General features: G+C 49.0%; 1 protein-coding gene, 1 non-coding gene and 1 pseudogene across 2 annotated transcripts; 1 reads left to right on the top strand and 2 right to left on the bottom strand.

Moving 5' to 3' along the window:
• The first annotated feature begins 36,123 nt into the window (after positions 1-36,123).
• On the top strand, positions 36,124-127,061 carry BACE2 (beta-secretase 2). Its single transcript, XM_028126488.2, has 9 exons — positions 36,124-36,432; positions 73,183-73,271; positions 82,496-82,712; positions 86,164-86,292; positions 87,447-87,581; positions 89,152-89,253; positions 93,462-93,611; positions 98,743-98,911; positions 126,572-127,061. The coding sequence occupies exons 1-9, from the start codon at positions 36,139-36,141 to the stop codon at positions 126,823-126,825; spliced, it is 1,539 nt and encodes a 512-aa protein (XP_027982289.2). The 5' UTR covers positions 36,124-36,138; the 3' UTR covers positions 126,826-127,061.
• LOC114226408 (large ribosomal subunit protein eL22 pseudogene) lies at positions 46,980-47,452 on the bottom strand (annotated as a pseudogene).
• On the bottom strand, positions 85,859-85,966 carry LOC114226454 (U6 spliceosomal RNA). Its single transcript, XR_003612762.2, has one exon. It is a non-coding gene; the product is annotated as a U6 spliceosomal RNA (small nuclear RNA).
• Positions 127,062-142,410: the final 15,349 nt, after the last annotated feature.

Genomic DNA, 142,410 nt, shown 5'->3' with positions numbered 1-142,410 from the left:
ACTTGCCAGAACAAAACTCAGCACTCTTTATGGAACCTGAGATAGTCCAAGCACTTAACAAGTTAGCATCCACAATGCTCAGCACAAAATATAAATATTACTAGGCATGCAAACAGGCAGGATAATGTGACCTGTTACCTGGGGGAGGGGGAGAAAGTCAATCATCAGGAAAAGACCAGACATCCCAGAATCACAGAATTAGCCCACAACGCCTCTAAAACAATGGTTATAATTATGGTCACAGACTTAAAGCAAAAACATGAGCATAATGATGGAACATATGAGAAATCTCAGTAAAGAAATGGAAACTATGAAAAAAAAAGAACACAGTGGAAATTTTAGAACAGAAAAATGCAGTGTGTAAAATAAAATACTCACTGGCTGGGTCTGGCTGAAGAAAACTGAAGACAGCCCCAGTAGACTGTGGGACAAAATAAAGTGGTCTAATAAACAAATAATTGGAGTCTCAGAGGAAGAGAAAAGTGATATTAGAGCATAAAAAATTTTGAAGAAATAATGACCAAATGCTCAACCATGAAAAAGAATAAAATCTTGCCATTTGCAACAAAATGGGTGGACGTGGAGGGAGAGAAGTCAGACAGAGAGAGACATAAACCAAGATCTCATTCATATGTGGAATTTAAGAAACTAATGACCAAACAAAGAGAAAAACCAAAAAAACAGACTCTTAGGGGCACCTGGCTGGCTCAGTTGGTGGAGTGAGCAACTCTTGATCTTGGGGTTATAAATTCAAGCCCCACATGGGGGAGAGATGACTTAAAAATAACATCTTTTAAAGAAAACCAGACTCTAACTACAGAGAACACACTAATGGTCACCAGAGGGGAGGTGGGTGGGGAGACGGGGGAAATAGGTGATGGGGATGAAGGAGTGCACCTGTCGTGATGAGCACCAGGTGATATATGGAAGTGTTGAGTCACTATATTGTATGCCTGAAACTAACATAACACTGTGTGTTAATTATACTCCAATAAGAAGAAAAAGGAAATGAAAAGAAATAATGGCCAAAATATTTCCAGATTTGATGAAAAACAGAAACTCACAAACCTTCAGAGAGAATAAACACAAAGAAAATCATCCCAAGACACATGATATCAAATTGCTGAGAACTAGTGATAAATAGGTCATCTTAAAAGCAGCCAGAGAGGGGCACCTGAGTGGCTCAGTCGGTTGAGCATCTTGGTTTTGGCTCAGGTCATGATCTCAAGGTCATGGGATCGGACGGAGCCCTGCTTCGGGCTCCACGCCCAGCAGGGAGTCTGCTAGAGCTTCTCTCTCTCCCTGCCTCCCCCCATCCCCCACTCACGCACATGCAAGCTCTCTCTAAATAAATAAATAAATATAAATAAATAAATAAAATCTTTAAAAAGAAAAAAATCAGCCAGAGAAAAAGAGACACATCACATACAGGGGAACAATGATAAGATGTGTGAATACTCTTTCTTTCTCATCACAAATAAAGGAGGCCTTATGTTAATGGAACAACAGAATCCATCAACCGAGGATTTCACATCCAGAGAAAATATCATTAAGAAAAGTGAAATAAGAGCATGTTTGGACAAACAAAAGCTGAGAGAATTTGTCACCAGCATACCTGAACAACTAGAAATATTACAGGAAGTTTTTCAGAGAATGAGAAGGTTCCAGGCGCAAACAGCTGTGCATGAAGGAACGCGGAATTCCAGAAACGGAAAATGGGTCAAAAGTGAAGGTAGGTGTTAAAATTTTTCTTTTTTTTAATAATATCTTCAAAAGCTAATGAACAATGAAAAGCAACAGTTGTAACTGTGGGGTTGGTAACATTTGAAGAAGTGAAATGAGGAATTATGCTGTTGAAGGGTGTTTATTGTAAACTCTGAGCAATGACCAAGAGGAAAAATGAAACCATCTGGTGGGAAAGACAGAGAGGAAGCTGATGGGTCAGCAACGGAGCCCTGCCCAGTGGGAGAAGGGCACTCTGGGGTGCGCCCGCTTCTGCAGACCTTTGTATAAACAAAGCATTTTCAGAACAGGTGTGTAAGCCAAGAGGCGAAGAAGAAGTTGACCAGGACCAGGTGACGGGAATGGGAGAGACTGCCTGGGGAACAGCTCCAGGCAGAAGGAACAGTACATGCCAAGGGACCGAGTGGAGAGAGAAACTCCTACAGAAGGGAGAGGGGCGTGTCTACCGCAGACACCAGGCCACCAGGTGCAGGAAAGAATGTGGGGGAAAGCATTCATGTGAAAAAATGTGCACATTTTGAGGGCGCCTGGCAGACTTCCTAGGTGGAGGGTACGACTCTTGATCTCAGGGTTGTGAGTTTGAGCCCCACGTTGGGGGTAGAGATTACTTAAAAATAAAAGAAAAAAGTGTGTGTGTTAACTGTGTGCTAAATGTGTGTGTGTGTGTGTGTGTGTTACCCAAGTAATTCATTTCATTTTTTGGTCAATATGTCTTCACTTCATGGAGCATAGTCTCTTGCCACCATGGCTTTTCCTATCCCGGGCCCCCCGAACCCCAGAGGGGCACTCCAGGCAGGAGGAACAGGGGTTGGGCAGACACAGCAATGGAAAGAAGCCCGCTATCAGGAAGATATGTGCGGGAATCAGTATCCAAACCCAGAGGAGAGAGGATTTGGGACAGGATAAACAACAAAAAAAGGAAAGAAGGAAAGGAGGGAGGAAGGAAGGAAGGAAGAAAAAAGAAAAAAGGCAGCTCTAACAAATCTAGAATTTGTTGGCCTCTTCTGATCAGAAGTGGATTTTGAGCAAAACTATTCTCCAATTAGTTAGGCAAAGAAAAGTCTGGGATCTGCAAGCTCCCTTTCTTTCAAGCCGATAATTATACAGGGAGTTCTGGAGAGATTCAAGGGGTCAATAAAAAATTGAGAAACAACTATGTTCCAGAGACAGAGCTGGACTTAGACACGGCCATTGTTCTCATAGAGCTCATAGCCTGGGGGGGGGGGGGACCCAAACTAGAAAACGGGCTTATCTAATACAGTCTCTACCTGCTAGGACAGTAATTTTCCCTGCTCTAGGCTTGATTCCCCCAGAGGCAACCCTTGAGACAAGAAGTTGACCTAACAGTGTATTTGGGAGGTGATCCTAAGTAGCACTGGTGGGGGGTGGGGAGATGAGACCCAGAAGAGAAGGAGTCCATACATGGTACGTGTTTGCCACTGTTGAGCACCTAGCTCCACCCCACCTGGCATGTCTGGGAGACCCAGGGGGTCCCGCCAAGGGGAGAGGACCTGGGTGTTTATCACCATCTCCCATCCACCACCGATAACGGGCTGCTCTGCACGGACCTATTTTCTGGCACATTCAGATAGCCCTGTGCTCTGGCTGTGCAAAGGTCCTGGGACAGCGAAGCAGGTGCAAGAGTGAATGGTCCCCTTAGGCAAAAGGAGGAGCTCAAGAAGGCCTCCTGGAGGTGCTAGTGCAGAAGCATAAGTCAATCCAAGTAAGGAGGAGGAGGGAGCAGAGCATCCCAGGCAAAGGAACAACGTTAACCATACTTAGAATTGTGTGTATGCGGGGGAGGGTGTTAGTCCCCTCTGGGTGTAAGTTTCTATGGGACCTGATTAAATCTTATTGATCTTTTTAGTCAATTAACTTTCTCAAGCGCCTTTTCCTTTTGTACTGGGCTAGAAAAATCTAAGGTCCAAAAAACATGGGACAAGAGGACACCTGGTCTACCGCCTTTCTAGCCCCAGAAAGAGATACCCACCACGAAAGGACAACCTGAAACTCCTGTCACCACAAGGGAAGTTTAAAAATGTTTCCATGTGTGTAACTTTGTGTGAGAGAAGCCACACAGTTTGTTTCTTTAAGAACTTTACTATTTTTGTACAAAAGAAAATATTTTTATTTTTTAATTAAAATGTATAGGATGTGCATCTTATAAAAGGATTACATTATACATGCTAATTTAACCTATTTTTTAAAAATATCAACAACATGCTACAGACACCGTTTATAGCCACAAACATCTTTCTAGAAGGTTCTGGAATATCAGATCACGTCAGATTTCTTTGCCTTTTCTTAAGCCTATATTTACTTTAAGATCTTTGAATGAGGTCAATATAGGTAAATTTTTGCTTTCTGCTTTCTTCACTCCTTTAAATGTCTCTTGAATTTTCTTGAAAATAGGAAGCAAGCTTCCCCAAACACTTGCTCACGCTGTGGCAAAGGCAGGAATACAAGCCGCCATGATTTTGCAGGTGTAGGCCAGTCCTTTATTCTTGGGGCTTTTGATGTCTGAGAGCTGGTTCTCCCAGATCGGTTGGCATTGTCTGGAGGCAGGGTCCTGCTAGACCTACATTATACTGACATCTGGTGGCCACCGAGAGGTCCCCATTGGTAATAGCCATTCAAAATGAAGAAAGACGCTGAGTTGCTTTCCCTGAGTGTGCTGAACTTAGCTTGTATTCAGTTCTCAGGGCTTTAATTAAGATATGTACCAATTTCTCCAGGCAGCTATGTCTGTAACTGAAGGCTGCTACTTGCAATTGGTTGGACCAGCTATGGTCATGCAGCAACCACCTGGGAGCGTCTGTGGTGGAAAACATAGACAGATGGAAAACTTTCACAAACTGTTACCAATTTACCTTATTTTCCACAAACTATTTTCAGAGCCCAAGCTCTTGGGTCTGCAGCAGAAGAAGTATAGGGAGCGGAGCATGGGGGCGCAGGGCAGACAGGCTGAGTTTACGATTTATTATCTATCTTAAAGAAAATATTCTAAACGTGGCATGTCGCAGAAAACATAGGCATGCTGTTTGTCCCTCTCCGGCCATTGCCCCGGTAACCCCTCACGGAGTGAGAAACACTTTCTCAGTCTGGAAGTCTGGAAGGCCGATGGCTCAAGCTAGCCTTCTCCTGGGCATGCCTGTGCACCAAACTCCCAGGTCACCCAGAGTGCCCACAGCCCCTTAAGGGCAGCTTGGCTGCGTTGGGCATCTGCGTGTGGCCTCAGCTGCAGGTGAAGGAGCCCCACCTCCTGCCTCCCAGCGGCTGCTGCAAGAACGCCAGGTACGGGCCACACTGGGTCCCTCGCCTCCCCTCCACCTTCGTACCTGGAAAATGGCAATGCCCCACACACTGACTGCGGGCACACTAGCTCCCAGAGAGCACCGCCTGAAGGAAAGAGGGTGCGACAGACATGATGCCGGTGGGGACGGAGGCAATGGAGGAGGGGCGGAGGTGATGGCTCTGCTGTCAGGGGCGCGGGGCAGGGTCAAAGGCTTCACATATTGCCCAGCTGAATGGCGTTCGGCAGGTGGATATGGCCTGACTCGATGGTCCCCCAAGCTGGGAATTGACTGCAAGAGTGTTCCTGGAGTCTTGTCAGAAGGAGGTACCCCGCTTTAAGGTCAGCCTGCAGTGTCCCAGTAAATCAATCAACCCAGAAAGGCGGGCCGGCTCGTCCATCTGTGTCATGTTGCCTGCAGGCCACCCCCCTCCCCACCGCCCCCCAGGCCTGCCAGGAACTGAACCTGAAGGCTGGCAGGTGGACATCCATTCCCCTTGGCCTGAGGGCTCTTCCCTGGTCAGAGATGGTGGACCTCAGGGCCCCTGGCAGCTCAGGACTTCTAGACCCTCTCCAGGACAGTAGCGGCAGCTGGACCACAGAGACAGGCCCCCTGGATATGTGGACACAAACACCAGACATGACCTCCAGCTGTCCAACAAAAGAAGGGTCTCCACCACCTGGCTGGCTAAGAAAGCCCTGGAGTTTCCTCGCTCCTCGCCCCGACCTCTCCCAGCCAGCCTGATTCTGTGGGGCAGCCCCTTCACCCGCAGGATCTGGGCACAGCCCCCGCACTGCTGCCACACTTCCAGAGGGTGGGCAGTGACCGCAGCTCCAGCCCTCTGTTTCTGGGTTCCAAGCAAACGACAGATCCTGTGCACCCAGGACCTTGCCAGGCACCCTGGAGAGGGAGGCTCTTGGAGCAGCCAGGAGCCAGAATTCTCCCTTGGAGCTCCTCAGGTCTGCAATGCCAGGAAGAACCGAAAGCCTGGTGGGCCCTTGCTGGACAGTAACTGTGCCCCAGCGCTGAGCCGGGCACTGTGTCCCTGTTCTCATGCCATCTCCATGGAAAGGTGTCAGCTCCGTCTTAAACATGTGGAGACTGAGTCTCGGAGAGGGGATCGAGCTGACCCAGGGCCACCACTATGCACAGACTCAATCTGAACCCAGCTGTATCTACTTCCCAAAAAAAGGCAAAGCTGGGGGATCTCATCTGCACAGGGAGCCAGGGGTGCAGAGCCAGAGACCGGGCGAGGAAGTTGGAAGCACGAGGCGGAGAGTCCCAGACACCCCTGGACCCCTGCCACGGGTGGTGGACCGTGTTTATGGCTGCCTGCGATGGGGCATCTCCTGGGCTACCACTCACCACCCCTGCCCAAAAAGGCCAGGTACCCACAGCCACGCTTTTTTCCTGCTTTTTTATTGCTGGATTCCCAGTGCCTCAACCCCTGTCTGGCTAGAGTGGGCACTCAGTAAGTACCGGAATGCGTCCATCCATCAATCAACAGGTGGCTGACCCAGATGCGCAAAGAACTGAGCAGACTAAAGACTCCGGACACTGCCTCTTTACTCTCACAGAATTAATCCAAACTGGTGTTCACTGCAGTCATTTTGAACATCCCTACATAATATGTCTTACACACGAGTGCGCACACACACACTCCTTAGCAAAAACAACACCCACCCACTTCTTGAATTATGGGCAGTGAAGAGTATGGCATGGACTTTGGGGTGAGAAATTCCTCAATAAACACCAATTCCTTCCCATTCCTGTACCACCACCTCCAAACACCTCACTGAGGAGAAAAGAGATTTAAAATTATGTCTACATACGAAACCTCTCAAAATGGAAAAGGTAAAACAAGGGGTGTTTTTTTCCTCTCTATGTATTTTCAAATTGGCTCAGAACAAAGTTTGAGAAAAATCTTTGTCCATCTGCTGCCCAGCCTTCACTCAGCTGAACATTGCTCAGTCAGGGTTATGCGAAGCTGGAGAAATAATGGAAATGCACAGAAAACCTCATCCCAACCCACACTGCTGATCATTTTCCAAAACAGCATTCTTGCCAAATAGGCTTTTGGCTTTATTCACTCAAACGACTTTCTTGATCACTGCTTAGAAGAGGCGTTTTGGCAGGAAAAGGAATCCACGGTGTGAGTCTGACATGACATTCCCATTCTGATCGAGAGAACCAGGGTAGGAAACAAATACCAGGAAGCAGGTAAGGTTTGTCGGGTGTTCCTCTCACGGGGCACTGCTCCAGCGAGTGCCTGTCCTCTTGTCACTCAGGGGCCCCGGGCAGCTGCCTCCCCACCCCACCCCCCACGCTGCCCACAGCCAGCTACTGGTTTATATGTTCGCCTCACAGACATACGTGCTTAGGACTTACAGTCAGCCTATTCTAATCGTCGCTATACGAGCTGTAAGGTTGGTATTCTTCTTTTTTTTAAGATTTTATTTATTTATTTGACAGAGAGAGACCGTGAGGGAGGGTACACAAGCAGGGGGAGTGGGAGAGGGAGAAGCAGGCTCCCTGCCGAGCAGGGAGCCCGATGCGGGGCTCGATCCCGGAACCCTGGCATCATGACCTGAGCCGAAGGCAGACGCTTAACGACTGAGCCACCCAGGCGCCCCAGGTTGAAAGTATTCTTATACCCATTTTACAGATGAAGACACTGAGGCTCGAGTTCAGAACTTGCCTGAGGCCACACGTCTGGCAGATGGCAGACCCAGGCTCTCTACCAAGGCCTCTTGCTCGGCCATCACTGGAGCCCTTTCAGCCTTGAGGTGGACCAGCCTGGATCTCATCCCCACAGAGCCCAGCGTGGTCAAGGAGTCGGTCTGATCGCCCTTCTGCTATTGGGGGAGGGGAGAGTTAAAAGATAGTCCAGAAGCATCTGCACCATTTGGGGGCCATTTGTCCTTCAAATTGAGGACGGAGCTCCCAGGAGGAGATTTTTCCAACTACTTTAGATCAACACTCACACATCCACATCAGGACCACTGTGTGCCAGGTTCTTCCACACTCGTCGTTCTAGAAAATCCAAGACAACGCTCCTGTCCTTGCTTTGTTCAGAGGACCATTTGACAGACTAGGCTGGGGGCAGGCGCTGCGTGTTTGGGAACGAGAAGAGTTTTTCAAGTGCACTTCGGACTCTAGAGTTTGGCAGTAGATCTTGCACGAAAGATCGGGAAGGCCCAGTTTCCAATGTCCTTGGTTTTATTGCTATTGGTCACCATTAACATTTGCTTTATAGATAATCTCGGCATTTATTTGGTTATAAATGCCTATCTGCCTCCCAAATAGCTAGCTATCAGCCCCAGGGCACTATGACCTCAGAAACTTGGTGCTCGAGGTGGAAAAACAAGCCAGGGAAAATGGTTAGCGTCGTCTTCACTGAGAGAAAAGAGAAGAGACCCAGACGCTGGGGTCGGGTGGTCAAAGGGGTGGGAGCGTGTAGCACATGAGACCAAGTCCAGGCGGCCCCTGCTCCAAGGCAGTGGGGCTTCTCACTGCGCAAGCTTGTCCCTGGGACAGAAACGAGGGCCCAGAACTGACCCCCAGGCATGACTCTTGTACGAAGGTCCTACGGCTGCTGGAACAAAGCACCACGAGTGGCTTAAGAAAAAACAAGAAATTTACGGTCTCTCAGGGCAGGAGGCCAGAAGTCTGAGATCAAGGGGTCAGCAGAGCTGGGTCCCTCTGAGGGAGGGAGAACCCGCTCCGGGATCTCCCCCAGCTTCTGGGGCTTTGCCGACAATCTTCGGCGCCCTGCAGCTTGCAGATACATCACCCCAAATCCGCCTGAAGCGCCCCACGGCGCAATAATCCCATGCCTCCGAGGTCTCAGGGGGCACACACAGGCTTCATTTTTCTGGAAGGCTGTCACAGAGTCCGGCCACCCACCGCTGGAGCGCAGAGGACCTCGCTGGGCTCCTTCAGGGGTGCAGGTGTCCCCACTCATCCTGGTCCAGCCTCCCCCCATCACAGCTGCACCCCAAACTCCAGCTGCAGACTCCAGCAGGCAGCAGCACCCACCGGGGACAGCCGGGCCACAGACCCTGCCTCACGGCCCTGGAGTGAGGAGCCCTCCCTCCAGCTGATCTCCCTGATGTACTCTGCCGAAGGCCTAGGCCTAGTGTTTGCCAATTCAGCCCCAAATTGAACAACTTCTGTGTAAGGAGTGCCTTCGATGTACAGCACTGTCTGGCAGGTTAGACACAGCAGGTGCAGGTGACGAGAAAGTACTGCCTGCATGTAAGTTAGCAGAGCTCAGACGTGCCTTCGCTGCCGGGGGACCCAACAGGCCTACCATGTGCCCGGAAATTGTTCATCGGGTCACAGTCCTGGGAGTCACACTGCCGTCATCACCTGGCGAAGCTGACTTCAGAACAGAGGGCCGAGTGTCTCCTGCATCAGCAGAAACAGGCCACGAGAAGTAGGCGTGAAGGAGCCTCCTCCAACCGACATCCGCATGGAGCGCCCAGGCCCGAAGCTCCAGCCTGGCACTGCGGGGAAGGGTCCAGTCAGATGTGTTAGCAAACCAACCTCCAGATTGTTCTCCTTCCATTTAACCATGCCCCCAAGCACGGCCTCTGGTGCCCCTGCGCTTTCAGTCTAAAGGTGAAAATTGGGACGCCTGGGTGGTTCAGTCAGTTAAGAGTCTGCCTTGGGCTCAGGTCATGATCCCAGGGTCCTGGAATCAAGTCCCGCATCGGGCTCCCTGATCAGCAGAGAGTCTGCTTCTCCCTCTCCCTCTGCCTCTGTCTCTTTCTCTCTCAAATAAATACAATCTAAAATAAAATAAAAGTAAAGTAAAAATAAAATAAAAGTGAAGATGCCCTGCGTTTTTCCTTTTGTACACAAGAAGCACAGAGCGGACCTGTGTTCTGGTTTTAGTCATGTTGTTACTGATGATTCTTTAATGATTCACAAGATCAACTGTGAGTGTTCCCAGTGCCCTTGGTCCCTGGGCTAGCAGGGTGGGAAGAGGCCGGGGAAGTGAGGTCACCTTGGGGGAGCCCGTGTGCCCGGCTCTGGGTGCCACCTGATGTGCAACAGCATGCTGCGTCTTGCTGTCCCATGAAGGGACGACAATTGTCCCTATTCGCAAAGGAGGAAACTGAGACCCAGAGAGGCTGGCGCCAGGATGGCCAAAGTCTTGTCTGCCTTCGCAGTCCATGCCCTTCCTAGACACAACAGGACCATTTATAACTTGGTGTCCAGCACGCTTGCTCCACCAAACCTTTACGGAAACAAACGCAGCGCATCAGCGGGACCCTCCAGAAACCAGTGCTCCCTATTCACATCCAGCAAGGCAGGAATGGAAAGCAAACGCATTTCAGGAATTATGATAAAATGGAGATGGCTTCTTCCCTTGCGAACACGACTGTGGGATTGTTGCGTGGAAAAGGAAACAAGAGAGGGCAGCTGAGTTCCAAACATCCTAGCGCATCCAGTTTGGAGAGGCCACTGGGATCACCACCAGGGCCCAGCTGACGCGGGTATGACGCTGGGGGCCCCGCTGCTCTGTGCCACGGGTGGAGAGGCCCTCAGGGTCTCCTGCAGCAAAGCATTCAGAGTTCAGTTGGAAAAGTACAGACAAGAAGAAAGCAGTGGATCGAGTCACAAAACTAGTTTTTATGGCTTTTTCTTACATCTCTAAGTGAGCTCAGTAGCCCTGGGGACGAAGCAGGCCCTCCTCGTTCAGCTAGGACTGCCCGGCTGCAGGATAAGCCCTCGGCCACCGGCTGGTCCTCTGCCAAGACTCTTGCTGAAGCCTCCTCCTTAGTGTACCCCTCTTTCCTCACTGCTTCCCAGGCCCAGGGGTGGCTCTGACCCAACAGCCACCCCTCCTTGCTTTTACCGTCAGTCCCTACCTGAGCTAATCCTGCAGGTGCCATCTCTCCAGGCCTCCTTCCTGGGCTCCCCGGGGCCCCCTGTCCGCTGAGCCCGGGGCGGACACCCTGTCCCTCCTCCGGGAGCTCACGGCACACGGGACTTGGCGGCACTCGGGGTGGACAAGACATCTATCTGCTCACTGTCCAGTAAAAGGGTCATCCTGCTGGGACGATCCTGCCACCGTGCTTCCAGCATGAAAAGGATTCTCTTCAATCACCCACTTGCTGCCCTCGTTGATTCTCCAGGAAAACTATCCAGAAAGACTCCATTTCCAGCTCCCAAGGAGCATCCAGCCAGGCCGCATTCTGCCACCTGTGCGGCAACAGCCCCATCTTCCTCCCGCCTGGGAGAAGGGGGCCCCCCGAAACTGTGTATCAGTGTATCAGCTTCCGTGTGTTAAAAAGAAAACCACAGGCCCACAGTGGAGCCACTTAGGCCAAGTCACCAAACAGAGGCTTCATCCCTAACCTCACTGCAGTCCCGACCGCCCCCAGAAATGTAGTCCTAACCGGCCAGTGAGGAATGTTCTGTGTCACCAGTGAGGTAACCCTTCTCCTGGGCCCTCTCCCTCCCCCCCCAAGGAAGAGGAGGGAATCTGTAGGGTAAGACCCCTGCTCCTCCCCCTGAGGGAAGGTGACCTTGCCTGAAACCATCCTTGCTTTTCTTTTGCTAATGCTAATAACGTCCTTCCTATAAAAACTTCCCATTTGGTCACAATTCCCCAGAGCTCCCCTCCACTTGCTGGACGGGCTGCTGCCTAACTCATGAGTCGCTTAATAAAGCCAATTAGATCTTCAAATTGACTCAGGTGAATTTTGGGTTGGTTTTTTTTTTTTTTTTAAGGTTTTATTTATTTATTTGTGAGATAGAGAGCACACGAGCACAAGCAGGGGGAGAAGCGGGGCTCCATCCCAGGACCTGGGATCATGACTTGAGCCAGAGGCAGACGTCCGACTGAGCCACCCAGGTGTACCTGAATGTTGTTTTTTAACCCACAGTACGACCTGGACAAAGGAGCGTGAGGGGAGAGTGTGCTCAGGGCACGGGCACTTGTGTTTTCGTAACCACACCCAGAAACTGTAGTTTTAGGAAAGAAATGAGATCTTTACTAGAAAGAGTCGGAAAGTCTAAACTCAAATTCTAGCTGTGCTACCTACTAGTTACTTGTGAGTTCAAACAGATCATCTGGGCTTGTACAAGCCTCAGTGTCCTCAGTGTGGAAACCAGAGACGGTCACGTTTGCTCTTACCTCACGAGATTGTGAAGACAATCCAATTATATTGTGAATTGAATATGGGTTTGTTTTTAATATGAAGAACTGTAAAAAAAGAAAGAGCTATTTATTCCTGTCCTGCAGTAAAAAGAGAATGAGCATGATGGGGGTTACTATGGCCACAATCTCCTCCCAGATTTTGTAATGGTAAAGACGTGGTATGGATGATATAACCCCCTGAAGAGCTTTACTGTATATTGATCGAGGACCACAACAAACCTTTTTTCAAACATGTGATGTCTGAAAACAGCAACATGTTTATTAAAACTTAATTGGGGGCGCACCTGGGTGGCTCAGTCGGTTAAGCGTCTGCCTTCAGACCAGGTCATGATCTCGGGGTCCTGGGATCGAGTCCCACGTCGAGCTCCATGCTCAGCAGGGAGTCTGCTTCTCCCTCTGCCTCTGCCCCTGCCTTCGTGCTCTCTCTGTCTCATAAATAAATAAAATCTTATAAAATCTTTTAAAATAAATAAATAAATAAATAAATAGAACCTGATGAATGTGGGGCACCCGGCTGGCTCAGTCAGGGGAGCAAGCCACTCTTGATCTCGGAGTTGTGGGTTCAAGCCCCACGTTGGGGGTAGATATTACCTAAAAATAAAATCTTAAAATAATTAATTAATTAATTAAATTCTTAATCTTAAAAAAAACAAGTAGGTGCATCTGGGTGGCTCAGTCGGTTAAGCTTCTGCCTTCAGCTCAACTCATGATCTCGGGGTCTTGGGATGGAGCCCCACCTCGGGCTCCCCACTCAACAGGGAGTCTGCTTCTCCCTCTCCCTCTGCCTCCTCCCCCCTGCTCATGCTCTGTCTCTTTCAAATAAATAAATAAAATCTTAATAAAATAAAATATTTAAGAAAACGAATAAATGCATCTTTAGAAAAACAATCCAGAGTCTACCCATTTCCATGTGGCTATCGTGAGGAACAAAGCGTATCGTGCAGGGGAAACCTTCTGTGACCTCTGAAGAGCAGTCTTGTATGTCCCTGGTGGTATAGGCCAGGGGGCAGCGACATGACCCATCCCGAGAGCCACCGGGGCAGGTCAGGAACACCACTGGAGGAGAAGGGGAGATGGGGTGGGGGCGGGACGTTAACCATGAGAGGGAGGAAGGTGGACAAACATACAGGGAACAGCGCACAGAGTCCCCTGGGTGGGAGAGGGCCCTCACTGGCCCCTGATGGATGCTCTTTCCTCCCTCCCAAGACTGGCCTCCTGGGCGCCCCTGAGCCCGGGGACCTCCCTGGGTGGAGGACGAGAGTATCCAGAGCCCCTGGCTCAGCGAAGGTCTGCAAACAGATCAAGTTCTGAGACACCTGTCCTACCTCAGTGAACACCATCAAGCCATTAGGCTCAAAATCCTAGGACTAGGTGTTTGCCCACCTTCTTCCCGGATCTGTGAGCCGGCAGCTGCCAAACCTCGTCACCTCTCACTGCTGTGTTCACGGATCCCACTCTGCTAGAGGAGCGCAATTACGGTGTCACCTTTGCATCCCAGAACACCCGCCAGGAGGGGATAATGAAGCAGGTGACACCTGAGAGGGTTGCGGGGCCGGCTGACAGTCCCCCAAGGAGCTAATGACTTTTGGACACATCCCTGGGGGCGGAAGCAGGATGGGCGGCCAGGGGTTCCCCGAGGAGCTGTCAGTGCTCAGCAGGGAGGTCAAAGCATACTCCAAAAGGCCAATGGATCATTAACCTAATTAGCATGATAAACTGGTATTTTCAGGTGGCTCTGAGCCAGGAGTTAAAGCAGATGAGGCCCCCTGAGGAGTAGGGTGTGGACTGGGAGAGCCCAAGCATCCCCATTCCCAGGGAAATTGCTCTCCCATTCCCAGGAAAATTCCTTGGGAGTAGGGTCGGGAAGTTGGCTCCTAGAGGCTCAGGTGGCTCAGGGTGGGGAATGACCCTGTGCAGGAGGCCACTCTTTGGGGAGGAAACACAATAAGCAGCTCAGTAGGAAATGTGGCTTATGGTTTCTTCAACTCAATTCTGCTTTCCAGGATTCGCAGTCCTTGGCCACTTGCTTCTGGGAACTTACTCACTTGCTGAGAAATACCCTCTCTCTGTTGTTCCTTGAAAACAAAGAATGGAAACATTAGAAAAACCCTTTCATTACCTGGTACGGTGCTACACATGGGCACAACCATGAGGGAGATAAAAGCCTCGGCTTGTAGCCGCGAACAAAGAGGGATTCATTGACCCTGCTGAAAGAAACGCATACAGCAAACCAACGACGCCTTCTTCTTTTTTTTTTTTTTTTTCCAATATATTTTAGCCAGAAGAAAAAGTTTAATTCGGGGGAGGAAAAAAATCAGTTGGGGACTGAACTTACTCAAACTGATTGGATGTCCACATCCATATTTAAAAAGGAACCCCATGCACAAGCACCCTGCCCACTGGGGCAGGGGACCCTGGAGAATGTGAACATTGGCCATAATAAAAGTGATTTCCCAAGACGGACCTGCTTACAAACTGGCCCTAGGGTCCCTAGAGCTCATTTCAACTGTGTCTGCAGTTCTGAAGATGGATTGCAGACAAGACCCAGCCGATCCCTTTAGCCCCGGAGAGCAGCCCCGCTGGGCAAAGAGAAAGCGCCAGAACTGGTGAGGACTACAGGGCCAGCCCGGCCCATGGAGTGATTAGGAAGAGGGGAGGGGCAGAGGTATTTGCAGACAGAGTAGGGTCCAGGTTCATAAACCCCTGCTGCAGGTAGATGCATCTTGGGTACACAAACAATTTTCCTCGAACACAAGGCATTGCCTGTGAGCTTAGTGCCGGAGCTGTGGGTGCTGAGCTGGGGGCGTGTGGAGGGTGGGCCTGGGCGCAGCAGCGGATGGGGGCGGGGTGGCGCAGCTCCTGGAGGACACTGCCATGTCCCCTGCGTCGTCCCCTGAGAACAGCTACCCCGAGTTCCAAACCATGACCCCACGTGCCCAGAGAAAGTCAGACCAGCTCGTCTCTGCTGCTCCTCTTGCCTTTCTTCATTCTAGAGACACCCAGCCCCGCGCTGGAGCACACTGAGAGCAGATGCCCAGGGCAGATGGCTTACGTGCAATCTGTACATTGTCCGCTCCTGGGCAGTGTGTGTGTGTGTGTGTGTGTGTGTGTGTGTGTGTGTGTGTGTGTTTGTGATAAAGGAGGGCAGAGGCTCCTGTGGACTAGGAGGTCAGGAAGGCTTCCTGAGGGCATTAGTGCAAGCAGAGAGAATTAGGGGTCCCCAGAAAAAGAAAGATGAGATACAGATTTCTGGACATAAGAAAGGTCATTTTAGGTCCAGGCCATCCTGGGATCTCTGCCTGACCTGCACTTGCCCAAAGCACATTCCTTGCAGAACCTTCTGAGATATGTCAAAATTGCAGAAGAATAGAGCCCAGTAGTCAAGGATTTTAAGGGAAGAAGAGAATGGAAGAACAAACAGCCTCTATCAAGCCAGGAGCTAGCCGAATGGTATCGGGGACGATCAATCCGTGATAAAACTCCCAGGGCTTGTTCAAAAGTAAAGATGGGCCCAACACATTATTTTTCTTAGTATTTTATTTTTAAGTAATCTCTACACCCAACATGGGGCTCAAACTCACAACCCTGAGATCAGGAGTCACATGCTCCACCTTACAGAGCCAGCCAGGCACCCAGGTCCAACACACTCTTGAGTCATCACTGCAGGAGCTAACCCTGTGAGCACGCAGATACCGGACCAACTGGACCCAGAGAACTGATGGTGTCACCCTGGCTGGCCCTGTGCCTTCCATCACCTAGGACCGGGACTCTGTCCCTTAAGATGGTTTTGCCCCAAGTCCGTGCTGCGTCCCCCATTGCCCAAGCCCCGTCATGAACATGCACGCGCCCTTAGCGTAAACCTTCCCCAGTTCTGTTGTTTGAGCAGACACTGCTCCGGGAAATATCCCCGGTGTTCTTTGCTTGTTCCAAGTACCACCTTCCTTGTCCTATTCTTGGGCTTGGTTGGTCGTGCCCTTTGGCTCACGACGCCAGCAAGAGGCGACCCCAGTTTTGGGTAACATTAGGGCTTGGTAGTGCTTTTCAGATGGGGATAGACAGAGCCCGGTTGGAGCTGCTGTCTGGGAGAAGCGCATCCTACCTAGATCACTTGCAGCAAGCAGCTGTGGACAGGAGGTCCTGGCCAGCCTGGAGCACAGGATAACCCTGCAGAGGTGACTGAGCCCCGGCGTGGAATCTCCTCATCTACACAGTGATAGTGAAGGGACCTTGGGACTGTTGTGACTGTGGGGATGTGCAGAAAGCTCGGTTACAGAGGAAGACCTCCAGAGTTGCTAGCAAAGCCCTTAACAATATTGTTCATCATGGCCTGCCATACTGTTTTTTTAATATCGTAAAATACTCATGTAGCAAAATATTTTATTCAGGCATTGGAATAATCTATTCTTCTTATCCTCTAGAGATACGCAAGTAACAAAGCTCTGATGTCTTCTTTAAATTTGTGTAGGATCTTACATTTTGCAAAATAATGCCAATACAAAATCACTGTGTACCAGGTACCTACCCACCAACTTACCGTGCAGGTCATTTACCTATCCCCTCTGCCCCATTGTCATAAGCACACTATGAAGGCGCACACACGAGTTGTGTCTTTCCACCACGACCTGCTTTATTCAATCATAAAGCAAAGTGAAATCACAATGATAAAGCAGGTTCAGAATTCCCCAAACTCAGTGACAATTCACCACATGATTAACTTGGCTTCTTACACAGCACACGGAGCAGGACAGAAGACAAGCCACACCACAAACAGATAACAGAAGGATGAAGGAAGTGAAGAAACCAAACACAACGTCAGTCTGTAGGCGTGCAGTTGAGATAAGGCCTCAGTCCCGCCGGGTCAGCTCTCGGCACTTACTGCTGCTTACGTTCCAGCAGGGAAGGATCTCTGTTCCTCTTGGAGCTCAGTCCGGCAGAGCCTTCAGCAGCAGCTGCCTGTTTGAAGTGGTCAGACGTGGAGGGGTCAGGTCTGAAGAGTCCGACAGTTTGCTGCCAAAACCCTTCCCTTTTTATTTTTATGTATTTTTTAAAAGATTTTGGTTATTTATTTGAGAGAGAGAGAGAGAGAGCATGCACGAGCAGCGGGGAGGCCCAGAGGGAGGAGCAGACTCCCCACTGAGCAGGGAGCCCAATGCAGGGCTCAATCCCATCGGGCTCCATCTCCTGACCCTGACATCATGACCTGAGCCCAAAACAAGAGTTGGACGCTCAAACAAATGTACCACCCAGGCATTCATAAAAGACATTTTAAAGTATATAAAGTATACTTAAAGTATATAAGCATAAAAGTATATAATATGGGAAATCGTCAGAGTAGGAAGTAAATGGACCTAAAAGAACCATGCCTTAAGAAAATGTTTCCCATGTATAACCTGTGAATCAACTGCATCCATAGGAGCATGTAAAAGAGGATCTACAGAGTATCCTCAATGTTTAGTGACAAAACCATGAAAAATTGTGTCGGTCTCTTGCCAAAAATTAAGTTTCTGTGCCTATTCACTTGAAAATGACATTATTTTTAACATAAGTTTTATTTACTAGGATATTCTTTTTTTTAAAGATTTATTTATTTATTTGAGAGAGAGAGAGAATGAGAGAGAGAAAGCACATGAGAGGGGGGAGGGTCAGAGGGAGAAGCAGGCCCCCCGCCGAGCAGGGAGCCCGATGCGGGACTCGATCCCGGGACTCCAGGATCATGACCTGAGCCGAGGGCAGTTGCCCAACCAACTGAGCCACCCAGGTGCCCCTAGGATATTCTTTTTTTAAGATTTTATTTATTTATTTGATTGAGAGAGAGAGAGAGGGAGAGCACAAGCAGGGGGAGCGGCAGGCAGAGGGAGAAGCAGGCTTCCCGCTGAGCAGGGAGCCCCATGTGGGGCTCCATCACAGAACCCTGGGATCATGACCGGAGCCGAAGGCAGACGCTTAACAACTGAGCTACCCAGGCGCCCCTTACTAGGATATTCTTGTTAATATCTGCAGAAACCAAGCAAGATTTTTGGTGTCCTCAGGGCACCTGGGTGGCTCAGTTGGTTAAGGATCCGAGTCTTGATTTCGGCTCAGGTCATGGTCTCAGGCTTTTGAGATCAAGCCCCACATCAGGCTCCACACTGGGCATGGAGCCTGTAAGATTCTGCCTCTCCCTCTGCCCCTCCCCCATCTAACAAAAAAAAGAAGAAAGAAAGGAAGGAAGGAAGGAAGGAAGGAAGGAAGGAAGGAAGGAGGAAGGAAGAGAGAGAGAAGGAAAGAAAGAAAGAAAGAAAGAAAGAAAGAAAGAAAGAAAGAAAGAAAGAAAGAAAGAAAGAAAGAAAGAAAGAAAGAAAGAAAGAAAGAAAGAAAGAAAGAAAGAAAGAAAGAAAGAAAAAGAAAGAAAGTGTCGGTGTCCTCAGTTTGCTCTTTTAGCCTTTCCTTGATAGACTTTTCTTTTGGTCTATACTTGAGCCTCTCCCGCCCAGAAGATGAAGAGTGGGTTCCAACCACAGATGTTGGGCCCAACGCACTACCATTGTCATAGTTTAGTGGACGGTCCAGCTCAATCAGGAAGCAACACAACCTCCCACTCACCACAGTGCTGCATGGAGCACCGCCCATGGTGGTGATGACGTGTTTTGGGAGTCATGCTGTCGGGGTCCGGAGCTGACGACCAAGAAAGAATTCTTGAGACGTCTTTGGTGCAAAAAGGTGGTTTTCTTAAAGCACGGACAGGACCCCTGGGCAGAAAGAGCCGCCACCCTGGGACTGTGAGAATTATGAGAGGTGACTGGTTATACACTTTGGGGCTGGGGGAAGTAAAGCGAAAGGAAGTTCCAAAAGGACGTTCACATGCTGAAGAAGACTCACAGGCTATCGAAAGCTCTGCCATTTCAGGTTAAAGTTGTTTTTCCCTCTAGCAAAGCATTAACATGAAGACAGTTGGGAGTTTCCTGGAGGCAGGTTATACTCTGCCCGCCTCAAGTATTTGTCAATGGGCTGCAGGTTATAAGGACGTTTCATTTTATCTCCATTTCCTTCAGCCTCTGTTCCCCACATCACGGGCCGGAACCACAGGGGCCCAGAGGACTTTTAAGGACCACCCAGGCCAGAGGACACGCTGGCACTCTGGGAAGAAAGAGGAGCCCTGGGGGGCACCTTTGGGACCCCTGTTGTTCCTTCCTCCCTTCCTTCATCAGTTAAAGAAATATGTGCTGAGCACCTCAGCCTGCCAACCTGGCTTCCAGGCATTTGGCACGCGTCAGTACACAAGACAGGCAAAGAATGCTGTCCGTGTGGACTTCCCGAGCTGCGGGAGGGCGCTGTGCCCGCCAGGGACAGCGGGCTGTAAGCGACACATCAGGGACTCACGGGTGTGCGGTATTACACGGCGCCAGCGCTGTGGAGGGACAGAGAGAGCAAAGCAAAGGAGGGTGGGACAGGGCACGAGGGCACGGGAGGCGAGGCGAGAGTAAGGAGGAAGGAACCGGGAAGGGGGAGGGGAAGAGAATGGAGATGGGGGATGGGAGGAGGAGGGGGGGAGAGGAGGGGAGAGGGAGGAAAGGGGTGTTGAGGAAGTGGGGGAGGGAGGTTGGACGACAAAATGGCAGAGGAGCATAAGGGTAGGGGGGCACCTGCGCAGGGGCACCTGGGCAGGGCGGGGACAGAGAGCAGCTGGCTGGGAGTGGAAAAGGCGCGGGGTCACCTCTGAGCGGGGAGGTGGGGGGTGCAGTCCAGGAGCTGTCGCAGGGGAGCCCTGCAGAGCAAACGCTCCGGAGGGAGTGGGCAGCAGAGAGGCCCCGAGGGGACACTCCCTGAGCCCCAGAACAGCTTGAGGCTGAGCCTGAGAGGAGGGGAGGGCCTCCCGGTCACTGGAAGACGTGGGTCCCGCAGAAACCATCGCAGGGGTTCGAACGGAGGGGCCACGAGGGGCGGCCTGTTTTAACAGGGTCGCCGTGGTGGCTGGGCAGGGGTGCCGGCCAGGAGACCCGCTGCGAGCCTAGGGCAGGTGGGCTCGGTGGCTTGCCCTGGGTGGCAGTGGAGGAGTGAGCGGCCTGCTCTGATACATTTTGAAGGTGGAGCCAGCCTGATTGCTGACGACTGGGTGGGAGATGTGAGGGAAAGAAGAGTCAAGGATGCTACCCGCACCTGTGGTCTGAACAACCGGCAGGAGTGGGATGTTAACGGAGGTGAAGAAGACAGCCGGTGGAGGATTCAGGAAGAAAGTGAGGCAGAAGCCCCATTTTGACCCTGGTGAGTCTCAGATGTCCCAGTGGAGGGAGAGACCACAGGGTCTTGGTGTTGGGAGCTGAGGACGGAGAGGGCTGAGCTGGTCCCGGTTCTGGGTGCGCCCCCGGGGAGTGGGGGAGGACCCAGTACTGAGAGCCGAGCAGGCATCTCCGGCACCGAGGGCTCCAGGGGGAGGAACCAGAGCCCGAGGAGAGGTCGGAGAAGACCCAGGGAAACAGAGGGATGGCGGTGGCCGAGGAGTCAGGAGAAAAAAGAGCGAAGGCAGAATGGTCAGCCCTGGATCAAACGCTGCCGAGGGCTCGGGGCCGATGAGAACGCCCGACTCTATTCCGGGCTCAGAGCCCAAGATGATTTTCATAACCTTGACTGCCCTTCCCTGGGTTGTACAAAAGCCCATCCCCAGGGTTCACACTTGGTTTCCATCAAGGGACTCCATCAGGTTCAATGTCCAAGGTGGTGACAACAGGTACTCAAGGATAGAAGCTTATTTATTTAGCCTCCAGCTTTATTTAATAAATAAATAAAAGTAAACACCCCAGCCCAAGGTTATCACGAAAAGCTGGAAAAATAGAAAACACCACAGCCAGCACTTTCCGGGGAGAGAGGCATTTGTCACCACCCAATGGCCACATTCGTAAGTAGAAAGCCACCAGCCTTCTAGAACCAGCGGGCAAGACCGTGTTTCATGCGTGGAGCGTTACTGTTGTACATCCTTATAAAGGACAGATACATTAGAGTATTTTCTTTCAAAACCAAAGAAAAGCTTCCCTGAAATGGAAACACTCTAAAAATATTGATGAAGGGAAAACCCTCGAATTCTTCCTGAAGTTATTGGGGGATCCGGGACTGGGGTCCAGAGTCCCCCCCACCCAGTATGGGGCAAGCTCCTAACTCCCTGGGTCTCAGTGGCCGGGCTTGTAAATTGAGGATGATAATGCTCACTACCCACCGTTGCTTAAGAAGTAGATGAGAGAAAGTGTGTGAGAGCCGGGCGTGTGGTGGCTGATAAATAGTAACTGTTATGGTGGAGATTGGCTTTAAACACATGTCCCAAGAAGATAAACTTTTTTTTTTTTTTTTTAGAAGATAAACTTCTACCAGAGGGCTCATGCCCCAAACCCCCAGGAAACCCCAAAGTCCAGTCTTAACAGCAGTGGGGCCTAAGTGACCCTTAAGGGAGGGATGTCCAGGTGAGAGCCTTTGGTGCCCAGGCCTCAGGGACAGGCCACTCAGGACCTTTTCTCCGCAGCATGGAAGGGAGTATGGCCCTTTGCAGGAGTTTGGATGGCTGAAGGGAGCTGCCGAGGACAGCACTGGCTTCTCATTCAAATCCTATGGCTGTGGTTTAAAATCAAATAGTTGGGGGGCGCCTGGGTGGCTCGGTGGGTGAAGGGTCTGCCTTCGGCTCAGGTCACGATCTCAGGATCCAGCCCCGTGTCAGGCTCCCTGCTCAGTGGGCAACCTGCTTCTCCCTTTCCCTCTGCCCCTCTCCCCTGCTTGTGCTCTCAAATAAATAAAATCTTAAAAAAACAAAAACAAAAAACAAATAGTTGCCATCCAGCTGTCTACACAGGCCTACATCCTGCTCTTTGCACGAAGCAGAACTTTCCTGTGACTTTCTTATTGGCTCTGGACTCAGCCCCCACCCACCTGAGGGGAAAGAGCCCCAACCTCCCAGAAAAAAGCAAACACACTCCACCCTCCAAAGCCGGCCCAACCCAGCCCTGGCCAGCCCGACTGCTCGTGACGCTTAGTCAGGTAGGAGGCACACCCCACCCGCCTCTCCCTGGGCTTCCGGAAAGTGTTTCACGCCCCGGCCCTCGGCAGGAGCACCGGTTTGTCAATGGGGCAGGGATGTCAATATTCCACACCCAGAATGGTCCATTGAAAGGGTCTCTGATAACCTTTCTTTTTCTTTTTTTTTTTTTTTTAAAGTAAGCTATAGACCGAACGTGGGGCCCGAACTCGTGACCTGGAGACCAAGAGTCACATGCTCCACCGACTGAGCCAGCCAGGGGCCCCGGGCAACTGGTAACGTTTTATAATGGCATCACTGAAATCCTAGGTTTTTAAATTAAAAAAAAATTAAAAGTAATGGTTTAACCTACATTTTCCTATCACCATCAATAACAATAATTGTTATTAGTTGAAACAATAACTAAAGCACCTAAAGTGTGTCAGCTCTATGTGAGGCGATTGGCATGTATTGTGTCTTAATTTCACGGTGTCCAACGAAGTAGGCTTTATCTCCCACCTCACAGATGGGGAAGCCAAGGCAGCGTGAGGAGGCACGACAGATGGTGTCAGAATTCAGCCCTCGCGCGCGCGCGTGTGTGTGAGTGTGCGTGTGTGCGTGTGTGTGAGTGTGTGTGAGTGTGTGTGAGTGTGAGTGTGTGTGAGAGGGAGAGAGAGACCAGGGTGTCTCCCTCCCTCTCCAGATAACCCTCCCTGCCTTCCCCGCCCCATCCAGCCCCACCCCACCCTGGCCCAACTCTGGGTTCTTCCTCCTCCTTCCTCCTCATCCCAGCCCCCCCTCACCCAACTAGAAGAGTGGGTGAAATCTGGAGTTTGGTTCCCCACCAGCCTCTTCTGTTTCAAGAATTCATTCTTCTTTTTTTTAATTTTTTAAATTTAAATTCAATTAATTAACATATAAAGTTTCAGAGGCAGAAGTCACTGATTATCAGTTGCTTATAACACCCAGTGCTCATCACATCAGGTGCCTTCCTTAACGCCCATCACCCAGTTACCCCATCCCCCCACCCACCTCCGGTCCAGCAACCCTCAGTGTGTCTCCTAGAGTTAAGAGTCTCTTATGGTTTTGTCTCCCTCTCTGATATTGTCTTGTTTTATTTTTTCCTCTCTTCCTCTATGATCCTCTGTTTTGTTTCTCAAATTCCACCTATGAGTGAGGTCATATGATAATTGCCTTTCTCTGATTGACTTGTTTCGCTTAGCATAATACCCTCCAGTTCCAACCACATTGTTGTAAATGGCAAGATTTCATTTTTTTTTTTAAGATTTTATTTACTTATTTGAGAGAGAGAGATCACAGAGGGAGAGGGAGAAGCAGACTCGCCGCCGAGCAGGGAATGTGAGGCTCGATCCCAGGACCCTGGGATCATGACCTGAGTCCAAGACAGACACTTAACTGACAGCCATCCAGACGCCTCAAGATTTCATTCTTTTTGAAGGCTGAGTAATATTCCATTGTCTCTATATCCCACACCTTCTTTATCCACTTGTCTGTCGATGGACATCTGGTCTCTTTCCATAGTTTGGCTATTGTGGACATTGCTGCTATAAACATCGGGGTGCATGTACCCCTTCAGATCACTACATTTGTATCTTTGAGGTAAAAACCTAGTAGTGCAATTGCTGGGTCATAGGGCAGCTCTATTTTCAACTGTTTGAGGAACCTCCATACTGTTTTCCAGAGTGGCTGCACCAGCTTGCATTCCCACCAACAGTGTAGGAGGGTTCCCCTTTCTTCACAACCTGGCCAACATTTGTTGTTTCCTGACTTGTTAATTTTAGCCACTCTGACTGGTGTGAGGTGGTATCTCATTGTGGTTTTGATTTGTATTTCCCTGACACCAAATGATGTTGAGCACTTTTTCATGTGTCTGTTGGCCATTCGGATGTCTTCTTTGGAGAGGTGTCCATTTCTTCTGCCCATTTCTTGATTGGATTATTTGTTTTTTGGGTGTTAAGTTTGATAAGTTCTTTTCAGATTTTGGATACTAGCCCTTTATCTGATAAGGTATCTGATATGTATCTTCGGCTCAGGTCATGATCCCTCTCCCACTTTTTTTTTTTTTCTAAGATTTTATTTATTTGACAGAGAGAGAGAGAGACAGCGAGGGAGGGAACACAAGCAGGGGGAGTGGGAGAGGGAGAAGCAGGCTTCCCGCCCAGCAGGGAGCCCGACGTGGGGCTTGATCCCAGGACCCTGGGATCGTGAGCTGAGCCGAAGGCAGATGCTTAACAACTGAGCCACTCAGGCGACCCAATAAATAAAATCTTAAAAAAAAAAAAGAATTTGCTCTTAACAATCCTATTACTTATGTCTTTCGGTCATATCATCAACAGCTGTTCGGATTCAGCTGCCAGCTTTATTGCTATCCTAGGTCACTGTTGCTTATACACCACACCTTCGTTGTCTGGAATGCCTCCTCCTGATTCATTTATTTTTCATTTGGTCGGCATTGTCTTGAGGAAGAGCTTTGCCAGGCACGGCCCATTTCTGCACCCCATGCTCTCCTCAATTCCCCCCCACAGGAAAGACAGATTCTGGGACCGATCCTTTTCACCTCGGACCTGCTGTGCTCCTGTCTTCTGCCATTCAGGATCCTAGAGATGAGCCCGTGTCACCCAACACAAGATACAAACAATTTTTATCTTCAGAATTCCTAAGTGCCTTTCAAAATAATCCCACCCAGCCTTTGGTGAAGAGTTGTGATCCAATGTCTTCAGCTCAATGAACACTTGTTCTCTGATCACCTTTCTCTTCTCCATTCTCCCTTCCTGGACTCCTGGGAGGTGAAAGACAAGATCTCATGGCTTTCCCTTGGTTGTAAATACTGCCTTTCATGGTTCTCCCTCATCTGTCCTTCTGCTTTGTGGTGGCAACAATTCTTTGAGTTACGCTGAGCTGCTAATCCAGCGCATCAGGCTTTAGCTCTATCCTTCTGCCATTTGCTGTCTCTCCTCGGTTTTTCTTTTATTCTCAAAAATTACGGCTTTTTCTCCAAGAATTCTTCTTTGAGCTCCAATTGTTCATTTCTTTTAAACACTAAAATCTTTTCATTCCTTCATATAATAGCTTCTGATATTTCCCTGGGTGGGGGGGAATAGCTCAAAATTAGTTCAAAAATATTGACTCAGTGGCCCTTTGCAGCCACTGACTCTCCTCGTGTGTCTGGGAGCTTCTCATTGTCTGTACATACTTACAAGCAAAAGCAGGGCCTGATGAATTCTGGTGGCTGGCATGGGCTCTCTCTGCAACTAGTTGAGTGGGAGTCTTCAGGAGAGAGTAGAGAATGAAATTGGAGTTGGGGGTGAGCTGACATGCTTCCTCTTGGAAATGGTGCAGAGGCAGGATGGGGACAGGTGGGCAAAGAGCTAAGAAACCCACTCACAGGGGGTGGCTGCCATTTTGAGCCAAGTGGGTGGTTGTGAGCCCTTGAGTCTGCAGGCAAAGGCTGACGGTCACTCTGTGTGCAACGCTCTGATGGAATTTCTCATATTTCTCACGAGTACTCCCATAACTGCTCCAGGTTTGCCCACCCACCCTTCCAGCTTCTGTGCTGATGGGATATCTCTAAGAGGTCGGAGGGAAAGCTGGAGAAGCTCATGGCAGGGTCCAAGCATGCTTGGGCATTTCAGGAATGCCTGAGAACTCCCTCCCCTTCCTTTTTATTATGGCATCCCAAAGTGAACTGCAGTCCTACCCTCGCCTCTCTGGGTCCTTGCTTTTCTCTAAGTGCCCTGCCAGACCAGGAGTCCCACACACCCTGCAGGCAGCCCACAGGGGCAAGCACGTCAAACGCTAGGTTTGGCTGTTTTACCTACAGGGAGGGCCCTGCCTCATTATTGTCTCGGGAACTCCTTTGCCTTCACCTCCTCCAACCCCACCCAGATGACCCACTGTGGACTGCTGCGCCCTGAGTTCGTCGGTTGAGGTTGGGACTCTGTATGCTGAGCTGGAGGGGCAGGTGGTTTCCCGGCCCACGTTGCTTCTCTCTCGAGCGATGTGGAGACAGATCTGAGTGACACTGGACCAGCCAGGGGCTCTGAAAGCCCGCTGAGCCCAAGACCCACAGGAGCAGGGGTGTCGGTGCAGAGACTGGCAACTTCTCTGCACTTTCTTTACTTGTCTCCTCCCCTGCGTCTGTTCTGCACTCTTCGTGCCTCCAACAAACTCATAAATCCACAGAGAGGACAGTCCCATTCTCCAAATGGCCCCTGTCCAAACAGATGCTTGAATTTGTCTTCCTCCAGACTTTTACCAGGAAAGGGATGCCATCGAGGCTTTCAGAAGGTGACCAGAATAAATACAGCACATTAAAGAAGACGTGTGTGCAGCCGAAGGAGTCGTCTGTGGCCGCTGAGCCGCTTCTGGTTTTGCCACTCAGGGACTCCACCTGCCTTGGCATTAATATCAATTGATTCTGACGATGTAAAAATCAAAGGCCACAGGACAGCTGTGAACTCCAGAAGGATGCTAACTCCAGTAAAGAGGATCCCCCTTCTCACCTGTGGGATCCTAGCCAAATGACTCCTAGGCTCCAGAATGAGGATGGGAAGCGGTTCCCAGAGCAACGGGAATGACAGAGAAGCTCTGTTACAGAGAGGGAAGGAGGCCATTCAGACTGAGCCCTAGAACTGAGGAAGGATGACAGTGCAGGTACGCACCCCCCAAATCCCAGAAACACATAGCTGAGGGGCCAAGTCTTAAAATCCAAGACATTTCCAGGGAAGCAAACGTTAACCCAATGACTCCTATGTAAGGAGCATGCCCACGTGGGTTACTCTATGTCATTGACTGTCATGATGGTAAAATACACACCTCAGGGGCCCCCGGGTGGCTCAGTCAGTTAAGCGTCTGACTCTTGGTTTCGGCTCAGGTCATGATCTCAGGATCGTGAGATCGAGCCCCATGTCGGGCTCCACACTAGGTAGGGAGTCTGGTTGAGATTCTTTCTCTCCCTCTCCCTCTGCCCACCATCTAAAAACTTTAATTAATTAAAAAAATACATGCCTCGGGGCGCCTGGGTGGCTCAGTTGTTAAGCGTCTGCCTTCGGCTCAGGTCACGATCCCAGGGTCCTGGGGTGGAGCCCCGCATCGGGCTCCCTGCTCAGCAGGGAGCCTGCTTCTCCCTCTCCCGCTCCCCCTGCTTGTGTTCCCTCTCTCGCTGTGTCTCTTTCTGTCAAATAGATAAATAAAATCTTTAAAAACAAAATACATGCCTCAGCAGAAAGAACAATTATTTTGTGAATCACTGAGAAAAGGATATGTTACCATTAACCCATGACAGGATACTTTCTCATCACTTGGGATAGCTGTTTCATATCTACGAAAGAGGACTGGAGCCCTATGTAGCCATTCCTGTGTGAACATAAAATACAGGTGAATAGACTGGTAAGTTATTCTCAGCAGTTTTCAGGTTCTGGCCCATTCTTCAAAGCATTGTGGACTCAGAGTGGTCAATATCCATGTTTTTCCATATGATGTTGATCAGGAAAGTCTGTGTCCTAAGATGGCCGACAGAGCCAGCGAGAGAGTCCCAGTCCTTGCCCCGGGGGCCCTTCCGGGTTCTTCTCCCTGCCCCGCTTTGCGCATGCGCTAAAAGTGCCACGTGTGCGGGAGTAGGAGTGTATAAATTGCCCCCTTTGTGCTCGGGGCTCAGACCTTTGGAAACCACTCTCCTCTGAGCCCGCCAGCGTTAAATAAAACCTCCTGTCCTCCACGATCTCCGGGTGCCCTTGGTTCTTCCGCCAGGCGATCCAGTCCAGGTTCCGTAACAGTGTCATCCTCTGTGCCACTAAGGTGTGAGGGGATCGTTTCCTGAAGAGTGGTACTTGAGTTTCCTCTTGGGGCTGTAGTAAACTGCCCCCGACTCAGTGACTGTAACACGTGAATTTTATTATCTGGCACCATGAAACGAGGTCAGAGGTCTCACCTGGGCCTCCCTCGGCTAAGGTCAAGGTGTGGGTGGGTTGCTTTCTTTTCTGGTGGCTCTAGGGGACAGTGGCTTTTCTCACCCTTGCGAGGTTCTCAGGCCACCTGCGTTCCGTGGCTTGAGGCCCCTTCCTCCCTCTTCAAAGCTAGCAAAACCACATCCCTCGAACCACGACTGGGAAAGGTTCTCGGGCTTTAAAGATGCACAAGGTTAGATTGGGCCCTGCTGGATAATCCAGGATATGTTGCTCATCCCAAGGGCCTTAACTTAGTCACATCTGCAAAGCCCCTTCTGGCACATAAGGTAATGACTCACAGACCCTGGGGATTTGGGTGTGGGTATCCTGGGAGACCATTATCTTGCCTCACACAAGTGGATCCTTACTGTGGTCTCCAGAAGACTCCCAGCCCCAGACACCCTCTTGTAAGCATTCATGCTGCGCCTTCTTGACGTTGCCTGCAAGTATCAGCAGAAAGTTTTAGGCAACCCCCAAACTCATACACCTTTCACAAATGATCCTTCAACTGTTTGGTAACTGAAATGTTGAGGAGAGTGGTTTTCAATCATGGCACCAGGATTACCAACCAAATACACGACTTCACAGGTATAGACGTCTGTGTCCTGGCTTTGGAGCAGTTAAAATGTGAATAGAATCAAGGGGTTATGGGATATAATTTCATCCTAACAAGGAGCCCCCTAAAGCAAGTACATAAGCGATACTGCTACACAACATCAGGGGACCCCATCCATGCTGAATCTCTGAAACCACACCGCGGTGGTGGGCACCAGACACACGAGGAAGGAAATCTAGGTCCCAGAGCAAAGGAGAGGTACTGGGCATAGTCCCGGGGGCTGAGGCAGAATCAGAACTTGCTCACAGGTCTCGGGCTCGGGACTATGCACTTGCCATTGGCTGTGCTCTCCACACTGGCTGCAAGAGCAGGGCTGCTGGTGGACAAACACTTGGGAACCTCCGTGACTTGGGAGCGAGGCCATCTCTCCAGGCAGAGCCTTGCCTGGTTGGCCCCAGCTGATGGGAGTGTTGCCCTGATGGGCCTTATTTATCCAGCCGCCATGCTCCGGAGAGTGGACAGGGCTTCTTGTACAGGGAGACCTATTTGAAATGCATGAGGGATACTTGGTATTTATTTATTTTTTAAAAATATTTTATTTATTTATTTGACAGAGAGAGACACAGCGAGAGAGGGAACACAAACAGGGGCAGAAGGAGAGGAAGAAGCAGGCTTCCCACTGAGCAGGGAGCCCGATGTGGGGCTCGATCCCAGGACCCTGGGATCATGACCCGAGCCGAAGGCAGACACTTAACGACTGAGCGACCCTGGCACCCGAAGAGATACTTGGTATTTAAAGGGAAGTCAGAGGTGAGTCTTATTTTCCTCTGTCCTAAAATGTGCCTGATTAGTCCTTTTAGGAAGGCAGCCTGCTTCAGGTGAAAGAACACAAGCTTTGGAGGCTGACTCCCCAGGTGCAAATCTGGCTCATCACTACTGGCTGGGATCTCAGGCAGGTCTTCAGTGCCCTGTGCCTTAGCGTTCTGCCCTGCGGCACGGGCACAGGAAGCCTGCCCCGGAGTGGCAGAGGATGCGAAGCTGGCAGCGTCCAGGACGTGGTGGGAGCTCGGGGCTGTTGTCCTTCACTGTCCCTCCTAAGTGGGGACATCTGCCATCCCTGCTTCTCGCTGTCCAAGAGTCAGAATGAGGCGGGGCGTGTGACAGTGCAGCCACACAGGGCCAGCCCCCAGCAAACAGAACGAATGCCCCTGCCTGTATAGCACTCATGAGTCCCGCTGTCTCAAAACTCGATGTTAACTTCTCCCTCTCCGTGCCCCTTGTCGCCTCCTCATGGATTCTTGCAGCAGCCTTCTAACTGGTCTCTTGTCTCCAGGCTCAGCACCACCCACCTCTCCTCCGCCCCAGCTGGAGCGGGGTTTCCAAAACGAACATGTATTTGTGGTATGTCTCCTGCTAAACCGGCATCTCTGATGGAAGGGGCCAGTCGCCCCACGTGGCTGTAGCTCTAACGTGGTCAGTGGCACAGAGGAGGGCTCAGCTTGTCCGTTAAGCGAGCCACGGGATGCTGTCTGTGGGATCACCTGGTGGCTTCACCTTCTGTATGCTCCGCGGGGAAGGTGTTCTGGGGGTCCTCTCCGGCTAGACCGTCCTGTGATCCCCCAGAGGCCACATGGCAGGGCTGGTAAGGGGCACAGGCTCTGAAGTCGCCAGAATCTGAGTCCCAGTCCCACCTCTCAGCAGTCCGATAACAATTCTGTGCCTCAGTTTCTCATCTGTAAAATGGGAATCATAATGGTGCCTGCTAACAGTTATTAGTAGGATTATATATTTCACCGAGAATACTGACTGGCATGTTCTCTATCAACCCGTATTATTTTGAAATCAATCTCATTTCATTCATAAATATTGCGGCATGTCTGCCCTAGATAATACCTCTTATACACACGCACACACACACACTCAATACCATTATTACATCTAAAATTATTAATAATTCCATAACATCATCCGACCAGTGTTCAAATTTCTCTAATTTTCTTATAAGTAACTTTTCCTTTTTGTTCAATCAGGATTCAAGTAAGATGCCTATATTGCAACTGATTGATAAGAGTCTTGGGACTCTTTTGAATCTATAGCAAGGGTTGGCAAACTTTTTTCTGTAAAGGGTTAGATAGTAAATATTTTAGCCCTCAAAGCCAAGTCATCTCTCTTGCCACTACTTAAACAAATGGGCATGGCTGTGTTTCAATAAAGCTTTATTCATAAAAACAGGCATCAGGGCTGAGTTGGCCCCCAGGATGTGATGTGCTGATCTGTGATGTAGAGGCTTAGTCAGATTCAGGTTCGATTTTCTGGTGAGAACATTTCCCTGGTAGCATTGTGGACTTCCACCAGGAGGCACAGAATGTTGGGGGGTCTCTTTTTGTGTGCAAAGCTATCAGCCATGTATGCTCAATGATGGCAATATTCCAATCCCATCATTTCTTCATTTATTAGCTGCCATCCTTCTGTAAAGAGAAATTCCCCTCATCAATTATTTGGTTATACTGAGGTAGAGTTTGTACAGGAAACTCAAGATAATAAATGCTTGATTCCTGGGGCGCCTGGGTGGCTCAGTCGTTGAGCGTCTGCCTTCGGCTCAGGTCATGGTCCCAGGGTCCTGGGATCGAGCCCCACATCGGGCTCCCTGCTCAGCGGGAAGCCTGCTTCTCCCTCTGCCACTCCCCCTGCTTGTGTTCCCTCTCTCGCTGTGTCTCTCTGTCAAATAAATAAATAAAATCTTAAATAAATAAATAAATGCTTGATTCTTTTCCTTTCTCTGCCAGTTTTTAAAAATAATGCGTTGGGATCCTTAGCGGTCTTCAAAAACAATCAATGTACTTTTTCAAAGAACATTATGAACAAATAGGTTTCAATATAATTGAAGTGTTTTGAACCATTATAGTTATTACTTTTAATGATGTTTCAATTGTCCTGGTTCTGCCCCGGCTCTAGACAGGGAGGGCCTCCAGAGTCTTTGATAACATTCTTGCTTTCTGGTATGACAAAATGGTCCAGGGTCACCATGCTCGGTTTCTTCCCCAGACCTATAATCAGCCTTTTCTGGGGAGCCACAGTTTGGTTTACAGTGAAGTGATATTTAGAAGCCCTAACGTAGGCTCTATGGGTGCTCATTGTATGTAGGCCTTTCCAGTAGATGCAGCAAGGCTTATTACTATTTTCTTAAGATTTTATTTACTCATTTGTGAGAGAGAGAGAATGAAAGCAGGGAGAGGAGCAGAAGGAAAGGGAGAGAGAGTGGGAGAAAATCTCCAGCAGACTCCGCACTGAGTGCAGATCCTGATGTGGGGCTTGGTCCCACCACCCCAAGATCACGACCCAAGCCAAAACCAAGAGTCAGACACTCAACTGACTGATACAGCCAGGTACTCCAATGCTTATTTTTTTAAAATATGAAAGATCTCAGGCGCTTGGGTGGCTTAGCCTGAGAAGCATCTGCCTTCGGCTCAGGTCATGATCCCAAGGGTCCTGGGATCCAGCTCCGCATTGGGCTCCCTGCTCAGCGGGAAGTCTGCTTCTCCCTCTCCCTCTGCCCCTCCCCGCTGCTCATGTGCTCTTTCTCTTTCTCTCTCTCGAATAAATAAAATCTTTAATTAAAAAAAAAAGGATCTCAGGAATACCTACTGAAATTTCCAAATCAATTCAGGACCACACGGCTCCTGAATCTCTTCAGTCCGACACCTTGTCCCCTTTCTCCCGTGCTCTACTTTCTGGTTCACCTGGGGAGCTTTTAAAACTAGCAGTTTACAACTAGGAGGCTGGTCCCAAACCAGCTGAATGGGAAGAGGCACAGGCAGGATCCCCCAGGTGATTCACTGAGCAGCCAGGCTTGGCTCCGAGGAAGGAGCATGGAGTGCTGCCCAGGGGCTGGGTAGGAATACAGATGGAGAAAAGTCTACTAGCCTGTCCATTTGGGAGTGGAGTTTTGTGGGGTGAAAAGTGACTGGAGTTGGAGGAAGTTGAGGTAAGGAGGCCAGGCAGCTCTTTTCACCAAGTGTGGCTATAAGGGGAAGGAGAAAAGGCCCAGCAACCGGCAGAAGTGGGATGAAGATGGGTTTAAAAAAAGAGAAGAGGGGGCTGTAAGCATGTTTGTAAGTTTCTGAGAAGGAACCAGGAGACAGGCAGAAAATGAAGCTACAGGAGAATAAAGAGATGAGCTGATAAGCTCTCACAGGGCTGCAGGTGGCTGGTGTCCTCCTCTTGCTAAGTGTGGGAGGCGCTCAGATAGAGGAGCAAGCCATTTGACTGAGTCTGCAAACTCAAGAGCAAGGACCAGATCTTACTTCACCTTTCTCTTCCAGCAGCTGACACAGTGCCTGATACAGAGGAGTCATTATAGCTTGAAAATGTAGATGCAAACGTAGAAACCAAAGATAGTACACACAGCAGTTCTCCAAGTATGATCTGACCCTTTAAAGAGACTTGCAAAAATGCAAAATAACCATTCTTCTCACTTTTTGAAAAGATTAGTTTTCATAAAATGTTATTTTATGTTGTTGTATAATGGGTTTATTAAAACTCCTTGGGGTCCTCAAAAAAAATTTTTTTTTAAGATTTTATTTTTAAGTAATCTCTACATCCAACACGGGGCTTGAACTCATGACCCTGAGATCAAGACCTGAGCTGAGATCAAGAGTGGGCTGCTTAACCCACTGAGCCCCCCAACTGCTCCATGGGGGTCCCCAATTTTAAGAGACTTAAAGGGCCCTAAGACCCAAAATTTGAGAATTGCTGGTGTAAAAGGAGCTCAGAGCTAGCAGTAAGAAAAGGTGAACATCAACAAACACACTGACGACAATCTTCCTGGCCAAGCACCACATTCTTCTGGAAGGAATCCCTGGTTGGCTCCTTGCACAGGAGGGTGAGACCTGTCCTCACCTTCTGCTGTCCAGAGGAGCTCTTGGTGAGGATGTTTGCTCTTTACAAGGAGGATGGGCCAGTCTCACCTGTAGGCCCTGGTTTTTCTGAGAGGCCCCAGGAAGTGCATGGCTGGGGGTCCTCAGTGCATGGAGGGGGCATGGGGCAGTTTGAAGAGGATGCAGGGGTGTTGTAGGTGCGTGAGGGGGCCACCTTCTCCCCCCTCCTTGCCCGTGCTATGGGAAGCGGCTTCTTTCTTAGAGAAGTGCTTTGGAAGGGTATAGAGTCTCTAATGCTGCCCCCTGAGAGGCCTGCCCCATAGGGTTTCAGTGAAAACACCTGACAGGTGAAATGATTCTTTTCCAGACCCAGCCAGCATCCTCGTTCTGAGGAGGGGTCAAGAACCACGAGACCATTCATAAAACAGAGATGGCCAAGGGGACTGTCATCAGATGCCGTCACTTCAGCCCACATTATTTTCTGATGAGACAGCTCTGCCATCCATTAAAACTGCATGAGTTCCTCTGTGACTATATCTTAATGCATCTGTTTTCCCATAAACCTAAACGAGTCCTTTCAAAATGAAAAGTTCATGAATACTCACACTAGGTGGAGTCAGGAGCACCATGAAGGACAAACCTTAATTAGACTTGATTTTTAAAATTTTCCCTTGTGGTTAATTATTAGAGCAAATGTCTCTAATGTTGAACTTTACATCAGGTAGCCCCAATGCCAACGTCCTTAATAAATTCCATGTGCTTTTTACAAGGTTATGTTCTTCTGCGAACCGTCTGCACGTCTTTCTGAACCCCTCAAGACTGGACATGAAAGAGTATAAATAATCATTCTTTAAAAATTACACTTCCTCTACAACCTTGAATTTGAAATGTGAATATATGAATATAATAGCCCTGGAATTACTATGCAGATTGATGGGGATATCAATTTAGGTTATATCACAGGCCCAACTAGGCCTTTCTTTCTGAGGCTCGGGATTTGTTAAAGTTGGGATATAGTTTGGGGAGAACGTGCTTCTTATATACACAACTGAAGACCTCTGACATATGGGTCTCTTGCAGAGTTATACCTGATTCTAAAATTGAGAAGACAGGAATAGAAATCAAATCTTGAACAGAAGTAGCTGAGAATGATAGGTAGGAGTGAAGCTTTGCTCCAACCTTCCCACTGTTTGAGGACGGGTTTGTTTTTCCAAAACAGCCAGCATAATTCAGCTGGAGGAGGTAGAAAGATTTTTCTGCTCCTTGTTTCAGTAGAAATCGATGGGCTTTAGCTGGTGCAACTGTCCCCCCTGCGTTTAGTACCTGAAATAAAATAACCCTCGTTGTTTGCACTACTGCGCTACTTGGTCTTGGTGTTCACCGCTAAACAAGTATTCATTAGATAATCCTCCGAAGGCCGGCGGAGTGGCGGGGGGGGGGGGGGGGGGGGGCAGGGATGGAAGGCAGCGGTCCAGACTTGGCGGCCCTGATTTTTGCATCGTGACTGCAACTTGCTCGGTGGACTGAGGGAGTCCTGGGGGAGGTGAGAGAGCAGCTCCCGGCATCTTATTGTCTGCATTACGGCCGAGGACGAGCGTGGGGCGAAGAAGCCCAAGCTCAAAGCCAGCAGCGGACCCCACCTCCCCGGCGGCAACGGTGGGCGCCTCGGGGAGCCTAGGCCCCGGGCGGCAGCAAAGGCAGCCAAGCCCGCTTCCCCCTCCAAAATTTCTAGGGAGAGGTCTCCAAAGCTCTTGTGCTCTCCCTGCCTCCCCCCAGCCCCAGCAGCCAGGGGCCGAAGTGGGGATAGAGGAGAGGGAGTGAGGAGAAACCGGGGTGGGGGCGGGGGTTCAGCGCACGGGAAATGCCCAGAGATGCAGCCAGACTCCCGTGGGCTTAAGAGCGGCAGGGATGAACTTAACGAGGGGAGGTGCTGACTCCTGATGAAGCTCGCGACTCTCTGACGATTCCCTACTGTCCTCTCTGACCCTCAAGTCACCCCCCCACCGCTGCGGGGGCCCCCTCGCGCGCGGGGCCGTGGGGCCAGTTCAGGCCCTCGCTGCCCCTTTAAGGGTTCCCGAAACTTTCCCCCTGGTAGCAGACGAGCCTCGTCACATCCGTTGGCCGTAGCAGCGGGGCGCGTTCCGAGGAAATTCGGGACTCGAGTTTTCCCGGGGAAGAGGCGCGGCCCGAGACGAGCGAGAGAGTGGGTAGGGCGCGCCGGGTGCGCTCCAGCGGACCCCGCGCTCAGCTGTGACCTTGGCCGCGGGGGAGGGGCCCGGCCTCTGCGGGGCAGCCGCCGCCCGCCAGAGGGGGCAGCGGCGACCAACTTGCTCAAGTTGGCGGCGCGGGCTGGGGCGGCTCCGGCTCCGGCGCCTCCTCCCGCTTCCCCGGTCCTCCTCCCGCGGCGCTCCTCCCAGCTGCCGCCGCCCGCCCGGTGCGCGCCCAGCCCTGCCCGCAGCCCCGCGCCGAGCCGCCACCACCACCACCGCCGCCGCCGCCACCGCCGCCGGACGGGACGGGCCCGGCCGGGCGCGCCCCCCGGGCCCCGCCGCGGGCATGGGCGCGCAGGCCCCGGCGCTGCTGCTGCTGCCGCTGCTGGCCCAGTGGCTCCTGCGCGCAGCCCCGGCGCCGGCCCCCGCACCCCTCACGCTGCCCCTCCGCGTGGCCGCGCCCACCCCCGGGCCCGGGACCCCCGCCGCGCCCCGCGCCGCGCCCCACGCGGACGGCCTGGCGCTCGCCCTGGAGCCCGCCGGCGGCGCCGCCAACTTCTTAGCCATGGTGGACAACCTGCAGGGCGACTCTGGCCGTGGCTACTACCTGGAGATGCTGATCGGAACCCCCCCGCAGAAGGTAGGTTGGCGCTCGCTCGCTCGCCCAGGGGACCCGCTCCTCGCCACCCCTGCGGTCCCCCAGGCTGCAGCCGCAGGTTGTCCGGGGTTCTGGGGGGGGGGCGCCCGGCAGTGCCTGCGCGCGGTTTAGCGTCGCCCCCAACCACACGCTGAGGGGCCCCGCAGGGCCAGGAGCGGGGCGCGCGCTCTGGGGACGCGGAGCGCGGGCCGTCCTGTCCGGGGCGCAGCCGAGGGTGTGCGCGAGTGTTTCAGAACTTGTTAGTCCTCCCCTCCGAGCGGCCGGGCGGCGAGCGCCTCCAACGGGCAGCCCTTCTGGCGAGCGGGGAGCCGGCACCGTGGGCCTTGGGTGCGATGCTGTGGGTACTGGGGGCTCACTTCGGGTGCCGGTTCTCCGCCCCCCCAACACACACACCCCATGCTGTCTCACTGCTACGGGGGCTGGTGGCCGGCTCCGGAGGCGCAGTGCCTGGAGAGGGATCTGTACGCGAGCTCCGCCGAGCAGCCCTGTCCGCGGAGGCTCGCTGGCTCTGCGGGCGGAGGGGGCCGCGTGGCCGCCGTGCTGTTCTCCTCTCCCGGAGTTGGCTCGTCGGCTTCCTCCCGCCTGCCCAGCCGCCCAGCCTCTCTGCACGGAGCCAGCGTCTGCACACGTGTGTGTGGAATGTACTAAATGCAGTCCTGCTCCTGCGGAAAAATACGGGCTGAGCAAGCCTTCCGGGGCCGGGTGGCTTCCCGATGACCAAATAAAAATAAAACCAAACAGCCTTCTTTTTATCTTAATCTGATTTTAATTTATTAGCACTTTTTGTTGCAAGAAACAATGGCCCCCGGCTCAGTGATCTTAAGAGAAACAGAATTCCTGGAGTTGATTTGGCCCCCTCCTCTTTCCACGTTTACCTAATCTAAGTGTGATTTGAAGTCAGGTTTTTCTCATCAATTGAGTACAGTCCCAAGATACTTTGTTTTTATTTTTAACATTGTCATTTGAGTTTCAATTCAGTATGATTCCCCCATAAATAGAACATACTCATGACTTTGGTGTAATTCTAATTAAATTATTCAAGACTTTCTTAAGAGGAAAGACGCTCCATGCTAATTCTTTTAAAAAAAGAAACTCTACTGAGTAACTTCTACACTTGCTTAATTAGTTTTAAAAAAAAACCTTCAGAAATGTGTTCTGCTCAAAACTTTAACTCTGGTTGCCTTTCCTCCTTGTCTTTGGTCTTCCCGGCGGGGATGGTGGGCAGGGAGGGGGAGGGCGTCAGCTGAGGGAGCTTAACTTGACCACAGAGGTGTGGGTGCTGGTAAGAGCCACCACGTGAAGACACGCGCTCGTGGTGAGAATGAGAACTTTGTACTTTTTGCCTTCCCAAGGTTTCGCAAGATTGCGGATGAACCTCTTTAGTGGCTCAAGGATGATCTCTGGGAACAGGAAATGACTCTCCCTTTGTAAAACATGTGCCTTGTGGGGAAGAGCTCTTGTTAATTTTTGAGTGGAAGGGAAGTCTTTGTACTAAAGTGAAGGTTTGGGCAGTTTGGGTGCTGTGATGAAAGGGGTCCTTGATGTCTGTCTCCCTCCAGAGAAGACAGGAAGGGGAAAAGAAAGGCTCAAGAAAAACGGGGGTGGGGGGGATAAGATTTCTCTTGGGTTCTCAAAAAAAAAAACTTTCATAAATAATAGCTTTTCTTTATTAATTAATCCAGTGACCTTTATTTTATTATTTTTTTAAGTAAGTTCTAGGCCCACCGTGGGCCTTGAACTCACCTCCCGGAGCTCCGAGAATCACATGCTCTGCAGGCTGAGCCAGCCAGGCATCCCAGTGACCTTTACTTTAAAATGATGAAGTTTAATTAACAGGATCGTACTGAAGCCTAGTGCTTATATCTTTACCCTGGCCAAGGAAGTAGTTCATTCAAGGTTATTTCTCAGTTAAAGATGAGCATGTTTCCAGGGAAGGCTGTTTTTAACAATCCAGATTTAATTTTTACATTTGACGGGGAATGAAATATTCTGTTCCTCCTTCTTGGCCTGATTTAGTAATAAGCTGTTTTATAGCAAGATCCGTGTGTACGATCTTTCCAGAGGCCTACTATAAACTCTTAGGTATTAGTGACAAGTGCATTGGGATTCATTTCTTCCCTGTCTCCTCCTGAAATGTCTCCGGCCACCAGCAAGGTGTTTGCAGCAGGCCCTGGGGTGACTTCTGAACTTGGAGTGAGGTTTCCTGCTCCATTAATGGCCAAGAGTTATGCATTTATTCTCCACTGATTCTCCTAAACCTAAAATAAAACTTGCTTAGGTGGAGAGAAGAATGAAATTGTAAATTCAGGCATTAAATAACCAAGAATTTTTGGAGAAGTAATAGTCCCTGACTGTGTGGAGGGCTCCCCTCCTGGTAAGCACCCTGCTGCGTGCGTGCGTGCGTGTGTGTGTGTGTGTGTTCTCCTGGGGGGGGGGGGTCCTCGCAACCACCTCGCAGTTCTGATATCCATTTAGGGGATGGGAAAACACGCTTGGAGAGGTTGAATGACTGGCCCAGGGAACCAGACAAGAAAGAGGGAGGCGAGCCAGCAATCCAGCCCAGGTGGCTAGACTCCAGAAGCCAAGTTCTGAACCACTGGGCCCATACCTACTGCTACCTTTCCTTTTTCCCATTTTCCTTTTTTCTTTTTAAGATTTTATTTATTTATTTGACAGCACAAGCAGGGGGTGCGGCAGGCAGAGGCAGAGGGAGAGGGAGAAGCAGACTCCCCGCTAAGCGGGGAGCCCGATGCAGGGCTCGATCCCAGGGCCCTGAGGATCGTGACCTGAGCAGAAGGCAGACCTCAACCGACTGAGCCACCCAGGCACCCCTATTTTTCCCTCTAAAAAAAAAAAATTGGCCTTTAACTACCCTCTCCAGCCAGAGGTCCTTGGACCTTAAAGCCCAAGGTGTTAGGGACTCAATGGGTGACCAAAAATGGACTCCAGCCCCTTGCTGTCCCTTCATCCTTTCCCTCCCTTCAGGGTGACCCACTGAATGGTTGGATCCAGGTATGCGTGGGAGAGGGAGAGGTCATTAGGAACCAGAGCTGCACAGAACCCTGGTCTCCCATAGGAAAGCCCACTGTTGGACATGTGCTCGTTCCCTGAATGCTTTCATCAAGAACCAGGGGTTCGTCGTTCTGCCTGCCGCCGTTGAAGACATCACAGGCATCTGCCCCGAAGCCCGTGTGAGAGCAGGACCACGTTGGCATGGAGATGAGTGCCAGGTGTTTGATACCATCACGTGACTTCTTTCGAACAGTAGAGAACCAGCAGCCGCTTGAACCATGCAATTTGGTCTTCTTAATAATAATAATGGTGTTCTAAAGTGATTATAATTATAGCAATTTCCATTATTTTAAAAAAAAGGCTTTCACCCTGACGCAATAAATCCAACTGGAGATGCTAAGGGTCTGCAGCTCTGTACCTTGTAATGGCCTTAAAAAGCCCTTAGGGGTTTCTGATAAAAGATTTTCTGTCATCTCCGCTAATACGGATGAAACAGACAGCAACACGATTTTCATATTTAAACATTCGAATGTAAGGAGCTAAGAAATTATTTTGGGGACTCACATTTTAATCATGGCGCATTGGCTTACCACTTCTTAGTACACAATTGTTTGGAAGACTTAGGATTGAAGATATGTGCCAAGTATATGCAATTTAGGAGTTTGTCTTTTTTAGAATAAGCAATCCAGTGTCCCTAAATTACATGAAGCTCACTGCAGGCGAGGCTGGAAAAAGGAAGGCGATGGGCACTGAGAATAAATTTGATGGAACACAGTGAGATGGTAAATATTAAGGACAACGGGAAAGGAAGAGATTTCTGGGGTCTGAAGAACAGGAAAGTCAAAAGCGAGGTTCCTGCCAGCTCCTGTGAGCTACAGGTAGCAGCTCCTGAGCTTTGATGGAAGAATTCAAGATCCAGGTCCTCCTTCGGAAGGCAGAAAGGCCGGACCGAGGCATCTGCTCAAAGCCCCTTGAGGGACAGTCTGAGAAGTTGCTAACAACGATTAATATTACTAGCTAACCTTTATTTCGGGCTCACTGGATAGTGGGCACCATGCTAAGCATTTTGCTCAGCTTGCCTCATTTACTCCTCCAAACGGCCCTGGGAAGGACGTAGAAGTTACTCAATTTAATTATCAGATGGAGAGAGCAAGGTGCGGAGAGGCCCAGTAATCTGTCCAAGGTTCCCCGGTGAGTGGCAGAGCTGAGGTATCTGTCAGTGGGGTATGCCCGGTTCCGTCCCGCAGTCTGAGCACTTTACCGCTCCCCTTGTGCACTTGGACTTTAAAAAAAAAATACCCATTTTCATTCACCTGCGGAGGACTTGGGTGTGGCCGGAAGCATCTGGGATGCTGGTGGCATTACCCCAGTGATGGCGGCGGACGGGTGATTGGCCACGCTTTGCTGCCCTTCCCTTATCGGTTGGAGACCTTTGAGTTTCTAGGTTCTTGCAGCTGTTGTCACAGATCGCCAGAAACCAGGTGGCTTAATAGAAATCCATTCTCTCGAAGTTCTGGAGGTCAGTCATCCAGAGGAAGGTGTTGCCAGGGCCCTGTTCCCTCCCCCGCCTCTCCCAGCTTCTGGTGGCTGCCCGCAGTCGTCCCTGTTCCTTGGTTCTAGGCTGCATCTCTCCAATCTCTGTGTCTGTCTTCAAATGAAATCCCCCCACCCCTGGTGAGTGTCTCTCTAGGTCCAAATTTGCTTCTTAGAATGACAGCAGTCACTGGATTAGGGTTCACCCTGGTCCGTTCTGACCTCAGCTTAGCTTCATTACAACTGTAAAGACAGGGTTTAGGATTTCAACATATCTTTTAAAAAAAATGTATTTATTTTAGGGGCGCCTGGGTGGCTCGGTTGGTTAAGCATCTGACTCTTGGTTTCTTAGGTCATGATCTCAGGGTCATGAGATCAAGCCCCGTGTGTCGGGCTCCGTGCTCAGCGGGGAGTCTGCTTGAGATTCCCTCTCCCTCTGCCCCATGACTTAACAAATACTCATGCTGGGAAGGCTTGAAAGCTTGCATTTCTTGTTTTAAGGACTCTGTAATGCAGGGCGCCTGGGTGGCTCTGTCGTTAAGCGTCTGCCTTCGGCTCAGGTCATGATCCCAGGGTCCTGGGATCGAGCCTGGCATCGGGCTCCCCGCTGAACACGGAGCCTGCTTTTCCCTCTCCTTCTGCCCCTCCTCCCCGCTCGTGCTCTCTCTCTCTCAAATAAATAAATAAAATCTTTAAAAAAAGGCTGTAAGGCATCCATCAATCCTCTTTATTGAATATGTTTGATAGAAAATACACACCTTTCTCCTCCAGTACTTCTTCCTGTCCCATCCAGCGCTTTCTTGACTTCTGATTTCCTCTGTTGAAGACAGGTGGGCATAACCTCCTCTGGGCTGTTTCCTCCTGGAACATTGCTGGCCCCTCCTAACTAAAAACCAGAAGGGGGGAAGTTAAGGTCAGCTCTTGTGAGGAGTGATTTCTGCACACGATAGTACATGCCATGTTGGACCTGAGGACAGACATTTCAAGGCAGCGTTCCCTTCCTGCTGGTGCCTGGCAGCATGCCTTGGGTTTTATTTTATAGCTCAGACCCAGAATGGGAGCAGGTCAAGCCTTTGGCCCCTGGATTCAGGGTCCACCTAGGCTGAAGGTCTGGGTTGGTGGCTGCTGAATTTTGCCCCAGGCAGGGTGCAGCAGAAGTAGGTGGTGGGTCCAGGGTGATGATGGGCACTTCTTTCTCCAACCTATGGACCTCCTCTACGGCCAGCAGTGGGGCTTCTGCTCACGCTTGGCTCCATTGCCCTGGGTCCTGGATTCTTCCACTCACTCTGTTCTTTTTGTCCAGCCTGGGCTTGATGTTGACGCTGGGGCTTATTGTACCTCAGTGACAATGGATACTATCTGCAAAACAGAACGCAGCCGTGAGGCAGGTGGATGGCCCCGCTCACCTTCTGTGACTTCGTATATGTGTATTTATGGGTGAAATGTGAGTAAGGATGTGTACCCCATATTCTGGGCTAGTTTCCTGAGTCTTGGAGAATGTGTGTGTGATGCACAGTTAGCTTGACTGTCACTTGGCGCCCCTTTGTCTCCTTCTGGTCCAGATGGACTATTTGATTTTTTGCCTGTTGGTACTCAGTTGCTTTTTTGCTCTTGGAATTCTCAAAGAGGAAACAAAAATACTCTTGGTGTAACCACATTAAAGAAACAACTAGGAGGTTTGTTTATGAGTTAAGGCATGCTAGCCAACACAGGTCTCGGGTTGGACGTTTTTGGATTTTTGTTATATGGCACGTCATATACCTGTACCTGGAAATACACAATCTCAGCACTGCCATTTTAGGAAGATAAAGAGGACCGTCTGAAGAGTGAAGGGGGTGCTGCCCTGGGCCAGCTTCATATTGCGGGGAGCCGTAAAGGGCAGTGGGAAACTTCTTTCCTTTCATTTCACACTAGACCGAGAATGGCCCAGCGAGAGGATTTATACCTGGCCTCACTAAGGCCAGGCTCGTGCTCCTACCGTGGAGCCCCTCCAAAGCCTGCACTGGATAAATGGCCTTATTGGCGGTAGGCAGGGGGACTACTTCAGCTTGCCAGCCATGCAAACCCCCTGCCTGAAACAAAACAAAGCCCCACAAACCCCCAAAAGCCCAGCCCACAAGCCAGCCCCTCAGAAAGCAGTGCCGTGGGGGAAAAAAGGTGGAGAGTATTGAATCAAAAAGTTTTCCAGGTAGCAGAGAGGTTGGGACAGTCAGGATGCTTGCGGGAAGGGAAGCTTGCTGCTTGGGGAAAGTGGGTGTGGATTCCAGAAGCCTCAGTGGGCATCCAGAGCCACTTCACGACATCAGGCTGCCCCCTGGAAACGATAAGCTTCTTGCAGTCAGACAAGTTGCTGGGAAGCTGGCAGAACTGCAGTCATGTGGGGTTGGGGTGTTGGGGTGCTGATCCCAGAGGTGTTGCTGGCCGAGTGTTTGGTGTTGGAGAACCTCTTGGCTCCTCGGTTCCTCTGCTGTAAATTAGGAGATTTGACCAGGTGACCTGAGATCCCTTTGAGGACTCTTTTAATTGGTTATAATCTGTTCTAGTTCTGAGTGCTTTCAAAAGCTCTACTTTTCAGCAGCTGTGTGCAGGTAAGTCACCTGGGCATCTGTCAGAATCTGGCTCAGGGCCCTGGGTTTGGGGGAGGGGGCAGCGGAGGGGAAGTGCTGCAGGCTCACTGGCCACAACTGCAGCCCTTGTCCCCAAACCCAGCTGGCCTGGGAGGGACTAAGAGCACCTGGTAGAACTGGTTAAAAATAGTTTCCCGGGATCCAGCCCAGATGTTCTGGGTGAGACAGTCTGCACTGGGCCTGAGCATCTGCATTTTACCATGCCCTGGTCCCCCTCCAGCAGTCGCTCGGCCCCAGCCCACGGATGCGGTTTGGGAGCCACGAGAGAGGCAAAATTCTCCTCTGCTTCGTGGTTCCCTGCGTGGTACGGGTAGGTTCTTTTATCTTCCTAAATGTTGTTGTTTGGTTAGCGTTTTCCTCTGTGGGTTTAGCAAATCTCTACCTCAAGCAGATTGTGTTCCAAAAACTTCCTTGTGTTTGGCGGGTTGGAAACGTGGCTTGCGTTTTCTCCAGGGAAAGTGTTCTAAAGGCGTGTGTGCTGACGGTGTCCCTTTTAAATTTCCTTCTGTCACAGAGCAATAATTTGTAAATCAATAAAAATGAATTAGTAGGAAAACGAAATGAAAATAAATGTATAGATGCAAGTGTTACTTTTTTAGTTATTGGGTTCCATAGACATCTGGTTTGGGGGGAGCTGCTGTTAGTTTCAGGGCTGGGTGGGGCATCCTGTGGCTACCTTGTTGTCGACTGTAACCTTGCTTTGTGGATCCGTGCTGCGGAGCAGTGTGCTGAGGACTGCTCTAGAAAGTGTACTCGTTCTGTAGGAGGGCGGGACAAATCACAAGTTGCTACGGATGGTTCCGGTAACAGATTTGTTTTGCTGCCCCTCCCTTTAGTAGGAGAGTGGTTATTTTTGTTTAAGCAAAAAGGAAATGGGATAGTGTTGGTTTCTCTCCAGTGCGGGTGGGAAGAGAGCTTTAACCCCGGGGCAGCAAATAGGTCTAAGGCAGAGGTTTTCTGTCCCCAGAAGTTGTGCCCTGTCTAGGGGACATATGGCACTGCCTTGAGATGTTTTTGGTTGTTACAAGTTTGGTGGTACTGCTCACTTCCGCTGGAAGGTCTCAGGGATGCTGCTCCATGTCCTGGCAAGGCACAGGATAGCCCCCCCCCCCACACGCCCATGACAGATAATTATCTGGTCTAAAATGTCAGCAGTACCAAGGTCGAGAAATCCTGGAAACAACATGTCGACTCAGCTGGCTTGGGAGCAATGAGGGGAGGATGTCCAGGAGAAGCATCTGCCATGGGCATGAGCAGGGAGGGACGGTGTGACACCTGTGGATCGCCCCTGATCTTCACAGCCCTGTCTCGTTCCTGCATTGTGGTTCTTCTCACTCGGCGTCTTTATTGAGCATCTACTGTGTGCCAGGCTCTGTTGTAAGCCCCGGGATGCACCAGTCAACAAGGACTTGTATCTCAAAACTCAACAAAACAAAGCAAACAACCCAATCAACCCAATTTTCCAAAACAAGTAAAAGATCTGGACACTTGCTGGAACCTGTGTGCTTGTTAGCAAGACAGATTGTAAGACAGTAAACAGAATTTCTGCTAATTGCTGAGACAGTCCAACCTGCTCATGGGCACGGGTCAGAACAGACTGCTCCAGCCTGGCGGTTGGAGGAAAGCTCTCCGGGGAGGTGCAGTTTGGCTGTGACCAGCAGCATGGGAAGACCCAGCCTTGAGAGGTTGGGGAGAACCAGGTTCCAGGGTGAAGCCAGGCAGGTGAAGTCTACACCTGTACCCCCCCCCGGGGGGGGGCACATGCCGTGAGTGCACATGGGCCGTGGGTGCCTCCGATGTGCCAGCTTTGGGAACAGCTCCTCTTTCCTCTATTTTAAAATTGTGCTTTGGGGTTAGATTTTATTAGAACAAAGTGAGAGAGAGAGAGAGAGAGAGAGAGAGAGAGAGTGTGTGTGTGTGTGTGTGTGTGTGTGTGTCGTGAAGAGTTGGGGGAAGGGAGCTGAATATGGTTAGCCAGGAGTTTCTGAATTAAGGAAAATTAAGCTCAGTGCACCCAGGGGAGGTGGGGCACCAGGAGACCATTGCCTGTTTTCTAACAGTGTCTTCGGTCAGGTTCCCCAGAAGCAGACTGAGACAAGCATGAGAGTGGGCAGTGTATTTGGGAGGCGATCTCAGGAATCATGTGTAGGGGGTGGAGAAGTGAGAAGGTGTGGGCAGCGGGGCGTGAGCCCCCTGAGGATCCCTGAGAGAGGATGCCAGACTCAGTGGTCCCAAATGAAGGGCAAGGGCACCGGACACTCCCCCCCCACCCTGCCCTGGCTCCTGCCAGGTGTGGGCTGAGGGCTGCTCCAGAGTGGGCTCGCCTTCAGCGTTTGGGGTCCTCCGGCTGGTTGGAGAAAGCCTCCAGGCACAGTCGTAGGGCCGTGCATTTGGAGGCTCGGGGGTCAGATGCACAGAACTGTTGGCTCAGCACAGCCCTCCTGCTGGACCTTGTGGCTGGCACAGGTTAGGCTAATATTTGAGGAATGAAAGAAGGAATGCTCTCTGTCACTGACTGTATTTGAGAATCTCATTTCGGCCTTTCACAAAACAGTTTTAAAGCTCTACTTTATTTATTTATTTTTAAAGCTCTATACTTTAAAATCCTAACTCCCCAAAGTGATCTAGAATCTAACTCACAAAAGCCTCTGTGAGTCAGTCCAGAGTGTACTTCTCATTGATATATGTACTTTGAACTTTTTTTTCCAGAAGAGGTGGATGTGGGCACTGAGCAAGAGAAAATGATCGGGGGGCAAAGGGAGATAATGTTTGAGGTTAAAAACAACCACAAGACCTCCTTTGAAGATCGAGTGCTCTGAACCTAAGACTTTGAACATCTCTTGCGTGCCTGGCACCTTGGGATGCCTGAGAGCCGTGCAGCAAGGGGTGACAAGGGGTACAGGACGGGGCCAGGTCCCTGCCCCACCGACACTCACATGTAATCCACAAGCTTCCTGATGCCTAAGAATTTATCGGCATAAGTGGTGTGCTTATTCCTAAGTATACACTCGTTTCAGAAATAGATAAGATAGAAATAGATAAGATACTTTTTATCGCCCTTTGGTCAGTTCAAGTATGGGCATTTTGGCTTTTTTTTTAATTTATTTATTTGACAGAGAGATAGTGAGAGAGGGAACACAAGCAGGTGGGGTGGGAGAGGGAGAAGCAGGCTTCCCGCGGAGCAGGGAGCCCAACAAGGGGCTCGATCCCAGGACCCTGGGATCCTGACGTGAGCCGAGGGCAGATGCTTAATGACTGAGCCACCCAGGCGCCCCTGCATCATTTTGGCTTTTTTTTTTTTTTTTGTTCCCAAGTTTTATTTAAGAACTCATACAAAATATTCCAGATAAATGCGTTTTAATTCTCATCTTCCTCCTCTTTCTCATTTTAGTTAATCTGGAGGTAACGCAATTTGTAACTCTTTGCTGTTAGCAACTACGCGCAACTAGTCACGGAGATTATTCTTCAGATATTTTTTGGTGAGATATTTCAAATACCTTTTGGAAAAAGGCACCTCAGAAGTTACAGTAATCTTGATTTTGCTCCTTTCGATTGTTACAACCCCTCCACCGAGATTCCCAACTTTTCCATTCACTTTGATCCGTCCCCGAAGAAACTGCTCAAAACTGGCAGCATCCATGATTCCATCTTCTACAGGGTGGATGCAATCCAGGGTAAACTTCAGAACTTACTTCTTTTGTTTGCCCCCCACCCCCCTTCGCCACAAGCTTTCTCACGGGCACCGTGGCGGCTGCGGAGGCAGAAAGGGCTGCGCTTTGGCTTAACCCTGAGGGACACGGTACTCTGTGGTAGCCCACCTCCTTGTTCATTTCACCCAAATGGGAGAGACTGTGGGCTGATCGGGTTGCAGGCCTTTGTGCTGGGCTCTTGATAGAGGGTCGACCCCTGTGTGCCTGAGGACCATCCTCACCTGCCCCTCCAAACCAGAGCTGGTGCCTCGCTCGGGGCTGCTCATCCCAATTGCTGTGAACACATGGGATTTATGAGCCATGAAACATCTTAGTGTTTGTGCTCAGGCCTGGGGAGAGAGGCAGGGGCCTGCCCAGCCTCAAATCTCAGCCTCATGCTCCACCCCAGCTTCAGCAGAGCTGTGGGTGGGGCTCCTGGCCGTGGCCAGTGAGCGGTAACATTTCCTGTGGCGCCTTGGGTCCGCATGAGCTCGGATCCCCACCCCAGGGGTGCGTGCGGACCCCAGGGCCCAGCAGTCCTGGCTCCTCTGGCCAGACAGCATCCCCCTGCGTCCTGGGGAGTTTAGCATTCTTTGACGCTCTTGATAAGCCCCATGCACTTGTGGTTTCTGATTCTTTGTATATGAACCATATATGATAGTGAGCGACAGAGGACACCGGATATGCCATATTCTTAGAGCTGGTGTGTTCTGAAATTTCATGACAATGTGTCTTAGTATGGCTTGTTTTGTTTGTTTTATTTTTTTATTTATCAGAGAGAGAGAGAGAGCGAGGCAGGCAGAGGGAGAAGCAGACTCCCTGCCGAGCAGGGAGCCCGATGCGGGACTCGATCCCGGGACTCCAGGATCATGACCTGAGCCGAAGGCAGTCGCTTAACCAACTGAGCCACCCAGGCGCCCCATTGTTTTGTTTGTTTTAATGTTCAGCACTTGGTCTTTTCAGTCTGGCTCAGGATGTTGAATTCTAAGAAGCTTTCTAGTAAAATGTTCTCTTTTTTTGGACCTCCTGTTATCCAGATGTTGGCCTCCTAGTTCTCATCACTTGGTCTCTGGGTTCTGCTCTGTATTCATATCTGCCACTTTCTCTCTAATTTTCAAGAGCACTTTCTTTTTCCCTCTGAATGTTCCTTTTTATGGTTGTACTTTACTCCTGTTTCCGAACTGCATATCTGCTATTTCTCTGAGGAAATAACTTACGATTTTTTTTTTTTTTTTTTGAAATTTTTCTTTTCGGCTTCCTGCCTTTTCTCTTTTGGCCCCGAGTCCTTCTCTTGGGGTCATTGTCTGGTGTGTATCTCGCGCCAGAGGCTTTCCACAAATGTCTGGTGATTATTAGCTGACTTCACATTTAAAAATGAAGTGTTGGGGGGGGCACCTGGGTGGCTCCGTCGATAAGCGTCTGCCTCCGGCTCAGGTCATGGTCCCAGGGTCCCATGGTCCCAGGGTCCCGAGCCCCGCATCGGGCTCCCTGCTCGGCGGGAAGCCTGCTTCTCCCTCTCCCGCTCCCCCTGCTTGTGTTTCCTCTCTCGCTGTGTCTGTCTCTGTCAAATAAATAAATAAAATCTTAAAAAAAAAAAAGTGAAGTGTTAGGGGCGCCTGGCTGGCTGAAGTGGCAGAGCATGTGACTCTTGATCTCCGGTCATGAGTTCAAGCCCCACGTTGGCTGTGGGGTCTACTAAAAAAATAATAATAATAAAAAAATAAAAAGGAAGCGTTAAAAGGCCAAGTGGAGGGCTGTGCCTAGGCTGAGTATAGAGAGTATTTTTAAAAAAGATTTATTTGTTTGTTAGAGAGTGGGGGGAGGGACAGAGGGAAAGAATCTGCAGCAGACTCCCCACTTAGTGCAGAGCCCAGTGGGGTGCTCAGTACACGACTCCGAGATGGGGACCTGAGCTGTCAGGAGTCGGACCCTAACCCACTGAGCCACCCAGAGGCCCCTAGTGTACTTTTGTTATTTACGTGCATGCTTAGGTTTTGAAACATGGCCGTCTTGGTGACTCTGTCACCTGCCCTGTGGCAGATGCCTTCAGTTGGGTGGTTGAACCAAAACATCTTCTCAGCCCTCTCCTCTCTCTCCTCGAGCTTGCCCTTGCAGCTGCCAGTGTAACTAAGCACTCGGCTGTGGACAGGGGGACCTAAATTGGGGTCTCCTGGAGGATTTCAGGGAAGCTTATATCTCCAGATAAAAGTGGCGGGTCTGGCTGGGGTGATACTTTCAGCTCTTCCCTGCCTTTGGTGCAGGTGAAGGTCGGCATCAGGGAGCCAGCTTCTGACCTTGAGAGTCAGGTGAGGGGAGCAGCAGTGATTTGCTGCTGATTTTCTTTGAGGGGCTGATCTGATACCAGCTGTCCCTAGACCCTTCTCAGTGTGGAGAAGAATCCCTGCTTCTCTGAGCCACTTAAAACCTAGCTTCTACTCGTAGCCGAAAACATTCCAAATGATGCGGCATCATAACTTTTGGGGAAAAAAATAGCTTAATGATTTTAAAAAAGTACTTGAAGGTAGTTTGTCGTTCTTTTCTTCTCCTTGAAATCTCCCAGGAGGAGGAGGAGAAGTTGAGAAGTCTTTTCATTAGTGTCTTTGTTGCTGTTGTCGGCAAGACGCTTACGTCCAGGGAGCACCGTGTGGGACCCTGTTAACAGGGATGTAGGCTTTGGCCATCACAAAGGGGGACCCCTCAGGAGACGACCACTAGGAGTTTGCATGGGGTAGATCGGGGCCAGCAAACGAAGGCCCGTGAGCCAACCTGCCTGTTTCCATAAGGTTTTGTGGGGAATGCAGCCATCTGGGTTGGTGGTTTACCTGTTGTCTGTGTGTGCTTTCACACAACAGTGGCAGAGTTGAGGTACATATCGTATTGCCAGAGTCTAGGCTATTCACTGCCCGGCTCTGTACAGAAAAGGCTGGCTGACCTCCGGGCTCGACTGTCAGGTTCTAGAGACCAAGGTGGGAGCATCTATCATCCATGGCCAGCAGGCGGGTTTTGTCCACACCAGGAAGTACAGGTGTGTGGTGGGAATGGGGGAGGGGGAGACCGGGGCTCTGAGGAACCTACTAAATACCCCCCAGGGGGAAGGGTGAGTGTGTAGGCATCAGCCACTCCCAGAACGTGCCAGTCATGACGTCAGATGAGCACGTTCTTCCCCAAACCTTCCTTCCCTCCTGTTTCAGGCGTTGCTGTGAGCCAGGTGGGGAAAGAGACCTGAATCGCACCATGCCTGCTCTTCCCCACTGCAGATTTCTGAGCCTAAGGTGGGCCCCTGGTATTGGATGCCAGATAGGAGCTTTGACCTTAAGCTTTGTCTTTAGATTGGACTGGACTTCTAATGCCTAGAAATAAATGAATTACCACAGAGCTTTCGGGAAAAAAACAGTCTTTGCCCAAGGTTCCATTCGGGTATGGGGAAGAACAATTCAGTGTGTTTGAAGGCAGTTGTAGGACAAGGGAAGGTCCTACTAAAATGTTCTGCCATCACACAAAGGCTATGGAGGGGAGTTTGGAAATGTCTAGTAAAATCACGTGTGCATGTATTCTTTGACCCACAAACCCACTTCTGGGCGTTTACACGAAGTTACATCGGGGAAAACTGTAAAAATTTGCATCCCCACGGCTATTTGTGATGTCACCTGCACCAGCAAACGACTGGAGACAACCTGGATGTTCCCAGGGAGGGGGCCGGGGGAGGGAAATGCTGCACACCGACATGTGGGGCACGATGCGTCCGTCCGTGAGCGAGCGAGGACCCTCTTTAAAGACTTCAAGTGAGGAAAGCCAGGTGGAGAAGAGAGGAGAGCATGCATCTGGCAAAGCGGGTAGGCACGTGTAAGCGCCCCTCTCTCTCCTCTCGGGATGGGTCCGGGACAGAGGCCCCCAGAGCCAGGTGATGGTTCAGCTCAGTGAGCACCACCCCTGCTCCCGCGCCTGTTCCTTTGCTGTGACAACCCGCCGAGCACTTTGCAGGCTCCAGCATATTATGGGTCTGCTGTGTCGAAAGTGCAAGACCTCTACAGATGAGTTACATGCTTTCACTTCCCAAAAAGCCACCCACTGGGCCAGATTTGCTGGCTTTTACTGTGATTACAAGTGGCTGGCAGGGGTATGCTGCTTAGTAGATACTGAAAAAAATAATAAACAGTTCAAGCAGGTCCCTTTCAGGTGATAACTTTCACATGGACTTAGAAACTGCCTTTTCTTAAGAAACTCCTGCTACGGAGAGAGGTCTTTTCAGGGAGATATCTTTACGTGTTTCCATCCTTACTTGATTTCTGCCACCAGAAATGGTATGTTTGCTACGTACATAAATACTTTTGAACTCTAAAGTTAGAAACAGAATTTACTGCCTGTGTAAAAATCTTCCAAAGAATTTTAGTTCTTTTTTTTTTTTTAAGATTTATTTATTTGAGAGGGGGAGGGGCAGAGGGAGAGAATCTCCAAACAGACTCCCAACTAGGAGCAGAGCCTGACGTGTGCTCAATCTCACGACCTTGAGATCATGACCTGAGCTGAAACCAAGAGTTGGATGCCCAGCCAACTGAGCCACCCAGGCACCCCAAGGAATTTTAGTTCTTTTTTTATTTATTTATTTGACAGACACACAGCGAGAGAGGGAACACAAGCAGGGGGGAGTGGGAGAGGGAGAAGCAGGCTTCCCGCGGAGCAGGGAGCCCGATGCGGGGCTGGATCCCAGGACCCCGGGATGATGACCTGAGCCGAAGGCAGACATTTAACTGACTGAGCCACCCAGGCGCCCCCAAAATATTCTTCTTGTTACAGTAGTCTATCCAAAAAATTTCAGTCACTAGTCCATGAGAATTTGGGAGCCCTGTACGGAGTCGGGGGCTGGTTTAATTCAAGAGAAACTGCCTGTCAGTGAGCTGAGTTTGTGTGTGTCTTGGAATAGCACAGATGCCCAGTAAACGGTCATCCACTGGTTTATTCGCTGGACCGTTCCGGACACTCGGCCTTCTGGAGGATGTACCGGCTGCCTTCTTCAATAAGCTCCTCTCCCAGAGCAGCCCCAGAATGGCACTGGACAATCGAAAGCTTGATCTAAACCGTAAATATCAACTCCCAGCAGTGATCTGCCACGCAGAGCCTGTGTGTGGCGCGCCTCTCCCCTCTGTCCGGTCAGCGGATGGGAGTGACCCCCGCTTTGTTTCTGTGCTGTCCACTCGTTCATGGGCAATCTCAGAAGGCAGGGTCCAGCTTGGCTCCGCTCCTCTTTTCCCAGCTGTGCATGTGGGGCGGCGGCTCAGCAGCCCCCGCCTTCTAACCCCTGTCCGTCCTCCTTCCGGTTCCCGTCCCTGCTCTCCTCCCCACCTTCTTCTGGGGGATGCCACTGGAAGGGAGGGGAATGGGAGGCCAGCTAGGAGCAAGGTGCTCGGGACGCCTCTGTGGGTGGCATCTGGCTGGGGTGCCCACGGAGGAGGGGGTTTTCCTGGGACAGGCCCTTCTGTCCCGCCTGGGTGGCCAGCTTCTGTGGACTGCACTGCTCAGGCTCCCTTTTCCCTTGGCTTGGAATTGGGCTTGGTAGGATGAGACAGAAGCTGCTGTATAAATCCCACTCCCGGGGCGCCTGGGGGGCTCAGTCGATTAAGCGTCTGCCTTCAGGTCGGGTCATGATCCCGGGGTCCTGGGATCGAGCCCCGCATCGGGCTCCCTGCTCCGCGGGAGGCCTGCTTCTCCCTCTGCCACTCCCCCTGCTTGTGTTCCCTCTCTCGCTGTCTCCCTCTGTCAAATAAATAAATAAAATCTTAGGAAAAAAAAAAAAAAAAGACGCCAGGCTGAGCCAAGTGATACGCGCTGTCTCCCTCCTGGGTCATGATGGAGTCAGAGCGCCTGTGGCCCCCCGGAGGCCCTCCCCACTTTTCCCACGCGGTCGTTGCTCACCAGGCCGGTTTGTGTTGGCAGGAAGGAGGACAGAGTGGGCCTTCCGTGACAGAATGGTCCCTTTGCTGTAAGATGCCACCTGGCTTTAATTTCTGGACCATGACACACTCGTCCTGTTAAGTCTTGGTTCTTGAGTAAGTGAATGCTAAGGGAGCCCACGGTGCACCCCAGCCACTCCTCTCGGTGCACGCCAGACGGAAGGGAAGCACGTTTAAAGGAGTTAAGCTTATTTATTTTTCTCAAATCAAGACCCATCCCCTTGGGGCAAAATTGTGACATTCAGGCCCATCCGAAGCTTACATTTTCTTTTATAGCCAGCTACCCAAAGGCCAGGGCCAGCGCGCTGCCTGCCCTTCTGTGCACTTGAGTCCAAAAAGGACGGGACTGTTTTCTCCACGACCTGGCACTTAGGCTCAGGAGGCTTTCAGCTTGGACTCTTACAGCCTTGCCTCCGAGTCGGCACTTCATTGATCTCAGACCTGGCAGCCGCCTCCGGGGAGACTGAAGACGCAGCAGCGGGCTCCGATGCCTGTCGTGTCTAGGAGCCCCGAGAGGTGCGGCTGGGCCGCAGGGGGGTGCGCGGCTGCTCCCGGCCGCAGCTGCAGGCCCTTGTGGAAACCAGCGCGGGAGACGGGGAGGTGGAACGCTTTTCTGGAGTCCGCGCTCACAGTGGTTTCTGAGGGAAAGCTATTCTGATGGCGGAGGAGGTCAATCAAGATGGAGTCCGTTTTGGCCATTTCCACCAGGAATCCGCAGTCGTCAGTATTTTCCAGGCTAGCGAGCCCAGCGTTCTTGAGGATCATTGTCAGTAATTAAAACTCAAAGGTGATTGTTTTAGGGGCGCCTGGGTGGCTCAGTCCGCGAAGCGTCTGCCTTCGGCTCAGATCATGATCTCAGGGTCCTGGGATCGAGCCCTGCGTCGGGCTCCCTGCTCCGCGGGGAGTCTGCCTCTCCCTCTGCCTGCCGCTTTCCCTGCTTGTGCTCTCTCTCTTTCTCACTCTCTCAAATAAATAAGTAAATGAAATCTTAAAAAGAAAAAAAGTCGATTGTTTTAAAAGTTCGGGTGGATGCTGACAGCAACGGGCCCTGATGCGATGGGGCAGTGTGTACTGGAGGGTTAAAAGTCTTCATCAAGTACAAATCCTAACTCTGTCTGATGTTGGCTTTTATATAGTTTTTAGTGTCTTAAGGTATTGTGAAATCACATAAGACAGTATTTACTACGAATTGTTTTCACAGATGGTTTTGATCAGTGGGCAGAGGTGATGGTCACCCAGTGTCGTGTCTGTATCGTGGCATGGAAGGTTAGTTGGTATGTATGGAAATAGAGAATCAGATTTTTTTTATTAGTTAAATTAGTTATACTCGTTTCAGGTGTACAATGTAGTAATTCCACAGTTCTCTACATTATTCAGTGCTCATCATGATAATTGTACTCTTAATCCCCTCTATGTTGAAAATATGGGACACTTCATGAATTTGCCTGTCATCCTTGCTTAGGGGCCGTGCTAATAAGCAAGCACGATAATTAGATGTCTGATTAGCGGATGGTTGGAAGGTGATAAATGAAGGCTGGATATTGACTTTCAGTGGGGCCCTGGGAGGCACCGAGGAAGGGGTAAGAAGTCACGTCACGTGACCAACACTTGGCGCCCTCCAGGGAGATGTGCATCCCATCCGGCCCCAGAGGAGGTGTGCCGTGGGCTCTAGGGAGGACACACTCTCTCAACTTGAGATAATCGACAGAGTGCAGACGTGGGTCTGCTGGGAAGGGGTGGGGGCCGCCAGCTCTTTAGCCCCGTGGAAGCTCCATGAGGACAGGCACCGAATCCATCCTCAATAAATATTTGTGAGGGGCGCCTGGGTGGCTCAGTCGGTTAAGCGTCTGCCTTCGGCTCAGGTCATGGTCCCGGGGTCCTGGGATCGAGTCCCCATGTTGGGCTCCCTGCTCAGCGGGGAGTCTGCTTCTCCCTCTCCCACTCCCCCTGCTTGTGTTGCCTGTCTCGCTCTCGCTCTGTCTCTGTCAAATAAATAAACAAAATCTTTAAAACTCAATAAATATTTGTTGAACTAAACTGAGAAAGGAAGAACATGCCTAAACAGATGCTCTAGACTTTTAACAAGTTAGGACAGCAGCTAATGAGCTTCCCCTGGCTGAGGAGTTTGGCAGAAATGTCGGCAGCTTTCTGGGGGGCTCCGGGTGGTGGTGCTGTGTTACAGGGGGGTTGGCCTGCGTCAGTGGTCCCCGTTCCCGGCTGGCTGTCAGGTCACCTGGGACCTTGTTAAAAGTATGGGTTCCAGGCTCTATTCTCTGGGTTGGAGATGACATACAGTAGCTCCTGGGGTGATTCCAATGGACAGAACAGTGACCCCTCAGATTCATTTCAATTCTTCTGTTTTTATGTTTCCTAATAAAATCTAGCCTAGTGTCTGAGTTTGGGTATTGTTTTGTAAGGCAGTTACTCTTGAGTCTCAGGTGACTGCATCCAGCAGATATGTGATGTGTATTTCTACTTGCCTGGCCCTGTTCTGGGCACAGAGGGTGCAGCAGTGAGCCAGAGACGACAAATCTGGCCTTCTCGGATCTATGTTTAGTGGGAAGAGACAGACAAATCCAGGTGGATTACAGCGCGGACCGAGGCGTGCGGGGAGTAGGGAGGTGTGACTGCATTCTGTAGGCTGGCCCCCGGGAAGGGCTCTTCCATGAGGCAGCAGTCGAGCAGAGGCCCGGAGAGAGAGGGAGTGAGGTCCGTGCGGAAGGGTGTTCCAGGCCAAGGGAACAGCCAGCCCCAGGCCCTGAGAAGGATGTGTGCTTCCATGTTGGAGGAGCCGCAGGGAGGCCCCAGTTGGAGCACGGTGGACATGCTGTGGGAGCGGAAGCAGGAGACAAGCAGGAAGGGGGCCATTGCTCTTGCTGAGAGCTACGTGGTCAAGAAGGTAAAATGAGGAGATTGGTTTTGGAAATGCCAAATTGAGACACCTTTTATAACATGCAAGGTGCGTGGTCCCAGAGCCGCTGAATATGCATGTGGGGTTCAGACAAGGGGTCCCAGACAGAGATGTAAGCCTGAGTGTTGACTGCAGAGCAGCTGGGTGAAGCCATGGCTTGAGATGCAGTCTCCCGTGAGCAGAGACAGGCCAGAGAGGCGAGGTCCAAGTCCGGGCGCTGAGATACCCCAAAGCTTGGAGGCTGGGGAGGTGAGGAGGAATCAGGGAGATGGAGCAGCAGGGACATGGGAGGGAAGCTGGAAGGTGCATGCGTCCCGGAGCCCGGGGAAGCAGAGAGTTAGGAACAGGCCCAAATCCCACGGTGGCCAAGGGACAGAAGGTCTGTTGGCTGGCCTTGGCACATGATGTGGAGAAGAGCTGTCTCCTGGGTTCAGGTGGAAGGGACGGGGGGATTTGACAGCCGGGAGTGCAGTCACCTCCTGCAAGGGGCTTCACTGCTGGAGCACCGAGGCACGGGGCCGTGGTTGGAGGAGGCTCTGCGGTCAAGACAGTTGTGTGTTGTTTTCTTTCCTAAGATGGGAAATAGAACAGCCTGTTTGTAAGCAGATGGGAGTGATCCTGGTGGGGACAAGTGAGTGATAAGAAAGAGAGTTGGGGGCATTGGTGGTGTGCTGTCTTGCGTGGGTGGCGGGGGGCTTCCAGTGCCCGTGGCGGGCGGTGGGAGTTAGGAGGCGGTGGATGACGGTGTCTGTCTCCATGTTTGCTGCGCCAGGGACTTTTAGTGATGGTACAGAAAAGCTCTCACATGTGTGTTGGAGATCTTGTCAAGGTTAATATGTTGCAGTCTTTCTAGCCAAGTCTTAGTGTCTCCCATTTCTAGAATGTTCTGGAAGGTTTCTGTGTGGCTGTTCTACACCCTAATTAGGAAAATGTCTATGCTTCGCTGGCGTGGAAACAAAAGAGGGATGCATCCGTCATTTCTCCTTTGGGTTAGCATTCTTTCAGAATATCTATAGACACCATAAAAATGTGGAGATCAATGGAGATTTAGATTTAATGTCTTTCCTGAGAGGAATTTACTTGGAAGGGCTTTAAAAAATCTTTTTAGCAGAGAATGATCTCTTTGATCGCCATATGCCTATTAAAACATTTTTCCCCCTCATGGGTTTAACGAGAAAAAACCATCAAAGCCTTTTACAAACCACATAGAAGTAGCCGGTTTCTTAAATGGCTGGCCTGAAATTAGCAAGGCTGGCAAGCCCCAAACAGTGGCCTTTCGGTGTTACTCCTTCCACGTTTGGGCCAATCAGACAGCATGCAAAGAGGTGAGGCGAGATGGAGATAACACTTCAGATTTTAAGAAGAGGTCATTGCAAGGGCTGCATCCCGTCCCACAGTGAGCCAAGCGTGAGGATTCATGGGTTATCGCTCACTGTGTGTAATTGTCAGTGTTGTTAGAAGGTGTTCATACCTTGGTGCCACTTAGGACTTAAGTCACGCTTTCTGCTTTCGAAGCCCATAATGGTAATACTGTGTGTGTGTATTTTCATAAAATAAACCGTGAGAGGCTAACCTGGCAGGCCCAATCGGCCGACCAGTTTTGGATCTAGTCCAGTGTATGGACAGTTATGGGTTGTGATCGGCAGTCCATGTCCCTATGCTGCTTCTTTTGTGTTTCACACAGTATTAAAACTAATTACGGTACCTAGGCAGATAGCATTGTAAAATAGAGGGAGTTATTTTTTCTGAAGTGTGTTGATTGGCAGGGGGAAGGGCTTAGAAATTAAACTTTAAATTCAGTGGATAAGCCTCAAATAATTAATCTCTCGTTACTAGCATTTCGTTCCTCACTGGTCCCACAGTCACCTCAACAGAGACTGAAGACCATCATAAAAAGAGAAGGCTGGTCTTTTTTGTCTCAGTATCATTAGGTGGTAAAATCTGGAAGGGGCACCCGATCTTCTTTGTCTCCGTGGCCCCGGGCACGTGGTAGCTGCTCACGAAATATTTGCTGAAAAAAAATAATCTTCCCAAAAGACTTGAAACACTTTAAAAGAGATATGTGTACACCTGTGTTCTTAGCAGCATTATTCAGCCAAAAGGTAGAAACAACCCAAGTGTCTGTTGATGGATGAATGGACAGACGCAGCGTGATGGTGATGAATCCATACGGCGGATTAGTACTCAGCCCTAAAAAGGAAGGACTTCTGACACCTGCTACCATGTGGGTGAACCTTGAGGACATTCTGCTCAGTGAAATATGCCAGATGCAGAAAGAGAAATACTGGGTTGATTGCACTAGAGTAGTCAGATTCATGGAGTCAGAAAGTAGGAGAGTGGGTGCCGGTGGGGGGGGTGCTGGAGGAGGGAAGGAGGAGTTAGTGTCTCATGGGGGACAGAGTTTCAGTTTGGGGAAGATGGACATGTTCTGGAGGTAGACGGTGGAGATGGCTGCACAGCACTGACCTGTGTACTTAAAAATGGTTAAGATGGCAAATTTTCCGTGTATTTCACCACGATTAAAAAAATGAATCTTAATGCTGAGAATAATAGTGAAAAATAACCACTTGATCATAACGGTAAGTTGACAATCTTGGCTATTGCTGCAGCAATATAAGTGTATATACGCCTTGTCTTTCCCTTTTTTTTTTTTTTAAATATTGACTAAAAACTGACGATGTTTCAGTGTGGGACCTGGGTGAAGTTTATCTCCTGTCTCTTTCCTGAAAGATTAGATCTGAAATAGCTTTTCAGTTGCAGTTACCAACTCTTGAGCAAAAGGGAGCATTTAGCGAATCTCCGGAAATATTTTGAGAGTTAAGATATTGCACCTTTGATGAGAATATGTTTAAACTCCTTTGGAAAATGTGCAGAAAGAACTGATTTTTAGCTAAAACGATGTCTCCTAAGATCCCTGGAAACCTATAAGGGGTTTTGGGGAGTGGTTAGTTGTTTGTTTGGGAAAGAAGAGGCTACCTTGCTCTCTGGAAATAGAAATTTCCCTCCCTCCACAGTCACCCAAATACAGGGACAAACCCGCTCTTGTACTTTCTTTAAAAAGCACCATTTGGGGCTCCTGGGTGGCTCAGTTGGTTAAGCTTAAGCGTCTGACTCTTGGTTTCGGCTCAGGTCATGCTCTCAGAGTCGTGGGATGGAGCCCCAGGTTGGGCTCCGCACTCAGTGTGGAGTCCGCTTGAGATTCTCTTTCTCCCTCTCCCCGTCTCAAATAAATAAATCTTTAAACAAAAATAAAAAAGCACCCTTCAGCATGAATTTTCTTTTCCATGGTAAAGAGGATCCTTATTTTCACTGGCATCAGTGAATGAGGTCTAGCCTTGTGACTTTTACATAGGAGTCCTGACAATCCACCGCCTTTCCTCCATCGGTGGGATTGTCTCCTGCCAGCAGGTGGATTACGTAAGCCCAGAGGCTGAGGGAAACTCCAGCCGGGGAGGTCCCCCTGGGCTGGGACACCTCCGTAGGGAAGGGGCCCTTTGTGCTCTTTTCTCCACTTCCCTAGCCCCCTCCCGAGTTCACCTACACAGAGGGAGGGGCTGGGCAAGCAGATGGAAGCATCCAGGCCACCTGTCGCTGAATATCCCTTTGCAGACAAGCAGTGTGGCTCCCAGTTCTTCTTCTAGAAGCTTGGTGGATATGAGGCTGCTTACGGCAGCTCCCCGATCAAAGCATGCTTGGCTTCGCTGTCCAAGGGGCAGAGAACCAGACTCCTGGACTGTCTGGATCCCTGAAGACAGGCCACCCTGTGCAGCCTCTTGGCCGACAGCCCGCACCTTCTTCAGGTGTGACACCGGCGGCTGTGAGCCCAGTGGGGACCGGGCTCCTGATCCTGGCCCTCGCTCTGCTGGTCAGCAGTCAGGGCCTGCCCTGGATGTGTGACCACCCCCAGGATGTGTGTGTGGGTGTTGTCTCGAGTCTCTGCAGCCGAAAGCACAGGTGGAGCCTTAGAATGCCAACTGAGGCAAGCTAGCGGTCCACGTTGCCGCATAAGGACGAGCACAAGAGCTGGAAGCCCACAGACACAGCTTCATGGGGGCCGTGGGTTTAGAGGGTCCTGCGCTCTTCTCTCCAAGGGTGCTGTGACGCTCTTGCTGCCCACAACAAAAACTGTCCTTGGACCTGGGAGGCTGATGCCGCGTCTGGGCTGCCGGGGGCTAACCCTCCATCTACCTGGCCCCGTCGGGCGTCCCTGCACACAGGAGGAGACCCACACTCCAAATGGCTTTCCTTGTCTGAATTCTTTTTATTTTAAAGATTTATTTTTAAAGATTTTATTTATTTGCACAAAGAGAGAGTACACGTGCACAGACGAGGAGCGGTGGGCAGAGGGAGAAGCAGGCTTGCCACTGAACAACTGAGCAGGGAGCCCGACGGGGGACTCGATCCCAGGACCCCGGGATCATGACTTGAGCCAAAGGCAGACACTTAACCGACTGAGCCACCCAGGCACCCCAAGATTGATTGATTTTAGAGAGCAAGAACCTGCCAGCAGGGATGGGGCAGAGGGGGAGAGGGAGAATCTCAAGCAGACTCCGTGCTGAGTGCAGAGCCTGAGGCAGGGCTTGATCTCATGACCCCAAGATCATTACCTGAGCTGAAACCAAGAGTTGGACGCTGAACCGACTGAGCCACCCAGGAGCCCCTTCTTTGTCTGAACTCTAAGAGCAAAGCTAAACTTAGACACAGTGATTTTGAAGGCTGAAATTATTCTCTCCATTTTATAGATGACCAAACTGAGGGCACAGGATGACTGTTCAGCCAGCTTGTGGCAAAGTGGAGACCAGATCTGATTGCTTCACTGTGAGGCTTCCGTCCCTGGCCTTTGATGCATCCGGGGGGGGGGGGGGGCATCCGCTCAGTCTGCTTTGGGAGACAGGCTCGGACCTCTTCTTTGGAGACCAGGCTTAGGCATCTGCTGAGGTTGTCTTCGGAGGGAAGCACTTGGAGTAGTCACGGAACACTGTTCAGCGTTGTGGGCTGGGCTCCGGGGAGCAGGCTCTGGGCAGAGTGTGGCTGTGGGTGCTCGTGGCATGCTCTTAGGGTCCACACCCGTGAAAGGGGAGGAGGAGGCAGGAGTGGGCGGTGGGGGTCACGCTGTGATGGAGCCCGGGGACAGTCTCTGCTGCCCTACAGGGCACGCGGGAGATAGAAGGACCCTGCAGAGTCACCCCAACTTGAGCAGAAATGGCCAGGCCCTTATTATCCAGTATCACTCAGTCTTTACCTGTGGCTGTCCCCAGGAAGGGCATGACCGGGGGTGGGGGGCAGGTGACCTCTCTCGCAGCGGGGCAGCCCACACAGATTTACCCCCACGGCGTCTTCCACAGGGCAAAAAGGGTATTTAAAATCCCAGGTGGTTAGAGGACTCTCTTGCCTTCTGGGGGTAGGGGCGGTGCTCATGGACTTCCTATCAGTGGGAACTGGTCTGTCTTCAGCTTTCCTGCGCTCCCAGGGGCTGGCTGGGAGAAGAGTATGAAAGAAAGAGCTTCAGTGTTGTGCAGGCCGCTTGCTGGGAGAGGTCCTGAATAGTGTCACCTTTGCTCAGCATTGACAGCCGGAGGACAGGGCTGCTGAGGATGGAGTGCTGGCACCAAGGGTCCTGCCGCAACCCTCCGCCCCCCCCCCGCCCCGTGCCCAGTCTGTGTCCAGACCACGGTGGCCCCGGGGGGTAAGGCACAGGCAGCAGAGTTGCCGTGGGGGAGAAGCCAGGAGAGTCACTGCGTCCGGAGACCCTGGGCAGGGCATCAGACCCTGGGAAAACCCACCCAGAGAGCTGGAGCTAACTGGCTCCCATCTCTCGAGACCAGAGGGCCCCACTCACTCCTTTAGCAAACCTTTACTGAGTGCCGTGCTCAGCCCTGCGCTCAGAGCTGCTGACCTGAAGCCGCCGGATGCTCCAGGAGGTGGAAGGGGGGAGGAAGGGGAACACGGACGACTTGAGGAGAGATTCGGGGGGAGCCACAGACCGGACACGCGGACTCGTGGAAGAGGAGGGCAGAGGAAAGGAGGTGGGTGGGGGACCTCAGGCACCCATGGAACAGAGTGGGGAAGAAAGGCCTGGGGAGTGCAAACAGCCTTGGTGGCCCTGGGATTCGAGTCTGAGCTGTGTGTGGGTGCTCCTGACACATGGGTCACCCCCCCCCCGTGTTTCAGCACATGGTCACGTCCCTGTGGGCGTCGCCTGCTGCAGGGACGAGCCACAGTGCCCCTTGGGGGGCCTGCTGAGGACGCTGTGCCCGTTCTGGAGCTTAGGCATGCCACCTCTGATCTGGGTCCTGACCAGCAGCAAAGCAGGGACTGAATGAAAGTCTGGGGGTAATTTGATGTGAGTCCTGTGCTGAAAGTCGGCCCTGCAACAGGAGGAAAAACAGAGTCATGCCACCCTGTTTGAGAAATTAAAACATCCCGGGGTACCAGGCACTCTTCTGGCTGCACCACCCATAAGTTCTCGCCTGTGCCCCCAGAACAGCACTCTTGATCATCCTACTTTGCGGGTGGATGACGAGGACACCAACGCCCAGAGACAGTGTGTGAGGCTCCGTGGCCAGCCGAGAGGAGCCCAAGCCAGTGCTCGGACCCCGGTCTAACAGACTGTGAAGCCCCTCTTCGTCACGTGGCTCTGCTTTAGAGAAGGCACAGAGTGTATCCTGGGACCATAGGCAGACAATGAACTTGAAGCCAGGGTCCTGTGAATGGACATGGTTACCAGCACGTCTTAGGGGCCTGGGCTGTGGGTGTGTGATAAAATCCCCCCCCCCACTCTTCGCCTTTCCAGTCTTCCTGACAGGGATGGGTTGTCTCGGAAGGTTTCAAAATTCAGGGACCACCCCCTCCCGGCAGTAACCACCCCACCCCCCCAGGGATGGGTGGTCACTGCAGAGGGAATGGTAACTCCTGTGTCCAGGAGGATTCTGTTTTGGGGATGCATGACTCTTAGGTTCTTAAAACAGGGACCCCCTCACATCAGCCCTCCTGCACCCCAGATTCTGCTCACTCCACCTCCACCACCAGAATTAACCGGCCAAGCCCTGAGTGTTCCATGGACATCTTTCACTGTGCTATCCGCTTGTGGCGGTGCTGATTTTCCCAAAGGGAGCCGGGGAATCCACGTGGCTCTTGACATGTGTTTTTCTAGTACGAACCTCATTGGAATAGTAAAGCACAAGTGTGCGTGCACACGGGGCCCGAATAAATTGCATAATCAAGCCCCTCTTAGCTAAGTACTGTAACATCTGTTTGTGTTAAGTGGGGCCCTTTGAAAATGATTTTTTTTCTCCCTTCTTTAGAAAACACCCTTAATTTTAGATTGTGGAGAAATGGCGTGTGGCAGTTACTCTTGCTTTCTTGACAAGATGTGTTTAAGTAAATGAGATTCATCTCCAGAACTGAAGCATAGAAAGAACCTGATTAACAAGATCAGCGCCTGTAATCACGTGTAATAGCTGTGGGCAAACAGCCCTGCATAGCTGGGCCGGAAATGCCGCTGCTGTGGGTTCTGGGCGCCGGCAGCCTTCGGCAGATGGGCTGCTAATGTAATTAGGAATCGTTGTGTTAAATGAGCCATTATTTAAATTATCTGCTAATTTTTCTATCTATTAACCTGCTGAAAAAGAGACAGTGATGTCTGAGAAATCTCTGGCTGCTAATCGCTAACTAGGAGCCTAACTCATTTCTTTTCTTCGGTGCAACATTTCACCTTATTGTGGCAACAAGCAAATGGCTTTCTGTGAGGTTACTGCCCTGTGCATCCATGGGAGATGGAGGAGGGACAGACAGTAGGAGACAGACATGCACGGTCCCCTGGTCGGTTTCAGCCGGTGGTAGGATGGTCAGATGATTCGGAGCCCCTCGAGGCTCTTCGCTCTCCTGGCCACACTGTTTCTGTTTCGATCAGGCTCTCTGAGTTTGAGGATATTTGGTCTTGAGGGCGCATGAGGCAACGTATGCATGAGTCCACCTTCCCTTGGTTCTCCCTGGCCTGAGACACTGGTGGGGGCAAGGCAGTGGGGCAGGAAGGAGCCCGTCCCTGCTGGGACTTCTGGGAGGTGGCAGAGCGCGGCTCCGGCTGTCTGCGTGAGGAGCCAGCAGGTGGAGGGGCAAGGCAGTGGGGCAGGAAGGAGCCCGTCCCTGCTGGGACTTCTGGGAGGTGGCAGAGCGCGGCTCCGGCTGTCTGCGTGAGGAGCCAGCAGGTGGAGGACTCCATCCATCAGCGGTTGTGTATTTTGGGTTGAGGGCGCTCCCAGGAGCGTTCACTCCCTGGCACTACAGGCCTGCCCTGGGCGCTGAAGCCTCTTGCTCTTGCGGCTACAGAGAGTAACCGGAACCTGAACTAAGTACCAGGGCACGTGGGTGGGCACCAAAACCTCATCTTGGATTCCAACTTCGGTTATCCTTGGATATTTAAGAGGTACGTGTTTGGTTATTTGGTAGAGCAGCTGGGACATGAAGTTAGCCCGCCCTCCCCATCTCCAGAAAACCTAAGCACTTTGCACACGTGTATCAGGAGTTTGGCCTCTTGAACGGCCTCCCACGTCTCCCAGCTTCTTGGCAGGTGTGCCTTTGTCTCTCCTCCCAGGTACCAGCTCATGTGTGTTCTTCCCCCCGCAGGTCAGGTGATGAGCAAATTCCTGTTAGTTGTAGTCATTAATGGGAACTGTGGAAAAGAGACCAGAAAATGTGTTTGGCCCTCCAGCAGCTTAACAAGCTCGTTGAAAGAAAAGGTAGGCAATTTGGAGAAATGGGAGGCCAGTAAAGATCGAGACCTCCAGGAGTGCCTGTCAGAATCAGGCCAATGCAAAGTGAGGAAAATCAAACCCCACAAAATGTGCCATTTTAAACATGAGTGAGCTTTGTCTAGGCAGGGCATGAGGATATGGCTGTCCCCAAGAACAAGCTTAAAGAGAACGTCCTGAAGAAACTCTCAGAGTCAAGGAACCAGCCCTTGGCCAGAGGTCCCTCAGGTGTCATGGAGTTCATGTTGGTGGCCACCGAGGACTGACCTCAGTCTTCCGTCTCCTGCTGAGAAGTGCATGTGGATTCAGCACCAGGAGATATTGCTTGCTCCCTGAGAGCCTGCATCGGGGGAGCGGGTCATTCACCTGACTGCTTTTAACCCCTCACAAGCAACCCCTGGGAGCACACTGTCACTCGCCTCCTAGGCCACAGAGCAGCTAGGCACAAGCAGAAGGAGCGGGCCCAGACGCAGGTCTGTGAGCAGTGGGTTGCCCTTTGATCCTGCGCCCTGCTCAGCGAAGTGCAGAAGCAGCAGCTCTCTGACATGCAGACAGACTGCCCATTCACATTCCAAACCTCTCCAGTTCCCACCCACTGTAACTGGTGCAGAGTAGTTGTCCTTGTTGCAGGATTATTGTGTAGAATGGCATTGTGCGGGTCCAGGTGGGAGTGGGGGGCCCGGAGGGTACTGTTGAAGAAGTACACGTCTAAGAGGGGAGTGTTTGCTGGGGGTAGTAGGATTCTCCCACATCTTCTCTCATCTTCTAGAATAGATGGTCTAAGATCTTTTTGCCCTCTTGATCTTTTGTGTATAGTTCATAGGTGTGCAGTACAGACTTGTCTTATAGATGAATAGACACATTTCTTTGGCCCAGAATATGCAGATCTGCCACTTAGTGTCCACCCAGTAAAAGTTTGTCTGCCCCCCATTTGTATATTCCGCAACTGTTGCTTTATTGAGCACCTACTATGCCCTGGGCGCTGTCCATGGTGCTGGCGATGAAGAGCAGAACCACACCAGGGCCCCACCCTCCTGCAGGGCCCCCTGTGCTGGGGGCACGTCATCTGGAGAAGACTGTTGGACTCCCTCCAGCATGGAAATGGTGCACTAGGGGCTGGGGACACAGAATTCTAGGAATGATTTGTAAGGTGTTTCCAAGAGCACAGAGGAGGGAGATAATCTGCAGGGGCGATGACAAGGGGGGCCGTGGCAGGAAAAGCAGGAAGGGGGTGTTTCTGACGCTCCCAGGGGGGCTGGTCAGTAGTGGCCAGTGCTGCTTACAGGCTCCTCAGCAGGCAGACACCTGGGAGGTCCCCGGGGAGGCTGGCCGGCCTGAAGCCTGGACAAAAGCCCCACCTCAGCAGGTTGAGCAGGGGAAGGGAGGTGAGGAATCCAGACAGGAGCTAGACTCACTGATGCTTGCCTGTGACAGGGGCTAAGGGCAGAAGCTCTGGGGAGTGTGTTTGGGTTTTTGCTGATTCTAAGAAGTGACAAAAAACTTGTCAACTCCTGCTGTTCTGGACCTTCCTGGGTCTTTTGACCTGGACCACAGGCAGCTTTTGAAGACAGACCTGTGGATATTTCGGTCCTCTCTGCTGGGTGCCTAGCTCTGCAGGGCCGTGTCTGCTGCTTTCCCTCCGGAGGGCCCTCGGAACACAGGCCCCAGCTCGTCACACATTGCTGTGTTCTAGAAGAAATGGAACACGAGTTCCCCAGCGTAGGGAGGGAAGACGACTCGCACCTCCGGGCTGCACATCTGCACCCCGGTGTAAGGTGGGAACGTTGTCTCTTTTCAGCACTTCTAAGTCATTTCCAGTTGTGTTTTGAGAATGCAAACATTCCTCGGATTTGAGGACACCATGCGTGCATTTTCATTGTCCCTTGATGGGGCTGAGCGATGTGTTCTGGGGTTAGACCATCGTGTGTGTGGACTTGAACCCAAGGAAGCAGGAGATGATTCTGGAAGTTCGGGATGAAGGAACCTGCAGAGGGTCCGGCAGGTGCATGGAGACAGGCTAAGAGGCGGCCTGCACCCAGAGCCTCGGAGGTTCGGTCCTTTCAGAGCAGATGGGGTGAAATGTGTAGGGCAGGGGGCGCTAAGCTTCTTCTTCTATGGTTCAGACTCCTTCCCGATGGGAGGCTTGGCTCTGGCAAGAAGTCAACACGCATGGCTTCCAGCATTGGCTCACAGAAAAAGGTGTTGGCTTGTTTGCTGTGCACCTGAAACGCAACCCAGTGTTTACCCTGGACATCCATCCTTTGCCTGACTTTGGGCTGCCTCATCTCTTGGGGCGATTTCTCTCCTCAGATCATAAGCTCTAGGAACAACCGGGGTGGCCAGCTTTGCCAAGCCGCGCCTCTGAATTGAATTTTCTTGTGAGCCAGCCCCTGCTGAACTAGCTGGGAAAGAGAGGGTCGTACTGAAAGCCTGGATGGTTTGGAGTTGTCTGCGTGTAAGTTGATGCAGTCTGTGTTCTGGTGCAACTTTCTCTGCGTTCCTGACCCCTGCCTCTGCAAAAGGGGACATTGTGCGTCGTGGTAGAGGTATGGGTGGGGGTGTATGAAAGCTCTCGGGTCTGGTATGATGTGGAGGCCGTGGGGGGAACATCTGCCCAGAAAGGCCTTGGTCACTTGGGCCGTTATGCCCAGGACAGTAGTCTTGTGTCCCTCTGACCACGCCGTGTTGTGCAGGAGCATTTGGTGGGGAGGTGGGATGCCCCAGCGGCTGGCCTTTCTGCACGCGACCTGCTGGTGGCCGGGTGCGTGGAGACCCAGAAACACTCACAGAGACGACGCGCTCTCCTGACTGGCCACGAGCGTGGGCAGGAAGGATGCTCATGTTAGAATCTAGAGCTTTGATTGTGACTTCTAATGACCGATGAAGTATTCCTCACCATTGTGCAATTGGTGTCTCGTTTGGTTTTGTATTTTTCGGGTGATTGAGGTGCCTTGCCACATAAACTCAGCCACACTCTCTGCTTTTAAAGGAGTGGAATTGCCTGATTGGCTCATGAAGGAGTCCTGTTGCCTTTTCTTCTCCTTTGCCTCTCTGCGCTTTCATCTAGGCAACTTGAAAAGCTCATCTTGCCTCCAGGAACCCTTGAAATCTGGATGCAGGGCCCTGTGAGTTCCATGGATGAGCTTATGTCCACTTGGACCTGGTGTCTGCTCTTGGGACAAAAGCCTTGGTGCTTGACAGGCTGCATTTGGAACTGCATTCCCAGAATGGGTAAAGGTCCCATCCTTGCTGTTTTCACATTGGCCATTTGTGATACTGTGACTTTTAAGAAGAAATCTGTATTTGGTCTTATTCCAGTTCCCGGCGGAGCTCCTGAAACCCCAGGCATTCCCGCAGGGAGAGGACTGATAAAGGCATCTTCTGTGGTGCATAGCCAGCCCCTCTGGGCCACACCTGAGTGACTTAATGAGCTGGCTCTTGGAAAGCCCCCAGGATGGGGAACCAGCCTGGAAGGAGAGGTGGAGTCTAGTCTCTCCTCTGGAGGGCAGAGGTGCTGGAGGTTGTTATCAGTCACCACCAGGGGTTCATGGAAATGTGGCATGGGAAGCCAAAGGATTAAGAAAAATGTATCTGATTGGATGTACGGGGGATGAACTCGTTTCTTCAAAGAATTGAAGTTGAGGGTATTTAAAAAAAAAAAACAAAAAAAAAACCCTCACAGAAGGGCGCCTGGGTGGCTTAGTCAGTTAAGCGTCTGATTCGCGATCTCAGTTCAGGTCTTGATCTCGGGGTAGGGAGTTCAGGCCCCCCCCGCCCCCCCCACTCCCCCCCCCCCCGTTTTGGGAGCTCCACACAGGGCAGGGGAAGCTACTTTAAAAAACAAAACAAAACACAAAACCCACACAGAGATTCTGATACACCCACTTTAAGGATCATATTGTGGTAAGCCACAAACAGGAGCGTGTCTAGGAGCAGAGAACTCTGTCCTGTAGGAAAATCTGGCCCATCCAACTGACCTGCGCACGGAGCCCCTCCGCCCTGGTTACCGGCTCAGACTGCTGGACGCACGGCGGATCCCTCCGCATCGCCATTTCCTCTCCCGTCAAATCCGAGGACGTGCAGACTTCTTGGCACACCTTTGTACGTTTATGAGAAATTCATATGCAGTCCGATTCACGTTGTGGTTTGGGAGCTCAGGGCTGTTGGGCATCAACTCTTTGAATAGGGAACCAGATAATTTTTATTCAAGCTGCACGCTCTCTGAAATACCCACACCTCTCTGTAGGGGAGTGAGATCTTGCACCTTTGCGAGTGACTCTGTGTTAGTAAATGCGGATGAAGCGCAGAATTCACCTCCTAAAGCTAAGGCATATAAAGTGACTTTTATCATCTCTTTATCTAGTGCTTTTTATTTTTTTTTAAGATTTTATTTATTTGAGAGAGAGAGAGCATGAGCAGGGAGGGCCAGAGGGAGAAGCAGGCTCCCCGCTGAGCAGGGAGCCCAACATGGGGCTCCATCCTAGGACCCCAAGACGATGAGCTGAACCTAAGGCAGACATTTAACCGACTGAGCCACCCAGGTGCCCCTATTTAGTGCATTTTAGATTCACATCAGGCCTTAGTCCCCAGATATGTGTCCCCGCCGTCCCTGCAGGTGGCACGGACGGGATGTTCAGGGGTGGGAAGGACACCCTCTGGGCTCACAGAATAGGCTCTGGTTTGAGAAGACATGGTGATGCATTTGTTGTGCCCAGAGCTCTAGGGCAGGCGCTCCCAGGACGATTCCCCGCCATTTCCACAGCCTCCTGCAGGGAAGGCGGGTGAGCTCCTTGGATCAGGGATGCAGCAGCTGGGTTTGCTATCTGATGGCTGGCAGCCCACAACTGAGCATCTGGGGAGCCCGCACACGGCAGGTTCAGGCATACCAACGGCACCTTGTTTATTTTTTCCCGAATCTAGAATGTCCTTCTACCAAGAGAAAGGTTAGTGTCTTTGACTTTACCTTTGAGAATCCCTTAGCTGTTCATTCAACAAATATTTGAGTGTCTGCTCTGTGCCTGGCCCTGTTCTGGGCACTGGGGACAGAGCGGAGAACAAAACGGCCCGAATCCCCGCCGGAGAGGGCACATGCTGGTGGGCTGGAGGGAAAAACGGAGGGCTCCTGGAGCCTAGGGAGCGGTAGGTGGGTTACAAGAATGCGTTTGGAGGAAGGCAGTGTGGGTTCAGACCCAGCCCCGCTACTCACCCCAGCGTGGTTGGGCAGGTCCGTCCCTCGGCGCCAGATTGCCCTGTGAAATGGGGGTGACGGTGGCGCTGCCCTCAGAAGGGCCTCGTGAGGATTAAACAGGTTAGTGTATTTGAAGCACTGTAAGGAGTCCCTGGCACGTAGTAGGAGTTAGCTGTCCACCGTCGCCGTGCTTATCCCAGGAGGTGATGAGTGGCGTGGAAGCGGAGGGGGTGCCCGCAGGGCCGGGGATTCCATTCAGAAGGGGGCACTGGAGGAAGAGAGAGAATGTGCGTACGAGGACCCTGCAAGAGCAGTCTACACTGGTACGGACCCCAGGGGTGGGGGCGGGGGAAGGCCCCAGTAGAGCGTCTGCACTGTCCACGGAACAGCTTGGCGGTCAGCGTGGTAGAGGTGGAGTGAAGTCGGGGCACCGGCAAGTGGCGCACCGTGACGTGTGCTTTTGCAGGGTCATGGTGGCCAGTGGTTGGAGCGGACCCATGGAAGAAGCAGGGACACCAGCTGAGCAAGGTGGGAGACAGTGATGCCACAGGCCATGTTGGTCCCAGCAGCGGTAGTGAGAAGTGGGAGGGCACGGAGTACAGCCTGGAGGAGGCGGTGGCGCACCTTCCTGATGGGCCGGACATGGGGATGCAAGGGAGAGAAGCGCAGATGGTGTCGCCAAGCTGGGCGGCCTGAGCCGACATGATGGAGCCACCATTAGAGAGATTGGAACATCTGGGCGTGCTGGGAGGTCAGTTCCAGACACGGCAGACTTGAGATGGTGTGTTTGTTCCCTGGGGCTGTCATGGTGACGTGCAGACCGGGTGGTCTAACGCAGAAATGTCCCCTCACGGTCCGGAGGCCAGAGGTCTGACATCAAGGTGGCCGCAGGGCCGACCTCCCTCTGGGACCCCGGGGAGAGTCTGTCCTTGCATCTCCTGGTCCTGGTGGTGGCCGCCCGTCTTCGGAGCACCGTGGCCTGCGCCCGCGTCACTCCAGCATCTGCCTCTGTCACATGGCCTTCTCCCTGTGTGTCTGCGTCTTCTCGTGGTGTTTTCCTCTTAGGAGGACACCAGTCCTGTTGGATGAGGGCCACCCTAACAGTCTCACCTTGTTGACATCTGCAAAGACCCTGTTTTCCAAGTCTGGCCACATTCACAGGTCCCGGGGGGGCCGGGACTCCAGTGTGTCTTCTCGGGGGACACAGTTCAACGGCTAACAGACGGCTGTTGGACATCCCAAGTGGAGGTGTTGAGTAGGGAAGGCCTGGAGCTCAGGGGCGGCCCAGGTGGGAGACGCAGGGAGTCACAGGTGGGTGGAGGGCACAGAAAGCCAGGTGACTCAGTGAGGTCACCACGGGGACCATGTGCCTGGTGCCCAGAAGTGGTTGCAGGGCTGACCAGTGGGAAACTCTGGTCCTCAAGAGGGAAGAGAAGCCCCAGCAGGCTGAAGTGGGCAGGTGCAGACGTTGGAGGGACACTGGCTGTGCCGTGTCCTGGAATCGAAAGCAAAGACCATATTTCCAGAAGTTTCCAGAAGGACAGAGTGGCTGACTGAGGGACATCCTGCTGGGGGGGGGGGGGGGGGTCCAAGTAAGAGAAGGACAGAAAACACGGGTTTTGGCAAAACTGAGGGTTTGACCAGAGCAGCGGCGGGAGTGTGGAGAGAATTCTAGGTAGAAACTTACCCACCTGGATTTCCTTATCTACAGCTTTTTAAACTTGATTTCCAACCTCTGGGGTTTTATCTGCACGTTCTGTGTTTACTTCTGAAAGATTTCCTCGTTGTGTGTACAACGGGCTATGCGTCTGGACTTGGGATGATGCTGAGCACGCCCTGCCCATGGACATCACTGCTTGCCGGGGGTGGGGGGGTGGACAGCGATTCACATACAGTGTGGTGGCTCGGGGCACTGGTCCCCAGGAGATCCCAGTCCACGCACACCAGACTGGCTGTCAGAAAAACAACCAGCGATGCCAAATTGGAGGCGGATTTGGAGCAGATGAACCAGAGGAACAATGGACCGTGGGAGTGTAACTTGGTATTGTCTCCTTTGGAGAGGTGTTTGGAATTAAAACAACATTAAAAATACACTTACTCTATGACCCATCAAGTTAGAGCCCTAGGTATCTACCCAAAAGCAATGGAAACAGACATCCACAGAATGAGTTCTACGAGAACATCTGTACCAGCCTTGTGCCCAAAAGGCTGAAACCAGAAGCAACCCCAGTGCCCATTGAGGAGGACAGACGTTGTCCGTGTGAGGAATACTGCTCAGCTGTAGGGCAAGTCTCAGCACACATCACTGCAGGAGAGGAGCTCAGAAACCTGTTGATCAGAAGAAGCGAGATGCCCCCTACCCTGCCGGGCAAAAGAACAAACCCACCTATGTTGATATACTGTCCAGTCCATGGCAAGCAAGTCAGAAGGTGCTTGCCTCTGAGGAACAGGAGGGGTTGCCTGGAAAGAGGGCAGGAAACGAGCTTTTGGGAATAATAGAAATGTCTGTCTCTTGCTTTGGGTGCAGACCATGCCAGAGCCCACCGGTGGAAAAGCAAAGATCTTGCATTGTTATTGTATGTAAATTCAAAGTCATTAAAACCAAGAGATGACACGTGTGACAGGTGTCCCCAGGTGCTGTGGGGCACAGATGAGGGAATGCCAGCTTCCAGGGGGAGGCCGTGGGGGCATCCTGGGCAGGGCCCCCACCCCGGGTCAGGATTTCCAGGTGAGATTGGAAAGGCAGGGAGACAGCCTGGGGTGGGACAGGGCTCTGCCTCGGAGCAAGTGCCGGTGGCTTAAAAAGGAAATCATTATTTTGCTGAATTTAGCTTCTTGTAAGGGCCTCTTGTATATCTGAAGCAAAACGGATCCCCCTCTGTGCTGTAAGCTTCTTAATGGACTGTGTTCAGATTTCAGTTTCAAAGCAGCTTTTAAAAAAAATTTCTAATCAATACAAGTTTTTTCCGAGTAATACATTGTTCTTGGTGCTTCGTTTTTGAAAGAATTATTCAAGAGTGTTGCCTTATTCAAGTAACCTGATAGTGTCTATTTTTTCCCCTTACAAATAAAAGCTGCAGATTCTCGTTGACACTGGAAGCAGCAACTTCGCCGTGGCAGGTGCCCCGCACTCTTACATAGACTCGTACTTTGACGCGGAGAGGTGAGTGGCGGGGGCGTGGCTACTTTGACGCGGAGAGGTGAGTGGCGGGGGCGTGGCTACTTTGACGCGGAGAGGTGAGTGGCGGGGGCGTGGCTACTTTGACGCGGAGAGGTGAGTGGCGGGGGCGTGGCTACTTTGACGCGGAGAGGTGAGTGGCGGGGGCGTGGCTACTTTGACGCGGAGAGGTGAGTGGCGGGGGCGTGGCTACTTTGACGCGGAGAGGTGAGTGGCGGGGGCGTGGCTGGGCGCGGCGGGGTTTCGGGGCACCACACCAGTGCTCAAGAATACACTGGAACAGGAGAAGCCGAAAGTCTTGCCGTTTTAAGGGGGATCTGTGTACGTATATGTTTTTGTGTACGTGTAGCTGTCGGTGTGGACTTGTAGATGATTGTGTGCGTATTTGTATAGGTTTGTGGTAGACATCTGTGCATATGTGTGTATTGTATATATGTGTGTAAATATTTGTATGTGTAGGTATTTGCATGTGTTTGTGGTCGTGTGTATATTCGTGTGTATACGATTGTGCATATATTTGCGTGTATGTATGTATTTGTGCGTATGTGTAGATAATTTGCATATGTAAAGATGGTTGTGCGTATTTCTGTGTGTAGACATCTGTGTTTATGTAGGTATTTGTATGTGTATATATTTGTGTGTGTGTGAATGGTTGTGTGTTTTTCTGTGACTGGTGGACTTGTCTGTGACTGGTGTGTGTGTGTTTTGTATCCGTATGGGTTCCTTCCAGGGAAATCCATAGGAGGATTCTCCTAATAGCTGTGGTACGTTCTTATGACATTTACTTCCTGAAATTTCGAGTCAGCTGGATGGTGTGAAGTTACACCTGATTGCAGAGAGCACACAGTCCTTTGATGGTCATTGAGGCCTCGAGTCCTGAAGTGGCGGTGGGCTAGTGGAGGGAGAGGGGCATTCGGTGTGAGCGTGAGGCTGCCCTGGGCAGCGCCTGGGTTCTTGGAAGTTCAGTAGTGGTCACGGTGTGGCTCATCGAAACCACTTCTGTGGGAGCAGGGTTTCTGGTGCGAGGAATCTGTGGCTCACGTAGGAAGGAGCACAAAGCACTGAGACCTGGGACCGGGCCCCGCACCTCTGTCGCAGGGCGGGGATGTGAGACCGGAGTGGAGCCCGGATGGCTGTGTCTGCATGGTCTGGGCCTCGGGGAGCCAGGGGTGGGCTCCGGACACAGCCGCCAGGGCCTCGCGGTGGCGTTCGGCTCCCGGGGAGCCCGTTGGGCCAGAGCCCTGCCTTCCAGATGCACGTGTTACTTTCACATCTGTGTTTGTGACCCTCCAATTGAAACTCAAACAGATAAAACGAATAAGCTGACATGGTTTGCTTTCTCAGAGCGGCCCCATTAAACTCCCTGCTCACTTGCCTCATCCACAGTCTCTGTTCCAGGGAACAAACCCCCAACTCTCGCTAGGGGAAAAGAACGACTGGGAAGCTTCTGGAAATTGCAGGCAACTTTAACAAGGCAGCCTAGCTTGCCCTGTGTGGGAGGAGTGCCCGTCTGTCTTCTCCCGGGAGTGCATCTTGGTCTCTCTTTTGCGGTACAAGAGGTGTGGTCTCCGAAGAGCCTGCAGCTTAGTGTGTAACTCAGTGTATTGATAACCGTTTCATCATTGACATTCCGGGTGAACTTCCCGGCCAGGGACATGTGCAGTGGGGGCAGGGCTGTTTCTGTTTGTGTGCAGGGGGCGGGGGGCTACCCTCTGCCCCTCCCCGTTCTGATGGGTGGTCCGTCCACGTTCTCTGCCCCCCCAACGGCCGCCCATCCCCAGGCTGCTCACTCTGGACTGCTTCGTCATGGAGCAGAGCTTCGGGTTGGTCCTGACCTTGATCTTACTCATGTCGCACGGGAGGTCCAGGAGGGGAAGATACTTGTCCAGGTTCCAGCTTCTAGGTTAGCAGTTCTCAGACCGTCAGCCCCGGCACCCCGTCCTTGTAGCCGGTACCCTGTAATGCCCTGAATGAAATGCAAGGGTAACATCACTTGCCTACGTACCTAAGTCTAGACGCCCTACTGTGGTGCTTGGGAGAATGAAGAGGTCAGGCAGGGGAACAGTAGTCAGGACCTTGATGTGTGCATGCTCTGGGTCGTCTGCAGTGGGGGGGCCATGAGCGTCCCGGGGGGCTTGCAGCACCCAGGGCAGACTGATAGAAGGGGGTCGAAGTAGACTCAGACCCCCACAGCAGCTTGGGTTGGTGATGTGATTTTCCAGGTAGGTGAAGAATCTTGGTAAAGTTTCCCCCCAAAAGTACCACCTTCCCCTAATTTAGTTGCATTTCTGGAAAATGCAATGTGTATTCAGAGTGCGTAAAAAAATGTTACTTTGGTGGCAAAGCAATCCTAGCCCTCCGTCTTTCCCACTGTAGGGCAGTGGTCCCCATAGGTACCCAGCGTCCCCACACATGCCATGGGGCTCAGAACACGCATGCTTGAGGCTTGGCCGTATCTTTAGTGGTTTTTCCGCGTAGTTGTCTTTCATCGCGGATCTGCAGACGCATGAGACAGAGCAAAGCCAAAGTTCGAGAGATGTGTATAGTCACGTTAGAGTCAAGTGTGCTGATTTAACCCTATGGATGAGTATTACCTTCCTCGTGGGTGAACCGCATTTCTTTGGCAAACACCCACAGCCAGGGGTCGATAAAGACCAACAGCACTTTGCAGCCAGTCACGCTTTTGCCACGTAGTTACTGAAACATTTGAGGGTGAGTCATAGTCAACGTTACAAATACTGTGTACGATGCCAGTGAATATGTGTATGATATTTGGACTGTAGGCTCCCAGTGTCTTAATTACTTCCTACTTTGTTCATGGTTTGGTTGAACAGTGGTTCTGTCTCAGGCTCCAGTAGGACAGGTCTTTCTTTCTCTCTCTCTCTTTCTTTCTTTCTTTCTTTTTTAAGATTTATTTATCTCTTAGAGGGCAAGCGGTGGGGAGGGGCATAGGGAGAGAGAATCTCAAGCAGACTCCCCGCTGACTGAGCATGGAGCCCGACACGGGGCTCGATGCCAGGACCCTGAGATCATGACCTGAACCAAAATCAACAGTCGGATGCCCAACCGACTGAGTCACCCAGGCGCCCCAGAACACGTCTTTCCAACTTACCTGCTCACCATGCTGGTCAGGCTTGTGGTCAGGTGGCCGATGTTCCTGTTTTTCATACTTAAACACTGAGCCTGGTTTAATGGGAAAACTCGTGGGGACGACTGGAGCCTTCCCTCCTGCTAACTCCATGAGAGGGCTGAGGGTTCCCTACCAGCTTTCTGAGCACTCAGGGTTCTCCTGGGCTCCCCATGTGTGAGCACATAGAGAAATAACAGAACCTACCAGTGGGCAGGGGAAGCCCCAGGCTCTGTCAACGTCAGCCCACTTTCTTTGTTAATAGGTGTTGCTGAAATGTACTTAGGACCCATAAGATGTCACTGACATCTTGGGCCTCTGGCTTTCCGTTTAAGAGAGCTATTCTTCTGTAGGGCTGTCAGGTTTCTTCTTAGCTGAATCAGATGGGAAGCGTCACATTTCTGAGTTTGGGGCAAGTTCTGCCCCATCAGCCGCATCCCTACAAAGAGTGGGTGCTTTGCAGGTTAAGTACCTGCTCCGATTTACATTAACTTTTTCTCTCCCTTCCTCTGTTCGTTTTTTTAATCCCGTGCTTCTCACGGGCCTCTATTTGACACAGATTGATTGATTGATTGATTTTAAAAAGATTTTATTTATTTGAGAGAGAGAGCACTAGCAGGAGGGAGAGGGAGAAGCAGACTCCCCGCGGAGCAGGGAGCCCGACGCAGGCTCAACCCCGGGACCCCGGGATCCCGGGATCATGACCTGAGCCGAAGGCAGACGCTTCACCGACTGAGCCACCCAGGCGCCCCAAGCGCAGATTTAATGTGAAGATAGGAACATTTTCTGTGTGAAGTATGTATTACTGATTTGCGTATTGCTTTCAGCTGACTTTCCATTGGCCTAAGGTGTATGCTTTCCATCTCCATATTTAATGGAAGCCAAGAGAACGTTCTCACTTCCCTTCTCAATTTCCGACAAAGGGTTCTTTTCCGAGATGGAGCTCCCTGCCCTATGATGTTTCTGTGTTTGCTTGTGCCTCTGATCTCCCCTAGTTAGGATAAGGTTTCTGGTTGGGTTTGTCAGCCTCTGATTCAAGTCCCCCAGTCTTTGGATATTCAGGTTTAATGCTTCCTGAAACATTTCCCGGTAATTGGAGATTTGGCTTTGGGTTCTTTGACAAGAGCTCTTTGATTATGGGATGAGCCGTCAGGCTACCATTAATGACTTGTGTAGCTTCTTCCCATCAGAGGCCCTCTTTCCATGGTGGTGAATGCTCCAGTGAATTTCTACATGGCAAAAGAAGATTGTGTATTTCCTTAGACGGACTTCATTTTTAGCCAATAAAATAGCCTCCAGCCAGTTGGCTTGATTAAAGATCCAATATAGTCATTCCCCTGACCTTCTACTAAACTATTCGGGGGAAATTAAACTGTCTCCTCCTCCCATACTCCCATCTGGGGTAAAGGTCCACAGAGTAGTTGTGGCAAAGGGAGCAGTTCCTTTTCCTCAACTGATGCTTGTAAGTAGTGTTCGGATGTTAGGGAGTTACCGGCTGACCTTAAGGATGCTGAGCTGGACCCCCGAGACCCCTGAGAAATGCCTCATCTCTCCTTGTGATGATGGCCAATACTTGTGCCTGATGACTTAGATTGTTTTCCAAGCCTGCCCATTGTCTGCTGGTCCCGGAGGGGACTGTTGGAGCCCACGAACGTTGGCCATTGTTGAGCGTGTTGATGAACCTCCAGGGAGGGCGGGCTGGTCGAGCGGCCTCTGGGCCATGAGTGGCCCCATCCGCTCTGGTCTGATCACTTCCAGACCCTTAGCAGAGAAGGGGCATGGTATCTGGTCAACTTGGGCCAGTCTGACAACCCCAAAGGTAGGTTACAGCCTCCCCTCAAAATGCAGAAGAGCCCCTGGCTGCACTGGGGTGGCTTCAGAGAACCAGAGCGGAACCCAGGGCTCGACTCTTTGCAGTTACGCCCTTCCACCTTCTCTTTTTATGTCCTCCGAAAACAATAGCGGGTTTCTTTTAAAATAATAAAATGTTCTGGGCTCTTTTCTCCCCTGTTCATTGATTTCACCTTTCGCTCCTGTGTTTCCTTAACACTTATCAGAGGCAGAATGCCTCTTGAACTTGGTTCAAAGTGATTTTATTGCTGTGAGTGGACTTTTTCCTGGCTACCTGCCTCCCTGATTGATTGCTGTTCCTGAGCACCCAGAATGGATGCCGCAGGACGAGCCAGTCTGGGGTTCTTTCTCAGTATAGGTAATAAATGTGCAGAGCAGTTGAGAGCCAAAGCATTTTAGTGCCAACAAGTAGGATGTTAGAGCACGAAGATGGAGGAACACTTTTTTTTTTTTTTTTAAAGTGCTGGAAACTACATCGATACCCTTCAGAGTTACTTACAATTCATCACTGGGGTTTTTGCCCTTTGAGGCTTAGTTCAAGGAGTTCAGAGTATGCTTTTACTTTTTTCTCGCATTATCTAGAACTATGCTTTCTACAAGGGAAGCCGCTAGCCACATGTGGCTACTTAAATTATATAATATTAGATGAAATAAGCTTACTTCTTCAGTCGCCGTGTAATTGTGTTTTAGCACTCAGTGCACCTGCGGCTGCCATATTAACCAGCGTAGATACGTACTGTTTCCGTCATGGCAGCCCGTTCTGTTGGACAGTGCTGGGACTCGGGAGAACTCTGCCTTTAGAAACCAAGAAGACCCCACCCCCACCCCTGACCCCCTTAACCAAGTCCTGTGACAGACTTGCCCCTTTCGGTGGGGATGGCTGGACTTCCAAATGAGACTGTTGTGGACATTCAGTTAGAGTAACTCTATGGGAGCATTTTCAGGGAAAAAACATTTTTTTAAAGATTTATTTAAATTTTTTGAGAGCGCACGCATGCATATGCGAGCGGGGGAGGGGTAGACAGGGAGAGAGAATCCCAAGCAGACTCCCTGCTGAGCACAGAGCCCCACTTAGGGCTCCATCCCATTACCCTGAGATCACGACCTGAGCCAAAAGCAAGAGCTGGGACACCACCGACTGAGCCACCCAGGCGCCCCAGGAAAAAAAACATTCTCATACTTTCTAGTAGTAGTTCATAGATTGAATAAAGACAGCAAGTGTTTGGATAATTTTAATAGTAGCAGCTGTTTTGGTTTTTTTGTATTGTATTGTTTTTTTGTTTTTTGTTTTGCGCACCTGCTATGTCCCAGGGTTTTGTTCTAAACGCTTTCCAGAGTTCACTCTCTTGGTCTTCAGAATTAACCCCATGAGAGGGGGTACTACATGGTCTCCCTTTTTCAGCTGAGGGCTTAGAGGACAGAGAGGTTAAATAACCTGGCCTGGTGTCACACAGCTGAGCGGTTGAACTAGTGGTTGAACCTGGGCCGTGTAATATCAACGGCCTCTCATCCCTGTAGGTGGCACCGACATATCCAGAATGCTCCCCCCGTGAGGGGCGAACGAGCTGGTCAGGGTAGTGTAGGAAACACGCTATATACAACCAAGAAGCTGCTTCAGGCTCTTAGACATTAGCAGGTTTTAATGAGCGTTCTATAGACTGCACAGCGCAAAAATAAAACAACTTCTACAAACAAAGCAATGGTTCTTTAGGCTGTGTTGGGGAGAGAACTAATCTCTGAGATCAGGAGTTGGCAGACGAGGGCCCACAGGCTACATCCAACCTGCTCTTTCTGTTAATAAAACGTTATTAGACTACAACAGTGCCCGTTTGTTAAGTATCCTCTGTAGCTGCTTTGTCATTATACTGCAGAGCTGGGGAGGTGTAACAGAGATCATGGGACCCGCAAAAGGTAAAACTTGTTTTTCTTAGCCCTGGACAGCAAAAGCGTGCTGAGCCTGGACTGGATCCTATTCTCTACGCATTTCAAAATAGCCTTTTCTGGGGCGCCTGGGTGGCTCAGTCGTTAAGCGTCTGCCTTCGGCTCAGGTCATGATCCCAGGGTCCTGGGATCGGGCCCCGCATCGGGCTCCCTGCTCCGCGGGAAGCCCGCTTCTCCCTCTCCCACTCCCCCTGCTCGTGTTCCCTCTGTCGCTGTCTCTCTCTGTCAAATAAATAAATAAATAAATCTTTAAAAAAAAAAATTTATTAAAATAAAATAGCCTTTTCTGTTAGCGGCGGCATATTTGTGCACTTGAGGACTGACCCCAAATGGGCCAAATGCAGTATTTTCGTTGCTGTTCACTGTAAATGTGTACAGCCCCTGTTTTGCAGCAGGTACGACTGACCTGGTGCTGGTGGTAAACGTGGGATTATAGCAACCCTCCAGGTGCCCTGTTTCAGTGACCGACTGCCGCGCCTGTGTGACCTCTGATGGGCGGCCCCCCGGCGCTCCATGTGCCCGGACCCGTCCCCTTTCACTCTGTGTTTGCCCTTGCCAGGAGACACGCGCACACGAGGTAGTCTCCTAATGCTGCTGTCCCTTTAAGATCGTGGCAGAGCGAGCTAAGATGGTAAAAACTAAAATTAAGCAGTCTCCATATTTTGTATCCCATTACAAAGTTCGCATAAATCAGGTATCTCCAAAATGTGTCTGCCAGACGTTTTAAGAATCACTTATTTCTTTTTTAATTTTTTTTCTTTTTTAATTTACTTTTTTAAAATGTTATTTATTTATTTGACAGACAAGAGCGCACAGGCAGGGGGAGGGGCAGAGGGAGAAGCAGACTCCCTACTCAGCAGGGAGCCTGACACAGGGCTCTATCCCAGGACCCTGGGATCATCTGAGCCGGAGGCAGATGCTTCACCAACTGAGCCACCCAAGCGCCCCAAGAATCGCTTCTTTTTCCTGATTATAAAAACTATGTTTGCAGAAACTCTAGATGGGCCTAACCAAAAGGGAGAGTCTCCCTCCCAAACCCCACCACCCAGAGGGAGCCACTGAATGTTTTCTTCCCCCTTATTTCTGTGTCATTGAAAATGACTTTGTAAATAGCATTCTTTGGTGCTACATAATATTCCATCATCGAGATGCACTATAATTTTACTGAATGGTTCCCTTTTTCCTGGGCATTTAGGTTGTTTCCAACTGTTTGCTATTTTCAGTAAAACAAGGAGCGTCTTTGTCCCTGAATCTCCGTCTGCGTCATGGGTATTTCCTTAGGATCAGATGCTCAGAAGTGCAGTTTACTGAATTAAAGACTGTTAACGTATTTAAAGCTTAAGAGGTGTGCCTCCCAAAGAAGAGGTCATACCACCTCTGACTTAACTTCCTTCCGGACCCCAGGCAAGACTGCACTAGTTCAGGCAATCCTGCAGCAAAGACTTGGTGTTCAGAGGCTTAATGTGAAAATAGTGAATGAAAACCTGAGGCAAACGGGAGCACTTGACAATGATTTGCTTGGTGAATTGATAACCTCTCTCAGGAATTTGACAGTTTTCCTAGGGTGAGTGTAGTTTGGATGCTCACATATTTGCCTAGAGACATTCTCTGGGTCCCTTCCTCTAATTCAGAGTTTTCAAAACTCGGGTGGGTGTAAGAATTACCTCATAGGTTCGGACACCCCAGGGCCTTGACACCTGCTGTCCTTCGTCCGGAACGTCTTCCCCACGGGGCTCATTGTCTTTACGCGGGTCCCACACAGATGTGGCTGCACTGGAGAGGCCTGGGTGACTGCCAGGTCACTGCCCCACTTTATTCCCTGGGGAGTGCTTCCACTCTTTATCACTGCCTAGATTGGAATTTCATGTATTTGTTTTACACTCTTGTCTCTGAAAGCCTCAGGGCAGGATTCTCATCTGCCCTGCCCTTGGTCTGACCTCCTTCACGTTGCTCTGTTGGAGTAGCTCTTACCCGTAGGGCCATATGCACATAGGACTGCGGATGGTGTCACAGGGACTCGTACCACTATCTGTACCCCGTATCTTGGTATGAGCGTGGCATTGGAGACAGCCTGGAGAGGGAGCCTGTGACATCAGGAGGAAATGCGGGCGCTGAGGAGGAAGGTGTGGTGCTGGTCTTGATTTGTCACGTTGGTTGTGCATGTGACTCTGGACCCCAGGCCCCTCGCTGTGTCACAGGGCAGTGCAGGGTCCCCGCAAAGCCAGAGGGCCAGGCTGGTCCGAACGCAGACGCACAGATGCAGACCGGGCCTTGGCTTTTCCTTCTCCAGGTCCAGTACCTACCACTCCAAGGGCTTTGACGTCACGGTCAAGTACACGCAAGGGAGCTGGACCGGCTTCGTCGGGGAGGACGTTGTCACCATCCCGAAGGGCTTCAATAGCTCATTTCTTGTGAACATCGCCACTATCTTCGAGTCAGAGAATTTCTTTCTGCCTGGGATCAAGTGGAACGGAATCTTGGGACTCGCATATGCTGCTCTGGCCAAGGTAAGGCCAGTCTGGGGGTGTAAGTAGGTCAAAGGTGGGGCGAGTCAGACGGGCGGCGGGGGTGGGTCCCGGCCGCTGAAGACAGTGGGTGAGAGTCACTCGGTGGAGACAGACAGCGGTCGCACAGTTAATTATGTTTCTAGGCATCTTAAAAACTTAAGGTGAATGGTGTAATTCTTCGCACCTTCCTGCCAAGATACAGCCATAGCATTACTTTTTTTCCCCCTTTGTCTTTGTTTTGCTTATTTTACTTCTGTAGTTTAAAAATGTTAACAGAATCTGAGTCACTTTAATTTTGGCGTCGAAGCGTTTCTCTGAGGGGAGGATTAAAGGAAAACACGCTTCTTAGATTCATATATTCTCGTGGAGACGTGCAGCCTGTGGCTAGCCTGGAACCTCGGCTGGGGAGACCCCCCCCCCACCAGGGGAGAGAGCATCGTGCTGCCTTCCTGTGGCTGCGGATACCCCACAAGGAGCCACTTGGAGCCCGGGTAGGGCCTGAAATGCACGTCCCAGGGACTGCCAGCCATCGGCCCAGGAGGGGAACGCGTGCAGCCCGTCCTCTCATCAGCATCAGAAGTTGCACAAAATGGGAAAGACAGACTCTCCAAACATTTGTACTCAGGCCAGCCCAAAGGAAGTGACGTTGGTGTGCCTGAGCAGGGATATAGGTGGGGGAATTTCCACCAGGAAGGGAGCCGGAGATAAGCGGGTTAGATACCAGGGCATGCCCTGGAGCAGAGCAGAAGGCGGTCACCCCTCCTGGCCCGTAATGGGCACTGCACCTTGCCCTCCCATTGTTCGGTGCTCGGCTTTGCAGCCAGAGAAGCATGGAAGAAGCAGAAGCAGGTGGGAGGAGCCGCAGAGCCCCCCGTGGTCCATGAGGCTCCAGGAGGGAAGGCCTGTTTTCTCTCCCCACAGCGATGTGCGTCCCAGCCCCAGTTCACCAGTAAATGCTGCAGGGGGGGTGAGGTGGGGAGGGGGTGGCAGGCAGGGGAGTTCTTGGCCCTGTGATTTTCAAGGAGAGAGGGGCCCGTGAGGCAGGAGGGTTGAGGACATCTCACGACTTGGTTCCCTAGGTTGTGGTGAGCTTCACGGGAGGCAGGGTCTCCCGTTCTAGGGATGGGCCGGCTGAGGTCAGAGAGGTTTACCCTCCTCGCCCAGAGCCTGTCTGTGGAGCCCCTTTCTTCTCAGTACCGTAGGGTGAGCTTAATATGAACTGTGTAGACGCTTAATAACATACATTCCTCAGTACAATTTCACGGACAGTGTGACTGAGGACAAAACATTGCACTGTTGGGGCGCCTGAGTGGCTCAGTCGTTAAGCGTCTGCCTTCGGCTCAGGTCATGGTCCCAGGGTCCTGGGATCGAGCCCCGCATCGGGCTCCCTGCTCCGTGGGAAGCCTGCTTCTCCCTCTGCCACCCCCACTGCTTGTGTTCCCTCTCTTGCTGTGTCCTTCTCTGTCAAATAAATAAATAAAATCTTTAAAAACAAAAACAAAAAACATTGCGTTGTTACCTGACTTGGATGTGAAAGGTATGCAGATGATTGGTTTTATGCTGATTATCGGGAAGATGGCAGAATAAAACTGAATTGCCCGCAATGGATGATACTGATAATGAGCTTCCTCGCAAATAATGACTTCAGAGTCCCTAGGGGTGGCCGGACTCGCCACACGACCTTTTTGTGTGTGGAATTCCAAGATGAAGATGATCGGCTTCCTGTCCTGGGTTTGAGGATATGGTCACAGGATTGGGAGGACATGGCGCATGGCTGGGAACAGAGCTAGCAGGGTGGTGTGGCTTGGTGGGCCAGAGCTGTGGCTGAAATAGGTTGACCGAGTGCTCCGTGGTGGTCACGGCGCATGGTAGCCACGGCGCGTGGCAGCCCCCGGTCGGTCCCCGAGGACTCCTGCTGAGGATGTGCATCAGACCCTGCCCTCTGGGGTCTCCCACGCCACTGATGCCTGGGTCCAACTGCACACGTACGAGTCGGGCTCTCTCGGGTTGACCCTGGCACCTGTATGTTTTTAAACCTCAAGAGGGATCCTGAGGAATGACTCGGCAGAATCATAATAGATCCCTTACCGTGTGCCAGGCACTGTTCCAAGGCCTTTGTGTGTATTGGCCCATTTAAGCCCTAGGAGCAGCTCTGGGAGGCTACTGTTTCCCCATTTCACAGATAAAAAGAAACAAAAGGAACAAGTCACACAGTGAGCAAGTGGCGGAGCCAGAATTCAGTCCCAGGTGGTGTTGACTTTGCTGCCTCCCAAGCAGGTGGCCGGAAGAACGGCAGCCTGGGTCAGCACCACACCCGGCCCACTCCGGGAAGGGGGGTACCTCGTCCCGGTCATCCACCCAGACGCCAAGTGTGTTGCACACATCACATACGGAGATGGGGCCGAATCCTGCCAGAGAGTCCCCGGAAGCAAGAGAAGGAAGCTGGCCGCAACTGAGTTAAATAAGTGGGACGATTTCTACTTGCTAATGGGCTGTGTTCTTACTCCCTCCAGAGTTACAGTTTTCATTCCTACAGGCAGTAAGTAATAGTCCCGATGTTGACCGCTGGTGGTCAGAGTCTGCCCGCAGCTGTCAGTTTCCATCGGGAACCGACAGCTCAGAGCGATCCGTATCTCCCGGTTGTCAAAGCCAAACTTTACACGCAGGTGCCTGAGCAGCCCTCGGGACCAGCGGCCCTGGAGGCCCACCCCCAGCTCGGAGCTGCTCGCACAACCACACCTCTTCCCTTTGAGTCCTGGAGACATGGGGGCGCCCCGAGTGAGTGCTGGCTCCGTGGAAGGAAGGCACGGGCCGCTGAGGTCCACTGAACTGTGGCGGCTGGGAGTCCGGGGCTTTTCAACCTCAGGGGTGTGGGACTGTTTCCCGCTGTTTTCCTGCTCGCTGGAGGTCAGCGGGGTCTGGGGTCTGAGAGGTCTCGTGCTCAGCACCTGTCATTGGTGTGTGGCAGACGACCGTGGCCGGGAGAGGTGAAGCATGTTCTCTGAAGCCACGAAGGCCACTCCCAGACATGCTTCTCTCCTTGCTCTGGCTGAGATGAGAGTCCACCGCCCACGTCGGTGACCCACTTCCACGTCTCGTGCCTGCATCACAGGGCATCGTGGTGATAAATGTGACAACGTCCTAACAGCCCCAGCAATACCGTCTTGGGTTTGCGTCTCAGCCTTGTGCGGGGTCCATGCAGATCTTCTCTGTCTCGTTGCAATTGTAGAAATACTATCTGATTTTTCCAACAGAGCCGCATGCACAGCGAAAGCACTGTGTAGTAGGAAGGGATGTTGTTGGTTTCTGAATTACCGCCCTTGATCAGAAGCTTGTTTGTTAGTTCACCGCGAAAAGAATTAAATACAAGGAAAAACCGCTTTGTACCTCATGCCTGGTGTCCACTTGGGGTCAGTCCTCATCTCTGCTGCTGGCCTTGTGTCTCCTCTAGCCGTCAAGTTCCCTGGAGACGTTCTTCGATTCCCTGGTGGCCCAGACGAAGATCCCCAATGTCTTCTCCATGCAGATGTGTGGGGCGGGGCTGCCCGTAGCTGGAGCTGGTACCAACGGAGGTAGTCTTGTGGGTATCTTTTAGTCTTAAAGGGGGAAAAAAAATCGCAAATAAATCGGGCAGCTTTTCTGTTTTATGAACACCCTGGTGGAAATATTAGACACAGAAGCATACATAAGTACTGTGGAATTTTGATAACCCTTGTTATAGAACCTTTAAAAAAACTGGGTAAAATTAGGTATTATTTTTATCTTTTCTAATTATCCTGCCAGCCAAAAGATGATTCTCATTGCTTCCCCAAATTCCATTAAAGCTTTTTAAAATGTTTCCCTTGAAGGGTAACTTTTTGGCAGGTGGGGGAGGGGCAAGTGAGGAACAATAGGGGGTGTGGCAGGTGGGCCTTACCCAGGGTTGGCCCGCCAGTTGAGGGAAGTGTGGACGGTTTCCTAAATTTGGTGTAGAGACAGGGACACCTGTATATCCTTTCTTTGCACACACACTACACACGCACTCACAGCAGAAAGTTTTCCAGTGAAACAGAAACAGAGCAAGGCCACCAGCCCTGTGGATGTGGTGAGGCTGAGTGTCCCCTCGATGGATCTTGGACCCAGATGTCTCAAGCAGGAGGTGACAGGGACAGTGCACGAGAAGGGCCCCTCAGGGCGGGGGCTGACAATCCCCTAGTTGTCCAGCTATGAGCAGCAGACATTCAGTTGCTTTCATTTGCTTATACTACACCCGATCTTAATACCTTATTTACCCCCCTTTTCAGGACAGAGGACAGCAATGTTTTACAGTTTTGCAACATGAAATTTTGATGAGGGAAGCTCCTTTGTTTTGCTTTCCGTGCAAATGTGTGAGAGTGCCAGTCCTCCTGTCTTCCGAGGAACTGAATTCTTGTCCGTCAGTGTGGCTCACTATTTTACTTCGTTTGGGGGCGAATCTTGGTATGGTAGCTAGAATTGTAGGTACTTCCTTTATAGAAGGGAAACCACCAGAGCACCTTAATCAGACGAGGTTATAAGATTGTTTGCCGTTTGGATACATGGCCCCCAGACGTTCCCTGTTTTAATTTTCAAGCATATGTGTTTTGTAACATCATCGTAATATGAGGGTACTGATTCCAGTGAGGATTCACCTTCTGATTGTATGCTCCTCTATGTGACCTGTTGATATGCCGCCATATTTTTTCTCTTAACACCCGTAAATGTTTTTCTTCTCAGGTCCTGGGTGGAATTGAGCCGAGTTTGTACAAAGGAGACATCTGGTATACCCCTATTAAGGAGGAGTGGTATTATCAGATAGAAATTCTCAAGTTGGAAATTGGAGGCCAGAGCCTTAATCTGGATTGCAGAGAGGTATTCACGTTGTGATCTCTTTGTGTCTAGGTGCCTGGGTCACTTTACTACTAGAGTTGGGACCCAAATAGGAAATTAGAAGGTACAGGGGCGCCTGGGTGGTGCAGACAGTTAAGCGTCTGACTCTTGGTTTTGGCTCAGATCATGATCTCAGGGTCCTGGGTTGGAGCCCTGTGTTGGCTCTGAGCTCACGGGGAGTCTGCTTGGATTCTCTCCTTTCTCTGCCCGCACTACCCCCCCCCCGCCCCACCGCCGCCACCAACGTGCACACTGTCTCTAAAATAAATAAATCTTAAAAATTAGAAGGTACGTTACAAGATAAATCAAAGATTCATTACATTAAAAGTTACAGCGGCTTTTTGTATGAGAACAAACTCCTCCTTCCAGAAGACTTGCTTCCTTCCAGTCACTTGGCTTCATAGGGAAAAATTAGCATAAAATGGTGTGTGTGAAGAGCACTGTCCAGCCCCTTTCACTGTTCTCCTGGGCCTAATGGTTCCTGGACTCTGTTTAAGAGGACGGAATAAGCAGGCTTCCATCAGTGCAAGGGAAAAAAACGACTAGAAATAAGCAAAATGAAACTCAAAATAAACCACCAGCTTTATCTTCCATTCACGCCCCCCCGCTGCTCACCTCTCCCTCCGGGACAAGTGATACTCTGAAGAGCGGCGTGTCCCGACTGTCCTGACAGGAGGCAGACGTGCAGAGCTGGGGTGCCGCGTCATATAGGAGCCCCGTTCACACCCCGTCTGCATTGGGCTTACTTGCGGCCGTAATGGCGTTTTGATGAGGACAGCTTGCGGGAGCCCGTCTCCCACAACGTCTGCAGGGTGGTTTATAAAAACTGCCAGCATTTCATTCTATTCCTGCCTGCCCTCACCTCCTTTCTCACGAACCATCCCCGTCCACCAAGGTGATGCCTCTGAAACCCATCAGAGCTCGGGAGAGCGGTGTCCCCTCCCACTATGAGAGTGTCCAGCCCTAAGGCCACAGAGCTGGGTTTATTGTCAGAGGCACTTAGTTGCCACTAAATCCAGTGGCAGAATCAAAGCGGAAGGCCTACAGTACAACACGAAGTCTCGTGTGTGCCCACGTGCAAGATGCTCTTCCTGGGTCCGGCTGTGGTTCCATCCTAAATGCAAGATGGGGCTGTCTGTTAAAAAACTCCATCCTAATTAGCCCATTCCTGGGCTAATCGTTGATTCTGTAGGATTTGTATAAATGGTAATTAATGTGTCATTTCAATCTGGAAAGACAAGGGGGTCTTCCCCCTTTGTTCTTGGGGGCTCCTCGACAGGGATGTCTGGGCACCTCCAAACGGGGAAACGTCTGCATGGGGAGAGCTGTTGATGTTGGTCACATCACTTCCCTTTCCTGGTCTCCGTCTCCTTATCTGGGAAGTGAGAATGTTGGGCTGGTGTCCCAGTTCCAAGACTGGGCAGTGAGTGGAGCTTCCGGTGAGGTACCACGGCTGCCTGAAGTTGTGGATGGCGGACCCACGGTGACAGCAGGCTGGAATCACATTGCATGTCACTCACGCCCTCTCCCCACCAACTCTCCTCTGTTCCAGTATAACGCGGACAAGGCCATCGTGGACAGTGGCACCACACTTCTGCGCCTGCCCCAGAAGGTGTTCAATGCAGTGGTTGAGGCCGTGGCCCGCACGTCTCTGGTGAGTCCTCAGGGTGCTGATAAATCCCGGAGAGCGCCAGGTCATGACCACTGTGTGTTCAACAGTCTTCATCTGAGGATTTTGAGGGGTTGCCTTTTTTTTTTTTTTTTAACTATTACTTATTAAGTTCACAGCCTTACTCTTAACCAGCGAAGAACTTCTTCACGTTAACCTCAGGGAACTTGGATCTGGAGGTGCCACGCTGTTTAGTATTGCAAATAATAGTGTAGCCTCTTGGTAACATTCTGTATTAAAGGAAATAGTGACCAATGAATATGTTCGTAGCCTTTAAAACAAGACACATGAACCCCAAATCATACTCTTTTTGGCCCTCATTCAGGCTGTGGTGGGATTCTAATTCTTCTGTAAAAGAATGTGATTCTCAGAAGACAAAGGTCAATCAGCCAGTATAATAATTATTAAAATCCTCCTCAAGAACAACATGCATTTTGGAGAAGTGGCTGACAGCATTCCAGTATGGCCCCAGCTTTCCAGTTGGTTCTGGGCACCAGGGTAGACCAAAGGCATTGACTGGGAAGACCACAGCTTCAGGGGTGAGATGGACCCGAATGGGGGCTGGCTTCTGCCGCTCACTAGCCGGGTGCCCGGGGCGGGAATTGGGCCCTCGGAGTCCCCATGTTCTCATCGCGGGGCTGTCGGGAGGGCTGGGGTACAGTGCGCCCCCCCACACAGCAGTGCTCTAGAAGGAGAAGCATCTAATGTCCCACTGCGGTTGCTGGTGCTCTTTGTTCGAACAGGAGAAACGTTTCTCTCCGCTTCTTGGGTGTTTTCATAAGCCTCCCTCTGTACAGGGCCAGCCTTGCAAGGTCTCCAAAAACCAGCGTCTCCTGTCCAAAGTCTTTATGCGGGTACTAACGCAGGCCTGACTGTCCCACAACTCCACTGGCCGAATTCAGAGAATGATGGGAAGATGCATAGTGGTGCTTTGTTACAGGTTCTAGCAGGAGCAGGGGAAGGAGGAAGGGGCTTTTGGTTGTCCTGAACCAAACCTCAGAGGTCTGAAACTGCTGTGGGAAGAGCGGCAGGTGAACTAAGAAAACGGACAGGAGCACTGAAAAAGAAGTAGCTCAGAGGCCCCTTTTTTGAGCTTGAAAGGACTTCAGGGCAGCAGTGGTCAAAAGCCAGAGGATAGCTCCTGTCTTGTCTCATATCTGCTGAATCAGAAAAAATGGCAAGGAAAGTTTTTAGTGCCCTAAATTCAGAATGCTGGCTGAAAATCAGACCATGCTTAAAATATGGAGCCATATGCTGATTTTCTTCAGTAGTGAAAATGTCCTCAGCAGACCTGACACGAGCATCCTCAGCCTGAGTATTCTGGGCTGCAAGTGTGTGAGGACCATCCCGCAGGGATGCTCAAGGCGTGCGGGTGAGCCTGGCTCGCCCTTGGCCAGCCACGCCTCTGCAGAGCCCGTGGGGTGTCGCAGCCCGTGGGTCGGCGGTGACTGACTTTGTAAGAAAACCACGAGGTAGAAGGAGTGGGATTATAGAATTTGTTTGCCTTATCTAAAATCAATCCTCTGATTTCAGAGCCTGTGTCAGAAAGGGGAGGACCCAGGAAGGTTCTCCGTCTTGGGCAAGAAAAGTCCAGCCAGGGCGGACAGGGTCCCTGTGTCCACGTGCCTGGACCAAAGATGGGCACGTTCTTTCTCACCCATCGAGTAGCGTTTTTTTTCTGGTTGAGGGAATAACCTGGCTTTGGGGAATTAAATGCAGTGCATATGTTGGGCTCTGTCTCCTGGCCTGGTTTGTTCAGACGGGATTTTAGGAATGCATGGTTTTATAGGTCTGTATTTTGAAATGGAGTTGTGTATGTGGCAGAGACCCAGGCTCCCTCTCCTCATGGCTGCAGCACCCTTGGGCTCGGCCCAGCACTCCCCCATCTGTAAAATCCAGACGCAGGATGACACCTGCTTTAGGATGACTTCTGACTCTGACCTCTGTGATCTGAGGGTCAAAACTGTCCTCCAAGGACACGTGGCTTAGCCTCCGGGGAGGCCCTTGGACTCACTCACAGACGCCTCTTTCGAGGCAGGTGGTTCCCCCATCCGATTCAGAGCTGTGCCCCTTAAGTGAGTTTCCAGGCCTGATCCCTCATCTGCAGATGGGAGTGTCCACGGGCACTGATGTGGGGCTCCCTGTCCTGGCCCGCCCACCCTCACCTTAGCCCATCCTTATGTCCAGCAAATGACTGCCCCACTCTGTTGACTCCTCTGTCCTCTGATACATAGTTCAAATCGACGTAACTTTTACAAAAGGTGAAAACATATTAACGCCAACATCAGACATGTTACAAATCACTGACGGTTTCATAATGGATGGTCCATGTAATGGATGAAAACCCCGGGGCGTTTTCTCCCCACTGTCTGGGCCTGGAGGGAGGGACGGATGGACGGAGCAAGCTCGCACCTGCCGTGTGTGGTCCCGCAGCACACAGCACTCAGCGTTCATCCAGTGATGCTCCGGTTCCTCAGTTGCCCTGCTTCGTCTCCGCACCATCCCAGCTTCCCTGACTTACCTTCCCTCCACTTCCGTAGCACCCTCCTTCCTGGACTTCCCGGCCCTACGCCCTCTTCATGGGTGAGCCCTTTGCCCGCCCATCCAGGGTGGATCCTGGGCCCCTCCCTTCTCCCTGTGTCCTCCCAAAAGAGATTCCCTCGTGCCACATCAGCACTTCCCACCCACCCTTCAGTGACTCTCGAGTGGGCCTGGCTACACAGGGGTTTAGACTCAAGAACCAGTGGCCTATGTGAATCCCATTTGGACTCCTAAATCACACCCGGCTTGCCACAAAGCTCAGATCTCTGACACATGGTCTCTGATGAAGACGCCAAGGCCACCAAGGTATTCTCTGTCCCCCATCTCCTGCTCCTTCCTGTCGGCCACTCCGGCCTCCATGGCTGCCATCTGTCTTATGCAGTGAGGCAGCTTCCTTGCTCGGCCTGCCCTCCTTCAAATTCATCTCCTGGGGCTCCCTGGCCCGTAGGTCAGCTCAGCTCAGCTTCCTGGGGATGCTCATTGACAGTCACCTCTTATTCCACGTCAGTACTCTCCTAGCTCCGCCCCATCCCCTGCGCACCCGGCCCCGCCCCATCCCCTGTTCTCCTCGCCTCGCCTCCGCCCCCGGGGCCCCGCTGGGCCCCGCCGCATGCCTTGCTCTCCTAGCTCCTCCCCATCTCACCCTTCCCTGGCTCCGCCTACCCATACACTCCTGCTTCCGTCACATACACTACCAGCAGGTGCAGGACAGGTCTGCTCAGGAAGCTTCCCTTGCTCTGGTGAGATAGTGGGAGTTACTTGTAGTTAATTTGAGGACTTAGCAACTAGTGGGCATGTGCAGGTGGTGTTGCTCATCGTCAGGTTCAGCAGACCCCTGTTGGGAGGCTCAGGTGGGCGCTCTGTTCTTGACTAATGTTAGTTTTTCCCACAGCTATTTCCCGAGTCTCTCCTATGGGCTAGGTGTTAGAACTGTCCGGCGAGCCGACAGCACATCTCTGTTCTTTGAGGACTCAGATTGTAGTGCAGGAAAGAGAATGTAAGCAGTTACACCCATAGGTGTCACATTACAGCTGCTACAAGGTGAAAGACCAAGGGGAGAGCTCTGTGGCAGGGTAATCAGCATGGTGGGGAGGGCTTCCTGGAAGGTGGCATCTGAGCTGATGTCCGGAGGAGGAGAAAGATATTCCAGAAGAGCAGAGAGCCCGCTCAGGGCTCTGCACCGGGAGGAAGAGTGCTGTGCTCGGAATTCAGAGGAAAGGTGATGCCCAAAAGGGTCTGGAGGGCCACATGTCAGATGTATTCTCTCTTTTAAAGGGCCATTGCCCACTACTGAGACCTTGGGCACATTGCTTCACCTCTGTGTGCTCTGGTTTCCTCATTTACAATGTAGGGTGCGGGGGTGCCGCTCCTGGGCCGCTGGGGATTTTCGAGGATTAAAGTAATTAGTGCTGAAGGGGGTTTGCAGCGGTGCCTGGCACCAGTCGGTACTCTGCGTGCCTGCCTGATCTTGATAGCTGTGGATTTGTCATCACCGGTCCCCTTCCAGGGGACGGCTGGCTCCACCACGCTGTCCAAAGGAAACATTGTTTACCGCCGTGGGCATCTGGCGAGGTGATGAGGGGAGCTGGGAGCCGTTTCCTGTTGATGTGCCAGACTAGTCATGGCTTCTCACGTGATCTCGTTTTGTCCAGATTCCAGAATTCTCTGATGGTTTCTGGACTGGGTCCCAGCTGGCTTGCTGGACGAATTCTGAGACACCTTGGTCTTACTTCCCTAAAATCTCCATCTACCTGAGAGACGAGAACTCCAGCCAGTCGTTCCGTGTAACCATCCTGCCTCAGGTATGAACTGGGACCTGTGTTTTTCTCCTGGAACACGTACCACGCCGAAGTGAGGCGCTTCGTGCGTCATGCGCCTCTGTAGGTAGTGCATCGGTGTTAGGTCTGGCTTGCCACAGTGGTGCTGCGGAACAGCCGAGAAATCGGGCAGCCCTCATCAATGAGCCTGCACCCCTGCCTGAGGGTGCACCCCTGCTCTGGAGTCTAGGCGGGCCTGCTGCTCTCAGCACGCTGCGCGCACGGGGCCCAGGCAGCCCAGACCCCGGACTTGGGAAGTGGACCTACCTCCCAGCAGGAGAGGCCGGCTACGTGGTCCCATCCCAAGGGCCTGGCAACGGGGAAGGCCAAGAACGGAGGACATTTGTGCAGCACCCATCCCAGCACCAAAATACGTTCTTTTATTTTATTTATTCGTCTTAAAGATTTTATTCATTTATTTGAGAGAAAGAACGAGAGAGCACAAGCAGGGGGAGCAGCAGAGGGAGAGGGAGAAGCAGACTCCCCGATGAGCAGGAAACCCGACAGGGGGCTCGATCTCAGGACCCCAGGACCATGACCCAAGCTGAAGGCAGATGCTTAACCAACTGAGCCACCCAGGTGCCCCCAAAACATGTTCTTTTAAAAAGGAGAATAAAACTGGACCCTCAGAGAGATGAAGACATCCTTTTGTTTTCCATATTCTGTAAGTCATTGGCTCCTTCCTCCTCCTGAGTTTCTAATCAAACAAAGCATGTTCTGCCCTGCTCCGTCATGCTTCTCACCTCCTCCCGGTTCCCGAGGTTCTCCGGTCCCCCGTTGCACCCCTCCGGGAACCCCCAGGTGCGCTCCGTGTAGCCCAGTCTCCTCCTTTCTGCCCTTAAAGCCATTGCCAGATGATCTTCCTAGGCGGCATCTTCCAGCCTGCTGTCCCTGCTGTGAGCCGTCAGTGAGTCCCCACTTGGTGCACACTGATGTCCTTATGCCTTGTGGCTCTCCGGTCCTCACTGGACCCTTCCACGCCCTTGACCTGCCACTCACCGGTCAGTGTCCTCCCGGGCCTCGTGCTTGCTCACTCTCCTGACCTTTACTTCTGCCACCCCCCCCCCCGCCAGAAATGCCCTCTCCACCCCCACTCCCTCTGCATATCCAGATTCTTCCCATCCTTCAAGATCCAACTCAAACAACCCCTCTTTTGTCGAACCTCTGCTGAGCAGAATAACCCATTTGTGAGCCTGCCCTTCAGACTCCTAATGCATGCTTCCTAGTCTACTCATCCCGCAGGCAGTCACCCCTTTAGGGGGTATTTTATGCTGTTGCCCTTTTCGTTGGACTTTGGTTTGCTTTAAAAGCACACATACACACTTCAGAGTTCTTCCTCAGTTAGGTTAATTCCTTGCAGAGGAGAACCATGAGATCGGAGATCCTTGCTCCTTCCCTGGCACGAGCATGCAGTGGAGACTAGTGTGTAATCACTGTTTTTTGGGAACAGACAGATCAATGTGCCTTTGTCGTGATTTGGTGACCTTGGGACAAAGGGTGGGATGGGGGATAGGGAAGGAGGAATGATTTCAGAAGTAAAAAGGAAGTGATAATGCTGCCTTTTCCCTTCTCCGCTTTACACGTGGGGACGTGCCTTCCAGGAATGGTGGGTTACTGGGGAAGAGCCTGAGAGCCTCAAGAGAAAACACGGCTGGACAGAGGACCCGCTGACCGAGGCTTGAGTTACATGCTCAGCTCCGCCCCTGACTCAACGCTGTAACGTGGAGCAGATCACTGAGCCCTTTCTCCATCTGTCCCTTTAACTATAAAGGGAGGAATCGTAATACTTGCCAAAGACATTTTCACTGCACACAGTGATATGTTTTCTGCATCTTTAAAATAATTGCTCTTTATGATGAAATTTTGGCCAGTCGAACAGCACGATTTGGACAGTATTTCCTCAGTGTGCTTTGTAACTAAAGTTGAAGCCTAGCTTCAGGACAGAGGTGAGCGTGTAATCGTAAATAAATGGCGGGGCCGTTGGTTGGCAGAATCAGGGACTCGCTAAGATGCAGGAGAAAACAGGCGTTCGGGGGAAAATCTACGACGTCCAGGGCGGGTAGTAACCACCAGAGCTGGAAGGTGACTGGGGCTCAGCAGCTGGTTCCAGGACCGAGCGTGGCCCAGGGGCAGGAATACGACGAGGGAGGCTTAGGAGCGTTGCCTTTAATTTTTGTTAATCTCTGCGTGAGAATCCAGTATTATTCTCACGAGACTGTAGATATTTTTTGGTTGACTTTGACAGGTTCACATTTTTGGTTCTTAAAAATCTGCTTCCCCTGCTGTTTTCCTGATTTCTTAACTCAACATTCCCATTCCCTTTTCTTTCTGTTGCCTCCTTGGAAAAGGGCTTGGATGGGCAGTTGTGAACCATCACTTGCCGATAACCTCACAAGCTCTGTGTGTCACTGACACAGCCCCCGGGGTCAGCGCTGGGGGCTCACCTCCTAACACTGCAGCTCTGCCTGCCTGCCCCCCTCTCCCTAACGTTTAGGGCAATCGTCAGGGCTCCTTCCCCCCAAAGTTTTAGAATAGGGCCCGTGCCTAGGACCTTTCTGGCATCGGCAGGACTAGATGGGCATGTGCTTGCTGGTGCAGAAAAGAGTTGTGTCAAAGGCAATTACCTTAAATTTTGTCTGTCTGCACTCTTTCCCAAAAACACATGGGCTGCATCTTTTTTGGCCCGTTGACAAAAGCAGCCCCCAACCCTAGCCCACAGGCAAATTCTGGTTTTCTTTTCCACATAACCCTAAAAATGTAAATAATTTCAGTCTACCACTGGTTGGTCTATTTGTGCTATTTTAGTTGAAGACAGACAGTTTATTCTGAGATCTAGCAATACTTCAGCTTTCCCCAGCTTGTTACAGCATCTACAGTCTGGAACTTTTATTGGCAGTCAGCTGGGACACACAAGGAGTAAAAGATACCAATTCGGTCTGCATATTTTTGCATCAATATTCTCAGTTACACGATAGGTGATAATTGATTGGGTTTTATTATAGAATTAGTTCCTTCAAAGGCCGGGGTGTATTGTGTGTGTGTGTGTCCACGTACTTTCCTAGGGCTTGCTTACAAACCCTTAGGTGAAGGTGCTGTGGCGGCAGGCAGGTCAGTGATCCCCTGCCTTTGCCTAATTTGAGTTGATCGTGAGAAGTTGTGTCTTTTGTTTGATGCTTATCGAGAGCTCAGCACCACTCATTCACATCACCTGCATTGATTGAAGCCCTCCTGGGCGCCTCCCCTACCCTCACAGCAGCCGAGGGGCCGGGAGCGTAGCGGAGAACAGAATGAATGACTCCTTGCCTCGAAGCTGGGCTTGCAGGCAGACAGACCAGTCGTGGAGGGTTCTGACTGCGGGCACAGTTTTGGACCCAGTAGCTGCTCCGTGTCTAGCCGTTGATGACGCCAGGGGCTGTCACAGCTCTGTCCTGGCTCACCCCCGCCCTGGCAGCCCCTCTCCCTCTTGCGGTCCGCCGCTGTCAAGGGCGCTGAAGTTCATCTTCCTCGGGTATCAGCTTGATCATATTCTCTTTCTCTAGTACGACTTCTGGTTTCCTTTTCTGCCCAGACGTTAAATAGTGCTCCCGTGTTTCCCTGTCCTAGGGGCTGGTGCTCCGTCCGGCCTCTGTGCTGTGGTTTGCCTCCCGGCTGCACCCCTCCCTGCCGCACCCTCTAAAAATCCCCACCCCTTACGCTCGCTCCGGCCACAGTGCCCCGGGCTCCCAGCCTTGCCCTCCGCAATCTTTCTTGTGCTTTTACCCCTAAATTAGGGCTGGTCAGTACTCACAAGGAAGTCCTTCTTCCTACTCATTTTTCCCTTTATTGCTTTTTTTCCAGATGTTTGGTATTTTGTCTTCCTAAGCCGCTCTATTCTTTTGGTTGCCTGCATTTGAATACTTTGCTGTTAAAACACAAAGGGATTGTTCTCACCCAGGTGACATTGGTTTGCTCCTTGATTAAGTTTTGACTCATTTCTTCGCAGACTCTCCCCCCGAGGACCTCAAGGGCCATGTGTGTTGTGTTGATGGAACTTGCCCGGCCCCTGGTCCTCCTCCTCATGGGAGCTTCCTACGAGGGGGTGCTGGGTCTTCTCCCTGTGACAGCTTCTGTCTCTCTGAGGAAATAAATCATCCTGCTTCCGCCCTGCTGCCTACTTTTAAGCTCTCTCTGGCAGAGGATGACAAAGACAGCATCCTGGGGCCAGTTAGGAGCATTGCAGTCTCGCAGGAGAGCAGAGGATGCTAATGGTCCAGAAGCCATGGGGTTGCAAAGGAAGGCCTGCAGCCTCTTGTTACGGTTTTGGTTTCCATGTAGGGAAAGAGATCCTGGCCCGGTGCTGTAGGGCCTGAGGAAGTGAGTGAATCACAGACCTACTGAAACAGAAGACTTTGAAAAAAAGCAGATTTGGGGAGCCTGTTGAGTGTGGCAAAGATCTGGCCGGAGGTCAAGATTTGGGCATCAGCATAGAGCCCTGGGGTGTGCTTAGGGCCCTGGGGCCACATGGGTCACCTGGGGGGTGGGGTGGGGGCGATGGCCGCCAGGAGGCCGGAGCCTTGGCGTTCTCTGATGCTTACAGTGAGGAAGGTAAAGTGAATCCTACACTGGTGCCTGAGAAGGGGCAGCCAGTGTTGGGAGGAAGACGAGACAACGCTTTCTCAGAGGCCAAGGGAAGGAGGAGATTTGAGGGGGAGAGTTAGTTGGTCCACATCATGGTAGAGGGGCCTGTCCCACTCCACATTTACTCACCTGCCCCCTCCCTGGATGGGAAACCTCAAGGGCGTGGGACTGTGTGTTGGTTGCTGGTACTGAGGCAGCATCTAGGCCATGCCACGTGCTGGATGGATGGATGGACGGAGGGATGGGTGTATGGGTGCCCCTGTGTGTAGTTGCAGGCAACGCACGTGTTTTTATCACTTTCAGTAATGTTTATCACTGTTATCATGCTTATGATGTCATCCTTGGGTGGCAGGGACCCGGGAGGGTGATGTCATCTCCCCCTCCCCCTGCGTCGCCCCACGGCACCTGGGAGGGTTGGAACGCGCTGTGGCCTCAAGAGCTTTGTGATATTGCCGGATTCATGCTTTCCCCTGTCTGTGTGCTCTGTCCTCATAAATAGCTCTACATCCAGCCCATGATGGGGGCGGGCCTGAATTATGAATGTTACCGATTCGGCATTTCACCTTCCACGAATGCGCTGGTGATCGGTGCTACCGTAATGGAGGGCTTCTACGTGATCTTCGACAGAGCTCGGAAGAGGGTGGGCTTTGCAGCCAGCCCCTGTGCAGGTAAGTGATGCTCGCACTGGACGGGGAGCCCCAGCTGGAGTACTCGACGTCCGTTCACTGACTTGGGAGCAACTCTTGATGACGGGTCAGTTGCCTTTGGATTGTTCCCACAGGCCCGTTATCTGTGGTCGGTCGTATCAGTAGGACGCAGGGCAGGATGCAGAGAGGAGCAAATGAGTCCCTCGTGTAAAACGTTTAGTCCCATGCTTGACACGTGGCAAATGCGTGATCGATGTTAGTATGGTGGTTATTTCTCACGTTCAAGTTAAAATGGTATCTCACACCACAGAGTAAAGATAGGGGTCCTTGGGGAAGAATTACAGTTTTTTGACAGGAAAATTAAAGATTCATGGGTAAGCTGTGTATTTTTTTTTCCATCAAAGCAGTCTGCATTGTGCAATAAGAAGTAAATGCCTATCATTGCTCTTTCTTGAAATCCTAAAATGATGAGATCAAGGAGTGTGTTTTCCTTCTAGAACCCCTTTGAAGAGCTGGTTTGGGGGTGAGTTAGCAGCATTGCTCTGTGAAGCTGAGCTTGAAGGTTGGGCCAGTGTTCAGGGAAACCACAGGAGAGAGGGCAGGAAAGGTGATGGGTGGGTAAACCCCCAAACTCGAAAATGTCTGTAGACGAACAGTTTGCTAGGATGGAGTGTCCACACAGCGCAAGGTTTACTGGGAGGGTCGGGTACCTCCGGCAGAAAAGGCCAGTCCTAGACGTGGGTATGAACTGGGATCGCTGGGGACGCGTGGAGAGCACGTGAGCAGGCGGTGGGATTTCAGGGGACTGACAGATCCTGGCATGTGGGATTCAGAGTTGGCGGGTAACATGCCAATGGAGAGAAAAATTAAGCACATGTGAGGCAGCAAGGAGGTGGGACAGGAGAAGACGACAGGCTGTGGGTTGAGACATGGGTCCCCACGCAATGCGGGGAGGGAGGTGCGAATTTGAGGAAACACTCAGGATAGTGACCCACAGGCAGGAATGCTGGCTGATCTGGTCGCCCCGACCCTGACCGGACCTTCACTGGGATCTAAAACCTACGGAGAAGTCTGGGGGAGAGCCATGGAGATGGGGGGGGGGGGTGGTTGTGCAGGCAAAATGTCAGATGATCTCAGTTGATTTATTCCAGAGGGAGACATTTCAGGTCTTATTTACTATGCGGCTTGCGGTGGTAAAATGCGAATCCTGGTAAATAAAGCAGGTCAGTCATGCTTCCTATCCTTGTTTGGACACACGGGCGTTCCGGAGGGGCAAATAACACTTTGGAGAGTGGGAGGAGACGCATATTAGAGGGAAAACTTACATGTGGAATATTAGTCCAACTCACGTGCTGCGTAAATAAAAGCACCCAACACCGTGTACATACTTGATGGTTGCAAATCCCTTCTTAAGTGTTAACGCCGAGCTCTCTCGCTCTGCATTGGTGAACAGGCTTGGAATCCTTGGGGCTTGTCATTTTGTCATCTTTGTCGGGAGTGAATGTTTACCTCTCAGAGTGCATTAACTGTTTTTAGCCTGGGAGGTATCCCTGGAGAGACCTTCCTCTGTCTCCCAGCTGTGAGTATTTCACGTCTTGTAACCCAGAGAACTAAGCACTAAAGCAATTTTCCCCACAATTTCTGTTCTCTTGTTAAATACCATGAAAATAGAGGCTACTATGGCAACAGCCCTTATATCGTCCACTTAATACCGCAGAGCGCGTAATCACAGCGTCTCCTAAGTGAATTGCTGTTGGAAATAGTTTAATATTAAGTGTCTGCCAGCAAAGCAACATTCATCCCTGCCTTTCAGTGTGAATTCTTTGTTAGGTGTGCTTATAGAGGTTTTTTTGTTACTATTTAAAAAAAAAAAAAAAAAGGCGTATTTAAGGTTTCGGTACTTAAACATTTGATTTTACCAGCAGTGGGAATAGACAAGGATATGTCTCCTCTTCTGTGCAAACTGTTTAGCCATTAAAGTAATTACTTCCCTCCAAACTGCAAATTAGGAGCCAGACAGTGGTCTATAGCACTGTAATAAATGGAAGAGGTACACTGCCTTTTTTTTCTCTTTTAAAAGTGTTTATTTTTAATTTATCACATGCTTTAAAATAACAAAATGATTTAAGGCCTAGGAAGTCATGTGCTTTGGGCACACTTATGGAACACACAGATTTAACAAATGCTAACATTTTGTCGTATTTTCTTCAAAAATTTGTTAACAGAAACAGAAAATAAATATAGCTTAAAGCCCCACCACACTGCCTTGCCCAGAATGACCCTTTATCCTGAAACTGGGGTCGGTTCTTCTCATAATTACTACACACTTAAGATTTGGCTACATAGTTATAAGTGCCTTGGATTACTTGTCTTTTGCTTGGTGACAGTTTAGCCCCGCCCCATGTTTAGCAGCACTGTCTGACCTTGTGCAGGTGCTGAGGGTCAGGAATCGAGGAGCAGCTTAGCTGGGTGGTTCTGGGCTAGGGTCTCCCAGTGGGGTGGAGGGTCCTACTGGTAGCTCACTCAATGTGGTACATGAGAGGAGCCCTCCTTTCTAAACCATTGGGACCTCCCGCCAGGCTTCGCTGAACATCCTTAAGATGAGCACCTGGTCACCCCGGAGCAAGTGATTCCAGAGAGTAAGAGTGCCACAGAGCACCCAGGCCACAGTCTTTTGTGCACCCAATTTTGAAAGTGACATGCTATCACTTCTGCCCTGTTCCATTGGTTGCTCAGAACAACCCTGTCCCAGTGTGGGTAGGGATTACCCAAAAGGAAATACCAGCGAGCAGGGATCATTGGAGTCCCCTTAGAACCTGTCTCCTGTCTACCTATAAATAAGTAGAAATACCATGTAACAAAACGTTGGTTGCTTGGTTGGTTGTGGGGTTTTGGTATTTTTACATGTATGTGAATGCTCTACAGTACTGTGCATATCCTTTTCCAGCCTGCTTGATTGCTCCGCATTCCACATTTACTGGATCTTTCCTGTTGATAGGAGTACTAGGTCACTCATTTTGACCGCTGTGTAGTATTCTGTTGTATGAATATACCCAGATTATTTACCCAGTTCTGCCTTGATTACCATTTGGATTGTTTCTAATATTTGCAATCATAAACAGCACTGCAGTGAACATCTTTCTGCATACTGTTGAGATCTTCCGAAAATGGAATTTCTAGGTGGTTTGGTATGCTAGTCCTCAGCGTTACTGCCTACTGTCAGATTTGTCTTGGACCATCAGAATTACATAAGATTGTTAACTTGTGGGGCGCCTGGGTGGCTCAGTCATTAAGCGTCTGCCTTCGGCTCGGGTCATGGTCCCAGGCTCCTGGGATCAAGCCCCGCGTCGGGCTCCCTGCTCCGCGGGAAGCCTGCTTCTCCCTCTCCCACTCCCCCTGCTTGTGTTCCTGCTCTTGCTCTCTCTCTCTCTCTCTCTCTCTCTCTCTCTCTCTGTCAAATAAATAAAATCTTAAAAAAAAAAAATGTTAACTGTTTTCTTTGTTTTTGTTTTTTGCCAATCTGTATGACATAGTGTCACAGTTTGATTACTTCTGAGATGATGCAACGTTTTTTAAAAAGATTTATTTATTGCGGAGGGAGAGGGAGAGAGAATCTCAAGCAGACTCCCCACTGAGCTTGGAGTCCATCTCTTGGCTCGATCCCAGGACCCTGAGATCATGAGCTGAGCCAAAACCAAGAGTCGGACACTCAACCCACTGAGCCATCCAGGTGCCCCGAGATGATACAACTTTTGATATGGGGTGTCTGAGCTTTCCTTCTGATGGTGAATTTTTCTACCAATAGCTTATGTACATTTTTCTACCTATCTTTTTTATTGATGTCTATACATTCTTTTTTTTTTTAAACGTTTTATTTATTTATTCATGAGAGAAAGAGAGAGAGAGGCAGAGGGAGAAGCAGGCTCCCAAGGAGCAGGGAGCCTGATGCGGGACTCGATCCCAGGACCCCAGGATCACGACCTGAGCCGAAGGCAGACGCTTAAACATCTGAGCCACCCAGGCGCCCGATGTCTATACATTCTTAATATTTGATCCATTAATTTGGGGGCTTATGCATTGTGAATAATACCTGCTAATCTCTCGGGATTTCTTCTACTTGTTTTTATTATCTTTCATTTACGTTTTTTTAAATTTAGTGAGATAAAATGTACCAATGTCTTTCTGTGGCTTTTACTCTTATTTAAGAAATTTTTCTTCAATCTAAGGAGATAGAGATTTTTTTCTAAAGATACCGTGTACTTCCCCCCCCCATTTTCTCATATAATGTGAAGTAGGAATCTAATTTTCTTTTTTTTAATTTTTATTGTTATGTTAATCACCATACATTACATCATTAGTTTTTAATGTAGTGTTCCATGATTCATTGTTTGTGCATAACACCCAGTGCTCCACGCAGAATGTGCCCTCTTTAATACCCATCACCAGGCTAACCCATCCCCCCACCCCCTCCCTTCTAGAACCCTCAGTTTGTTTTTCAGAGTCCATCGTCTCTCCTGGTGCGTCTCCCCCTCCGACTTACTCCCCTTCATTCTTCCCCTCCTGCTATCTTCTTCTTTTTTTTCTTTAACATATAATGTATTATTTGTTTCAGAGGTACAGGTCTGTGACTCAACAGTCTTGCACAATTCACAGCACTTGCCATAGCACATACCCTCCCCAGTGTCTATCACCCAGCCACCCCATCCCTCCCACCCCCAACCACTCCAGTAACACACAGTTTGTTTCCTGAGATTAAGAATTCCTCCTATCAGTGAGGTCATATGATACATGTCTTTCTCTGATTGACTTATTTCGCTCAGCATAACACCCTCCAGTTCCATCCACGTCATTGCAAATGGCAAGATCTCATTCCTTTTGATGGCTGCATAATATTCCATTGTGTATATATACCACCTCTTCTTTATCCATTCATCTGTCGATGGACATCTTGGCTCTTTCCACAGTTTGGCTATTGTGGACATTGCTGCTATAAACATTGGAGTGCACGTACCCCTTCGGATCCCTACATTTGTATCTTTGGGGTAAATACCCAGTAGTGCAATTGCTGGATCGTATGGTAGCTCTATCTTCAACTGTTTGAGGAACCTCCATACTGTTTTCCAGAGGGGTTGCACCAGCTTGCATTCCCACCAACAGTGTGGGAGGGTTCCCCTTTCTCCACATCCCCGCCAACATCTGTCATTTCCTGACTTGTTCATTTTAGCCATTCTGACTGGTGTGAGGTGGTATCTCATTGAGGTTTTGATTTGGATTTCCCTGATGTCGAGCGATGTTGAGCACTTTTTCATGTGTCTGTTGGCCATTTGGATGTCTTCTTTGGAAAAATGTCTGCTCATGTCTTCTGCCCATTTCTTGATTGGATTCTTTGTTCTTTGGGTGTTGAGTTTGATAAGTTCTTTATAGATTTTCGATACTAGCCCTTTATCTGATATGTCATTTGCAAATATTTTCTCCCATTCTGTCGGTTGTCTTTTGGTTTTGTGGACTATTTCTTTTGCTGTGCAAAAGCTTTTCATCTTGATGAGGTCCCAATAGTTCATTTCTGCCCTGGCTTCCCTTGCCTTTGGTGATGTTTCTAGGAAGAAGTTGCTGCAGCTGAGGTCGAAGAGGTTGCTGCCTGTGTTCTCCTTTAGGATGTTGATGGACTCCTGTCTCACGTTTAGGTCTTTCAACCATTTGGAGTCTTATTTTTGTGTGTGGTGTAAGGAAATGGTCCAGTTTCATTCTTCTGCATGTGGCTGACCAATTTTCCCAACACCATTTGTTGAAGAGACTGTCTTTTTTCCTTTGGACATTCTTCCCTGCTTTGTCAAAGATGAGTTGACCGTAGAGTTGAGGGTCCATTTCTGGGCTCTCGATTCTGTTCCATTGATCTATGCGTCTGTTTTTGTGCCAGTACCATGCTGTCTTGATGATGACAGCTTTGTAATAGAGCTGGAAGTCCGGAATTGTGATGCCGCCAGCTTTGCTTTTCTTTTTCAGCATTCCTCTGGCTATTCGGGGTCTTTTCTGGTTCCATACAAATTTTAGGATTATTTGTTCCATTTCTTGGAAAAAAGTGGATGGTATTTTGATGGGGATTGCATTGAATGTGTAGATTGCTCTAGGTGGAATCTAATTTTTATAAGGACATTCAGTTTTCTCAGCATTGTTTATTGAGTATATTATCCCCTCTGTGATATACAGAAAAGACTAAAAATAATGCAATGATGTCCTACATACCCACCATCTAGGTTTTTTTTTTAAGATTTTATTTATTTATTTGACAGAGAGCGAGCATAAGCAGAGGGAGAGGGAGAAGCAGGCTCTCCACTCGTTGCGGGACTCGATGCCAGGACCCTGAGATCATGACCTGAGCTGAAGGCAGATGCTTTACCAACTGAGCCACGCAGGCGCCCCCCACCATCTAGATTTGATAATTTTTACATTTTGCCATCTATCAGTTTATGTGTATATGTAGTTTTTGTTTGAACCGTTTACAAATAGGTTGCAGGTATCATGACATTTTGCCCCTAAATATTTCACTCCATAATATTTCATCCATAAATATCTCTTAAAAAGGACAGGCTCATACATAAATGTAATACCACTATGACACCTAACAATTTAACAATACTTACATTGTATTATGTAATATCTAGGCTGTATTCAGATTTCCTCAGTTACCTCAAAAATGGTTTCCTTAGCTATGGGTTGGTTTTTTTTTTTTTTCTTTTGAAGGCCAATTTTTTGGTAGAATATATCCTATTCAGATTTGTCTGGATTTTTCCTAATAGTATCGTTTAACATGTTCATTTAACCTTAATTTATTTCTGTAAACTTGAACTTAGGTCTCGAGGCTTGGTTAGATTCAGGTTAAATTAATTTTGCAAGATACCTACTAAATTTTAATAACCTCTTTGTCACATACCAAGACCCAGTATGGATCTGGATCTGTTATTTCTGAGCATTCTCTTTTATCCCATTGGTGTGGTTGCGGTCCCTGTGCTGTAACATACGGTTTACTTTCTGTAGTTACAATAAGACTTAATATCTAGCAAGGGCTCAGCTCTTCTCCTTATTCTTCTTTAAATGCTCTTGGCTACTTTTGTCCTTTTATTCAACTTGTCAAGATCTCAGAACTCTATTGGGATTTTGATTGGAATTGCATTGGATTTACAGATTAAATTGAGAAGAAACCAAGTCTTTATTATATAAGTCTTCTCACCGTGCATGTACTAATTCTCATTTGTTTAGGTCTTCTTTTATGTCCTACAGCAGCTTTGTAGTTTTCTCCAAGAGGGTCTTACACATATGCTTCTTGCTAGATACCTGTTAGCTCTTACTGTTACTATAAGTGAGATTGTTTTAAATTGCATTTTGATTGTTTGGTCTATAGGCATGCAGGGGCTTTTTGTATATTAATCTTATATCCAGCCACCCACCTTGCTGAATTCTTTTAAAAAATAGTTGTTAGAATTGCTTGGGTTTTCTATGAAAGCATTCATATAGTCTGATGCATGCAGCAGGTTTGTGGAATTGCCTTTGGATTCTCAGTTTGCTGAAATTGTTTGGTCTGAATGGAAAAACAGTTTGACATTTTCTACTAATGTTAAACATATTCCTACTCTATGACTCAGCAGCTTCACTCCTAGGTATATGCAGCAGGGAGATGAATGTGTGTGTCCACCCAAAGACTTGACCAGAAGCGGCTTTATTCATAAAATGAACTAAAGTACTACATCACTCAGTAAGTACATTATTACATAAAACCACCATTTTCGTCAAACTAAAAACAGCCCAAAATGTAATGAAGGAGAATGGATAAACAAATTATGACACAGCAGTTTTCCTTTTGCTGAAAAGTGTACTTTAGGATCTCTTTTAAATTTCATTTTGCCCCAATTTTTGAATCATAGTTTAACCGCGTATGGAATTCTAGGTTGACCATTTTCCCTTAGTGTTTTGAAGGTGATATTTTCAGTGTTTCTGGCCAACATTATTGCTGGCAAAAAAAAAAAAAACCCCGGTCAGTTTCAGTTGTTGTACCTTCGAGGGTAATCTGTTTGTTTTCTCTGGTTGCTGTTCAGACTTAGGCTACATTTTTCGTCTTCTGGAGTTTCACCATGATGTATCTGGATATCAGTTGTTTTTCCTCTTGCTCCAAGACTCATTGTGCTCTCTGAATCTGACAATTCATGTTTTTTATCATCAATCCTAGAGAATTCTAAGCTGTTACCTCCTCCACTCTTGCCTCACACCCATTTTTACTAGTTTCTTCTGGATCTCCTGAGATAAATTTTGAGATTTCTCATTATTTCCTCCATGTCCCTTGACCTTTCATTCATATTTTCCTTTCTTTATCTTTGCTGCATTCTGTGTAGTTTCTGCAGACACATCTTCTGTTGCCCTAGTTCTCTCCAGCTGTGTTCAGTCTACCATTTAACCTATTCAGTGAGGTTTTCTTTTTATAAAGATTTTATTTATTCATTTGAGGGAGTGAGAGAGAGAGAGCTCACAAGCATGCATGAGCAGGAAGGAGCAAAGGGGGAGGGAGAAGGAGAGAGAATCTCAGGCAGACTTGATGCTGAGTGCAGAGCCGTATGTGGGCCTCCATCCCACAACCACAGAATCACAACCTGAGCTGAAACCAAGAGTTTAACGCTCAACCGACTGCCCCACCCAGGCACCCCAGCCTATTCAGTGAGTTTTTAATGACATTGCTTGTGTTTTTCATTTCTCGAAATTCCACTTTGTACCCTTTCAAATATACTAGTTTACTTTCCTGTAGTGTCCTGTAATAATTTTGTCATGGCTTGTATTTACTTTGTCTCCATTATTTTCTTTGATTTTTGAAAATGGCCAGATAATGTTCCAGTGATACAGTGCAGTATATAGTGCCTCACGCCCTCAGAGGCAATCATGAGTACATAATCCTCTGTTATGTGGATGTTCCGTAATTTATTTAACAATTCCTTACTGATATATTTAAGTTGTTTCCAGTCTCTTGTTACTATAAACAGTGTTGGAATGATACCATTTGTCTGTGTTCATTCACACATATGAAAGTATACCTACCTCAAGGATAGATGACTGGAAGTAGAATTGCCAGGTTAAAGGGTACAAGCATTTGTGATTTTTTTTTTTTTTTAAGATTTTATTTATTTATTTGAGAGAGAGAGGGAGAGAGCATGAGCCAGGGGGAGCGGAGAAGCAGACTCCTCACTGCGCAGGGATCCCGATGCGGAGCTCGATCCAAGAACCCTGTGATTATGACCTGAGCTGAAGGCAGCTGCTTAAGGACTGAGCCACCCACGCGCCCCAAGCATTTGTAATCTTGATGGTTATTGTCACATTGCCTTCCAAGGAGGTTGTACTTTTTTATACCTGGTTGTACCAGTTCTCTAGCAACGTATACAATGGCCTGACTCCCCAGTCAGCGTCACCAACAAGGTTCCCACACTTTTGGGAATTTTGCCGGTCTGATAGGTGGGAATGATGATCTCAGCGTAGTTTTATTTAATTACTTTATATGCGTGAGATTGAGTTTATTTTCATGTGTCTAAGGGCATTTGTTTTTCCTTTTCTGTGAACTGTTTGCTCATATCTTTTCCCTATTATTTTCTATTGGGTTTTTAGTTTTTTATATTGATTTGTAGAAACTCTGTGTAATGGAGTAATTAACCATTTGATGAAAAAAAACTATAATCCATATTTCAGTTCTACATTATTTACAGATTTACTTTGCTGCTGATGAATTTTATTATAAAAATGCTTTTATGTGTTTAAATATATCAGTCTTTTGTTTTAAGGCTATTAGGTTTGAAGTCACATTTTAAATGACTTTCTTGGGGCACCTGGGTGGCTCAGTTGGTGAAGCATCTGCCTTTGGCTCAAATCGTGATCCCAGGGTCCTGGGATCGAGGCCCCACGTCTGGCTCCCTGCTCAGCAGGGAGCCTGCTTCTCCCTCTCCCTCTGCCTGCCGCTCTGCCTACTTGTGCTCTCTCTCTCTGTCAAATAAATAAAATCTTTTTAAAAAAAATAGATGTCCTTCTTTATTGAAATTATTTTGTGATCTGTGCAAGTACTTTTAGGTTTGATATACCTTGACGTAGTTTGTATGGATAACCTTTTTTTCCCCCAAGATGACTACCCCATTGTTCCTATAACATTTTTCAAATAATCCACATTTTCTTCACTGATTAGAAATTCCACAATTATCATATGCCAAATTCCAGTAAATATTTGGAAGCTATGTGTTTATCTCTGGACTTTCCATTCTGTTCGATTGATATATCTTACAGCCTTAGTTTCCGTTCATTATTCTTCTTTATTCAAACCTTCCCTGCTGTTCTTAATTTTACTTTCCGTTGTGAACTTTTAAGTCAGTCTGTTAAAAATATCTTGTTAGTATTTTTGTGAGGTTTTAATCACTGTAAACACAGCTATTGTATAATCTCAAGCATTTTGTTCTGTTTTCCTATCATTTATGGAGAGCTGATCTCTTTGTGTTTGGGTCTGCCGACTGTTCTCTCATGGTGGATTTTCTTCTCATTTGGTTTGCAACTTTTTGTTGTGAGCTTATCTTTAGTGGGAATTTTTTTTTTCCCTTTGGAGAGAGTTCAGTGTACCTTGGGTTGTAAAAATGTTGCTATAAAGCAACTTTGCATTTGTTTCTGCTGAGTGTGAGGCGATGAGAACTTTTAGGATTTCTGCACCAAGCTGTGTAAATTTAGATGCCTGCCATGCTTGGGGTGGTGGTTGGGAGACTCTCTTTCTCTCGGGAAGATTCTTTCTTGCCCTCCCTGTGCTATGCTCCTCGGACCCCAGGCAGAGGCAGGCTTCCGGGTTGGCAGAGTTTTCCTGGAGTCCTCCACCAGTGGACCAGGCTCTATTCACCCATCTCTGTGGTGCTGGGGTCAAGTCTCCTGCCCACCCCCCCTCCACCCCCTTCCCCCTGTCCCTGGGCATTGGATCCCCAGTTCTAGGGCCTATTTCTAGGCTCATCTACATATTTAAAAATATGAGTTTATCATCTTTTCTATGTGTTATAGTAGGAGGAAGTTCTACCTTGGTGCCAACTAGCACTTGGCGGAGCCCAAATCTTTGGGAGCTTCCCTTTTCTCTTCATATCTTTTATTTGCTTTCCATAATAATTGGTGTTTGTCAGACAACACTTAGCTAGAGGATTAGGCTTTTCTATAGGGGTTGGGGCAGGGTGGGAAGGAGGGCAGGGAGTGGGAGCTCTTTGAAGACTTTTCCTAGGGAGCTTTCTAAAATACATCATGTCCCACACTGTCCCCTCCTTTTTCAGCCAGGGTGTATCAGAATGGTGGTGGGCGGGAGGGTGATGGTTATTTTGGAAAAAGATGCACAGATGCTTCTCTCATGCTGCCCTGCCTCTCCTCGCCTCACCCCCCAACCCCTACAAAGAGTCACTATTCTAGTCTCAGATCAGAGCCACGTAAATAAGGTTGGTGGCTCCCGTGTGCCATGGGGGCTGGCTGACCTGGAGCTTCAGCGGTTAGTGTCTCGCATGCCAAGAGCAGATGTTAGAGGCTGGAGCCTGTTCAGCTGCCTCTGTGTTGCCCGGGCCAAGTGTCCTGGAGCTAGGAAGATAATAGAGTGTTAAGAGTGACATCTCTCTCTTAATGTATCCAAAGCTTCTGAAATACCACCCATCTCTTTTTATAGAATAAGACATTTAGCACCCAAGAGCTGTATAGATTTCAGCTTTTACAACTTGAGACTCCTCGTGGATTGTGGCAGTCATTTCACTGTGAATTTTCCTTGCTGCAGGTTGAAAGTGGATCATCTGGTACATATTCATATTTAAAAATAGGAAAGTTAGCTGTTAAGAGCAGAGTTGCAGAGATAGGCCTCTGCCATCTACTTAGAATCCAATTGAAAGATGCCAAGCCAGGGCCCCCAAAGACATGGATCAGGTAGCCCTCATTCCTCATTTGATAGAAAAGAACACTGAGGACTGGGGGTACGAAGTGGTTTTCATGTGGCTGCAGAGCAAAATGGCCCCGGGTCCAGGACACCAGTCCTGTAGACTCCAGAACACTCTTATCAAGTGAACCATAGAACCACCTCTACTCAGACGGCATCTTACTACCAAAGAGTTCATCCGGGGAGACAGTTCACTTTATTTTGCATACCATAGCAGAAAAGACCCAACCGTGATAATTTTTATAGTTGGCAAATTAATATGTCTTCCTTGGGTGCTCATTATCAACTGGGGCCGGATCTTCTAGGAGATAAGACAGAGAAAACATAATTGAAATTGTAACCCAAGACATTGATGAAAGATTTAAAATAACAATATATTAACAAGAGATCCTTAGGAAGCACCGACCTTACCCCAAGCACTGTGCTAAAGTACCTTCGGTTAGCTTGGTGAGCCATTCAACAAGACTGACTTGGAGCTGCCGTTACCTTCCCCAGTTTACAGATACAGAAACTGAGGGGCAAAGAAGTTAAGTAAATTGGTCACGATGACAGAGCTCATAAGTGGGAACTAGGACTTGAACCCCAGCAGTCGGACCCCAGGGTCCAGGCTCTTCACCAGTGCAGAGGATGGCCTCATAAATAATTAATAGTATAAATAAAATAGTATAAAAAATTAAAATCGGGGCACCTGGGTGGCTCAGTCGTTAAGTGTCTGCCTTCGGCTCAGGTCATGATCCCAGGTTCTGGGATCGAGTCCCACATCGGGCTCCCTGCTTGGCAGGAAGCCTGCTTCTCCCTCTCCCACTCCCCCTGCTTGTGTTCCTGCTCTCGCTATCTCTCTGTCAAATAAATAAATAAAATCTTTAAAAAAAAAATTAAAATCTAGGGCGCCTGGGTGGCTCAGTTGGTTAAGCGACTGCCTTCGGCTCAGGTCATGACCTGGAGTCCCGGGATCGAGTCCCACATCGGGCTCCCTGCTGAGCAGGGAGTCTGCTTCTCCCTCTGACCCTCTTCCCTCTCGTGCTCTCTATCTCCCATTCTCTCGCTCTCAAATAAATAAATAAAATCTTAAAAAAAAATTAAAATCTATTCCATGATCATAGAATTAGTAGCATATGTAAATAAGTGTACAAATCATCCACGGAATGGCATTCCTAGAAAATAGCTTCCAGTAATAATTTTAAATCACCTTCCCTTTAATTTTTTATTTCTTTCTTTTTAATTTTTAAGAATTTTTTTAAATTAAAATATGTATAATTTGTTTCAGGGGTACAGGTCTGTGATTCATCAGTCTTACACAATTCACAGTGCTCACAGTAGCACATACCCTCCCCAGTGCCCATCACCCAGCCACCCCAGCCCGCCCACCCCCCTCCCCTCCAGCAACCTTCAGTTTGTTTCCTGAGATTAAAGAGTCTCTTATGGTTTGTGTCCCTCTCTGATTTCGTTTTGTTTCATTTTTCCCTTCCTTCCCCTATGATCCTGTCTTGTTTATCAAATTCCTCGTATCAGTGAGATCATATGATATTTGTCTTTCTCAGACTGACTGACTTAGCATAATACCCTCTAGTTCCATCCACATCGTTGCAAATGGCAAGATTTCATATTTTTATGGCTGCATAATATTCCATTCTATATCTATATACACCACATCTTCTTTATCCATTCATCTGTTGATGGACATTTGGGCTCTTTCCATACGTTGGCTATTGTGGACATTGCTACCATAAACATTCGGGTGCAGGTGCCCCTTCGGATCGCTCCATTTGTATCTTTGGGGTAAATACCCAGTAGTGCAATTTGCTGGATCGTATGGTAGCTCTCTTTTCGACTGTTTGAGGAACCTCCATACTGTCTTCCAGAGGGGTTGCACCAGCTTGCATTCCCACCAACAGTGTAGGAGGGTTCCCCTTTCTCCACATCCCCGCCAACATCTGTCGTTTCCTGACTTGTTCATTTTAGCCATTCTGACGGGTGTGAGGTGGTATATCTCATTGAGGTTTTGATTTGGATTTCCCTGATGCCGAGCGATGTGGAGCACTTTTTCATGTGTCTGTTGGCCATTTGGATGTCTTCTTTGGAAAAATGTCTGTTCAAGTCCTATGCCCCTTTCTTGACTGGATTATTTGTTCTCTGGATGTTGAGTTTAAGAACTTCTTTATAGATTTTGGATACTAGCCCTTTATCTGATATGTCATTTGCAAATATTTTCTCCCATTCTGTCGGTTGTCTTTTGGTTTTGTGGACTGTTTCTTTTGCTGTGCAAAAAAGCTTTTTATCTTGATGTAGTCCCAATAGTTCATTTTTGCCCTGGCTTCCCTTGCCTTTGGCGATGTTTCTAGGAAGAAGTTGCTGTGGCTGAGGTCGAAGAGGTTGCTGCCTGTGTTCTCCTTTAGGATTTTGATGGACTCCTGTCTCACCTTTAGGTCTTTCAACCATTTGGAGTCTATTTTTGTGTGTGGTGTAAGGAAATGCTCCAGTTTCATTCTTCTGCGTGTGGCTGTCCAATTTTCCCAACACCATTTGTTGAAGAGACTGTCTTTTTTCCATTGGACATTCTTTCCTACTTTGTCGAAGATTAGTTGACCACGGCATTGAGGGTCCATTTCTGGGCTCTCTTTTCTGTTCCATTGATCTATGTGTCTGTTTTTGTGCCAGTACCATACTGTCTTGATGACGACAGCTTTGTAAGAGAGCTTGAAGTCTGGAATTGTGATGCCACCAGCTTTTGCTTTTCTTTTTCAACATTTCTCTGGCTATTTGGGGTCTTTTCTGGTTCCATACAAATTTTAGAATTATTTGTTCCATTTCTTTGAAAAAAGTTGATGGTATTTTGATAGGGATTGCATTAAATGTGGAGATTGCCCTAGGTAGCATTGACATTTTCACAATATTTCGTCTTCTAATCCATGAGCATGGAACGTTTTTCCATTTCTTTGTGTCTTCCTCAGTTTCTTTCATGAGTATCTTACAGTTTTCCAAGTACAGATCCTTTGCCTCTTCGGTTAGACTTATTCCTAGGTATCTTATGGTTTGGGGTGCAATTGTAAATGGGCTCGACTCCTTAATTTCTCTTTCTTCTGTCTTGTTTGTGGTGTATAGAAATGCAGCTGATTTCTGTGCATTGATTTTATATCCTGCCACTTTACTGAATTCCTGTATGAGTTCTAGCAGTTTTGGGGTGGAGTCTTTTGGGTTTTCCACGTACAAAGTATCATATCACCTGCAAAAAGTGAGTTTCACTTCTTCTTTGCCGATTCAGATGCCCTTTATTTCTTTTTGTTGTCTGATTGCTGTGGCCAGGGCTTCTAATACTATGTTGAATAGCAGTGGTGAGAGTGGACATCCCTGCTGCATTCCTGACCTTAGGGGGAAAGCTCTCAGTTTTCCCCCATTGAGAATGATATTCGCTGTGGGTTTTTCATAGATGGCTTTTTTGATATTGAGGTATGTACCCTCTATCCCTACACTGTGAAGAGTTTTAATTGAGAAAGGATGCTGTACTTTGTCAAATGCTTTTTCTGCATCTATTGAGAGGATCATAAGGTTCTTGTTTTTCTTTTCTTAATGTATTGTATCACGTTGATTGATTTCCGATGTTGAACCAGCCTTGCAGCCCAGGGATAAATCCCACTTGGTCATGGTGAATAATCCTTTTAATGTACTGTTGGATCCTATTGGCTAGTATTTTGGTGAGAATTTTTCCATCCATGTTCATCAAGGATATTGGTCTGTAATTCTCATTCTGATGGGGTCTTTGTCTGGTTTTGGGATCAGGCAATGCTGGCCTCATAAAATGAGTCAGGAAGTTTTCCTTCCATTTCTGTTTTTTTGGAACAGTTTGAGAAGAATAGGTATTCTTCTTTAAATGTTCGGTAGAATTCCCCTGGGAAGGCGTGTGGCCCTGGGCTCTTGTTTTTTGGGAGATTTTTGGTTATTGCTTCAATTTCCTTACTGGTTATGGGTCTGTTCAGGTTTTCTATTTCTTCCTGATTCAGTTTTGGTAGTTTATATGTCTCTAAGAATGCATCCATTTCTTCCACATTGTCTAATTTGCTGGCATATAGTTGCTCATAATATCTTCTAAAAATTGTTTGTATTTCTTTGGTGTTGGTTGTGATCTCTCCTCTTTCATTCATGATTTTATTGATTTGGGTCGTTTCTCTCTCTCTCTCTCTCTCTCTCTCTCTTTTTTTTTTTTTTTTTTTTTTTTTTTTTTTTTTGATAAGGCTGGCCTGGGGTTTGTAAGTCTTATTCATTCTTTCAATGAACCAGCTCATCGTTTCGTTGATCTGTTCTACTGTTCTTTTGGTCTCTATTTCATTGATTTCTACTCTGATCTTTATGATTTCTCTTCTCCTGCTGGGTTTAGGCTTTATTTGCTGTCCTTTCTCCAGCTCCTTTAGTTTGTAGGGTTAGGTTGTGTATTTGAGACCTTTCTTGTTTCTTGAGAAAGGCTTGTATTGCTATATGCTTTCCTCTTAGGACTGCCTTTGCTGCATCCCAAAGATTTTGAACAGTTGTGTTTTCATTTTCATTTGTTTCCGTGAATTTTTTAAATTCTTCTTTAATTTCCTGGCTGATTCATTCATTCTTTAGTAGGATGCTCTTTAGCCTCCATGTATTTGAGTTCTTTCCCACTTTCCTCTTGTGAGTGAGTTCTAGTTTCCAAGCACTGTGGTCCGAAAATATGCAGGGAATGATCCCAATCTTTTGGTACCAGTTGAGACCTGGATTTGTGATCCAGGATGTGCTCTATTTTGTAAAATGTTCCATGAGCACTAGAGAAGAATGTGTATTCCGTTGCTTTGTGATGGAATGTTCTGAATATATCTGTCAAGTCCATCTGGTCCAGTGTGTCATTTAAAGCCTGTATATTCTTTTTTTTTATTTTTTTATTATGTTAATCACCATACATTACATCATTAGTTTTTGATATAGTGTTCCATGATTCATTGTTTGTGTATAACACCCAGTGCTCCACGGAGAACGTGCCCTCTTTAATACCCATCACCAGGCTAACCCATCCCCCCACCTCCTCCCCTCTAGAACCCTCAGTTTGTTTTTCAGAGTCCATCATCTCTCATGGTTTGTCTCCCCCTCCGATTTACCCCCCTTCATTCTTCCCCTCCTGCTATCTTCTTTTTTTTTTTCTTAACATATATTGTATTATTTGTTTCAGAAGTACAGATCTGTGATTCAACAGTCTTGCACAATTCACAGCTGAAGCCTGTATATTCTTGTTGATCTTTTACTTAGATGATCTGTCCATTTCAGTGAGGGGGGAATGTTAAAGTCCCCCACTATTATTGTATTGCTGTTGATGTGTTTCTTTGCTTTTGTTATCAATTGCCTTATATAATTGGCTGCTCCCATGTTAGGGGCATAGATATTTACAATTGTTAGATCTTCTTGTTGGATAGACCCTTTAAGTAGGATGTAGTGTCCTTCCTCATCTCTTATTACAGTCTTTGATTTAAAATCTAATTTGTCTGATATAAGGATTGCCACCCCAGCTTTCTTTTGATGTCCATTAGCATGATAATTGTTTTTGACCCCCACACTTTCAATCTGGAGGTGTCTTTGGGTCTAAAATGAGCCTCTTGCAGACAGCACATCGATGGGTCTTGTTTTTTATCCAATATGATAGCCTGTGTCTTTTGACTGGGGCATTTAGCTCATTTATATTCAGAGTAACTACTGAAAGATATGAATTTAGTGCCATTGTATTGCCTGTAAGGCGACTGTTACTGTATATTGTCTCTGTTCCTTTCTGGTCTATGTTACTTTTAGGCTCTCTCTTTGCTTAGAGGACCCTTTTCAATATTTCTTGGAGGGCTAGTTTGGTGTTTGCAAATTCTTTTAGTTTTTGTTTGTCCTGGAAGTTTTTATCTCTCCTTCTATTTTCAGTGACAGCCTAGCTGGATGTAGTATTCTTGGCTGCATATTTTTCCCGTTTAGTGCTCTGAAGATATCATGCCAGTCCTTTCTGGCCTGCCAGGTCTCTGTGGATAGGTCTTCTGCCAGTCTAATGTTTCTACCATTGTGGGTTACAGACCTCTTGTCCCAAGCTGTTTTCAGAATTTTCTCTTTGTCTCTGAGACTCGTAAGTTTTACTATTAGATGTCGGGGTGTTGACCTATTTTTATTGATTTTGAGGGGGGTTCTCTGTGCCTCCTCGATTTTGATGCCTATTTCCTTCCCCAAATTAGGGAAGTTCTCCGCTATAATTTGCTCCAATATACCTTCTGCCCCCCTCTCTCTGTCTTATTCTTCTGGGATCCCAATTATTCTAATAGTGTTTTGTCTTATGGCATCACTTATCTCTCAAATTCTCCTGTTGTGATCCAGTAGTTTTTTTTTTTTTTCTCTTTTTCTCAGCTTCTTTATTCTCCATCATTTGGTCTTCTCTATCACTAGTTCTCTCTTCTGCCTCATTTATCCTAGCAGTTAGAGCCTCCATTTTTTATTGCACCTCATTAATAGCCTTTTTTATTTCAACTTGGTTAGATTTTAGTTCTTTTATTTCTCCAGAAAGGGATTCTCTAATATCTTCTATGCTTTTTTCAAGCCCAGCTAGTGTCTTTATAATCGTGTTTCTTAACTCTAGTTCCAACATTTACTAACGTCTGTATTGATTAGGTCCCTGCCAGTCAGTACTGCCTCTTGTTTTTTTTAGTTTTGTTTTGTTTTTTTGAGGTGAGTTTTTCCATCTTGTCATTTTGTTCAGAGAAGAATAGATGAATGAGAGAACGAAATGCTAAAAGGGTAACAGTGATCCCAGAAAAATACACTAAACAAATGAGAAGAGACCCAAAACCAGGGGGAAAAGAAAGAGAAAAAAAAAAAAAGAGGAATATGGTCAGGCTGCTGAATAGAACAGAGCCACACACTAGATTTTGGGTGTATTTTGGTCTGTTAGAAGAAACTGCCTCCCAAAATCTTAAAGAAAGAAAAACTTATATACAAAAATAAGGGTAAATACGATGAAGGGATGGAATACGACTGTAAAGATGTAAATTAAAAAATATTTTAAAAAAGAAATTGATAAGTTGGTGGAAAAAATGAAAAAAATTTAAAAAGGAGAATGTGATCAGGCCCGAGACTAGGACAATGTCATACACTAGATTTAGAGTATATTTTGGTCTGTTAGAGGAAACTGTATCCCAAAATTTTAAAGAAAGAAAAACTTACATATAGACAAAAAATAAGGTTAAGTATAATGAAGGGATAGAATATGACTCTAAAAATGAAAATTAAAGATTTTAAAGGAATTGATAAGATGTTGGTTGAAAAGGGAAAAAGAAATTCAAAAAAATAGAAAAAGTAAAGAAAATTTAAAAAATTAACTTTGAAAGACTAAAGAATCATGGTAAAAAAGCCATGAATCTATGTGCAGTATTCCCCTAGCGCTGGAGTTCTCCCGTTCTCCTTGATCGGTAAACTTGGTCTTGGCTTGCTGGCTGTTCGGGCTGATCTTCTGGGGGAGGGGCCTGTTGCCGTGGTTCCCAAATGTCTTTGCCGGAGGCGGAATTGCCCCGCCCTTGTCGGTCCGGGCTAAGTAATCTGCTCGGGTTTGCTCTCCGGACTCTTGCAGGGGCAAGCTCTCGGTCCAGCTTTGTAGGACAAGAGTGAAAATGGTGGCCTCCCAATCTCCGCCCGGAGGAGCCGAGAACTCGGGGCCCCGCTCCTCAGTGCGCCCCCAGAGAAAAGCAGTCCCTCCCGTGTCCCCGGTCTCCGGCCGCACTCCGTGCTCACCCGGCCTGTGACCGAGCGTGTGGAGTCTCCAAACCCAGCAGATCCCTGCGGTGCGCTCCCGCGCCGCTCCTCCCGGGGGAGGAAGGGGAGTCTCCCCGGCTCTGCCGCTTGTTGGGTCCCTGCTGCAGGAGCAGTGGCCCGACTGGGCCGCGGATCACAGTTTATGGCCACCCCGAGCTGAGAGCCCGCACCTCGGCTCCGTCTCTGCAGCCGGCTTCCCCGCTCCGATCCCTGGGAGCTCTGCCGCACTCAGGCTCCCCCGGTCTTCCTGTGACCCCGAGGGTCCTGAGACCACACTGTCCCGCGAGGGTTGCACCCCCCGCTTAGCCACTGGAGCGACGTCCCTCAGCGGAGCCGGCTTCTAAAAGGTCCGATTTTGTGCTCCGCGGCTCTAGCACTTGCCAGAAGCGGCCGACAGAGGCCCCCTCCCCCGCCGTCTATCCTCCCGAATATCGCCTCGGATTCACTTCTCCGCACGTCCTACCTTCCCGTAAGTGGTCGCTTCTCTGTTCAGAGAGTTGCTGCTATTCTTTTCTACGATCTCCTGTTGAGTTCATAGGTGTTCAGAATGGTTTGATCCCTATTCAGCTGAATTCCTGAGACCAGTCGAAATCCAGGTCTCCTCCTCTGCCATCTTGCTCCTCTCCCTCCTTTAATTTTTTTTAAAAGTTTATTTATTTAAGTCACGTCTGCACCCAACGTGTGGGCTCGAACTCAGGACCCCGAGATCAAGAGTTGCACGTTCCCCCAGCCCATGCCCCTCCTCCAATGTGAAGTAGCTATTTATAAAATGTGAGGACACAGTTGTTTCCAGATAATACATTTTGACTGGCAACCTTAAATTGGTGCTGTTTTTCAATCACTTAAAAAAAATTTTTTTTCCAAATATAAAAGTAATACGTGTACATTGAAGACAGTTTGACTTTGGTGAGGGTTTTGATATATTTGCATTGTATATATGTACATATGAAAAAATGAATACAAACTTGAGTGTTGAACAATGCTAGAATTAACCCCCATGTACCTAACGGAGCTGGACTTAGGTTCGTTTTTCTTTTTCTTTCTTTTTCTTTCTTTTTTTTTTCTTTTATTTCCCCCATTTTTCTTTTTCAGCCTAAAGGCAGTCCTATCATGTGTTGCTCATTGACATACTTTTTTGACTACCTCGTTCTTTTTGACTTTTTTTTTTAGCAGCTTTATTGAGCTATAATTGGTATAAAGTTTACAGTTTGTGTTACAGTTGACCAGTTTGCTGAAGTTTTACATATGTATGGGACTCGGAAAAACTCCGGTCCCCTCCCGTGGCTTTGGTGCCACGCCCGCAGCACAGACCACTCTCTGTTCCTGACTTCTAACTGAATTCCACTGCAGTCAGAAAACATAGTATCAACTGAATTCTTTTCCAGATTTCTTGAGATTTCTTCTTATGGCCCAGGATGTGGTCTGTATTGGTAAATATGTTCTTGAAAACAATGTATATTCTGCTGTGTGGGTGGAACATTCTGCACTTGGCCATTAGGTCACGCTGGTCTCTGCCCTCGCTTCATTCCTGCCCACTTGCTCGCTACTGAGCAGAATAGGGCTGTTGACATCTCTGTGTTTGTGGGTTTCTATAAACTTCTGGAGCTTCATCATGGTCGTTTCTTCCTTTTCGAACTCTTATTAGTCGCATAAATGTTTAGCATTGCTTTGTCCTGTGTGTGCATTGAACCTTTACCATTATGAAATGACCATTGCCACCCCTGGTAATCCTGTTTGCTTTGAGTCTGTTGTAGCATCTGATGGTGAATATAGCCACTCTGCATTTCTTCTTCTTTTTTTTAAACCAAAGTATAGTTGCTTTTTTTAAGGATTTTTTAAAATTTTATTTATTTAACAGAGAGAGAGATCACGAGCAGCGGGAGGGTCAGAGGAAGAAGCAGACTCTCCGCTGAGCAGGGAGCCCGATATGGGGCTCGATCCTAGGACCCCGGGATCATGACCTGAGCTGAAGGCAGATACCCAACTGACTGAGCCATCCAGCTGCCCCACTCTCTCTGCATTACTTTTGATTAGCATTAGCTTGACACATCTTTCCACCCTGTGACATTTAAGGGATTTGAGGTTTTTTTTTTTTAAAGATTTTATTTATTTATTTGGCAGAGAGGGACACAGCGAGAGAGGGAACACAAGCAGGGGGAGTGGGAGAGGGAGAAGCAGGCTTTCCGCTGAGCAGGGAGCCTGACGCGGGGCTCGATCCCAGGACCCTGGGATCATGACCCGAGCCGAAGGCAGACGCTTAACAACTGAGCCACCCAGGCGCCCCTTGAGTATTTATATTTAAAGGGGGCTTCTCGTGGGTAGCAAATAGGTCTTGCTTTTTATCTAATTCGACAAGCTCTGCTTTGTCTTCTGGGTGTTCAGACCAGAGATTGGCAGATAACAACCCGCAGGCCAAATCTGGCCTGTCGTTTTTTGTATGGCCTGTAAAAACGGTTTTACATTTTTAAAGGGGTGTGAAAAAAAAAATCCGAAAAGAATGTGACAGAAATCCTCCGTGGCCCAAAAAGTCCTGACACATTTACTTTCTGATCGTTTTCCAGAAAATTTTGCTGACCCCCGGTGTAGATTCTGTTTAATGTGATCATTCATAAGGTGGTGGTTTCATCTACCATGTGGCCCCGCGTTTTCTCTTTGTCTCTTCTGTTCTTTTCCCTCTTTTCTGCCTTCTTTTGGATTATTTTTATTTCTCTTCATCGCAGCTCGTGTCTTAGCTCCAGCTCTGTGTCGGCATAGCGGTTGCTATAGGGTTTATAGGATGCACCTGATAAACACAGTAGAAGTTCCTTCTGTCGCCCCTCGCGACCTTGTTGGCATGCATTTGACTTACACGTGTTATAAACCACCCACATCACCGGTGTCATTTTTGCTTTCATCCAGTTATCTTCTACGTATTTAAAGTGAAAAGTGCAGATGTGATCGTTTCCTCGGTTGTTACCATGTCTGGTGCTCATCTCTCCTTTTTGTAGGTCCTGGTTTCCGTCTGACATCACTGATCTTCTGCTTGAAGGGCTTCTGTTAATGTAATATTAGTGCAAATGGACTGTGATGATGTCTTTCTTTTCTTCAGCTTCGTTGAGGTATAACTGACGCATAAAAGCTACATACTTTTAAGGTATAAGGTATACAATATGAGGTTTTGTTATATACGTGTAAAATCACCGCCCACTAATATCCATCAGCTCCTGTGGATACCGATGTCTTTCCCTTTCTTCCCTTTCTTTTCTTTTCTTTTCTTTTCTTTTCTTTTCTTTTTTCTCTTTCTCTCTATCTCTCTCTCTCTCTTTCTCTCAAGATCTACCCCCACTATTCTGTTCTCTGCTGCTGAATTGGACTATTTTAGATTCCATGCATAAATGAGACCCTGCAGAGTTTGTCTCTCCGTCTGACTTATTTCACTTGGTACCCTGTCCTCCAGGTTTATCCGTGTGGTCACAAAAGGCAGGATCTCCTTTTCTAAGGCTGGATAATACTCTAGTGTTTGTGTCTCTTGTGATAAATTCTTCCAACTTGTGTATGTCTGAAAACATCCCTTATCTTCACTTTGAAGGATACTCCTGCTGGGTACAGGATTCTGGGTTGACCAGGTTTTCCTTCCCAGCACTCCACAGTCTTACTGCTTGTGTTATTTCTGAGATGAAATTAGCTATAATTCTTCTTGTTCCTTCATACAGATTATTTTGTTTTGCTTTTATTCTCTATGCTTTTATGATTCTGTCGCTGGTTTTCAGCAGTTCACTGGTGTAATCTACTTCGTCTTCCTTGTGCTTGGGGATCTCTGATCCTCTTGGATCTGTGAGCTTACAGTTGTCCTCAAATTTGGAAAGGTTTTGGTGATTATTTCTTCAGATGCTTTCTGCCTCCCATCCCTCCTTATTGGGGTCCTCTGACAATATGGATATTGAGTTTCTTAGTGTGTTCCCGTGGTTTACTGATGTTCTCCCTCTATGTTTCCAGGATTTTGTTCTGTGTTTCACGGATCATTTCTACAATGTTTTCAAGTTCACTTAGTCGTTTTTTTTTCCTCCTGCAGATATATATTCTATTAATACCATGAAGTGTATTTCTTGTCCCACATCCTGCAGTTTTTATCTCTAGAAATTTGACTTAAGTCTTGATTATAGCTTCTGTGTCTCTAATTAACACATCTGACATTATTAGAGTTCCTGTGTCTCTGCTTCGCACGTCTGGTATTCCCTCCAGAGTCCCAAGTGGAATGCAGTTACGGTAACGGTCTTCATAGCCTGTCTGCTAATACTACCATCTGTGTCATTTCTCACCAAGCTTCAGATGATTGATTTTCCCCCTTGGGATGAATTGTGTTTTTCTGTTTCTGTGTGAATTATGAATTGTGTTTTCCTGCTTCTTTGCACACTTGTACATTTTTTATTGGACACCAGACATTGTGAACTTCACCTTGTTGGGTGCTTGGGACATTACAATTGACAAGAAATATGTATTTGGTATTTGTCTCCATTTCTGGCACAGAGCTCCTGAAACTTTCAGAATTTCCTAAGCGATAAGATGTCTTTTGTTATGTTAATAAGGTGACTTTGGAAAGCATCCTAGGGTAGGGCTGCTGGCCTGTGATTATTGTTGAAACTTTCGGTCCTGCCGCCTGACCTCCAGGGAGTGAGAGCCACTGGAGGTTGAAGCAGTTCTGTCTGTGCAATGAAACCACCATAAAAACCCAAAAGGAGAGGCTTTGGAGTGCTTCCAGGCTGGTGAACATGGGGACTGTGGGGACAGTGGCCCTTGGAGGGCACGGAAGCTCCGCCCTCTTCCATGGCCCTCTCCCTGGGCATCACTGACATCTGGCTGTTCCTGAGTTACATTCTTCTAAAAAATATACATACATACATACATACATACATACATACATATTTATTTATTTGTCGGAAAGCATGAGCAGGAGGAGGGGCAGAGGGAGAGGGAGAAGCAGACTCCCCGCTGAGCAGGGAGCCCGACACAGGGCTCGATCCCAGGACCCTGAGATCATAACCCGAGCTGAAGGCAGATGCTGAACCAACTGAGACACCCAGGCGCCCCCTGAGTTATATTCTTTTATAATAAACCAGGAATCTAGTAAGTAAGCTGTTTCTCTTAGTTCCATGAGCCGCTCTAGCAAATTAATCAAGCTCAGGGTGGGGGGTGGTTGGTCCCTCCGATCTGTAGCCAGTGGGTCAGAAGCACAGGTGATGACAGCCTGGGCTTGTAACTCACATCAGAAGTAGTGGGGGAGGGGGGCAGGCTTATAGGACTGAGCCCTTAACCTGTGGGATCTGATGCTGTTTCTGGGTAGATAGTGTCAGAAGTTGGTTGAATTCCTGGACATCCTGCTGGTGTGTGAGAATTGCCTGTTGGTAATTTAACCCCCAACACGTTGAAATTGGGTCCAGGTACCCGAAAGGGTGCTGAATACTTTTGTCTTCTTGCAGGCATTCTTGACATGTGTCCTGGGTCACGTTTAAGTTACTTAGAGTCCTGTCTCGTCTTGCTCTGAAGCTTCTTTAGATGAGATCCCAGAGGAAAGGAACCACACACTGCACATTGCTCTGAAGCTTCTTTAGATGAGATCAGAGCAATGTGCAGTGTGTGGTTCCTTTCCTCTGGGACGGACGAGAGACCCTTAGGACTCTAACTGATGCCCTTTGAATTGGGCTTGGGTTTTTGGCCTTTTTTTTCTTTTGTCACTCTGAGAAACAGCAAACAGGAAGCAGTTGGCAGTAGGTACTGTTTTCAGCCCTACCTGGGAGCTCCGAGCTCTGTTCTTTCCAATCCTTTCAAGTGGTCCTTTGACCAGCCTTCGTTCAATTTTGGTCAGCACTCAGCTGAAGGCTCAGGGGAGGCCCTCCAGAGATGCATGGAATTTCTATCTAAAGCCACCTCCTGCCCTACTTTGTGCCTTCAAACTCCAGGAGGCCCAGCCCTGTCCCCAGCCCTGCCCTGCCTCCCAGCCCTGCCCCCGCCCCCAGCCCAGCAGGCTGCCTACCTCTGCCTGTGTCCCCCACCCTGCACCACAACCCAGAAACGTTCTCAAGGCAGCTGTTGGGCTCCCTTCATTGTCTTGCCATCTCTCGGGACTTCTCACTCCTTGCTCAGTTAGCAGTATCTTCAGAGCCTTTGTTTCTTCATGTATTTTGCCCAATATTTTAGTTGTTTCAGGCCGCGGGGTAAAATCTGGCCCCTCTTACTCCATCTTGTCTGGAAGGAGAGATGGTTTCCGGTGATGTTCATTGCCTCCTGTCACGCTGCACGGTGGTTTTGGTGTCTTTGCACTAAGCACGCCTTACCCACATTGATGTATGTGTTAAAGCTTCTCTTTTCGTGAAGCAAGTAAGTTTTTAAGAAGATAAATGACCTGTGGAAAGGCATTTGCCACTTAAGATTCTACCATATAAAGGATTCTTACAAATCAGAAGAAGAAATTGTAACAGAAATATAAATGGCCAATGAGTGTGTGTGTGTGTGTGTGTTTTTTTAAAGGTTTTATTTATTTATTTGAAAGACACAGCGAGAGAGGGAACAAAGGCAGGGGGAGTGTGAGAGGGAGAAGCAGGCTTCCCGCGGAGCAGCAGGGAGCCCGACGCGGGGCTCGATCCCAGGACCCCGGGATCATGACCTGAGCTGAAGGCAGACGCTTATCGACTGAGCCACCCAGGCGCCCTGTGTGTTTTAAATGGTGGCTTCAGCCGTGGGCATTTTGGGCCCTAGATGAACAAAAGGCCAGCCTCCCTCTGCTTCTGGGTGTTTGCAGGCTCTTGTGCATTGCTGGACTCTTCGAGGCCACGTTAGAAGCAGCCATGAATCCACACAAACAGAAACCACATTAGCAAGGAAATTTTTCTAACCGAATGTTTTTTCCCTCATTTTAAACCATTCTGATAAGGCCATTGTTCTGTTATTTTTACTTTTTCTTGACTCAATTAAAAAAAAAAAAAAAGGATGTTACTTGGCAGGCGTTAGGGTCTTGAGGCTTTAGTTACAGAGAAATGAAATGCAGAGCGACATTGTTTTTTCGTGCCTAAATGTTCATTATGGTAATTAAACACGGGTGAGGTGGGTAACAAGGCCTTTTTCATTTTCCAAGTGAAACGTAAAATGCCAGATAAATTCTCTACTTCTGAAAAGGGCAGATACGTTTGATGTAGAGAAATGAAATACTGGTCATCCCCAAACCTGCTTTCAGAAATCCTCGCGGCCGCCTCCCCTGGAAGAGCATTACCCCAGTGTCCACTGGCACAGGTCTCTAGGTGAATCGTCACTGGGTGTCCCTTTGTTCCCGGGCAGGCTGTGAATTCCATGTCGCCCTCACGTACCATTCCTGATTCCGGGGCCTCCCTACACTGTAGGTGGGACGCGGGGCGAGCGTAGGGCGGGGAAGAATCTCTGGGTCTGACCGGGTGGTCTTGGAGCCCATTCAGAGTGGGTGTCGGGGTGGTAGGAGGACAGTCACCAGAGAGCACGAAGTCAGGTTGACTACGCCGGGGCCCTCCCGTGATTCGGGCAGGCTCTTCCGAGCTCCCGGCCACAAGTCCCGCTGCGCTCCCTACCTCCCCTGTCCCTCCCAGCGAACCCACACAGCTGTCCTCACCAGGCCCTGAGCTCCGCACTCTCGCCCGCAGGGCTCTGCAGCCTTGGCCTCCCCAGAGCACCTGATGCTTCTGCACGGGCCCTTCAGCATTGCACGTTGCTCTGCACCACGTAGGTTCAGCACCTGCAGTCCTTGAAACATGCTGTGCCGGCGGGGCGGGGGGGCAGGGACTGGACCGTCTGAAGGTGCACTGCCACAGAGCGCGCCGCCCCCCTTGGTGCCCGCCCCGTGAGGCCATGGCGTGTGTCATCAGGCAAATGTTCTCTCTTTTCCTGACGGTACAGACAGACTGCTCATTTCATAGCTGTGGATGTTCCCCCTTCTCTCTCCTCAGAAATTGCAGGTGCTCCGGTGTCTGAAGTCTCTGGGCCTTTCTCAACAGACGACATAGCCAGCAACTGCGTCCCCGCCCTGCCTTTGAATGAGCCCGTTCTGTGGATCGTCTCCTACACGCTCATGAGCGTGTGTGGAATCATCCTCTTCACCCTGATCATCCTGTTGAGGCTTCCCTTTCGGTGTCGGCACCTGCCCCGCGATCCCGAGGTTGTCAATGACGAGTCCTCTCTCGTCCGGCACCGCTGGAAATGAAGAGCAGAGCCCAGACTCGAGCGACCTTGAACTCTCTGTGACGAGAGTTACGTTTCAGGTGGAGCAGGCGGGGTCATCAGGCAGGGTTGCCCCCTGTGTCCGCTAGTCTTACATCTGTTCTGCTCCCAGATGCCTTCCAGATTTCACTGTATTTTGATTCTTGATTTTAAAGCTTCCTTCTTCTCCCTCACTTCCAAGAAAAATTATAATAAAAAACACCTCATTCTAAACGAAAACAGAGTGAATTGGGCCTCAGGCTTTCTGTGACTGGTTATGCCAAACTGTCGAGGTGTGCCACCAAAAGAAAGGCAAGCTTCTCGTTAGTTCTCCTCTTCCTCCCGTCTCTGGAGAAATGAGTACATATGGTTCGGAACTCCTCTTAGCTAATGGGAAGCTTCTCATATTAATTGCATTTAAGGGTGTTTTGCACCAGGCCTCGGCCTGGGCCCAAGAGGCTTGCAATATGGTGGCAGGAGAACCAGCCTGGGGCCTGACGATCTCACCGTCCTGCCTGCTTCTGAATCAGAAACAGAGCCCTTTTCTGAGCCTCTCTGTGCTCTGAGTGCGAGCCAGAGTCCTCTCGGAGGGGAACATCACTCAGCGGTCTTCACCAGCCTCTTCTGAAGAGCAAAGCCTTTGTCCGTCCTGGTAGAGTAGGAAGGAAACCTACTCTTTTGTACTCAGTGCTTCTGTAGTCTTGTTGGGATAAAGATAAAAAGCTACTACCTCTGTGGAGACTTTGCCCAGGGCCCTGTGCCCGGGTCGGGCTGTGGGCAGCCTGGTTCCAGCCGTTGGCCCCAGCGAAAAGAATCCTCCTTCCAACAGGCCAGGGTAACCAGTGCCGCTCTGTCGCCAAGCGGGCCGTTACGTCACATGCTTTCTCTCAAAATTAACAAAAGGTGTTTTCTGCTGAGAAAGGCAAATCCTCTTTTGCTAGCTTAGTTGTTTGTGTTTCCAAATCTCTGGAGGTGGGTTGGTTATTACGCTGGAGGGAAATAGGGAGATGGCTCAATGCCCATCCTTCTGACCAGCTCTCAGGGGAAGGAAGACACAAGACATGCAGAGAACTTGAAAGAACTGCTTCTCCCACGCTTTCAGACCACGTGTTTGCATTTGCAGAAACCCTTAGACCCCCGCATCAGCATAAACACATCTGTGGAGCTGTTGACCCACACGCTTCCTGCCCGTGGCGTGTTTAGTCTTCGGGGACGGGTTGGGTGTGCAGTGCTCTCCCTCTGTGGGGAACCTCCCTCTGAACTATCATTTATTTGATAAATTAATTTCTTCACCAAAAAAAAAAAAAAGCAGAAGGCTTAACTCGTTGCAGTCAGCCTTCTGCGATCAGGTAGAATTAGAAGAAGGGTTCAAAGCCAATATCCTTTCTCTTGTTCAGTGTTCGTGTTGTATCGCTATTGGGATGAGCTGGAGGTACGATAGAATCCTACTGGAAGGGCTAACTGGAGCGTCTGCTCTGGCTGGATTGTCATTTCTGTTCAAGATAGGCGGCGTGTGGGTGTTTGAGCCATCGGCTCTGCTCACTGGACCGGGGCAGGTCCATACTGGGGAATATATGACCGGAGGACTGTGGGGCCACTCACACATGTCATGGTGTCCTTGTGAATGCTCCAGCAGCAGCAGGTTTGAATTGCATCTTAGAACCTGAACCTTCTGGGCCCTCTCCCAGAAACAGTTTGAGTATGGCATGTACGAGGCCCTCGTGACGTTGGGGTAGCAGGAGGGGGCTTCTGTTACCAGGTACTCATTATGGTGTCTGGTCTCGGCTAGGTGAATGGTAGTAATTCCAAAATACACCTCAGTGTTAGAAATCTCTGGAAGTCTAATTCTCTCGTCCCGTGGGCTTTTCCATCCGTTCCCGTTTTGTGGTCCACTTTGCGCGGAAGGGAAGGCAGCCCTCCCGGAGCGGACCTTCCCCATGCTGTAAAAATGCGGACCCCTGAAATAAAAGGAGGGAGTTGCAGAGATGACCTGGTTCGTTTGGCTGCTTATTCCTTCGCACAGGCGCCTTCTCCAATTTCTCGTGTTCGGTTTCTGAGCTGGGGAACATTTCTGTTACAGTGGATCAGCAGGCGCTGTTCCCAGAGTACATGATGAAAACACGGCAGATCTCAAGCCTAGGGTATTTGAATGAAGTTTGCTATAATGCTCTGCATTTCATATCAGATTTCTCCACCTTCTCATCTCCGATGTCATTGGACGTGACACTTTAATGGAGATGCTTAAATTCTAAAAGCATAACTTAGCAACAAGAATCAGACAATTGAACATGGGACATTTTCCTGGCATGCCTTGCTGGCGAAAAGTGCACTTTTGAGTCAAAACCCTGGTTAGTGACACCCACCTCCTCGAGTTACGTAAATTGATACCGAGCTTGGAAAACCTTCAAGGAGGCTTGCTTTGAACGGGAAAGGAGGTAACAGTCATCTGAGGGTGTCGTTTGTACCTTGTAACCTGCGGGAAAAGTCAGAAGACGGTCCTTTCCCGGAAAGCTGCACTAGGCAACCCTGTCGTCAAATGCTGTCAGCTCTCCCATAAGAAACGGATGCCTCTTCGTGAACAATGTTTTTTTAATAGGGTGATTCTTTATATTCTTGATAAGTTTATTTGGAAGCCCTCTTGAGTAGCTGGAACTGTCTATGAAAATTAGCAAGAAACAAGATGGGGACTGAATCTGGTTTTTCTCCACCCTCCCCCTCGGGAGTTTTAAAAAAGCACCACCGTGACTGGTGGCAGGTCATCTGGCATTTCCCATACACTATGTTGTATTTCTTAACCAAAAAACAAGTACCTGGCATTAAAGAAACAGATTCTTGGCATTTGACTTCTGGGAATGTTTTCTGGAACACAGTCCGCTCCTGAACTTTGGAAAGATTTTACCTGATTCATTGTGAGATGCAGAGGTTTTTGGTGAGGGGGTCAGTTTGGGGTCAGTTATAATTCAAAATTAGGAAAAGTAATCCCCAGCAAGGCAGCATTAACAGCTCCGCAGAGCTTTGGGTAATAGATTTTGCAAGCAGGTCTGATTTAGGGATTGCATTATCTTGTTGAAGAAGTGAGAGCAGATTCTTTCATAATTTAATAGGTTCCTGTGCAAATGAAACATTTGTCACGTCCTCTTACTGGGCCCCCGCGTGGTGGCTTGCCAAGTGTGGTCCAGTTCTAAGTTCTGGCCTAGGGCCATGTGATGTCACGGGGACTAAATCACTGCCCTCCCAAAAGCCTGCCAGAAGCAACAATGATCGAGTTTCACCAGCTTCTCCTTACCAGTAGGAACCAGATACCTGGGTGGACTCGCGGTGTGCCTTTTTCCTGCACAAATTGATTAGAACTGATCACAGAACTGTTCAGACAAAACACTTGCCACCGATTTTTTTTTCTTTTTTAGGAAAAACAACTAAACATAAAATATAAAATGTAAAATTGGGGAGAGAGAAGATTTTTAGTGCCAAGGAAAATCTACAACGACAGAAGCTATTGTGGACATTTCTAGTGGGTTTTAAGAATTTCAGATTTGGACTTAGCGGCAGTTTACCAATTAAATGGCAAGCAGGAAGAAAATACATTTTGAGAGTGGGGAAGGAAAGTAGAAACATAAAAGTATGCAAAGTATGCAGAAGTGGCGGTTCTGGAAAAAGTTGCTTTAATTAATTCCTGGAATCCTCAGATTTCTCTTAACCGTAAAGTTGCTGCATCAACTGGAGATGTGATGTATTCTACATAGCAGCAAACCCCGAACTCCAGGAATATTCAGGCTGGAGTCATGTGGACAAAGTGAGAATGTGGCCCCTCATGCTTCACCCGAGCCAGGTGAAGATTGGTTCATTCGAGGAATAGGGAAGGGGATGGTTGGGACTTGGAAAATTCTAGAACATAGGAAGGGAGGTGGGGGTGGGAAGTCGTATCCCTTGGTCAGCAGGTGTCTGCAAAAGGTCTGGGTGAACTGAGGACATGTCCTAGGCAGCTCATTTCCACCCTTGGAAATTTTTTGCACCCCTACTTTTCGGGAACTTTCCAAAGGAACCTCTCAGGATTTATAGTTTATCAAAGAGAAACTTGCTTTGCAGCCCACATTTAGGCACCTGCATTCTAACAAAACTAGAGACGCATCAACTCCCAAGCAAGTCATGGTCCTTAGGCTGTAGGTTCAAGGTTGCGCACTGGGAAGTTGACAGCACAGGGTCCAACAGGCTGAAGCCAGCAGGGGTGGTTGGCGGTTACCTTTGGGGTCTGAGCATCTGACAGTTGCATCAAAAGCCAAAGCGACTCAGACATGGCCACATCCACCCAACCCTGCCGGGGCAGCCCACTGATTTCAGAAAGAATCCGACAGGTTCCCGACCACATTCCTTCTCTGGGAACACCTGCCGTCAGAGACACTTGGAGAAAGAAGTGTCAACCCCTGGGCCCCCGTGCATCAGTGTGGCCTTGCAGCATCTCGCAGGGCCGTGCCAGCCTGGAGCTCACCCTGGTCCTTGTCGGAATCCATGCAGTTCACTAGGCTCCCGGGTGTTCTAGTGAATGCAGCCGGGGGCTTGGGCACACGCCCTGGCTTGGTGAGAATGTCATCCTGGGGGTGGGTCAGCCATATTGTAGTGACGCCAGTGTGTCTGCAGATGCTCGAGTCACCTGAGTTCCTGGGGTTAATTCTGAGTGTCACGAGGACACATGACCTCAACCAATCAATACAGATCCAGATAAATTCAGATCCAGCCCACCCATTGCAAGAGCGGCTCCAGGGTACCTGACCTTCGATGCCTGAGAGCCTCCACGTGTCCCGGAAAGCCCTCGGGTACTTGGTGGGCACCACTGCCGAAACAGTAAGTCTGGATGTGCCCAGCTCACATCTCGGGACACAGGAAAGGTGTGCTAGTAAAATCCCCGTCTCGCCTCTAAATATCTGATCAGTGTTGGCCCGAGCCTGTGGGGTGGTGAGATGTGGACAGCTCCCTTTGCAGAGGGAGAATTATTTGTACAGGATCCAAAGTGGGTAAAGTGGAAATGGTATGTAACACACAGGTGTGCTCCACACCTATCAAGCAGAGTATTTTGCCAATACAGATTTATAATGATAAATTATATAATTACAAATGATCAGTTTATAAAAGGTTTATAGAATGGTGTCACTAAGAGGAGAATTGAAGCCTTGAGCATCTTTAAAATCTTCTATACCTTGGGCGTTTTTCCACAGGATTTTCTTTCCTTTCTTTTTTTTTTTTTTTTCCCCCTACCTCCATGGGATTTTCTTCATTTAGGTTGGAATATACGTATTTTTTCATGGGACATGCACGGACCAGAATACCATGAGAAGGCAAGTGTCTCCAGAGGGCAGGGCTTCCTTTTTCTCTGTTAAATGCCATATGTACAGGTCGCTGAAAGTTTCCCATGAAACCACAGTTTTCGCTTGCTTCCGTCTACCTATTGAAGTAAAATTTCACACAAGCCTTACAATTTCCAAGTTAATGATTCTGAATGAAAGTTAAAAAAACATTAAAAGATGATCTTTTCAAGGTTAAAAAACAAAGCTGGTTAAGGATCTGTTTCATCTGTAGTGAAAATCACCCAAAATAAACTTCCTTAATTCCATTTTTTTATATACAATTTTGTGTTCTCTGTTGCTAGGGGTAACAACTTGGAATTGCTTTTTCTCATTTTCCTCACTGGAGATAATGTGTCATCTAGCGTGGAAGGTGGTACACATTCTTAACGGTGAGCTTGGGAATCCTGTTTGGTCTTGGAACGACCTGGAATGTGAGGGGGCTGCATGAACGAGCGTTCTCTACTTCAGGAAGCAGCGTGTTTAAAAACCGGAATGAGTGGGATTGGTCGTGTGCTAATAAAAGCCAGGTTTTTGTAATCTAGGAGGAGGTATTTCTTGCTCTTTCTGTTCATTCGCACAAATAGACTGCAAGCTTAAAATCCCCATGTTCAGTCCCTGGAAGCTGCGACTCGTCTTGTTCTTAAGAAGGGTGACTTCGTCGCTGCCTTGCGGGGTGCCTGCTCCGACCGGGGAGCTCGCGCACCTCGTCTTCTGAAGGGGTGCTCCGTTAGCAGGGCTTTGGAGAATGTATTTCTGTGTGCAACTTGTATTTCTGAAAAGGCTTAAGATAATTTGTTGTTTCCCTTCTGAGATTTCCCTCTGTGTCCCGGCGTGCCATGTTGATTTAAAAGGAAGCTGTATGGCCAGCAGTTGGGGTGAAGGGGCGTGCACCCCGGTTGTTGTGCACCTCAAAACTCGAGTTTTCTAAAATAATCTTATTTTTCTACCTTGTATGCGTACCACGAATTTAAGATGTATACCATTGAAAAGGAAATAAAAAGAGTTTGGTTTGTTTGAATAAACAATACTTTCAACCTGTTGGGTTTGGAATTGTTCTCATGCTTTTGTTCAAGTCACGCTTCCGAATTCTTTTTTTTAAGATTTTATTTATTTGAGAGAGAAAGAGAGAGAGAGAGAATGAGAGACAGAGAGTATGAGAGGGAGGAGAGTCGGAGGGAGAAGCAGACTCCCTGCTGAGCGGGGAGCCTGATGCGGGACTCGATCCCGGGACTCCAGGATCATGACCTGAGCCGAAGGCAGGCGCTTAACCAACTGATCCACCCAGGCGCCCACACGCTTCCGAAATTAAAGTCCATGTCACCCTGGTCCACTTGCCTCCACTCCCACAATATAGGTTCCTGGAAAGCGTCAAAGATAAAACGGGATGTAGGGAGAGTCCAGACCCAATCACTGAGCTGTAAAATCCACCTTGCTTTGGAACGTGAGAACCCTCAGGGGTGGGAAGAGACCACGTATTAGATAAGCACGTTTAAGGGGTCGTAAAGATTGCACAGGATGTCAGCCTCGTCCTGGGGACTGACCTTGGCTGGGCGGGGTGCTCTGCCTACACATCACCCTGCAAGGACATGGTGTTCTCCAAATCCGACAGACAGACACATGGCCAGGAACACCCAGAGAAGTATTTGCCTGGGAGTGGACCCTGGTCCGTCCCCCTGAGAGCAGACCTCTGCCCCCCACTGTCTTGCCAGCTGTTGCGCTGAGCCATACCTTCCAAAAGCGTAAGGGTCCAGCTGAGCCGGGGCAGTTTCTTGAGAGGGATGTTGCCAACTTGGGGGAAGCAGAAATAATGAACAAAGACAGACGTCACCCATGAGCTGTGATCTAGCTGCTGCACCAAACCTTGAAAAACACACTCCTCTCCATGATAAGACGGGTTTGGTAACAAGGGGGGGAAAAAGGAATTTCAAACCGCTAGGAGGTGAAGCAGGATAGTCACTGGCGAAAGGGAAGAGGATGTTGGCTTTCTAATAATGAAAAAGATAATTTGATTGCAGTTTCATTTTTTTTTTCTATGCTGGTTTATCATTTTGCCATTCTTAAGCTGTGGGTGACGTGGCAGGTGTGGTTTTGTGTGTTCGTCACTAGGTGGTGCTGTTGTAAAACTTTGTGGAATGACATTTGTACTTTTTTTTAATTTTTTTTTATTTTGTGTGCCTCTGTCGGCAAATTTTATCAAGTGTGTGCATGTAATTATACACAGCAACTATCCAAGGATGTTTACTCCTCCATTCTACTCTAAGATGTAATCTTCAAAATACGCAGGCTAGATATGTAGTAAATCTTGGGGGGTGGTCCCCAAATACTCGTTTCCAGCCCCTGGCCTGTCTTATTTGGCTGCTGCACAGGGAAGGAAACAGAGTCACAGAGAGGTGCCACGAATTCTCCAGGTTCTCATTCAGTGGCAGGCCCAGATTCAAAAAACCACTTTGTCTGATGACTAGACCTATGATCTCAACCATTCTGCTACTATCTTTATAAAGGATAAAAATTGAGAATCGAAAGGAAAATTATTTTTAAAAATTAAAACAGATGTATGCTTAAAAATGCTACAAGGGAAAATATTGGGGGAAATATTTGTATGTTTACACATTTACAAATATATATTTGTATATTTACATATATAAGGATGGAAGCTAACATTTACTGAACACGAAATTCTGGCCAGACATATCAGATGCGCTGACAGTCCATCCTCAGATCGGGCGCTATCAGGTACACATTGTTACTAAAAATACTTTTTCAACCACAGGGTGGAAGGCGGGCACAGAGAAGACAAACTCAGGGAAATCCAGAGGTCTGGGGAAAGGAAGCTCTCACCCACAGGATGAGAGTCCATAGACCCAAGCAAGGTCTTAAGTGTGTCATCGTGGCAAAAAAAAAATAAAATAAACCCAAAAGGCCTGCTGTCCTTTGCATATAAAAATTTCATACTGATAAGCCAAATGTATTAACCATGTCTATTTTCTGTATTGTGATGCTTTGACATGGGGTACCTTGCTGACCACAGACGGACTGGACTCCCAGAGTTAGCCAGTTCCTAGAGAGAGCAAGCAACTCACTTCAGAGTAAACCACACACCTGGGTGCAGGCCTTTCAGACGCGAGCCAGGCAGTCCAGAGCCTACAGCTCACCCATCTCCCTCACCCGGTTCACCCACTCTGGGCCGCTATTCCCTGCCCACATCACCCCAGGGGCAGGTACCCGGCAGTGAAGGACCACAGCCCCTGCGCCCCAGAGCCTGCTGGGATGATTGAGTCTAGCCAGACCTCCTTAAAACAAATCCCAGCTACTCGTGAAGCACCAAAGCAGAACGTGAGAGCCCTGAAGAAAAGCATGCAAAAGCTGTGAGCAAACGTGGACACCAGTGGTCAAGAAACAGGAGATGGCTCGACTGATCTTATAATGTATGCAAAATGTTTACATCGTTAGAAATCAAGTGAACACAGCGTTTAATGACAAATTGCTGCCGAAGAGGTGAACAGTCTCCTGCTGGGCTGATGAGGGGTGTAAGCCCGAGCAATCATTCCAGAGAGCCCCCAAAATACCCATGTCATCTCCGAATAGATGCTTCTTTTGGAATCTATACTAAAGAAATAGAAATGTGGGCAAACCAGGAAATAATGTAGAAAGAGAGAAGCAGTTTGCTGAATAATATGCCAGTATCACATCCATTTTTATTTTTATTTTATTTTTAAAAAGATTTTATTTATTTGACAGAGACACGGCGAGAGAGGGAGCACAAGCAGGGGGAGCGGGAGAGGGAGAAGCAGGCTTCCCGCTGAGCAGGGAGCCCGATGCGGGGCTCGATCCCAGGACCCCGGGACCATGACCTGAGCCGAAGGCAGACCCTTAACTACTGAGCCACCCAGGTGCCCCTCACATCCTTTTTTAAAGAGAAATCTACTAATAGGGATGCGTGTGTGAAATAGAAGATTCTATCGAGTGTGTGACATTCACACTAATCTGTTACACTAAGTGGGGATCCTGGATGAAAGGAATAGTTTAGGGATTTTTAATTCGTTTATTTTTTTTATTCAAGTCATACATCGATATCATTATTAAAAATTCAAATAATCTCAGGAGGCTTTTCACAAAAAGCAGTGGTCCCTTGCCTCACCCCTCCCGACCCACCTTTAGGTCCTACTGTGCAAATCTTGTTCTAAATTTCTGCATTTACTAAGGACCATTTTTGGATTCTTCTTAACCCAGGTGTGTATCTGCCTTTGCACCTGTGCCCACTGTTTTAGTTACTGTCACTAATGTGATTTTAGTATATAAGAGGGTTAATATAATTCGTATTTTTTTCCACAATCTTTTTTTTAAATTTTTTTATTGTTATGTTCATCACCATACATTACATCATTAGTTTTGGATGTAGTGTTCCATGATTCATTGTTTGTGCATAACACCCGGTGCTCCACGCAGAACGAGCCCTCTTTAATACCCATCACCAGGCTAACCCATCCCCCCACCCCCTCCCCTCTAGAACCCTCAGTTTGTTTCTCAGAGTCCATCGTCTCTCATGGTTCGTCTCCCCCTCCGATTTCCCCCCCTTCATTCTTCCCCTCCTGCTATCTTCTTCTTTTTTTTTTTTAACATATATTGCATTATTTGTTTATAATTAGTATTTTTTAAAAGATTTTATTTGTTTGACAGCAGAGAGCACAAGCAGGGGGAGCGGCACGGTCTCGATCCCAGGACCCTGGGATCATGACCTGAACCAAAGGCAACTGAGCCACCCGGGCGTCCCAATATAACTAGTATTAATATACGATTAATATATAATATCCCCCTGGTTCGTCATCTCATGCGATGTTATATACTTATTCTCCTAGATACCCTCCAGAAACACTGCATGATGTTTCTAAAATTATCTGGTTGAGATTTGTTTTGGAATCATACTAAATTTATAGATAAATTCGGGGAGAATTGACATTGTTGTGAGAGGGAGGCTTTGAATCCTTCGGAACGAGTCGTTCCGTCTGGACTTGTCTTCCGTCACGTCCCTTGCAGACTTCGTTTCACGCAGATCCACACCTATTGCTTGATCACTTAATCCCCAAGGGTTTTAAATTTTCTGTTGTCCTTACCAATGAGATTTTTTTATTTTATTTATTTATTTTAAAGATTTTATTTATTTATTTGGCAGAGAGATACAGAGAGAGCACAAGTAGGCAGAGCGGCAGGCAGAGGGAGAGGGAGAAGCAGGCTTCCCGCGGAGCCCGGAGCCCGACGCGGGGCTCGATCCCAGGACCCCGGGATCATGACCTGAGCTGAAGGCAGATGCTTAACCGACTGAGCCACCCAGGCGCCCCCAATGAGTTTTTTTAATTAAATTTTAAAATTGGTTATCGCTCATGTATTTGAAAGCACCCATTGTTCTGTGTTGATCCTGTAACTGACCGCATTAGTAAATTTATTGTTTCTAACAAGTTTTTTTCTGCTTTGATTTGTCTGGGGGTTTCCAAGAAGAAAATTATGTCATCTGCAAATGATGGTAATTTTATCTCCTTTCTGATATCTGTGCTTTTTATCGTATGTTCTTTAAAAATTCTAGTTATGGCATAAAACACAATGTTGGAGCTGTTGTGTTTCCCCACTTTTTGCACAGGTTATATCTTTACGGAGTCCAAAAAATCAAAACAACATATGGTGAGAAATTTCCTTCCCACTCCTGACCTCTCGTCTGCTTAGTGTCCAGCCCCTTCCGTATTGCTCCCCACCTCTGCCAATGGGGTCACCTGCCGTTGCCTTCCAACTTATCTTTAGGCATGGACCAGCAGATGTGTTTCTTTTCTCTCTCTCTTTTAATACAAAAAGGTAACAAACTATATACACCATTCTGCTTTCTTCTTTTTCCCCACAGAATTTACCTTGGGAGAACGCTCCACATATTTCTCCCAGATGCGTCACATCCCCTGTACGCTTGTACCATTCTTTATGTAACCCGTCCCTTGGGGACATCGTTTGGGTTGTTTGCCATCTATTGCTTCTACAAATGTGGCTGTAATGAATAACCTTATACAAACATCGTTATGTGGGTAGGTCCACGTGTGGGATTAGTTTCTAGGAGGGGAATTGCCGGGTCGGAAGACAGCTACGTTTGTAATCCTCATGAGGACTGTGAAATTGCCTTCTGTAAGGATTATTCGAGATTACACTCCCACAGTAATGCATGAGTGTGCCTGTTTCCCGCTTCTCTCATCAAGAAGCTAGGGGTTAAACTTGCACATTTTTGCCAAGCTGATGAGTGGAGAATGGCATTTCAGTGTAGTTCTAATTTGCATACCTTTTACTATGAGCAACTTTGGACATCTTTTGGCCATTTTTCCCTTGGGCTATCGGTTGATTTCTAGGGAACCACCACATAGATATATTGGTGTACATTTTACAGGCTTTCCATACAGAAGTCTCCTTACACGTTAACTTCGTACTATCTGTGTGATTTTGGCAAATTAACCCTTCCCGCTTGGATTTCCGGCTGCGAAATCGTGTTCATACTAAGGCTGCTTGGCAGGGCGAGTGTACAAATGACCTGAGCTAATCATAGCATGCTCAGCACCATGCCTGCCACGTAAGAGGCACCAGGGGTTATGGTTATCTTTCAAAAAAGTTGGGTGAGCTTATCAGTTGCATTTTGCTTTTCAGTTTGTCATATCTTTTGACTGAATTTGTTGGGTTTGGGGGTTTTCTGTTGTTGTTTTTCTGTTTGAGAAAGTGTGTACACTCACACATACTCAGATTTACCAAACAGTTTCTGATAAGCCTTCTGGATTTAAGTCTGTTAGAAAAGCCTTCTCACCTCCAAGTTTATAAGACTTATAAACAGGGGTTTGGGGCCCTGGGTGGCTCAGTCGGTTAAGCATCTGCCTTCGGCTCAGGTCATGATCTCCAGGTCCTGGGATCGAACCCCACATCGGGCTCCCTGCTCAGCGGGGTGTCTGCTTCTCTCTCTGTTCCTCCCCTCTACTCGTGCTCTCTCTCTCTCTTAAATAAATAAAATCTTTAAAAGAAAAATAGGACTTACAAACAGGCGCGCCTGGGTGGTGCAGTCGGTTGAGCAACGGACTCTTGGTTGTGGCTCAGGTCGTGATCACAGGGTTGTGAGATTGAGCCCTGCATCTGGCTCTGTGCTGAGCGCAAAGTCTGCTAAAGTTCCTCTCTCCCTCTGCTTCTGCCCTTCCCTGCCTCTCTCTCTCAAATAAATAAATAAATCTTTTTTTAAAAGCACTTATAAACATGTTTTTTTCTGATTATATTTATGGCTTGCTTTTTTTGGCAAACATTTCGTCTCTAATCCTTTTGGAATATATGCTTATGCAAGGTGTGGTTTCTGTAGGAAGGTATACCTAGTTCTCACAGTAATTATTAAATAGCTCACCCTTTCCACTGGCTTAAGATGCCTTTTTATCACACACTTAGTTGTTGTGCGTAGTTGGGTGTCATCCTGGACTTACTGTTCCCTTTGCGTTCCCTTTCTTTCCTGTTTGTTCCTCTTCCATGGTCTGTTCTAGAACTTGCCAGTACTAGGCTGTTCCAGCATTAAAATTTTATACAAATTTTCAGAGTCATCATGAATCCTGCATTCACACTGCCCTTCTTTTTCAAACATTTCCTGGCTCTTCTTTTGTTTTTTCATATGAACAAATGAATCAGCTTATGGAGTTCCCCCCCACCAATACATGTGGGGATGTTTGTTGGGATCACATACGTTTACAACTGAACTTAGGGAGAACTTGACACCTCTCTGATGTTGAGGTATCCTCTCCAAGAAGAGGAAATGTGTTTCTATTCGTTAATTTCTCTTTTCTGTTCCTTCAGAACATGGTAAATTTTCCTTGGCATAGGTCTTGCCTTTATTTCTAGGTATCTAATCTTTTTGCTGTGGTTGTTATTGCAAATGAGATCTTTCTCCCATTAAATCTCCTAACTGGTGGTTGTTTGTGAATATGAAAGCTGCTTGTTTCTATATATTAATTTTGTATCCTGCTTTCTTACTGAATTCCTTTGAGATTTTTCAGGTGAGTATTTTGGGTTTTGCAGGTATACAATTGTGTCACGCACGAATACTGATAGTATGCCTTCATTCTCTCCAATCTCGCATCTCTGTTTCCTTTCCCCTGTCAGATTACATCCTCCAGTACTTTTAGTAGAGTGTTTAATAATAAAGACCACCTTATTTTGTTCCTGATTTTAAAACCTGATACTACTAGCTGAGAAAGATGTGACTTATTATGTTCAGGAAGCATCCCTTTCTCATGATTAATTTTGTGTCGCTGTTGCTGTGAAGGTATTTTTTAGATGAGACTAACGTTCAAATTAGTGGACATTGAGTAAAGCACATTACCCTTGAGACTGAGGGTGGGCCTCGTCCAATCAGCTGAAGGTCTTAAGAGGAAAAAGACTGAATTCTGCCTCCAGACAGCCTTCAGACTCAAGCTGCCACATTAACTCTTCCCTGGGTCTCCAGCCTGCGTGGATGCCCTGCAAATTTCGGACTTGCCAGGCTTATATGAGCCAATTCCTTAAAATAAATCTATGTGGGACGCCTGGGTGGCTCAGTTGGTTGAGCATCAGACTCTGATCTCAGGGTCATGAGATTGAGCCCCACATTGGGCTCTGTGCTGGGTGTGGAGCCTGCTTGAGATTCTTTCTCTCTCCCTCTGCCCCTTCCCCTGCTCATGCGCACGTGCTCACACTCTCTCTCTCAATGAAGTAAAATAAAATAAATCCATGTATCTGTACATCCCCTTGGTTCTATTTCTCTGGAGATCCCCAGCTGATATACCATCTATTTCTATTTTATTGAGAATTTTATCATAAATTTTACAGTTTTGTCAGGTAATTTTTTATCACCAGTGGAGGATATCATAATCTCTCTCCTTACATTTACTAACATTGTGAATTATGCTACTCGATTTCCTAACAGTGAACCAGTTGCACTTCTGGAATAACCTTTGTTTGGTTGTGATGTATTTTTCTTGTAGTGTTTTTGATTCTGGTTTGCTCATGTTTTCCCTAACATTTTCCTAACCATATTGACAACTGTGTTTTGTCTGTAGTTTTTTCTCTGCAGTCTGTCAGGTATTATCAGTGCTGTGCTCACTTCATAAAAATAATTTGGATGTTTACCCTTTTTCCTGTGCTCTGGAAGAGTTTATGGAATGGAATTATCTACTCTTTAAAAGTTTGGTAGAATTTTGTTAGGATTCCCTGTGCCTGATGTTCTTTTGCAAACTAGCACCTTGGCACCTTTCTCTGTATATTTGATGGAAACAATTTGTTTAGATTTCCTCTTTCTACTAAAATCAGTTTTGATAAATTATATCTTCTTATAAAATTATGCATTTTAATCCAAGTTTCCAAATTATACTTACAAGATTCTATTTGAGAGAGAGAGCATGCGCGCATGCCCGTTGAGTGGGAGGAGGAGCTGAGGGGGTGGGAGAGGAAGACGGAAAGAATCCCAAGCAGACTCTGTGCTGAGCACGCAGCCTGACTTGGGGCTCGATCTGAGGACCCTGAGATCATGACCTGAGCTGAAAACAAGAGTCAGATGCTTAACCGACTGAGCACCCAGGCGCCCCTGCTTTAGTTTCTTCTTGATCGATGATTCTTTTTTTTTTTTTTTAAAGTAGGCTCCGCAACCAACATGGGGCTTGAGCCCACGACCCCAAGATCCCAAGATCAAGAGCGGTACTGACTGAGCCAGCCAGGAGCCCCTAATTCATTTGCTTTCATTCTATCTCATTCATAGAAGCTTTGCGGCAGCAAGTCTTCCTCTGAGTGCTAGTTTAAATTATTTCAGAATTGACATATAATATCTATTCCTGTGTTCTAAAAACTATAATTATCTCAGTTTGTTTCCTCTTTCACCAGAGAGAGATTTAAGAAAGATTTTTTTGGAGTTTCCCAGTGGAACTGGCTTTTAGTTCTCTAACACACCCCCTTTGGTTGCTCTGTGACCAGGAAGTTTCACCTGTAGTGTGTCCAGCCTTTAGAACTTACTGAGATGTTTGCTTGTGGCCATTTTGCATGTTCCAGTGGTGCTTGAAAATAAGATGCCTTTTGTCCTTCATGGCCATTTTGCATGTTCCAGTGGTGCTTGAAAATAAGATGCCTTTTGAACCATGTTCGTTAACCCTACTTTATTATGCGATGCACATTTTCACATCTTTACTTTTTAACATAATCTTTCGTGGACCAAGTGTTATGGGCTGAATTCTTCC

Source organism: Eumetopias jubatus, unplaced genomic scaffold (genome assembly GCF_037043125.1).
Source record: "Eumetopias jubatus isolate StellerSeaLion01/CBP00866 unplaced genomic scaffold, mEumJub1_p1.0 scaffold_1, whole genome shotgun sequence".
Classification (NCBI taxonomy): domain Eukaryota; kingdom Metazoa; phylum Chordata; class Mammalia; order Carnivora; family Otariidae; genus Eumetopias; species Eumetopias jubatus.
This window is presented reverse-complemented; position numbering and strand designations above follow the sequence as displayed.

Excerpts from the sequence above, each read along its gene's own strand:
- BACE2 (XM_028126488.2), top strand. The coding sequence starts at position 36,139 with ATGGGCGCGCAGGCCCCGGCGCTGCTGCTGCTGCCGCTGCTGGCCCAG. Across the intron at positions 36,433-73,182 it reads TCGGAACCCCCCCGCAGAAG|CTGCAGATTCTCGTTGACAC; the intron begins GTAGGTTGGCGC and ends TACAAATAAAAG. Across the intron at positions 73,272-82,495 it reads TCGTACTTTGACGCGGAGAG|GTCCAGTACCTACCACTCCA; the intron begins GTGAGTGGCGGG and ends TTCCTTCTCCAG.